This window comes from Adiantum capillus-veneris, chromosome 7 (assembly GCF_014529385.1).
Source record: "Adiantum capillus-veneris isolate H3 chromosome 7, ASM1452938v2, whole genome shotgun sequence".
NCBI lineage: Eukaryota > Viridiplantae > Streptophyta > Polypodiopsida > Polypodiales > Pteridaceae > Adiantum > Adiantum capillus-veneris.
In genome coordinates this window covers 60,372,976-60,517,154 of record NC_140937.1, presented here as the reverse complement: position 1 = coordinate 60,517,154, position 144,179 = coordinate 60,372,976, and positions in this window count along the sequence as shown.

Here is a 144,179-nt window from a genome sequence, read left to right as displayed (position 1 = left end):
CTCCCACAAAGCACATTGAGGTGCATTACCACTATGTCAGGAGAGGCTCTTAGTAGGAGAGATTAGCTTGGCTTAAGTGCCAACATAGGACAACCTTGCAGATCTTTTCACAAAGGCATTGTGTCGTGAGAAGCTGGAAGCTCTTCGCAAAGCTTTGGGCTTACTCTCCTTTGTGGACTGATTATGTCCTTAGGGCATGTCACATCCCTTTACTCATGTGCCAGCTCTCATTCACCGCATCACTCCATGGGGGATTTGTTACCATATACATGTGGTAGTGATGTGTGTGAACACACTTAGGACCGCGGGGAATTTTTTCCATCACTATAGGAGGTTTTTTCTCCTGCACATTGTATATACTCCCATCATTCTAGGGCTATATATCTTTCCATTGCACACTAAGTAATACACTCTCTGTTGTGTGCCTTGAGCTTCCTTCGTCTTATCCAAGCTGTGTGCGTTTCCTTGGAACCCTAATTCCAACAGGACCAAAGTGTCTGCAGAGAGTAAACCTAGAAGATGATCAATGGAATCTAGTTCCATAGATCATGGGTACAAAAAGCCTTCATGAATTGATGTCATCTCCTATAAGATGTACCAATACTCTTTGAGAACTCTTGTAGCTTAGGCCACATCTATGTGGTCGAATTTTCAAAAACATGGAAAGGATGGGGTCAAAAATCCCTCCTCAGGATGCTCTTGTAAATGAAAACATTGATAAAACTCAACTAGAGAAGCCAAAAGAAAAAAATATCCCAGTAAACAATGTGGGTGATTTTTGAGAAGGGGAAGAAGGGAACACCACCTTACCACTACATCACAAGGGAGTGGGAAAAATAGCCATACTTGATAGCGAGACTGGACTAGCCATAGCTACAAAAGAAATCTAGGAGAAGTGGGAAATACCAGCTCTCAGGAAGACACGAATGAGATTGCAACTAGCAAACGAATTTGTAGAAAGACCTTTGAGGATGCTGGAACAGATAATTGTATCCTCTTGAGGGATTGGATATGAGCCTACTTTTGCTACAATAGACTTTGGTCAAAGCAACAACTTTGAAATTATTTTGGGGCAACCAGTCATGGGTCAACTCAATATGGTGAAATATTGGGTCTATGACCACCTCTACTTAAGGCATAAGGGCGTAACAATGAGGGTCAACATCAAAAGGACCATACTTATAGAGACACTAATCAAAACTCGGTGGAAGACTTTGATGTAACTATAGTTTCTAACAAACAACTATCTACATGGCTAAACCAGACACATATTTGGATGTGTGCAGCGTCTAAATGTGGAAGCTTGAGAAAGGAATATTGCATCCTAGAGTGGTCCATAGAGGATAAGAGCTACATTCAAGAGCCATTTCCTAAAGAATTGTTTGAACCATTTAGATGGGACCAAATATTGGTAGCCCTAGATGTGTGTGTGAATGAGCTAACACCCACAAAGTTTTTTGATGAGAAAGGTTTTGATATAATGTCCTTCCAGTTGGTGAATGCTATCTTGGAACCGCAAGTGAAAATTGAGACAACAGAAACTCAAGAGACGATTGGTTGCAAATGAATAGTGGACAAGTTTTCCATCTGAGATATCAGTGAAGTGATGATGAGTTCCAAGAGTCACAAGATAATGAGTTAGAAATTGATGCTGATGATGAAATATCAAGTACCTCTAAGAATGAGGATAAACTAAAATAGCATGAGACGCTCTTTTATGATTTTTAAAATTTAAAAATTAAGAAGACAACAATGATATCAAACAAAATGAGTGAGAAAACAAAGAAATAGACAAGAGAAACCAATGCCTTGATTATTGAGAAAAACACAGTATCTTGCTTGTGGGAGTAGATGATTGTGTCAGATATAAAATCAAAAGGAAACGAGTGAAAGCAACTTTTTTAAACACAAATCCAAAAAAAAGAAGCAAAGGGAAAACCAAGAACACAACAAAAACATCATTAAAAATGTCCAAAATTGAGCAAAAATGTGAATATCAAAAGCTAAAACAGACCCTAAAAGAAGTTTGGAAAATGGAGATGAGAAGTGAAGAAGGACCTGGCACGGGGAGATTCAATGCACCCTCTCTATAGAAAATACACCATACATGACATAAGAATTTTAGTTCAATAGCCAATGAGGAACTCAAGGAACCCGACACATCTTATGATGGGCCTAAGAATACTAAGTGGATTGACCTAGTTGAACCAGGGGAAGAACCAAAACCGGCTTATATAGCCATGAAACTTGTCATAATAAGTAATATCTAATTCTCCTAAATGATTTTCTCATGTTAAACTTGTTGGGGTATAAAGCCCAATGTGGTCGCCCAGGAAAGTGGGCGGGCCGCCAGGTATGTACACATATTCTTTTGTAAAAACCTAATAAGAACTCACTATGCTCTACACATTACAGTAGAGCGAGTTCACCATATCGTCGTGCTCTTCCTCTCGCACTCTCTCTCGCGTCGCACTTCCGCTCGTACTCCTTCAACTCGTATCAGAGCTCAGATCGAGACTTGGGGCAGCATTTGCAGGTATCCAGAGTCACCTGCTCAGATTGGAGTGAGATTCGACAGGCGAAGACACGGCCCCAAATCCTGTGGGATAGCTCAAAGGGCTCGGTGTTCTCAGGATTTCATTCTGATGTCATCTCGGCCACCGTTCGGCTTCGACAAAGATCTACGCAGGCCATTTTCGACTACGTGGTCTCGGCGGGTGCATATCCGACTCTGCAAATTTGGGGTTTCGGCCTACGACTGCAAGTGCTGAGGATATCTACACTCCCAGAGTGCTGATTTGTGGCTGTGTACACAACAAAGGACGGCTCACAGTTCTTGGAGGCGTGTCACATACGACACAGGCGCACCTACACACAGACTGTAGGCGACATCCACTAGTTCATCAGGTAGCTTGTGTTTGCTTCTTGATATTCCAGATTTCATCTTGACATTGCAGGTACTTCCACATGGGATGTATTGTCAGAGATGATGTATGTCTGTGGAGGGTTTGTTGGCTGTGAGTCACGCAGCAAACAACCACCGCATCGGTTACATCATACAGTGGGAAATTTGTGGATGTATGACTTTGTGGGAAGTCTATGTACTGTCAGATTTACTGCAGCCTTTGTTGAGGGTCGAGTGAGGTTTTATTGAGCTGGGGGATTCTCGAATGTAGAGATCCTTTCGGTGATACAGGTCTTGGAGCGATCCCTCGAGCACCCTTAGATAGGCAGCTAGGATGTATTGACTGTGAGTTAGACAGTTGGGATTGCATCTTTGCTTTACTGCCGTTGAGGCATTGTCCCAGTCTATGCTTACAGGACAATGAGAGACTGTACAGGTGCAGGATAGGTTTACCCACAGCTTACAGTGTTAGAGAGACACTGGTTTTTTGAGCTATTTTTTGGTCTGTTTTTTAGTACACCAGAGCCATTTTACAAAGGAGACTCTGCCAAAATTTTTGCAGAATCTGAAGCTTTCTTGGTTCATTTGACAGGTTGATATTGGTTCAGAGGTCAGTTTACAGGGGAAACTCTGCCGAATTTTTCCCAGGAAAGTAAACTACTGTGAAGCGTAGCTATGGCTGGATCATAGGACACTGCTCTTTACAATATCAAGAAGCTGGATGGAACCAATTTCCCATTGTGGAAGAAGCAGATTTGGCATGTGTTGGTACAAAAGAAGCAGATAAAACCTATAAAGCTCAAGGGGATAAAACCAGAAGATATGGACGAAGATGAATGGAGCGAAATGGATGAATTGGCACTTTCTACCATTATGCTGACTTTGGCATAAAGCGTTTACTTCAATGTAGCAGATGAGATGTCAGCTTATCAAGCATGGTTAAAGCTGAGTGATCTTTATGAGAAGCAGAGTGCAGCTTCACAGGTATACTGGCTTAAGAAGCTTGTTGACTTGAAGATGAAAGAAGGGACACCTATGTCCAATCATCTGAATGAATTCAACACAATCTATAGTCAGTTGTCAGCTCAAGGTGTCAAGTTTGATGAACCTGTTAGAGCTATGTTCTTGTTGATCACATTGCTGGAAAGTTGGGACACTTTTCGCACAGCTTTGATTAATTCTGCACCTCCAGATGGTTTGAACATAGCAGGTGTAGAAGGAAGTCTGCTTACTGAAGAAACCAACAGAAAGACAATGGACAAAGGCAAAGGAACAGCCTTAGTTGTCAGGGGAAGGACCAAAGAAAAGTACAAAGGTGGAAAGAGGAATCAGTCTCGTAGCAAGTCTCGCAGTGCTAAGGGCAAGAGTGACATAGAATGCTACCATTGTGGCAAGAAGGGTCACATGAAAAGAGACTGCAAAGAATGGAAAGCAAAAAAAGGCAAAGAGAAAGCTGAAGACCATGGTGAGAAGAACAAGTCCTCAGTGAAGATTCAAGAAATAAATGTGACGAACACTGTTACAGAGGATGACAGTCTAGTGTCACGAGACATCTACTTTTTGAAGAATACAATGGACTCAGCTCTTCTTACATCATCTGATGGAAATGCACTGAGTGACTGGATTATAGACTCAGGGGCATCACTTCATGTGTCTCCAAACAAGGAGTGGTTTACCTCTTATGTGACCACTAAAGATCATGTTCGGCTAGGCAATGGGCAGACATGTGAGATCTTAGGTGTTGGAGATGTTCAATTGAAGTTTCAGAATGGCTCTTCTTTCACGCTGAAGAATGTGAGACATGTTCCCGCAATTACAAAGAGCTTGATCAACACAACTTGATGATGCTGGCTACGTCAACACTTTTGGACACAACATGTGGAAGATATCCAAGGGTTCTATGACAGTAGCACATGGAGTAAAGTCTAGAGGACTTTACATGATTTATGTATCAAATGTCTCTAAAAATGTAATCAATGTAACCGAGCAGCCGAACGTTTCTTTGTGGCATAGCCGGTTAGGACATATGTCTAAGAAGGGAATGGAAATCTTGTCTCGTTCTGGTTATTTGCCTGGCTTGTCATTTAATGATTTTGAATTCTGTGAACATTGTCTGTATGGTAAGCAAACACAGCAGCCACATAAGCATAGAAGCAGTAGAAGAGATACACAATTGGCACTTGTTCATAGTGATTTGTGTGGAACTATGCCTAACCTATCTCTAGGGGGAGCTTCTTACTTTATGACATTTATAGATGATTACTCGAGGAAAGTATGGGTTTACTTTCTCAAGCACAAGGATGAAGCGTTTAGTGTTTTCAAAACGTTTGTGACACTTGTGGAGAATCAAAGTGGCAAGAAGCTTAAATGCTTACGCACTGACAATGGTGGAGAGTATGTTTCAAAGGCCTTTCAGGACTTTTGTGAGTCAAAAGGTATAAAACGTGAACTTACTGCTCCTTACAATCCTCCTCAAAATGGTGTTGCTGAGAGGATGAATAGGACCATACAAGAGAAGGTCAGAAGTATGTTGTCTAATGCACAGCTGCCAATTGGGTTTTGGGCTGAAGCTGTATCAACAGATGTTCATCTTATAAATAGATCTCCTAGCAAGGTTTTGCAGAAGGATTTAGTGGCAGAGATGGTATGGTCAGGCAAGGTGCCCTCATACAAGCATCTCAGAGTCTTTGGCTGTGAGGCATATACTCACGTTGCAAAGGAATTTAGGAACAAACTTGAGCCAAAGAGTAGAAAGTGCATCTTTCTAGGCTATGGTAATTCTGGTGAAATGGGGTACAGACTTTGGGATCCCGAATCCAGAAAGGTTATCCTCAGCAATGATGTTCACTTTAATGAAGCCAAATATCATTCTAAACCAGAGAGGGTTGAGGAGATTAGAAGAGTTGTCTTCCAAGAAGATGGACCTGCACGTGCAAGACAAAATGTCAGGGCTCAAGAGGAGCAAGGACAGGATAGAGTGGAACCACAGGTTGTGGCTGAGCCTGAGCCACCTATTGTGCGTAGATCTAGACGTGTCACGCGACCTCCTGATAGGTTTGTTCCATCTATGAACTATGTCATGTTGACTGATTGCAATGAGCCTTTATGTTACAAGGAAGCAGTGCAAATGAAGGACTCCGGGAATTGGCAATTGGCCATGCAATCAGAGATGATAGCTCTGCATAAAAACCAGACATGGAAGCTAGTTAAATTACCACAGGGCAAAAAGGCTCTACCTCGTAAATGGGTTTACAGGTATAAGATCACCACTCACGATAGTCAGCCAAAGTACAAAGCAAGGCTTGTTGCCAAGGGATTTAAGCAAGAACAAGGCATTGACTTTGATGAAGTCTTCTCTCCGGTGGTCAAGATGACTACATTGAGATGCTTTCTTGCATGGTTGCCATATTAGATTTGGGTTGCACCAAATGGATGTCAAGATAGTGTTCTTGCATGGTGATTTAGATGTGGAAATTTACATGCAGCAGCCAGAAGGGTTTGTTGAGAAAGGCAAGGAAGATTGGGTATGCCAGTTGTTAAAGAGTCTTTGTGGCTTAATACAATCACCGAGGGCATGGTACCATAAATTCCACAAGTTTATCCTTTCTCAAGGCTACAAACGTAGTGAGTTTGATCACTGTCTATATACAAAGAAGGCTAAGGATGGTAGTTGGCTGGTCCTTATTTTGTATGTGGATGACATGTTGATTGCTGGCAAGCACTTGGAAGAAATTTCAGCTTTGAAGTCAAAGATGGCAAAATCTTTTGACATGAAAGACATGGGTGAGGCAAGTCATATACTTGGTATGCGCATTGAGAGAGAGAGATCAAAGAAGTTGATTTGGTTATCTCAAACAAAGTATATTGACAAGGTTTTGCAACGTTTCAATATGGAGAAGGGAAAGGCATTGAGTGTTCCATTGCCACCATATGTGAAACTTAGCAAACAAGATTGTCATGTGTCTGAGGAAGAACATGCTGAAATGGATAAGATTCCATATGCGTCTGCAATGGGTAGTTTGATGTATGCAATGATTGCTACTCGCCCAGACATTGCATTTGCAGTGGGAGTAGTAAGTCGATACATGTCAAACCCAAGCAAGAAACATTGGGAGGCATTGAAAGGAATATTGAGATACCTGAAAGCTACAAAGAGTATGCGCATATGCTATGGGAGTCAGGAGCTAAGTGTAAAGGGTTTTATAGACTCAGATTATGCAGGTGACTTAGACAACCGAAGGTCTACGTCAGGGTATGTCTTTACATTGGCTGGTGGAGCAGTATCATGGCGTTCTAGATTACAAGATTGTGTTACTCAGTCTACTACAGAGGCTGAATATGTTGCAGCATCAGTGGCATGCAAAGAATCAATTTGGATTAATCGACTAGTAACAGATTTGGGAATCAAAGAAGAGATGCCTGTGTTATATTGTGATAGTCAGAGTGCTATACAATTGGCTCGCAATCCAGTTTATCACTCAAAGACAAAGCATGTGGATGTGAAGTATCATTTCATCAGGGAAATGATCGAGGATAAGCAACTTCAGCTTGTCAAAGTTCACACCACAGAAAATCCTGCTGATCTACTTACAAAAGGACTTCCCTCAGAGAGCTTTGCACATTTTCGCAAGCAATTAGGTGTAGGGTAGTACATCACTTCTCTACATCTCTTGTATATTAGCTTGTATAGTAGCTTCTCTCACACTTAAAGTACCACATTGGACTTTAAGTGGGAGGTTGTTGGGGTATAAAGCCCAATGTGGTCGCTCAGGTAAGTGGGCGGGCCGCCAGGTATGTACACATATTCTTTTGTAAAAACCTAATAAGAACTCACTATGCTCTACACATTACAGTAGAGCGAGTTCACCATATCGTCGTGCTCTCCTCCTCGCACTCTCTCTCGCGTCGCACTTCCGCTCGTACTCCTTCAAAACTGATCATTTAATATGGGGAAGTACCAGGGGAGAAAAAGCTAGAATATTAGTTAAGCTGGCAGACCGACCACTGTAGGAATCCAAAGGAGGGAAAATAGGGATCCAAAGGGTGGGCCATCTGCACAAGAGAAATGTGCAACAATGGGCTTCAAAGACCCTAAGGTTCAACCCATTAAGACTTCCAAAATGCTAAGGTTCCAAAATTCAAAGGTTAGGTCCAAATGGTCAAGCTTAGTGAAATTGGATGCTTTGTGAGTATACACAAAAGTCTTCAAGACTCCTACATAGGAGGGGGCGAGCCCTGTAAGTAGGGGATGAGAGAGAAACACACACATACACACTCACAAGATCCCTTTACACAAAGGGAATAGGGGACACATGTCAGCTCTCTAGCCCAGTTGCCCTCAAGGTGCACTCAAATCCTATTGGATGGCCATAGAGGTGGACCAATGAGAATTAGGCTAGAGTAAATCTAGTTTAATTCATTTAAAAACACTTGATAAAAGAACCAATAAGAACTAAGCTCTCTAGAAAACTATTGGATAGTCTCCCAAGGGGTCCAATGAGCATTCAACAGCCCAATGGCTTGCCTGATTCCTATTGGCCAGAAGACAAAGGGGTCTAATGTGAGTTTAGTTGCATTATTTAATTACCTAAAGCTCTCACAAAAGGGAAAAGGGGGACACATGTCACAAGGCTATCACTTATGCTTCTCAATTTTCATTGGCTAAGCTTTGCAGGGTCCAATGGGGTGCCAACATGAGTAATTTGCAAGAGGGGTCGACCAAGAGAGAGAGGGGGTTGATTTTGGCAAGGCATTATCAAACACACACTCACACAATCTCATGTGTGAAGCAAGAAGACTCTCTCTCTCTCTCTCTCTCTCTCTCTCTCTCTCTCTCTCCTTCTCAAGCTTTAATGGAAAGCTCATCACCTACTCCAAGCTTGTGAGAAGGGAGGCCTACACCAACAACTCTTGGCTTTGTGATGCAAATCCAACAAAGAGCCAAGCTTCAATGCATGCTTATCTACTCTCCCATGCTAATACTAAGCTATGCTAAGCTATTATGAGTGATTATGTGAGGAGATATACTTCTTTCTATAAGATTACTCCTTCTTCCTCTCAATCTACTCTCATACCCCGCTAGCTCTCACCATCTTCGAAGGTGTGTGAGGTCTTGTGTCTGAGACCGTGAGGGAATTGATGTTGTGTTTTTAAAGTGTTTGCTTAGTGCTTGAAGCTTCCATCTTCATTGCACTAACTAATTACTGAAGGAACACTAAGAATTGTATTGTAAAATGTCTCCCTTGATGGGGGAAACCTATAATACAAAGCCTTTTGGAGGGGGGACCGGCTCCATATAAATCCGGTCCTCAATTGTTGTCAGTAGCTTAATTTTTCTCTCTTTTGAAGTATTGTTCATGCCTATCTAACTAGGTGTTATGCTTTTTGTTGCTCTCTCCATCCAAACACTCTTGCTATGCTCATTAGGAATCTATTCTAATGAAATGCTCACTATGTTTATGCTATTTTCCGCCACAAGTTACTAGGTGTAAGGACATGGGTCCTACGGGCAAGGACATTGGCACGATCGGACAGTGTGTACGCTAGGGGGAGGCTATAAGATAGCACGGTTGGGTGGAGACTAGCACACGCATTACCACCGCGCTTTCACTAGTATCCGAGCTATTTTTGGGGTAGGGAAAAAGCGGATTGCATGTGCATGCGACGTGCTACTTCTCTCCCATGTTTCGCAGACACCGACGTCTCACTTGTACCACAAAAAGAAGGCAGGCACAATTTCTCGTGCGCAGCGCATGGAGAGACAACGATAGCTGATTGCAACCGGTCCACCTATGTCCTCCACAGCGGGCAACTAAGGCAAACTTGACCGACAACTCTACGGCATCGAGGCTTCGAAGGCTTCCATTTGGCGCCGTTGGTTGTGCGCATAAGAAGGCCCGTTTAAGCCTTGCATGAAGGAGGGTTGAATACACTCCATGAGGGTAAGAGGTCAACACTTTACCATCAAGCTATTGACCCTTGTTGTGTATAACAAGAAAAAGATAACTTACTTGTGTTGGAAAAGAAAGCTAGAAGGAAAGGGAAAGCTTCAAACTTCAAGGAAGTAGTTTCACCCTTCCTTTTCACTTCTCGGAGGAAGACAAGTTTTTCTCCAAAAATATTTTTTTTCTCAAGGAGGTAGCTTCAAAGTGAACAAAAACCTTTAAAAAAACGATGAGTTTTTGTGAAGAATCAACAAAGGTGTTCTTACGACGACGACACGTGAAGCGCTACAATTCCCGCAAGGCAAGGTTCGCATGCAATGCAAATCGCGGAGCATACTAAACACAAAGATTTCAATTTCACAAGGTACAAGTTGACATTTTTTTTCTCTCTTTACAAATTAGTGGATGATGGTGCAACTCATAACTTCCTGAACTATAAGCTAGTCAAGAAGTTGAAGCTTACACAGACTCCCTGCTCTCACAAGTATGTGGTCAAACAGATGTCTGTCAATGATAAAAAAGTATGAGACACGGTAGTTCAAGGGGTTGAGCTTATTGTTCAAGATCATACGATGACCCCTGACTTTCAAGTTATGAACATGGACCGTGTTGATGTAGTTTTAGGACGGAGTGGCTGCATGGTTTAGGAAACACATTGCACACTAGTGATGAACACAACTCCTTATCCTTTATGGCCAGTGGTAAACATGTGCTTTTGCTTGGTGAGAAAAATATACCATTTGTACCTCTTATGTGTACAACAGAGCTTTCTATTTTGCAGAAAGCAGATTTAATAGATGAAGTCTTTTTGTGTTACTGCTTGTCTTCAAGTTTTGTGGATTCTCAAGAGCAAAGTGGTGTGAATTTTAGTAATGGTATGCAAAGTGCAATGAATTCTAATGATAAGCAAAGTGTTAAAAAATTTAACGAGCAAAGTGCTCTCAATTTTAATTCTATAGAGCAACATGCAACTGTTGTAAAACAAACATTAAAGGAATTACAAGATTCTCCTTCCCAGCATAACTCTATTTTACTTTCTCCTTTTGCACGGAAAAAGCTGACTCATTTAGTCACGGAGTATAGTGATGTATTCTCAAGTGATTTACCCCCGGGTTTACCCCCTACACGTGATGTGCATCATGGCATAGATGTCTTGCCAGGCACTAAACCGGTGAGTAAACCACCTTATTGTATGAGTGCTATAGAAGCCAAGGAGGTTGAGAGTTAGTTGGCTGACTACCTTGCCTCTGGTTTCATTAGACCTAGCACTTTGCCTTGGGCATCACCAATTCTATTGGTAAAAAAGAAAGATGGTACTATGCGCATGTGCGTAGATTATCGCGGATTAAATTCCATAACCATCAACAATAAGTATCCTGTACCTCTCGAGTGGATGAGTTGTTTGATCAACTCTATGGGGCAAGATACTATACAAAGATAGATCTTCGTTCAAGAAACCACCAAGTGCGTATCCTTTTGCAAGATATCTCCAAAATTGCCTTTAGAACACGGTTCGGGTATTTTGAATTTTTGGTTATGCCTTTTGGTCTAACCAATGCTCCAACTACATTTATGACACTCATGGATAGTGTCTTACGTCCCTATCTTGGAAAATTTGTTGTGGTTTTCCTTGATGACATTCTCATTTACAGTAAGACTGAAGATGAACACATAGAACACTTACGATTAGTGTTCGAACAGCTACGAGCTCATGCGTTGTATGCTAAGCAAAGCAAGTGTGATTTCTTTAAAAAGAGATACATTAACTCGATCATGTGATCTCTTATTCTGGCATCAAAATGGACACTGACAAGGTCGCTTCCATTCTTTGATGGCTACTTCCCAACTGGTTGAGGAGCTTCAAATATTTTAAGGCATGGCTGGATTTTATCGACAGTATATCCGTGATTATGCCAAAATCATTGTTCTTATGACGGATCAACTTAAAGCAAAAGGCAAGACCTTTTCTTGGGAAGAAGCCCAAAAACGCAGTTTCGAACAACTCAAGGTAGCTATAGCCACTGCTCCCATCCTAGCAATCGTTGACCCACTTAAGCCCTTTGTGGTAGATAGAGACTGATGCTAGTGATAAAGCAATTGGTGTGGTACTTCTCCAGGAGGGAAGACCTATAGCCTTTGAAAGTAAAAAGTTAGATAGAGCTCAATAGAATTATTATGTCTATGTGAGAGAGCTCTATGCCATAATTCACACTTTACGAAAGTGGCAACACTATTTATATGGTGCCAAGTTTGAAGCAGTTTTGGACCATGAGAGTATCAAATGGTTTACTATTCAAACGGACTTGAAGGGCCGTAAAGCTAGATGGGCCGAAATCCTTCCAGATTATGATTGTAAGCTACGATATCACAAGGGGTGATATAATGTAGTAGCGGATGCACTAAGTTGGATGCCTCATATTAATTCACTTACGTTCACGGAAATAAAGAGTGGATTTTTGGAGTCATTACGTGGCAAATGTGCACAAGATCAATCATATGCTATCCCTCACACTCACATGTCTCTATACAGCCGGATCAACATGTCTCTGCACGTGTAGATAAAAACTCCAACACATAGAGCTCCATCCCTACTCAGGAAGAGATTAAGCGATGGAAGAATTTTTCATTGATGATGGCTACTTACTCCATAAGGGTAGAGTATGTATGCCAAAGGACTCAGACACTAGGCACCAAATCTTATTTGAGTGTAGTCCAAGTGCTAGTCATCCAGGTATTCGTAAGATGTATGCCTTAGTCCGACGGCAATTTTATTGGTCGGACTTACAACATGATGTTCAAGAGTACGTACTAAACTGCCAACAATGTCAAGTTAATAAGGTAGAGCGCCTCAAGGTAGGTGGCCTTTTACATCCTTTAGAGATTCCACAAGGTAAGTGGGAAAGTATCTCTATGGATTTTGTAGCAGGACTACCTACTACAAAATGTGGCCATGATGCCATATTTGTAATTGTAGACCGTCTCACAAAGATGGATCGATTCATTCCCATTAAGACTACGGTTAAGACACCGGAATTAGCACGGCTATTTGGCACATGCAACCCGCTTTTCCCCTACCCCAAAAATAACTCTGATACCAGTGAAAGGGTGGTGGTAATGCATGTGCTAGTCTCCACCCAACCGTGCTATCCTATAGCCTCCCCCTAGCGTACACAATGTCTGGTCGTGCCAGTGGCCTTGCTTGTAGGACCCATGTCCTTACACTAGGCCATTAAATGTTACATTGGTATCAGAGCACAAGGTTTATCTTTTCTTGCTCAAGAAGGGAGGTCATCAAGCTAACTATAAATGGTTCGTATTATTAATTGCAACTGAGTAAGTAGAATAGGGATTTTTCAGCCTTGCAGTGCCCCATTATCTGCCTTCGTGTAGATAATGGGGCATCACCGTGTTCTTAATAGTGAAGTCCTACGGGGCTTGCTGTAGCCTACAGCTTAACCACTACTGAGCTATTAGAAGCTTGATAGGAGCCAATATTATTCTGGTGTTGAAAGACCCTCTCTTCTATTCCTTGCAATTAATGATATTCGAGCCATGGGTATAATAGCTTGAGTGCTTTTCTAAAGGGGTAACGAGGAGTAGCAACTATGGCTTGAAGTGCCAAAGTACACCTAAAAATTTTACACCTAACAGTTGTTAGAATGGCTGACAATAGTAAAGAGAGTGAAATTAATGTTGATAGCTTTGATTTTGCTAATGACTAGGCTACTAATGATGCCTCTATGCTTGTTAACTACCTTGTTTGTAGGCTCCAACAAGCCACGGGCAATCCATCCCTCCAAAGTGAAGTGCAACAGCAGCTTCGTGCTCATGGGATTCTCCAAGCCCCCCACCATGAAGAGAGAGTACCTAGGAAGCCTCCTTGTGAGAATTCCAAAAGAGGCCTCTCTCCGATTTGGGAAGAAGAAGAGGATCCGTACGAAGAGCTCAAAAATATACTACTTGACGATGCATCTCCTTTCCAAAGGAGAACTCAAGAGCCCCCACCAAAAGAACGAGAAACAAGTGAGTCTCCTGCCACCTTGGCGGAGATGGCTCCACGAAGACGGTGGGCAAAACGCTCTCCATCACCTCCTAAACAAAGAAGACCATCATACACTTCTCCACACCATAATTCCTACACTCAGAGACATGAAAAATGTTGCAATGCCGACAACAGAGGGATTGGGAGAATACCTAGAGGAGAGGCATCCTTTGGTCAACAAACCGAACTTGAGATTCATAAAATCCAATGAATCCATGAGAGGGCTTACAGATTGCAGTCATGAGGGCTTGTATAGGTTCACAAATGGATATCCATATATTTTCTACAAGTGTGTAGAATCTAATGCTAGAGAATTGACCACCCATAAGAACCTCTATGCCTTCACATATACAGATGCCCACGGAGTGTAAGTTTTGATGGTATATAAGTATGGATGTGAGTACAAACTTGTTGATCCAATGGACCTAGACATATATATGTATGAGGGTACTCCAATCTCTACTTACTTTCAGTCAAAAACAATTCCAGAGCACATATTAGAGAGGATTCCACTGGGATTTCCTCCACGAGAGAAGAGCATGAGAGACTTCTTTCCAAGAGACCATGAATTGGTTACATTGGTGCTAGACCACAACGATTAAGACCATATCAGGTGGCTCAATGTGTCAAGACAAAGTACAGTGGGTCAAGGGATCCATATGTTCATGTCTCACTCTTTAAACAAGTTTTGAGGGGGGATGAACGAATTGCAGATTTCCATACTCAATATGAGGGATTTGGATTGACATTAGAAGGGACGACTTTGAAGTGGTTCCAACCACTAAACAGAGATGATTTTCCAAATATAGCACAACTCTTACAAGAATTCACAGAAGAGTTTTCAAAAAGGGGAATCAAGCACAACACGGTGTCATAGATCTACACTTTCAAACAGAAAGCAAACAAAAGAGTGAAGGAAGATTTGCTTCGCTTCAAACAATACATCGAGAGATGTCCTATGAGAGAGCTACCACAAGATGAGAGATTATCAGTTCTCTTCATAGAGGGCTTGATGAATGAAACTCTAAAAAAGGACCTACATTTGAAAGGATGCACGACGTTTGAGCAAGTAACTAGAGAAGCTCTTTATCTAGTTGACAATTGCAAGGCCTACGAAGAGGTGACTGAAAATACAGACAATGCAACTAGTAGTGCCTCATCTCCTAAGAGCGACTCAACAACAAAGAGAGATGTTCAAACTCCTTGTGAATCAATCTTTGACCAAGTGGTCGAGGGGGTGATTAGAAGAATAAACCAAGGCTACAAGTAGAACCTAAATGTGCGACAGCCTCAATTGAGGAGATGTAATACTTGTGGAGGGGATCACCCCACTCCATGGGGTAACACCTAGCCAAAGCCACAATGTGTGCTAGGGAAACAACCACCTCTTCTGAATGATGGTAGAGTAGTAGTCAACTACACTCAGCCAATGCACGTGCCACAACCCATAAAAAACCAGTACTCTATGGATACAAATACGCTCATGTTCAAACCCAATCAAGAGTATGGTTCAAAGAACATCCTCACAAGGCAAGGACAACCATCGGCTCGATCACGAGCTATGAAACAAGAAGGTCCATGCTATGCATGTGGAAGTGATCATTGGGCACGAAGTTTTCCAAACAATGGTCCACAAATTATTTGTATTCTGTGAACGTTGTGGAAGAGACCATCTACACCAAAATGGTGCTAAAAATCCAGACTACAAGGGGAAAGCAACAATGAATGTTGTAGGCGTAATGCCTTCTTCAAGCGGATCCGAGGTAGAACCCGCCATTCCTTTAAATGTGATGATTCAAGATCAAGCTCAAGAGGCTGCTAAAAAAGCAATCATTGAGGAGGAAGCTACATTACCTGTTCAAATAGGAATCAAAAACTTATTGATGAGAAAGGAAGAAAATCATGGAAAGCCAAGCGAGACAAAATGAAAGCAAAGAGGCTACACGAGAAAGCTGCTTTGGAAAGTGAACTGAATCAAACAAGAGAACAACTTAGACGAGAGCAAGAAAGCAAGAAAAATGCAAAGGGACCTAAAGAGTCAAAGAATAGCTCGAGAGGTTCAGTCTTGGTCGACAAAGTCTTTGATCCTTTAAATGAAATTTTGAAGGCCTATGAAGCTAAGCTAAAACCCAATCAAACCCAAGAGGATAGATGGTTGACATATCCTCATCCAGAGTATGAAAAAGAGAGGTTGCAAATGTGCAAGGAGCTCATCAAGGCGACCCAAGCTCTTATGGAACCACATGTTCCAGATGCTCCAACAACGGAGGTGCTAATTCGCAAAAAAATCTAGGAATTGGAAAGCCATGGTATTGTAAACAGAGACCAGAAAGAGACAGCATTCGAGACACCTTTAGATACAAGGGAAGTAGCCAATACCACAGATGGGGTGGGCTCACAATCAGTGTTTCCTATTTCGGAGGTACGTAGAAGAACCGTGGCCACAATCCTTATGGGAATCGATCAGAAACCAAAAAGATGGTAGTGCTACTTTACAATCAACACCTATCCTTGAAATAAACATGGATCATGAATTTTTCCCCGTGGATGAAGATGTCGTGTCTGCTGCATCTGAAGAGAGTAAACCACTCTCTCTAAAGAGTTTGCTATCTTTCGTAGGATAACTTGAAACAAAATCAGAGGTTAAAATGGTACCTTCTGAGTGGAAAGCCACACCAAAATTGATGGATACCAAGAGCTTGCATGAATTGATGTCTTCTCCTATACGATGCACACTTTATCTCTCAGAGCTACTAAAAATTAGACCACATCTATGGGACCAAATGGGCAAAAACTTGGAAAACATGGGGTTGAAGATCCCTTCACATTTTCAACTTGTGAACAAAAACATGGATGACACCTCACCTAAGAAACCATAGACAAAGTCAGTACTAATAAATAAGGTGGGTGACTATTGTGTAGGAGGAGAAGGAAACACCACCGTACCACTTGAGTACAAAAGAGTAAAGACGATTGCTATATTAGATAGTGGGGTAGGAATTGCCATTGCAACCAAAGAAATATGGAAAAAAAAGAGGAAATCCTGCTCTTACAAAAACTTGACTGAAATTGCAATTAGCAGATGCATACGTGGAGAGACCGATAGGAATACTAGAACAAATCATTGTATCCTTGTGTGGCATAGAGTATGATCATACCTTTGCCATAATGAATTTTGACAAGAGTAGAAACTTTGACATCATATTGGGTAGACCATTCATGCGGCAACTCAAAATGGTACAAGATCTGGGGATATGACTATATCTACTTGAGACACAAAGAGGTCGCAACAAAAATTAGTGTCAAATCATAGTTATAAAGATGTAGAGCGAACCGCGAGGGAAGAATTGCACTTGTTGGAATTAGGGTTGCAGAGAAACACACACAACTTGGAGAAGACGAAGGAAGCTCAAGGCACACAATAGAGAGTGTGTTACTTAGTGTGCAATGGAAAGATAGTTAGCCCTAGAGTGATGGGCGTATATACAATGCACGGGGGGAAAAACCTCCTAAAGAGGGAAAAAATGCCCCGGCGGTCCTAGTGTGTTCACACACATCACTACCACATGTATATGGTAACAAATCCCCCCTGGAGTGATGCGGTGAACGAGAGCTGGCACATGAGTAAAGGGAAGTGCCATGCCCTGAGGACAGGATCAGTCCACAAAGGGGAGTAAGCCCAAAGCTTTGCGGAAAGCTTCAAGCTTCTCACGAGACAATGCCTTTGTGAAAAGATCTGCAAGGTTGTCCTGTGTTGGCACATAAGCCAAGCTGATCTCTCCTGCTGAGAGCCTCTCCCTGACATAGTGGTAATGCACCTCAATGTGCTTTGTGCGAGCATGAAAAACTGGGTTCCTCGCAACTGCCAATGCGCTCTGACTGTCAGTGTAGATAGTGTTGGTAGTGTCCTGTCCAACAGCCAAGTCAGCCATAAGGTGTCTGAGCCATACACACTCAACCGTAGCTGTGAAGACTGCCCTGTACTCAGCCTCCCAACTCGAAGTGGCCACAGTAGGTTGCTTCTTGCTCAACCATGATATACATGAACTGCCAAGCATGAAACAAAAACCACTTGTGGACACTCGTGTGTCAAAACAACCAGCCCAATCTGAGTGCGAAAAAGCATGTAAGTTTGCGGCAATGATCCCCCCTTGGGATAAAACAAGCCAAGATGTAAAGTGCCACTAAGGTAGCGGAAAATCCTCTTGACAGCCTGCCAATGCTTAGACCCTGGGCTATGCATAAATCTGCTGACCTGCGAGACTGCAAACTGAATATCTGGCCTCGTGTTGCATACATAAATGAGGCAGCCAACAGCAGTTTGGTAAAGAGTGACATCAGCAGGATCGCCAGCATCATGTAGACTCAACTTCAAACCTGTTTCCATGGGAGTGGCAATAGGTTTGCAATCCTCAAGTCCAAACTTACATAGCAATGTCTCTATGTAACTTTTCTGACACAAGGCAATACCACCATCACACTGCTTAAACTGTATACCCAAGTAATGATGCAATAGCCCCAAATCTTTCATCTTGAAAGTAGCATTCAAATCAGCCTTAAATTCAGCAATATGTCTCTCATTTGGTCCACTGATCAGCAAATCATCAACATAAAGAACCACAATGAGAAATACATCATCCTCACGCTTTACATACAATGTGCTTTCTGTTGGACTGTTACGAAAGCCTCGTTTAACCAAATGATTGTCAGCTTTCTCATACCAAGCACGAGGAGATTGCTTCAACCCATACAAAGCCTTCTTACATTTGCACACTTTGTCCTCTTGTCCTTTTATGACAAAACCGCGAGGCTGCGTTACATAAACTTCCTCAAATATGTCACCATTCAAGAAAGCAGTAACAATGTCTGATTGATGTACATCCCAACCAAAATGAGCTGCCAATGCACATAGAAAACGCACAGTAGTCATACGACAAGTGGGAGCAAAAGTCTCTTCATAATCTATGCCTTTTTGTTGTGCATAACCCTTTGCAACAAGTCGAGCCTTATGGCGATCGATCTCACCATCCAGCTTGCGTTTAAACTTGTAAACCCACTTCGTACCAATGGCCTTTTTGCCAGGAGGCAAATCACATAAAGTCCATGTGTCATTCTCTATAAGTGCATCATATTCTGATTTCATGGCAGCAATCCAATTTTCTGAATTCTGTGCTTCATCAAAAGACAGAGGCTCCTCAACATCATGTAAACTAGACACAGCCAAAGCATAACAATCTGATGCATAAGATGCATGGCGAGAGCCTGAACGAGTACGACTAGATAAAGGTGCATCCAATTTACTGTCACGCAAAGTGTGCACCAGCCATTTTGGCATACCTCTAGCCTGCTCATTTTTAGTCCTTTCCTCATCAAGTACATCATGTACATCTGCATCAGTAATAGGCTGTTCTAAAACATTTTCAGAAACCCCCATAGGCTGTACATTTGCCTCATTGGAACTTACATTCGTATTTCCACTACTGAAAAGAGGCAACAAAGTGTCATAAATGTCCTGTGAGCTTACATTACTGTCTCTAGTACATGACAGCAAGGGCTGAACAGAGTCTTCCACAAACACTACATCCCGTGAAACCAGAATACGTTTTGTTTGCGGATGATACAACCTGTAACCTTTGCTTTCAGCACTATAACCAACAAAAATACATTTGACAGCCTTATCATCCAATTTTCTGCGCTGCACTTGTGGCACCAAAGCATATGCCAAACACCCAAAAACACGCATGTTCTCAATAGAAGGTTTTCTATCATGCCATGCTTCATATGGAGTAATAGACTGCAAAGCTTTCGTAGGACACCTGTTAAGTACATAAGTGGCACACATGATGGCCTCAAGCCAAAAAGAATGCGGCAAAGCTTGAATTTTCACCATACATCGTGCCATTTCCGTTAGTGACCTGTTTTTCCTCTCAGCAACACCATTTTGCTGAGGTGTATAAGGCACTGTACATTGGTGTTTTATCCCACGACTAGCCAGAAATGCATTAAATTCATGAGACATATACTCCCCCCCTCGATCGGAACGGAGGGTGCCCATAGTACATTTTGAGACATTTTCAGCCATAGCCAAAAATTGTTTGAAGCACATAAAAACTTCGGACTTCGCTTTAAGCGGAAATACCCATGCATGCCTAGAGTAATCATCAATGAAAGTCACAAAGTACAGGTAATTGCCCAAGGACAGAGTTTGCATGGGCCCACAAACATCACTATGCACAAGCTGCAACCTGCATGTGGCCCTAACTGAACCATCCTTTGGAAACTTAGAACGCTGCATTTTACCCAAAATACAGCCTTCACAAACATGTTTGACAGGTGCTTCAAGAGGCGGCAAAGAAGCAACCATATCAGATTTCTGCAAATGCAGCAAACTGGCAAAATTCAGATGACCAAAACGTGCATGTCAAAGTGGTGCATCTGAAATAGCCCTTGAATCTGCAACAGCATTTGCAAAATTTTGTCCACACTTGTCATACAAAGTGAGCTTATACAGCCCACGGCACAAAAGCCCAGATGCAACAATTTCATCACCAAAACTGAGATCATGAACTGTACATCTGTCATCCACAAATTTGACTACAAGTCCAAGTCTAGCAAGTGCGGATACAGACAAGAGATTCTTCTTGATCCCAGGTACATAAAGTGCATCAACAAGTGTGAAGGAACTGCCATTAGCAGCAGTGAGCACAATCTTTCCAACTCCCTGAACTGGATAAGAGGCGTTGTTGGCACAAGTGACTGAATTCCCATGAGGGACAGACTCGAGAGAGGTAAACAATTCACGATGTGAGGTAATGTGCTTTGTATCACCACTGTCGAAATACCACACATGTGAATCTGCAGCAACTGACAAGCATGCATCATGGACAGCAGGATTGTAAGTGCACTCTGCGCTAAAAGCCCATTCTGCATCAACATCAGCATCACAATCTCCTTTCACAGAAGACTCAACAATGGCTGCATTTGTAGTGGAACCAGCATTTGCAGTGGAACCACCCTCTTTCTTCTTAGCCTCTTTGGCCTTCAACTTAGGACACGACTTGATCAAGTGATCATTGGCTTTACAATAATGGCAACGCATCTTCTTTTTGCCCTTATCACCAGAATTGCCAGACGAAGTGCTGCCACCAGAAGCATTAGGAACAGAATTTTTGCCACTCACAGCAGAACCATAAGAAGTGGCTGCATTACTGTTACCACCCTTTCTTTGAGAAGCAATAAAAGCCTGTTCAACTGCACGCTGCCTAGTCCTGTTTTTTCTAGAAAGTGACTCTTGCAACAGCAATGTGCATAATGCATCAAACTTGACAACTTCAGGATTTCCTTGGGTCATCAGTCTCCAAGTACTAGCAAAAGTCTGGTAGGAATCTGGTAAGGCATTAAGAACAGTCTGCACAAGGGAACTGTCCGAAATGACTTCACCTGCAGAAATGAGTTGCTCATTGATATCCTTGACACTAGCAAGGAAAGTGTCCATATCATCTTCCTCATGCATAATCTTCGACTCTAGCTCTTTACGCAGCAAAGCAATTTTAGCCTCATTGCGACTTGCATAAAGACCTGCTAGAATATCCCAAGCCTGTTTTGCAGATTTTGCTGAACGGATGTGAGGAATAATGGTGCGCTTCACAGACAACGCAATCAATGCATGAGCCTGCGCATCCTTAACATCCCAACGAGCTTGTTCTGCCGTAGGCAAAACAACTCTAACAGCTGCAATCCTTGCAGCAAGACCTGCAACATCCTCAACATCGCCTACATCTTCAGAACCAGGACGTACATCAATGCCCTGCACAATGTTCCAGACACCTTTTGACGCAAGAACATGTTGCATCATATAAGCCCACATAGGGTAGTTGTCCCCATCCAACCTGTCCTCAGCAGCAAACATCTTGAACACATCTGTTGTTGTTGTCAGCCATGGTAAATGCTGCACTTGATGTGAAAACTGCCCGAAAATAGGAGAAATGGAGCGGGAACAACTTGTGCTATATAGCACAAACCGTAGAAGACTATAAGGCACCTGTTATGCAGAAAACGGCACTGAAAGAAAATCTGCACAAAATGACGAAATAGCCTGTGCAGTACTGTCTGTAGTGGAAACGGAGGCCGAAATGAGCCCAAATCAAAATTCTGAGCAGACCAAGCTCTTCGAGCTTGCCCAAAATATTTGTCGACCTGCGAACGCTCGCCAAAGCTCACTGAAATCGAAGAAAGTGAGCAGGCGTGTGCTGGAGCAGCTGGCGACTAAGCCCGGGAGGACGTGACCTGCTCTGATACCAATTGTTGGAATTAGGGTTGCAGAGAAACACACACAGCTTGGAGAAGATGAAGGAAGCTCAAGGCACACAATAGAGAGTGTGTTACTTAGTGTGCAATGGAAAGATAGTTAGCCCTAGAGTGATGGGCGTATATACAATGCACGGGGGAAAAAACCTCCTAAAGAGGGAAAAAATGCCCCGGCGGTCCTAGTGTGTTCACACACATCACTACCACATGTATATGGTAACAGCACTCCACAATTGAAGAGGAAAACGAGGTACATGCTTGGTTGCAAAGCAAAGTGCATATTTGGATGTGCAAAGCATCAGGATGTGGGAGTCTTAGAAGGGAAGATTGCATCCTAGAGCGTTCAGTAAAAGATGAAGCTTACATTAAGGAACCATTTCTAGAGGAGTTATTTGAACCCTTTAGATGGGATCAAATTCTTGCCACTCTTGATGTTTGCGTAAATGAGGTGACCAACACCAAATTTTGCGATAAAGATGACTATGATATAACTCCCTTGTTTACGGTAAAGGTGGTGAAGGAAGCTTATGAAGTTTGTGAGTGTGAAAGCAAAAAAATTCAGACAGATGGCTACGTCTCGGAACATAAAGCCAAAGTGCAAATGAAGGAAGCAGAGAAAAACGAGAATATGTTATCATCGACATACCTGAAGAATCAACAAAATCTGTTTCAAAGAAGTAGACTCCAGAAAAAGTGCAAATGAAAGCAAATGAAGGAAAAATGTTTCCAAGTTCAACGTCAAATGTTTAGAAAATGCAAGATCAAAAGAAGAACAGGGACAAGGAAGAAGATCAATTGTCTCCTACGATGATCAAATTCAACATATGCGGAGAATTAGGACTCAAAATCACACGCTCAACATTAATACATCCAAAAGCACCAAAGAATCTAATGTCTTATGGAACATGGATAATGATGGGAAAGCCCAATCATCGAGCTAGAGGAGATCGTATACAAAAGTTCAGAAATGTCAACTCCTAGCTTTGGCATGGCAGAAGCTGTACTCAAATTGAGTATTGGGGAATATAAAGATACTTTTCACATATTGACTCCCATCATATCAAAGAGAGTCTGATCTTGATAGAAAGCTGGAGCAACATCTTCTTTCAACCACAAGGAAAATCTTCAACAATGACACCATCAAAAGCCCCAAAAGCACCTCAAGTCAATGCAAAAAAGGAGCAACCAAGTATAGCAGAAAAAGGTAAAGCAAAGGTAAATACTAAAGTATATCAAACTCGCAAGACGACTTTACCCTCAACGAGCTTTCATCAAACATCCCGCAAAACCTCTACATAAAGAGCCAAACCATTGGCAATGCAATGGAAACCAAAACAAAAATTTTATCAACCAAAGTTTCCATCACAAAAAAGTATCAAGAAGAAGCCGGAGGGAATCAACCAAGTATTAGTATCCCAAGAGCACATCCAAGTCAAAGACCCAGTTTGGATACATGAAACACAAGTTCAATTTCAACAACCAAAGGTCATCGGGTGGTAGCATCAAATGAGTCAATCACTGCTCAAGGTTATCTTCAAGGAAACATCAATGTTTGGGCCAAAAAGCCTAAAGTAATAGCATGGACATACTCACTTCAAAAAAAGAGTTCTACAAAGAGCAAGATGTGCTATAAACGCAAGACAAACAACTCAACCAGGAGAAAGAACTACCAGAAAAGGCAAAAGCAAAAATCAAAGCAACAAGAGATGCGACAAGTTTGGGTACCAAAGTCAAACCTTGGCCAAGCTACCCAACACAAATAGAGAAGTGAAGCAATGGATGATTCCAGTCAAGCTACTCAAAGCACAAGGATTTTATGAAGGTAATACACACATATGGTTACCAAAAATTATAGCTCAACCTGGAAAAATGAAGCTCAATCAGGAAACAAAAGGCTCCAAAGGCACACAATCATTAGGAAGAGCCAACAATCAGTCACCACTAAGGGTGCTAGGAACTCTAGATGGATACCTCGTCTTCAACTATAAAATCAAGGCTTCTACAAAGAAAATAACCAGTTATGGCTATCGAGGCCTAGTGTCCATCAAATTATAGAAGAAGATAAAATGCCAAAGACGGTTACACAAGGACCAAAAACTAGATGGGTTCCAAAATTGCTAGTGGAAACTCAATCGCAAAGAACCCACACACAGATTCATCGGCTTCTCATGCAAGATAAAGAAAAGGCTATATCAATCACTCGACAAACAAGTCAAGAGGAGCCAAAATATGCCAACCTACTCGACAAAATGGTGGCATCCAATCTCTAACACAATGAAAGAGGCCTAAATTTTCAGAACTTATGGAATTGGATTTCTGGCATTGAATAGGTAAGTCCAAGTCGCCAGTAAAAATACATGGCATAAAAGTCAGATTGGGATAGCTAAGCCACTAAATGAGCAAAGTGTTAGTCCCAAACCTTCATGTAATATTCTATGTGGTCTAGGCGTCTTAGCTATTCTAGGTACTGCTCAAGTTGGGCATATTTATGTTGTGTTGCTCATGCTAGTATAGGTGAGCATAAGAGTCAAAGTCGTTGTGGTATAGTGGTAAGTGAAGGAGGAAGTCCAAAAGACACCCACACACTCAACACAGTGAGGTATGAGTGGACAAGCTTCTATATCAAAAACCCTTCTTGGAAACATGGAAGCTATTGAGACGTCCGTTGATGTCACAGGTGCATTTATTCCTCGAAGCACCCATCATCTCCATCTCTTACACTGCATGCTTTTGTTCGACAAATTTTCATATGCATATAGAGTGTCCCATAATTGACACTTGCATTAGGCACTCTTCTCCCAAGCACTCACCTTGCATGACAGGTACTTCAATTCCGAATGCTCAACTCCAATAAGAGCATATACCAAAGGTACTTTTTTCCCACCGTGTTTTTTTCCTTTCGTCATCCAGGTTTTAAGACCCTAATCTAGAAACCCTCATCATCAACTTCTTGTATATATTCCTTCTACATCAACAATAAGAAAATAGCTACCCAAATCAATCGACAACGACTTGGAGCAAAAACTGCAGGTTTCTATATACTTATCAAGAGAATCTTTTATCTTCAAGGTTGACAACAAAGCTCCATCAAACAATGGCAAGTCAAAGAATGCCCTACAAGGACAAGCAATGAAAAATTCAGCAAGCAAGCTATCCACAATAATCATGCATAGCTCACACCGTGCTTCAACATTAGCTATCTATTGCAGACAACTCCAATTGCAGTGGACATGGAAAGCAAACCCATCATAAAGTCTGCACCATAGAGAGGCTCAGTTCTATAAACTCAAAAACATAAAACTCCCTCTACACGGTGGCCAAGACTGGCAACAAAGAGAAGACTGCACAATGAGAAGAAAATTTGCCTTGATAATCAAAGATTAAGTTCACGTATCAACAACATGGAAGATATGAATCACTCAAGGAAGGGGGGAGCATCATCAACGACAAAGTACTTCCCACGCTGAAGACCAACCTTGAAGACAAAGCTGAAGACTGTTATAGAATTGATATTTTATTATTTATTGCAGCTGTCAGGTGAAAAAGACTAGACCCAGCTTGGCCTATGCAAATGGAGATGTATATCATATACATTTTATTATTCAAGTGCTCTTTTATGAGCTTTGGCCATTTATGACCAGCTGGCCAGTTTGTACTCATTTTTTACCATTCAAGAAATCTATAAATTAAATACGTGCAAGAGGGAAATGGTCACTCTTGCACGGGGGGAGATTGTACCCAGTGTCTGTGTTATTCTCCTCTCCTTCCTCTCTTCTCTCTCGCCGCGCCAGCGTAGCACTCCGCTCTAGGAGGTGCGCTTGCACGTGCTCTTTTCTTCTGTTCTCGCTCTCTGTCCCTCTCTGTTTGCATACGTCATGGTTTAGTACTTTGGGAATCGCTAGGTATGCAGATTTGTCCGTTTATGCTAGCTATTGTGTCATCTTGAGTATTTTGCAGGGCAACCACACATCCGTTTGTAGCAGTGGTATCAGAGCATGGCTACGTTCTTATCTACACAATATCTATGGATACAATGAATCTCGTGAACGAGCAATCAAAGCTAAGTATTGCTGATTTAATTTATTTATTTACTCTCTTGAAATCTTGAGGTTAGGTCTCCTCCCTTTTCATGGACTCTTTATGCCTAATTCATTTTCCTTGATTGATTCGAGAGCGATTTATCGTTAGATGTAACTCTTTGAAGTATATAATAGAGAAATTGTGCTTATAGTGGGTACATGCTAGAAATAACGATAATGAAGTACATGTAAAAAATTAACAAGTGAAAGTTTCATTGCAATTTGGGTAATAGATACGTGGATAGCCATACTAGCTAGAGAATCACTAAAGGGAGAAGCTTATTAAGAGTGCAAAGATACGACTAAGAAGTACAGGAGTTGTAAAGGGTGTAGAGGAAGAAGAAGAATCATAGAATTTTATTTTTCCAGTGTCATCGGAACAATCCAAACTAGTTCTGCACAATATGAACCGATTGGAGGTGACATCGTCATGGGAACCGCCTCAAAGGAGGGCTAATCTTTTTTATTTAATCGGCTATATCATTACCCTATCTCTCGTCTGCTTTCTTCATTGCCACTGCAATGGTCACCATCATCACCACCGTCCAAGAAACCAGCTCGTTGCCATGGTCACTAGCCGGAGATAACACCCTCCCAAAAAATAGACCACCAACTCTGCTGTCCAACAGGGGCCAAAGCGGCACCCGTTTGATGTCAACACTCTAGTGCCGGTGGGCACTCATATTTTCCCACCACCCATCCTCTCTCAGATGCATCCATGCAAACTCACGACGGATGTCGTCTTATCGTAGCCTCTCTCTCTCTCTCTCTCTCTCTCTCTCTCTCTCTCTCTCTCTCTCTCTCTCTCTCTCTCTCTCTCTCGCACGATCACAGATGGCCCTCTGCATCTGTGCCTACCCCCACTCGCAATTTTCAGCCCGTTTCTCGCCTTCTAAGCCTTTGGTTTATTCCTTCCCAGACGCTACCCGACTCTCTCCTTTGGTTTATTCCTTCCCAGACGCTACACGACTCTCTCCCTCTCATGTAGTAGCTGCCATGCAACACTAGCTTCTCCAACCTTTTTCCTCGCCTGCCACTTTCAACCATGCAAAGCGACGCCAACCACATATGTCTCCCCTCAAAAAAAAAAGGAAAAAAAAGTTATTATTATTTTTTATGCCCACCACAACTGTCGCACGTTGTGCCGCCATCTGCTTGGTACCCTCATGCAGACGTCGTCTTATCTCCTCTCTCCAGTTGTGCACACGGTCTGTATCTCTCTATACCATTGCTTTCTGTCTACAGTCTGCATGTATTTTCTCTCTCTCTCCCACTCACCCACACACACACCCTCGTCAACAGATTTCTCTCTCTTGTTCTTGCATGGCACAAGGCAGATGCACCTTCCCAGTCTACGTGTGGCGCTCACACTCCAACTACCTCTCTCTCTAGTCTCGCTCTCATCAAAACTGACGCCCCTACAATGGTTTTCACTCCCTCTCCCCCCTCCCCATCTAGTGATCACTATCTCTCCCCTTCGTCTGCAAAACTGGCGCCCACACCAGCCACAATACTCACATAAAGACCTTCGTTCTGAGCTGTAGCGCACACCTGCAACTACACATAGACCTCAGCCTTTTGGCGATCGCCCTGCAACATCGAACTACCTTCATTCAAAGATGTAGCCATGTTGTCCCCAGGCATGCATGGCGATGAGTTGAAGGGCCATCAGTGCATGGTTCCAGGCTTCCAGAGATAGCCGACACTCGAGTGTAGTGTTTTCCTTGAGGTTGCTGATGAGGATCTCACTGATAATGAAGGTCAAACAACTCTCACAACTCTCTGTCTCTCTACAAAAGAGCCCCCCGTCCCCGCGCTCTCCCGGCTATTTCTCTCTCCCCCTGGAGGACGACTGCCTACAGACACGGACATTGACAAAGCTCTTCTGCGCGACAGACTCAATACTTTCTCAGTCACGACGACGGCGATGATTTCAACCTAAAAATTTTAAATGTTTTTACTTTACTTCGTTTTATTTTGTATTCAGACATTGTATTAACTCCATAAAGTTTATTTGAGTTTGGTCCCATAGGACTTTGAAGACGCGTAATATAACATTTTATTTCATTTCGCTCTCTCTTAATAGCTTAGCTTGTGAGTAGTCCTGGCTACCTTATGTCATCGGGGCCGCTAACTTTGTCATGCTACTAGCAATCATATCATCTGCCCTCGAGACCGTCTCAAAACACGACACAACAATAGACTGCATTGGTGTTCGCTTGTCAAGGAAGACTTTGTGGGTAATGCACACCTCACAATTCGCTTGTATAATTGCTTATATCAAGCGGCTCCATGTGGGGGAATACTCTCAACATATGTAAGTCCATGATGATGATGCTTAGCCACAATTGTCTTCACAGACTTTGTCCGGCATCCTCTTCCGAGATGGAATCTCCGGAGGGGCCTTCTCTTATCAAGATAAAAAAAAACACTCAACGGAATCCCTATATATCAAATTTTCATCCCATTATGTCGGGGTTTGTTTAGTTTTTATCACCAATTTGATTTATCGTGGATTGAGAAATTGTTGATTGATTGTTGTCTATCTTCATTATTTTAAGATAAGTCAATTTATTTCTCAAAAGAAAGCTGGTTCAAGAAGGGTAATTTTGTCGGATTCTTTGTTACTTGAAAATATGCACATCGTAATCCACTTCTTCATGTTTATGTAAGACTACAAGGACAACATTAAGAAATGTTTAGGGTTTTACGATACGTGAGATATGAAGTTTTAAAATTATCACAAGACAATCTATTTTGTCATGCATTATCATTTCCTGATTCTTCGAACTATAATAGGATTGAATTTCATTAGATTTTTTATTTATTTTTTCTTTGTTCTCGAACACACCTTAGAAGAAAATTCCTAGCATGAAACATGTGCAGTAAGAACAACAGTCCCAAACTACAATTAGTATGATTACTCTTGTATGTGTAGAGGATAGATAACACTTTGAAACAAGTCCCATATCTACTCATGACTATTCCAAGTTCCCACCCATTCCCCATATTTATTATCCAATGTATTTTCCTTTTTTAGTGACATTAAGGTCAACTTCCACAAGCAATGTTCTATATTACATGATCTTCTTTGTGATTCCGTTCATCAATTCTGGTTGTCCAATATCAGGCATTCATATGTGGGCCTTAAAATTATTGCACTTGTAAAATTCCGAAGATTTTTTGGGTTTTCTCCTCTTCGTATGACTCAATGTTATATTTTACTAGTTGCTGTACAATAGCAGTGCTCCACACCGTTACCTTTATTTCGTGTACCACAATTTGAAGGAAATAAAAGTCGCCATCTTGATTGACCTTACTCAAATGGTTTTTATCATGATCTTCACTTGTTTTTGTTACATTTCTCTAACTCATTTAAGGATTCACAAAAACCTATGCAGACCATAATGCGAGGACGTTAGATAAGTAATCTCTTTATTTTATTTTGCAAACTCATTTCTACAGCTTTCATACTAATCTCCTAACCATATTTTATCCGATTTTATGATACCCTCTTACATTGCTAAGGTCATGCCCTCTAATTGTACTGAAAGAAATTTTTGTTGAGATGATTTGTCAGTAAGCTATGCAACTACTCATGCGAGCTAAGGTGCTCTGGGATAGTGCACAACCATTTGTAAGTCCTTTGGTGATATACTGCACTGTGATGTTGAAAACGTAGTAAATATACTTTTTCTCCTTTATGCCTTGTCTAGTCCATTGGCCACAAGAACACCAATTAGCCGGTTTAGGCAGTGTGTAAATGCTCATCCTAGTGCAGATTCGTCGATTTAGGCAGTACATTGATAAATTGCAGATTCATTATTTTTTAAACTTACACCAAATGCAGATTCGCTGATCTAGACAGCACGTCTTATTGGTGTAGATTTGCCGATTTAGGCGACACCGATCACAAAATCATGCTGCAGTGTGGCTGGCCACCACTGTAACTGGTATGATTTTGTTACCCGGGTAAATAATGAAAGTGATTTGGATTTGGACTTATATTGTGGAATTTGGAATTGGATTGGGATTTGGTATCTGGTGATTATTACGGTAGTGTTTATGTGATGAGACTTGCCATTATGAGAATTGATTCTGATGAGTGTGACCAATGATATCTTGATTCATCAGGATATGACATATACTGCTTATTCTAGTGGTATGGGACACTAGAATAGGTAGTATGTGGACGACGGCAGGCATAAGCAATGTTGTCTAATTTTATGAATTCTTACTATTTGATACAGATTTCTAATCATTGTTTTTGACAAGTATTGTTTGCAGATTTTTATCTTCGCAAGTGAGGACAGTTGCTTTCCAATGGAGAGGTATGTTATAGAATTGATATTTTATTATTTATTGCAGCTGACATGTGGAAAAGACTAGACCCAGCTTGGCCTATGTGAATGGATATGTATATCATGTACATTTTATTATTCAAGTGCTCTTTAATGAGATTTGGCCATTTATGACCGGACGGCCAATTTGTACTCATTTTTGACCATTCAAGAAATCTATAAATTAAATACGTGCAAGAGGGAAATGGTCACTCTTGCACGGGGGGAGATTGTACCCAGTGTCTATGGTATTCTCCTCCCTCTCTTCTCTCTCACCACGCCGGCGTAGCATTCCGCTCTAGGAGGTGCACTTGCATGTGCTCTTTTCTTCTGTTCTCGCTCTCAGTCCCTCTCTGTTTGCATACGTCGTAGTTTAGTGCTATGGAAATCGCCAGGTATGTAGATTTGTCCGTTTATGCTAGATATTGTGTCATCTTGAGTATTTTGTAGGGTAGCCACGCATCCGTTTGTAGCAAAGACAACCCTATGACAAGACTGCACAAGGTTGTGTCAAAGGACGACAGATTTAGGAAGGCGAGAATGTTATGAGACAGATCAAACGGGTGTCCACCGGGTGTCCACCTAGTCAGACACGTAGCCGGACACCACATTTATACTCTCTTAGTTTTCTGAGCTGGTGTAGTGATACTCTGTGTAAATATTGATTCCAGAGTAGCATGTCAATTCCCTAAGTTGTAATGCTATCATGACATTTGTAAAAGCCCATGTGAACTGACCACTAGCCATTTAGAAAGCCCTAGGTATAAAGGTTAGTTTTTTTAATGTGAAAAGAGGCTGATCTTTAGAGGAGAAAGAGTTCTGTTGTACGTGTGCTCAAGCTACGAAGCTGCTCCAACTTGTAATCATCGCAACTAAGGATTGGGTAATCCATTTTCAGTTTTGACACTTGCATTTTGTTCCTCTTTCTTTGCTCTTTCAATTAAGTGTAGGCAATGTCAGTTTTGCTGTGGTTCGCGACTACGTGTCTGTGAGTCTTAATTGCAGATTTGAGTGCTTAAATAACTGTTTTTAGTCGTTTTGACCATAGGAGAGTGCTCCTAGACCATAGGGCGACCTTTCTAGAATGTTTCTTACATTTTTTAGGACCATTTTCATGATTTTGGTAGCTTGTTGGATTGCGATCAGACTTGGTAGGATAGTGTCCCTAGGTGTCCTGGACCTCCTCCTACGTTGGAGTGCCGAAATGGCGTGATGACCTAGAGCTAGAAAGGACATAGGCATATTTCTTGGATCATTGAGTGTTGGTTTGATTGTTGAGTTAGTGTGATTTCTTGTTAAGGTTCACTTCTTGAGATTGACTATCTCAAAGAGTCTCCGTGCTCCATCTGAGTCACTTCCCTGAGTATTGAAATTATGTTAGTGCCCGAAAGCTATGCTGCAGACGTCCATCATGGCGGTGATCCACTAACACACAACAAGCTAAAATCTGCAAAAATCTAGAATTTGGCTGAACTTTTTAAGTCTCTACATGAGTTTTAGTTATATACAAGTCTCAATTCAAAGAACTCACTTACGGCCACTTATAGTAACCCAACATATGGCGCTATGCTAGTAACTTTTCCTGCATGTACACATGCTTGCAAAACCCACAAAAAGAAAGCCCATACACCCTTTTGATATCGAAAGTCCTCTCCATATGTATAAATTTACTAAAAATGGGTGTCAAAAATGCGCCTAACAACGTATGAAGATTTTTAGGCCAGATCTGGGTCAAATTAGACATCTGAGTATACCCTAGTGTCCTAAAGAATAAACAAGTCCCTAGTCAAAATTTCAATGCATTTGGATCACATTCGGGCTAAAAAGTACCAAAAAGAAATTTTTTTGGCAATGGTCATGCTTGTATTGACCATAACTTACATAAAAAGTGTTGAAATTGAATATTGAAAGTTGCTGAAAGCTGTTGAGTGATAAAGAGTCTTTGGGATAAATGTCACTTCATTTTTCCACAATAGATATCATACGCGTATCATCAATGTCTCAAGTCCCAAATTAGAGGCCAAAACTTACATTTGAGCTTACAGAAGTGTTTGCCATCACCAAGTTTATTTCAATTTGAATCAGTTTTGGCATAGCTAATGAGAGACTGCCTTCCCAACAAATTGAAATACAATGATCCGGGCCTCAAAGCATGCAAAGTATATACATTGGAGTGCTCCATAGCCACAAAATTGCAAGTATTCTCCCTCTCAAACCCTCAAGAAACACATACACACAATCACACACCTTCTCTCTCTTCTCTCAAGAACGGCCATAGCCATGCATACACAAATAAAATAAACCATGGTACTAAGGAGTGCTATTACAATAAGGGGTTTGTGTAAGAATTTCCATATGATCCACAAGCCCAAATAGCACCAGCAAAAGTCCCACCATTGCCGAGATACATGCCAGGAAACCTTTTAGGACCAGTAGGAGTTTCAAGACCACAACCTGTCTGAGCACAACAACCTCCACTACCAGGTGCTAGAATTCCTGTAGTTGTAAGATACACACGAATGATGGAAGCATCTAATAAAAAAGCTCTAGTACCAACTACAATGTATATTAACAACTAAAGTTGATATTGCCCTTCGAAGCGATAGAAGATGAGAGAAACACATGGAGTGGTGAGGTTGGTATAACCTCCACCTCCTGCATTTCCACCTAAATAAAGAAGGTGTGAGATGGAAAAAAGGACATTGCGATTCATGGTGAATAGTGGCTTAGCTAGGTCAAAGTCTATTTACAAAGGGAGGAAATGCAAGAAGAAGCTCCTCAATCAGAGACAGATTGTCACAGAAGTTGTGACAACCACTTGGTCAAACAATTTCCTCAAACGGAGATCACTCAAGTAAATGCCTATTTTCTTGACTGTGACGTCATTCACTTGATCCATGACTTTTTAAAAAACCCAAACCAAATAAAAAAGATCACAAGAAATATCTCAGGGATCATTCAGCTACCCAGTCGCTTGAAAAATGAAAATGTAGTACCAGTTCAAGTAGTTATGAGAGCGTAAGCTCAAAAGGAAGATGATGAGAACCCAGAGATAGAGAAAACAAAAAATGATGTCAGACCAGACATGGATGATGAACCAAATATTAACACACCTAATCAAAAAACCAAGAGCAAACAAAATAGTTGGGAAGCTAGAAAGGCTAGGATGAAAGCACGTAGGGAACAAGGGAAAAAATCCCGAGTTGAGGAGCTTACCCAAGCTAAAGAGAAGATAAGAAAACATGAGGAAAGGGTTGTTCCTCCTCTTACACGGATGTCTCAACATCTAGAAGAACCATCCATGGAAGAGAAATCGAGAAGTTCTAGGTCACGACGATCAGTGTTGGTCAAGAAGGTTAATGAGCCGTTAGATGCCCTCTTGAAAGCCTATGAAGCACGGCTCAAAGACAATCAAACCCAAGAGCAAAGATGGATGGCATATCCATATGCTGAATTAGAGAAACAGAGATTAGAAATGTGCTAAAAGTTAGTTCGAGAAGCACAAGTACTACAAGAACTTCCTGCGAAAAACCTAAGTCCACACCTAGTCATTCCATCTGTGCAAGAGTCTATGCATCAAGAAAGGGTAACTCAAGCAATGGAAAAAGTGTGTGAGAGCAATCTGGCAGGAGAAAAGACAAATGATGAAAGCCCAGAATTAGAGTTAGAGGATTCGAGGATTGTTCCAAACATAGATCAATCTTTTAGGGACTTTTTGCCATATGTACCGATAGTGGAGGACCATTGGCCAAAGGAGTTATGGAGCCTAGTGAGAGAGGCGAAAGATGAAAGCGTTACATTACCTTCTACTCCCATAGAGGAATTTGAGACAGGATCACAATTGAATTGAGATTTGCGATCATATATGGAGATGTAGGTTAAGAGATTTCCATAGAGAGACAATCACAATCATTAAGGGTTCTACCATCTTACATGGGAGAGTATGAAGCAAAGTTCGACATTAAGGTTGTGCCGTCCCATAGACATTTAGCACCAAAGGTCATAGATTCCAAGTTCGCCATCAAGTTGTGTTGTCCCATAGACATTCAGCACCCAAAGGTCATAGATTCCAAGGGATTAGTGGATATTTTGTCAGCATCGGTGACCTATACAATCACATTAGTAGAATTGTTGAAAATTCGACTAAAAATATGGTAAAAAATAGGAGAATGTCGAGAAAAATTTGGGGTAAGAGACCCAATAGTGAGGATCAGAGAGCAGATCTAGGATCTTGAAAGACCTAATTCGAATGCAAGACCGATACCTCTGAACAAAGTAGGATAGTACTATGAGGGAGAAGATGGAAAAACCACTCTTCTTGTGGAATTCCAAGGTGTAAAAACCATGGCAATCCTTGATAGTGGAGCTAGTGTTTCCATCGCAACAAAAGAGATCTAGAAACAATGGGGAAAACCAACACTAAGGGCTACCAAGATGAAACTGCAGCTTGTAGACGGATGCATGGAAAAGCCCCTAGGACTGCTAGAAAAAGTAGTTGTTACTTCTTGTGGCATTGAATATGAACACACTTTTGCTATTGTTGACTTTAGCAAGAAGAACAACTATGACATCATTCTAGGAAGACCATTCATGTGACAATTGAAAATGGTCCAAGATTGGGGTTATGACTATATCTACCTGAGACACATGGAAACCACGACAAGGATAAACTTGAAAGACCATAGCTATACGGATGTGACGAGAACATTGGTTAACGAGTTTGATTTTGCTACGATAGCAGGATCAAAACTTCTAGCATGGTTGGGTAAGCGTAAAGAACTGTGGATGTGTGGATCTTTGCAATGCGAAAGCTTAAAGCGAGAGGAATATATCCTAGAAAGGGCTATCAAAGATAAGGACTATGTCCCATAACCATTCCTTGAAGAAGCCTTAGAGCCACTAGAATGGGAACACATCTTGGCTAATCTGGATGTATGCACTATTCAAAATGGTTCAACAACAAAGTTTTGCAATAAAGACAGCTTTGATGTTGTTCCTTACTTTGTAATGAGTGTGATCCATGAAAACGAAGAGAGCCCATCATTAACAAGTTCTTGAGATGAAGAGAAAACAAAGGAATGTCACGAGCCAGAAGATGAAGAAGAAGATGTGTTCTATGACTCCGTAGAACACTTGGAGCTTCAAGAAGATGCCGAAAACGGAAATCTAGACAACCTAGCAGTAGGTGACATGAATGAAACTTTTACTAATGCACGATTTTATGATTATCCAGATCAAAGATCCAGGAACCAATGTCAACGCTACAAGAATAAAGTGCATCAAAAGTGGATTCCAAAATCCCCGGCGGTGAGACAACCGCAACAAGCATCCTCATACGTGGCTCCTATACAGGAAGGAAAGACTCAGCCAAGAAGAATACGGCCATGGAAATGAGCTAACAACACGCTAATCAATTGGCTAAAAGTACATTCAAAAATTGCAATCCAAGAGCAAACAAACATTAACTTTCAATAACTAGCCAAACGACCAAGGGGAAGAGCTGGATATCAACCTTGCTGTAGATAGTAGCGACAGCGATGATTCTTATGACATCCCATACTAGGAACTCAGGTCATCACTAACACTAGCATCTTCCATAAAATAAACAACCATGGAAGGCCAAAAGCCAAGAACAAGAAGTAAGAGCCAAAAAGTTTGACACATTTGAATACTAAAGAGCCAATTTGGCCAAAAGCAGGTATGGATCAAGAAGATGCAAATCTTTGATGAAAAATCACAAGATCCAGCCCCAAAAGGAATATAGTCAAAGTATGGAAGACCAACAACAAAAAATCACAAAGTTGCAAGCTTTTGTAACTCAGATTTGGGTTTCAAAGAAGTTGATTCAAGCACGAAGAGGTCAAGAGTTTATTTGGATTCCAAAATGGATAAAGTATCAACTCCCAAAGTTTGAATCCCGTCCCCAAACAAGCATACAAGGGCTGAAGGAAAGACCATTGCTGACTCACACAAAGACAAGGTGGATCCCAAAGAAGTCTCTTCAAACACAAACGAAGGAGGGACAAGTATGGGTTCCCAAACGAGCATCATTAAAAAAACATCCAATAATCACAAAGAAGTGGGTCCCAAAGGAAACCGATAAAACTAATGTCACTGCACCGCCGCTTGAATTCCTTCAATTCCTCCTACGCTTACAATATAATTAGAAGAGAGAAAGTCGCTCACTTCACAGTGCGTGCTGCACAAGGCTTACAGATCAAGAGATAAAGTGAGTGCACATGAAAATCTTGAAAGCGAAATAGCCAGAGACAATTAATGAGGAAGTCCAAATCTCAAACAAGTAAGCTAAAACCTTTGAGACAAGGTGGATTTTACAAATGTGTATGGGTTCCAAAGAACGTGATCCAAGCATAGAAAAGTCAAGAATACATTTGGATCCCCAAACAAGACAACCCTACAACACAGTCATGTAGACCCACTCCAAAGAAGACGCAGCTATCAAGGTTACCACAGTGGACTCCGAGAATTAGAGCAAAGCACATTTGGCTACCAAAGAAGTTGGTCAGAGCACATGCTAATCAAGAATACATATGGATACCAAAGGTCGAGCTAGAACCCACTGCTGAGGAACAATGCCAAATACAACAACCAACAACAAAGATAAAATGGATCCCAAAGAAGCATCAAACAAATAAGTAAATTCAAAAAATCTCTACAACCTTCAATCAAGCAAATGGCATAGGAGCTTCAAAGACCATCACATTGCTAAGAATAGGAAGCCTCGCCAGTAAATGCCGATAAGAAAATTGCTTATACCCAAATCTTGCACAACATAATTTTTTTCCATGCATTGACTATGTATGCATAATAGGGCTACATTACAAGGCCTGCATTAGCACAATTTTTAATTTCCCAAGCAAAACACATACCCTTGACTATACTCTGTCGTTCAGGAGGACTCCAAATAGGAGGGGTGGAGGCATTCTCAATGCGGACCTAATATTATGAATATTAGAGGGCAATGTTTTGTGAGCTGCATTGAATTTTTGCATTTATTTGTGATAAGTTTTTGACAAAATTCGAAATATATGCCCTCATAAAAGCGTTACAGGAGGAGTACGGGGACAAAAGCCATATATGGGCCCCTAGGGACATGTGTACAATATGCATAGCATTTAGAATTCTATTAGAATAATTTTGGTTTCTGTTGAGTTGATTCTTAATTATTTTTTTGAGATTTACTTGAGAAAAACATGGAAAAAATCCATAATCCACATGAAGAAAAGACTGAAGAGATGCCTGAGAAGTACAAAGAGAAGAAGGTACAAGAAAACGATGAAACTTTATGAGTTATGTCTGAGAAGCCATATGCACAGGCTATAATGTCAGAGGTAAGAAAAGAATGCCGATCAGTCTTGAACAACATATGACTGAGAATGGTAATAAAAATCCGGGATGGCCTACAAGGACAAAGAAAGTTGGTGATGTGACTAAACAAAAGCACCCATCAAGTGTAAAGTTGCCTACTATCAGACACTTCACACGACTACAAGGCCGTATACAGGAAGTAGGTATTTATATTATAAATATTCTATCTTGTATGTGACTTAATGCCTAACAAACAAAAGGGATGAACGGTACTGACAAAAAAAAAGGGGGACATAAATGAAAAATCAGTCATCTATCGTGATAGATGTTTGTAGGAGCAACTAGGGGTCAAGTCAAATTTTGGTCATCAGTATTGGTTCTACATGTTTAGAGGATGCTTAGGGTATAATTCATTTCAAGTTTGGCAGCCAGAAGGTGCTAGAGATACCCATCAATCGTTTTCGAGATTGAAGTCAAAATGTTAGATTAGAAATCCAAATACAAGTCCAAATCAAGACAAACTTTGTCAGTAGGCTATGGAAAGAGAATACAAGCTAAGGGTGAAGAAAAATTGAAAAAGGATAGAAGTCTAACCCCTAGCCATATATACATTTTTTCAAATCTAAAGCCATGATAGCCATCTACATACCGTGTACATCATGTATATGAGTTTTGAGGACAAATGAACAATGATAGCTCGTAGATGGTCATCTATCGTGAATGATGTCGAATAAGACCTTTTTGAAGCAAGTTACTAACTTGGGAATTAAGTGGGGTTTGTCAGGCTTTAATTAAGTCTTGTATCAAGTAGAAACAATATAATGATTTACACAGCACTCAAAAGCTAACAATGGAAAATGTGACTTTGATCCCCTTGATGCAGGAACAAAGAAGTCCCCAATGAAGAAGACAAAACACAAAAGGTAGACAATTGAAGACTCAAAGCCTTAAGTCATTTTTAAAGTTATAGTTAGGCCAACAAGCACTGGACATCAAAAGCGATTCTAGTAAGGAATTTACAAAGGCATCCAAAAGACAATGTACAAGCAGTGGAGAAAAAAGAAGAAGAAGCAAAAACGAAAATAAAGATCGCATCGACATTGACAATTAGGTCATGTCAGGGACGACATGAATTCGAAGGGGGGGAGTATTGACCCATGGGTCAACAGTAAAACATAGCTCAATTTTTGTACCAAAGTCTTATTTTTTGAGAGTTATGAAATGATGTAGATTATGGTTAAAGCCATCATTTGTAATGAGTAGCTATTCTAGTTGCAAAAGCTGGGGTGCAATGACACTTCTAGATTGGAAATACAAATCCAGTTTGACCCATTGAACTGTATTTCTGGTTTAACCTATGGTAGTCTTAGTATATAAGGTACCTAGGTCATTTTATAAAGAGAACTTTTATCTTAATCAAGGTTGCTGTCATCAATTGTGTGTGAGAGAGAAAGAGAGAGAGCATGAGCTTCATCCTGACGGTACTCCCTGCTCACTCATCACATTGGAGATTTGACTGCACCATTGCGATAGGCTCACAGAGAGTTACACAACAATGCCAAGCATTCCATGCAAAATGGAGCACACGTGTTAATGCATCTTTGAGCTATTTGTGGTTGTAAGTGTAGCAAAAAACGATGTCCGTTTTTTGCGTGCAAGTAGTCGTTAGAATCATGTAGACATAAGCAACACACAGGTACTCATAGAAATCAATTCAGGTACTTTTAAAATTCTTCGTTGTCTTCATACACGTTGAGTATTTTGAGTGTAGAGGCTTTGGGGCAGTTGTATCCTAGTGAGGGGATGTTGTTCCTTAAGTTTCATACAATTCTGGTATGATTTGGTGAGTTTTCTTTTGTTTGTGTGTATGTGGGTTGGGTGATGTAGTTGAGAGTAGTGAGATTCTTGATTTTGGCTTAGTTGGCCTTCAAGAATGTTGTATATGTGAGATGGTCTTAGCCTCACAAGCTAAAGAGATTGCCTCCGTGTGCCTATTGTGTCATCTGTGTGCTTGATGGACATTATGTTGATCTAAGTAGTGCTGCATGCACTTTATAGGTGGTGTGATTTGCTCCCGCAACACCCTTGCCACATTCCAAGGCCTAATGTGTCACGCGTTCAAAGAATATCTAAGATAATTCTTAGAAATTTACATGGGTGACTTATGCATGCATTCTCTCTTAAGAAAAAAACATGTAGAGAATCTGAAAAAGATCATTGAGAAGTGCAAGACTTATAATATTTATTTGAATCCAGAGTAATGTGTCTTCATCATAAGACTAGGGAAGATTTTAGGGCACATCGTGTCCAAAAATGCGATTTCCACAGATCTTGAAAAGATAGAAGTCATTGTTTCTCTTCCAAGACCCACAAAAGTCAGAGAAATACAATACTTTTTGGGCCATTGTGGTTACTACATGAGGTTTATCTATATGTCATCCCAAAACCTCTCTATGCTCTCATCACAAAGTTAGAGTGGACTTAGGAGTGCAAGAAAGCATTTCAACAATTGAAGTAGAGATTTATTTTTGCTCCCATTCTAAAAGCTCTTGATTGGAATAAGGTATTTCATGTCACATTGATGTATTGGCGCATACAATCGGATGCATCCTAGCATAGACTAGAGAGAAAAATATGGATTTTCCATCTATTACTCCAACAAACAACTTAATAGTGTGGGAAAAAATTACACGACCATGGAAAGAGAAGGATTGGGGATGGTCTATGCCATAAAAAAGTTTGTAAACTACCTTCTCATGACTAAATTTGTATTCTTTCTGGACCATCAAACATTATTATACCTGGTGAACAAACCATGCAATATAGGAGGAATTGTTTGATGATTTATTATATTGCTTCAGTTCTCCATAGTGGTCGAAAAGGGAACTATGCAACAAGGGCAAACCATTTGTCTCGATTGACTCATGGAAAATCACGTCAAGGAGTTGCCAATGACTTGCATGACTCATATCTATTCAATATTGAGATGGTACCGAAGTAGAGCCAGCATGTAATAACTTTTCTTACCATTTGTTCCTTGCAAATTGAAAGGAAACCCAACAGTCATTGAGCAAACACGATCACTTGTGCTAATAGTGGGAAGGCTATATAAGCATGGGAATGATGGAATACGTAGGCTATGTACATAGCCAACAAAAAAAAGTGTGCACTTGAGAAAATCTTATGTACAAATGATGGGGATTCACAATGGAAAAATGCAAACATTACAACAATTGATGAGACTTGGAGTGTACTAGCCACACAAGCAGCGAGATGTTTATGACTATGTTAGATCATGCAATGCTTGTGCAATCCACACACCTTTCAAACATGCAAAACTATTCAAAGTAGCAGCTGCACCCAAGTGGAGTAAATATGTTGTGGAATATCTAGAAAAGGGAGTCTTTTCAGGAAATATGAGTGGATCTAGAAGAAAATCAATTTAGACGGAAGCTAAAAACTACATGATAATTGAAAACCACCTTTACAAAGGGGGAAGTGATAACAATTTGTGAATTTGTGCCATGGAAGTGAGTACATACCAATTCTTGAGCAAGCTCATGCCAGACAAGCAAGAGTATATTTTCTGTAGACAAAACTGCAAAAGCAATACTTCTTGCAAGAATTGGTGGCCTACCCTATTCATGGGTGCCAAGCAATATGTGAAATGTTGTGACAAATTCCAGTGCACCAAAGTACCTATGAAATGAGACAAAATACCATTATGACCTATTATGGGAGCCAGGGCTTTCGCCAAGTGGGGGATGGACTTTGTTGGACCTATCTCATCACCTACCTATAGGACACATGATCAATATATCATAGTGGCCACATATTATCTAACCAAGTGGGTAGATGCCAAAGCAATGTAAAAAAATGATGCATGAATGACAACACAATTCTTGTATGAGAACATCTTTATTGCAGATAATACGAGCTATCAATTGAGATAGTAAGTGATTGAGGAACTCACTTTATAAACAAAATGATTGATTTCTTGCTAAGAGAGTTCATGGTTCTTCTTTCAAAAGCAATGCCATATCACCCTCAAGCGAATAGATCAGCACAGAGCACAAACAAAGTTTTACGTACAGTGCTCACAAAAATAGTAGATGAATCTCTCTCTCTCTCTCTCTCTCTCTCTCTCACACACACACACACACACACACACACACACACACACACACACACACACACACACACACACACACACACAAGTTTCTTATACACATGTTCATAAATCCTTATCTCTTCATGACATCAATCCGTAACAAGTCCATGAATTCAAGATGTGTAAGTTCCTTCTTGAGCAAGAAGGATTTTTATCTATGCAGACAAAATTTAGTGTAGAAACCTTCAAAGTCAATCATGATTGAAAAAAGCCCTTTAGTGTAATGACACTTTCAAATTCTGAGATTTACCTCTAGAGTTTAAATTTGAAACTGAAAAGATTTACCTCTAATGTCCTCATACCTAGGTTCAAGAGCAGTCTGACACCAAAAGTTTCTTTCAACTCTATGGGCTTATCGGGTAGCATACAAAACCAAACTTGGGATAACACCTTTCAATGTGGTGTTTGAGTTAATGCTATATTGCCTATAGAATTTGTGGTTCCCACACACAAAGTGGCAAAAAACTTGGGGTGGATGGGGCATGAACTATCTGATAGAATTGTCCAACTAGCAAAGCTTAATGAATTATGAATTAGAGCTATTGTAGCCATCTACGCACAAAAATGACAAATGGAAGAGTTTCATGATCATCACATGATCAACAAGGAGTTTCAAAAAGGGGACTATGTATTAGTCTACACTTTGAAACAACACTCCAAAAAGCTAAAAAATCGAGGTAATGGCCCATTTGTGATCATGAATAGATCACCTAGTGGAGCCGTAGAGGGAGAGGAAATGCCTTCATTTCTTGCTAATGGCTGACATGCTAAACAAGACTGATCAAGCAACAAAATGGATCAAACCATCCAAGACCACGCGAAGGAGGAAGTAAAATTATGGATTTTAAAGTGCAAAGAACAACAAAACACAGCTCCAATTTGACAACTAGAACCCCATCTCCTTCTATTAAAGAAATTAAGACAGAGCCAAATTGGCTTGGAGGTATGTATGTACAAATCAATTTCCAATTGGAAGATGGATCAACAAAAAGAGCACTTGTGGATACTGATGTACACATTAATGCCATGAAGTATTTGACATACCTAAAGTTGTCAGATGAGATATTATGCAAATGAAGATCTAGATTTGAGAAGCCAACAAAGGCACAATCGTGAGCTTAGGTCAAGCTAATATGTCAATCAACATTGACAGTCATCACTTCTCACATGAATTCAATATCATGGGAGATACTGATATTAGTGAAGAAATTATCTTGGGAGGCTTGTGGATGAGAACGTACAAAGATGTTCTAGATTGGCAAAATCACTAAACACTCAGTTGAATACGAACATCTTACACATCATCTTGTTATCAACAAATGCATCTCTTCCATTGACATAATAGGGTCACATTCCATTGTTCGAATTAGGGTTGCAGGAAAACACACACAACTTGGAGAAGATGAAGGATGCTCAAGGCACACAGTATAGAGTGTATTACTTAGTGTGAAATGGAAAGATAGATAGCCCTAGAATGATGGGTGTATATACAATGCACGGGGGAAAAAACCTCCTAGTGAGGGAAAAAATACCCCAGTGGTCCTAAGTGTGTTCATACACATCACTACCACATGTATATGGTAACAAATCTCCCTGGGAGTGACGATGAATAAGAGATGGCACATGAGTAAAGGAAAGTGCCATGCCCTGAGGACATGATCAGTCTATAAAGGGGAGTAAGCCCAAAGCTTTGCGAAAAGCTTTGAACTTCCTATGAGACAATGCCTTTGTGAAAAGATATGCAAGGTTGTCCTGTGTTGGCACATAAGCCAAGCTGATCTCTCATGCTGAGAGCCTGTCCCTGATATAGTGGTATTGTACCTCAATGTGCTTTGTGCAAGCATGAAAAACTGGGTTCCTCGCAACTGCCAATGCGCTCTGAAATTCAGTGTAGATAAAGTTGGCAGTGTCTTGTCCAACACCTAAATCAACCATAAGGCATCTGAGCCATACACACTCAATTGTAGCTGTGAAGAATGTCCTGTACTCAACCTCACAACTAGAAGTGGCCACAGTAGGTTGCTTCTTGCTCAACCATGATATACATGAATTGCCAAGCATGAAACAAAAACCACTTGTGGACACTGGTGTGTCAAAACAACCAGCCCAATCTGAGTCTGAGAAAGCATGTAAGTCTGGCGGCAATGATCCCCCCTTGGGATAAAACAAGCCAAAATGTAAAGTGCCACTCAAGTAGCGAAAAATACTCTTGACAGCCTACCAATGCCTAGACCTTGGGCTATGCATAAATCTGCTGACCTGTGAGACTACAAACTGAATATTCGGCCTCATGTTGCATACATAAATGAGGCATCCAACAACAGTTTGGTAAAGATTGATGTCTTCTGGATCACTAGCATCATGAAGACTCAATTTCAAACCTATTTCCATGGGAGTGGCAATATGTTTGCAATCCTCAAGTCCAAATTTACATAGCAATGTCTCTATGTAACTTTTTTGACACAAGGCAATACCACCATTACACTGCTTCAATTGTATACATAAGTAATGATGCAACAACCCCAAATCTTTCATCTTGAAAGTAGCATTCAAATCAACCTTAAATTCAGCAATATGTCTCTCATTTGGTCCTGTGATCAACAAATCATCTACATAAAGAACCATGATGAGAAGTACATCACCCTCATGCTTTACATACAATGTGCTTTCTATTGGACCATTAATGAAAGCCTCGTTTGATCAAATGAGTGTCAGCCTTCTCATACCCAGCACGAGGGATTGCTTCAACACATACAAAGCTTTGTTACATTTTCACACCTTATCCTCTTGTCCTTTCTTGACAAAACCGCGAGGCTACGTTATATAAACTTCCTCAAATATATCACCATTCAAGAAAGCAGTAACAATGTGTGACTGATGTACATTCCAACCATAATGAGCCGCCAATGTACATAGAAAATGCATAGTAGTAATACGAAAAGTGTTAGGAAATAAGACGTAGCTAAATAGATAATTGAGTAGATTACTTAACGGAGAGAGATAGATTTACATAGACGAGATTATAGAGTAGAGAGAGAGAGAGAGAGAGAGAGAGAGAGAGAGAGAGAGAGAGAGAGAGAGTACACACGATATATGTGGTTCACCCAATGTGGGCTACGTCCACGGGAAAGCAGCCACTCAATGGCTTTAGTACTTCAAAACAAGAAGTAGTTTACAAAGAGATTATACCCTTAATGGAGCTCCCGCCTTGCTTCACTCTCATCACCTCACACTCACCTTGTTGCATCAACTTCACACACTATGAAATGTGTGTAGAAATGGCCTCCTTTTATAGTCCAAAAGGGCTTCCCTCTCTCATGAGAGGCAGCCATGTGTAGCCGCCCTTGTGTAGATAAGTCCAAATCTGACCCTTCAATCCGCCCATGTGTGGCTGCCCTTGAGAAGACAAGTCCGCTTTTGAATTCGGCTACCGGCCATTGAATTCGGCCACCGGCCATTGACTTCTGACCCCGGCCACCGGCCACCACTGGCCAACCGACCAGTTGTTTTCCGACCACTTTCCGGTCGCCGTCCGGCCATAATATTCCGGCGAGGCCGTGAAAATTTTGGTTTTTTCTTCACGCACGATGGCTTCTCCTCATAATGGGGGCCTTACAAATGTGCGCTTTTACCACAGAAAATTACAAGGGTAAATCAGGCTCCATACTTAACAATCTCCCACTTGGAGACTGATCTCCAAACCAAACTTGTGAGACTTCTTTCCATTCTGGCTTCTTATCCTTGAATGCCGATTGAAGATGAGCAAAAGATCAACTTCTCCTTGTTGACCACCTTTGTAAACATGTCTGCAGGATTTTCACTTGTATGCACCTTTCCTAGCTTTAGCTATCCCTCTTCCAAAAGAGTGCGTATGAAGTGATATCTCACCTCAATGTGCTTTGTCCTTGAATGAAAGGCTGAGTTCTTTGCAAGATGGATAGCGCTTTGGCTATCACTGTACAAGACACAATTGTCTTGTTTGAATCCAAGCTCTTTTAAGAATCTGTGAAGCCACAGAATTTCTTTGCGTGCCTCCGTCATTGCTACATACTTTGCTTCCGTGGTAGAAAGTGAAAACACTTTCTGCAGCTTTGAAGCTCAGCTTACTGCTGTGCCTCTAACCGTGAACACATAGCCAGTAGTGCTCCTTCGAGTATCTTTGTCACCTGCCATATCTGCATCAACATACCTTTCTAGAAAAATATCAGTTCCTCCAAAATACAAAGCATTTGTTGTTGTCCCTTTTAGATACCTAAGTATCCACTTCACAGCTTGTCAATGCTCTTTGCCTGGGTTGTCCATGAACCTACTCACAACTCCCAGTGCATGTGCAATGTCTGGCCTTGTCCATAACATAGTATACATTAGAGAACCTACCGCTACAGCACATGGAACTTTAGACATATAGGCTATCTCCTCTTGTGTCTTTGGACACATATCCTTCGTTAGTTTAAAATGACCAGCCAAAGGTGTAGAAACTGGTTTTGCATTTTGCATTGCAAACCTTTCTAGTACCTTCTTGATGTAATCTTCTTGAGATAGCTTTATTGTCTTCTTCGTCCTGTCCCTTGATATTTTCATACCAAGTATCCTCTTTGCAGCACCTAAATCTTTCATTGAAAAAGATTTAGACAGCTCCTTTTTTAGGTCTTTGATGTCCTGCATGTTAGCACTTGCAATCAACATGTCATCAACATACAACATTAGGATGATGAATTTCCCATCTCCCAAATTCTTCGTGTAGACGTAGTGATCCGAGTTGCATCTTGTGAATCCATGATCCAACATCCATCGATCAAACTTCAAGTACCATTGTCTTGATGCTTGCTTTAAACCATACAAGCTCTTCTTTAATCTGCAAACCATTTTCTCCTTACCTTTTACTTCATACCCCTTTGGTTGAAGTATGTAGATTTCCTCCTCTAAGTCACTATGAGGGAATGCCGTATTTACATCCATTTGCTTGAGATTTAGATCATGAGCAGCCACAAGGCTTAAGACAAGCCTAATTGAGTTCATTTTTACAACAGGAGAAAATATTTCATTGAAGTCAATACCTTTCTTTTGAGAAAACCCTTTTACCACAAGCCTAGACTTGTACCTTTTCTTCCCACCTTCTTCTTCCTTCACCTTGTACACCCATTTGTTTTGAAGTGCCCGCTTACCTTTAGGCAACTCAACCAACTCCCATGTTTGGTTGCGATGTAGTGAGTCCATCTCCACTTGCATGCTCTTCGTCCATTCTTCTTTGGATTCATGTTGCATAGCTTCTTCGTATGATTCCGGCTCTCCAGAATCTGAGATCAAGAGATGGTTGAAGGAAGGAACAAACCTTTCTGGAGGTCTACTTGCTCTTGTAGATCTTCGGGGAATAGGTTGAGGCTCCTCATTTGGTTGACGTTGTTGCACATTGTCACCGTTTGCAGTCGTTGAGTCTTCACCGTCCTCAAGCTCTATGTACTCATCACCTATTTCTTTTGTTTGTTTTCTTTCCAAGTAATCTTTGTACATATTTTGTTCGTTAAAAATTACATCCCTACTCCTTAAGATTTTACCATCTTCAGGATTCCATAGGCGATACCCAAAGTCACCTTCTCCATAGCCAATGAAGAAAAACTTTTTGGATTTTGCATCTAGCTTTGATCTTAGGCTTCTATCTATGTGCATGAAAGCTTCACACCCAAACACTTTGAGAAATGCATAATTCACCATTAGGAAAAATATGAACCCTCTAGGGGCCCTTTGGGATTAAGGTTAATTAGAGGCCAGCCAATGAGAAGAGGGTGGTGGACACACTCTATGCCCTCAAAAATGTAGGGGGACAAAGTAGTCTTACACTTTTTAAATGGGCTCTTACCTAGTGAGAAGGTGGGGTGGGGGGGGGGGGGGGGGGGGGGGGGGGGGTGGGCGGGCCATATGGAACCTCCAACTTCCTTCCTTTTTGATCCGGTTTTGAAAAAATCCCAAAAATTTGAAATTTTTCAAAAATTTCAAAACTCAAATTTCATCTTCTGAAACCCCCCTAAAACTATTTTATGGTCAAAAAAGCATTTTTTGATCTCAAAAAGACAAAACGTGCATCCAAAAACCCTAAAATTCAAAATTTTTTAAAAAATTTTAAAAAATCTTTTTTTGCTATCCAGAGCTCCCCCAAAATTAGTTATTAGGCAAAAAGAGATTTTCTCTCTCTAGAACCCCTTTTCCAACCCCTCCTTGGTTGCAACCATCACACTCATCCTCTACTCCAACACTCTCTCTGTGTACACCATCTCCATTGCTGCAGCAAGGAAGCTCCTCTCTCCTCCCCTACCACCTTCCATTGCCACACCAAGCAAGGCTTATCCACCTTCTCCTCCCAGTGCCACACCAAGCAAGGGTTGTCCACCTTCTCCTCCCATTGCCACAAGGGTTGACCATTTTCTCATATCACTTTATCACACCTACATTGTAGCAACAAGCAAGGTTCTCCTCCTCCTCCTAGTTTGCTTTGCTCAACCATGGCCAACTCTACTTCGCAAAGGCGACCAAAGGATGAGGTCACTGCACTTGCATGCCACAACACTAGAGGTGTAGATGATGAGTGGGTGCCACAAGAGTTCACCAAAGGTGCTTGAGTATACATGCAACCATCTGCTGTTGGCCCTCATCGTGTGCCGAATCGTGCAAACTTGGATCTTCATTGGAAAGGAAAGCTCCTTGGCTTCAAGAACCGCAAAGACAAGGGGACCATAGCCATTGTGCAACATGTTTTCTCAATGTCAACCATGCACTTGCAACAACCACCTCGATTTCCAACACATTGTAAGTACATGTTTTGAGAATACAAAGCTAGGTGTGAAATCACAGTGTAATGTTATTATGGATTCATACTTAACATTTGTCATGCATTTATAGTCATATTTCCATCCACGTTGGTGGAGGAGCAGCCACTACATAGTCTCTCCGGCACATTCAATGCTATACATGCGGATATTGGAGCAATAATGTTCCCGCATCTTTGCCCAACCAAACTGGTTCAAAGAAGGATTTTCTTCTATTCTCACTCCTATATTGTCCCTACTTCTACACAAGCATTTGGAACGCTTGAACCCATCAAAGTAACTTTCTTATTAAGTATGGAGTGGCCGGTCTCAGATTTGTGGTCGGTAGCATCTTTCAAGCAAAAGATGATAATGGATGTCCAAAACTCTTTGAAATACTCTAAAGCTTCTAGGTCTGTGAGCTTGAGCTGGTGTTTGCCTATTCATTGTTTTGTGCACATTTTTAAAGAGTTTGGATTTGTGGAGACTACCACAATGCTTGTATGTAAAGATGCGCATTACGAGGAATTAGGAAGGCTTTTAGAAGAGGACTGGGGTTTTGTGGAGGGCATGCACAACGGGGACCGGTACCGTTGTAAGGTTGGAGCTTCAGGTATTGGAATACGCTATTTGAAATCCCGCACATCCTTGTACATACGATTTCACTATGATCGTTGGATGTGCAAGCTTGGAGTGTGGACTCCCTTACAGAGTGTAGACGGCGCTATTGCAAGATTTGACATTGCAATGAAGATGCCCAACGATGCTTTGGAGGTAGTCCAAGTGAACAAGCATTGGACTCTCAGTAATGTTCGAGAACATTTGGTTATTATGGGTTTTGAGACCCTTCAACAAGCACAATTTCGTTTACAAGGTCATAAGGTGAGAATCCTTCCACCACATTTTCAATACATCATGGTTTGTCGATCATTAGATGCTTATTGTAATGAATGTCCGCAGATTGGGAAGAGAATGGAAGACAAATTGAAGGTCGAGGAGGACTGGGGGATAGATGGAACTATGCTATCGATCTTATAACTTTGTAACTCTTGCAATTTTCATATTGATCCCCGCTGTAATCAACATGATTTGCTTCGGCAAATCATGCCTTTGAATATAATTTTTTGCATTGGGATGAGAAATCATTTTTTGGTGAAAGTGCCTTTTTTTTTTAATGTCTTAAAAAAAGAGTACATTATAAAAGGGGGGCCACCTAACTCGTTCACTATTTTCACTTTTGCAACTCCTGAGCTCCTTCACTCTCTATCCACACCCCAGGCTAAACATGGATGCTGCCACAGCCTTTGCATCTGTACCCACATCCACCCCTTTGTCACGCTTCATCCTCTTCCTCGAGGACACCAAATACAAAGGTAAGTTGGACCTCCACACCTTTTTTACTCGTCTCCCTGACCTTGACGCCACAGTTGCCCTTCACATGGATGCATTTGAGGAGATTTCTGCGTTCATGGAGGAGCACATCATAAAATATTCTGTATCTATCCCCCCACATGCAAGGATCTGGGTGCCTTGCGATCTTTTGCGCTATATACACAAAGGTGATCGCCCATTCGCCAAGCGGTTGCAATGATTCCAAGAAATTGCAACCAATGCAGGCCATTACTTGGACGAGCAAGCCCCTGGGGTGTCAGTGCTCAAGAAGCGCAAGTTGGGGGTGGAGTACCTTTCTCGGCTCGCAACATTTATCTTCTTGGTGAGCGAGGAACCTGATTTGGAGGAGCTCCGCTTACCACACCTTCAAGTTGGGTCCTTTATCAAGGACACCAAAGAGCAGCAGGTTATCCCCATGAACCCTGCAGCGGAAGGAAAAGCACACCAGCTCGAGTACCCTAGGGGTCTTGAGGAAGTGGTTGAGAAATCCATAGTTGCGGCTGGCCCTAGTGACACTCCAGTGCCACTACCACTGACGGATGTGGCTATCCCAGAGGTAGAAATTAGCCGCTTCTCCTCAGTGTTAGTGGATGGGGAGGAGTTTGTGTTCCTGCATGATTTGGAAAAAGCATTTGGCCTGTGCATGGATGAATTCTTGAGCGTGCTATGCAACAACAGCAAATGTCCCTTAGACAATACGCCAGATGCCCTAGAAAGCAAGCTCTTGCCAGATGGGGACTCTGTTGCTGACACTATTGCAGTTGTATGTGCGGAGGTCCTGGCACCAGAGCAGTTGCACGTGGCTGATGAAGATTTCCAAGCCACGCAAGCCAAGGTTGAGGCTGCTAGGATGCCTATGCCATTATGCAACCTCCCGTCTGATGATCCAAAGCTTGCATCTGTGGTGCATGGGACCATTGACTTGGATGCAAAGGGCAACAGGGAGGAGGATGACAAGGAGCAGGAGGTAAACTGTATCCTAACTTTCATGTTACTATTTTATCCTTTGTGTCTTTTTTCTCAACCTTCATCGGTTTATGACAGGATGTTGTGGAGGTTGATGATTTTGCTGCAAGGACGGGTGGCAAGCGGACGGGATTTGGACCTCAAGCTTCCCTTGCGCATTACCTCGGACAACTCCCCCCTGGCGATGTGGCCATTATCCATAATGAATTTACTCCCCAAGCCCATTTTATGACTTGGTCGTTAAAAGCTTTGAGCAAGTTTTTGTGTTTGAGTACCATTGCTCAAACTGCACATCAAGTGTTCCTAGTGCGTAGATCCCTTGTATGCACAGCGTTTGGCACTGGCTTTCGTGGTAAAGTGCTTGCCCAGATAGGGATACATGCTTCCATTGGCTCAACTGACCCAAATGCCATAGCGCAGTCCCTCTTGACTAGGGAGTTGCCTTACGCGCAAAATAGGCGCCAGAAAATGGTCAAAAAAATTTCTGAACTCCTCAGATACATGATGTAAAATCACCGTGCTAGAAGGAATAAAAAATATTTGAAATTGTCTCTCTATATTGCAAATTCTTTTCAATCTAATTTGTCAATCTTGAAAATTGTTTCAATTGGTGATATGAATTGTTTTTTGACTTTGTTATTTCAAGGTATGTAATTGCAGTCAATTTGAGTATAATTGTGATTTTTAAGTACCCTAGGGGGTTAGATTAGCCTATAAGGGGCTAAAAATGCCTAGCCACAAGGGCGCGCAAATGGCCCATCTATCAGTTTTGGATGGGCCATTTGCGCGCCCTTGTGGCCAGGCATTTTTTTGCCCCTTATAGGCCAATCTACCCCCTAGGGTACTTAAAAAGCACAAATTTATTGCAATGGATTGGTTTTGCATCATTCATTTAAATGCAACCTTTTTATGGCAATTCTAGTATATGTTCACACTCAAGGACACTAGAAAAGCTCAAATCAATTATGAAATGAAGTTTCCAGCAAACTATCACAGCAAACTATCACTTGCTTTAGCTCTACCTACTACACCCTTGCACCAAAAAGTCAAATTACATTGGACACTTGGTTTCACAATATGTTATTTGTTTTGATATCCTATAAGGAATTCAAAGCTTGAAATGACCAAAAAAAGGTGTCCATAAGGATCCATATAAAATATTGATGCAAAACCAATAGGTTTTAGTAAATTTGGTTATTTTAAGTACCCTTGGGGGTAGATAAGCCTACAAGGGGAAGAAAAAGGCCTGGCCACAAGGGCGCGCAAATGGCCCATCCATCAGTTTTGGATGGGCCATTTGCGCGCCCTTGTGGCCAGGCATTTTTTTGCCCCTTATAGGCCAATCTACCCCCTAGGGTACTTAAAAAGCACAAATTTATTGCAATGGATTGGTTTTGCATCATTCATTTAAATGCAACCTTTTTATGGCAATTCCAGTATATGTTCACACTCAAGGACACTAGAAAAGCTCAAATCAATTATGAAATGAAGTTTCCAGCAAACTATCACTTGCTTTAGCTCTACCTACTACACCCTTGCACCAAAAAGTCAAATTACATTGGACACTTGGTTTCACAATATGTTATTTGTTTTGATATCCTTTAAGGAATTCAAAGCTTGAAATGACCAAAAAAGGTGTCCATAAGGATCCATATAAAATATTGATGCAAAACCAATAGGTTTTAGTAAATTTGGTTATTTTAAGTACCCTTGGGGGTAGATAAGCCTACAAGGGGTAGAAAAAGGCCTGGCCACAAGGGCGCGCAAATGGCCCATCCATCAGTTTTGGATGGGCCATTTGCGCGCCCTTGTGGCCAGGTCTTTTTCTGCCCCTTGTAGGCTTATCTACCCCTAAGGGTACTTAAAATGCACAAATTTACTGAAATTGACTACAATTACATACAGAACTTGAAATTACAAAGATAATAGACAGAGTAGATATAACTGTTGATCATATTGTCATTGGAAAGTCAAATCATTACAAAGATAAGGGTGTGCAATACAAAAAGAGGGGTAACTTCGGCTAATGCTCGAAGTCTCGTCGCAATCGTCGTGCAAGCTGCATATCTTTTGGCTGTATTGTCACTCGCTTTGCATGAATGGCACATAGGTTGGTATCTTCCAACACTGAAATGATGTGGGCCTCTGCAGCTTCTTGAATAGACTCTAGCGCTATTGCTTGCATTCTATACTGATTTCCATAGCTTTGAAGCACTTCCTTCACAGTGCGAGCAAAGGGGGTGCGTCAAATCAAGAGCTCCGTCGTCTTCTGGTAGTGGCGGATTTCTGCAAATGCCCTTGCTATTTTTCGGCGCCGTTGCGGTTGTTTTGGGGGCACTTGCACATTTGCTGGCGGGCGGCGTGAAGGCTTCTTGAAAAACTTAGACTTGCGTCTGTTTATATGCTTAGGGGCCGGTTCTGCAGCCTATTCTCATTCTTCCTCTTCCCTTGGTTGCCGATTTTGTCGTGTGGGGAGAGCTCCCTTGCCTTGAGGCAATGTCTTCCCCCCAACGGCCACCCGGTGTGTGCGCGGTATTTTTTCTCGCAGCCATGGTGGCTCACTCTCTGATTCAGTGTCTGTATTGACCACCCGAGTCCTGGATGGTCCTGCTTGTGATTGGGGGCGCGACGGCTGCTCCCTATCAGACTCTGATGTTTGCTGGACCTCTGCTTCTCTCCAGTGCTGGGCACGTTGCTTCATTCTCTTTCTAGGTGTTATATCTTGAGGAGGTGGAGATTCAACAGTCCTTGATGACTCTCGTGCCCTACCACCATGCCCACTACCAGAAGAGTTCCTGGAACGGCCAGGTGTTCGTGGCCGTTTTCTTGTGCCTTTAAGCCATGACGGCTTCTCACATCCTTGGAGGGTGTTTTTGTTGGCAGGCGGATGCTCTTTCGCGGTTTGTTTGGTGCGCGCCATTTCGTTGGTAAGAGCTCACCTGTTCTTAAGAAATGAGTGATTTATGAGAGCATGCAATATTTATAAGGGCCCATTTAAAAAGGGCCCTGTTCACACTAATTTTTTTAAAAGAAGTATTATTTTTTAAATAAACATGTCGCTAAGAGTTGGACCCTGCTTTCACGTTTAGTGACTCGCGCAGTATCCACTTTGATCCTTGTCGCACTCTTCATCGCTGCCATGCAGCATGCTTGGTGGGACCTTGCGACATTTGCCACTTGTTGCTATGCTCTTGACGACTCCATTTGCGCACTTCAATAGCAATCTTGGATTGTCGCGCACGCTCCATTGTGAGCTTACGAGCAAATGTTGTGCGAAAAAACCAGTTGAACATCTCCTCCAAATAATTGGATTGCACCATTCCACCACCATGTCGAGTATTTTTGAAGTACACTCCCCTTGCTCGATAATGGGACTTCTCCATGCCTTGAGTGCTAAAAATTTCAAGCGATCCATACTTGTGCATAAAAAATGCACCATGCGCAAACAAGATATGCTATTTACATGAGCAAACGATCCACATTAGTAAATAAAAACAATCCCTTGTAATGAATACACCATGAATGACTTACCATGTAATGTGTGATGTTATTTTCACCCCAAGAAAGGGTGAAGACCTTGGTAAAATCCGCCAAAGCTTTTTGAAATGATTGCCGTTGTTCTTCTGTTGTGCTGTTAAGGCTCATAAGCTTGACCATTTTATCAAAATGGGCCCAAACTTGCTTGCGCTTGTTTGCAAGCTCGCCATTTGAATCATTGTCAGTAGTAGCTTTGCATAACTACTTCCAAAGCTCCCAAAGGTTACCTGCCTGCTGGTTGGAGCTGCTTTGAGCATCATATCGACTTGGCTTTCCTTGGGAAACTTTCTTCAAAAAGTGTCTAGCTTTTTGTCCACTCATTGACACTTGTTGAGCAATTTCGTGGGCCTCCCCTGTGTTCTTTGCAGCAACTATAGACACATTTCCACCGTGACAGCCAATGGAATTCAAGAGTACCTCCACTCTTTCGATCGCTTCCTGGGACTTTTCCAACGGTTTCATTGTGAAAGCATAGTCAATGTGGAGCTTCAATAGCAACACTCTCTTGTAATGCCGTCGTCTTGAGGTGAAGAGCTTGACATTCGTGCATCCACATATGCAAAGAAGCACCTGCACCCATACACAGCCGCTTGCAATAGCCTAACAAGCTTGCTTCTCCCCTCCCAAGAAATTGAAGAAATGTGGAAAGGCTATTAAACGGTGGATGGAAGCGGCTTATAGGATCGTAAGGGTACAAATGGCCATCCACCCAAATGTCAACATTGGTCTCACAAGCGGTGCGACGTTCCTGTGATGACCTTTGATCACCTTCACTAGTGGTCTTCGGTGCAAATGCCGTGGGTAAGCAAATATGTATGCTTTTGGTGTGCGGAGTACGTGGTGGTGGAAGCAAACCATTTGTGATGTCCGTGAGCACCATGGAAGCTGTTGCGTGAGGAAGCAAATGATGAAAAGATAGAGGGGGAAGGGTAGAGAGGCCGAGCAGGATGGGAGGAGAGAAGGAGGGAGGGAGGGGAGGGAGAGATTGGGGAGGAGAAGGGAAGGTAGGGGCAGAGAGGGAGAGGAGAGGGAGAGGGAGAGAGGAGGGAGGAGGGAGGAGGGAGGAGGATGAGAGAACAAAATGTTTATTACTTTTTGGGGGAAAAGATTTTTGAAAAAATGGACTTTCTAAGCTTGTGGGTTAAAAAATGGGTCAAAAAATGATTTTTGGATATGTATATATGTTGGGAGGGAGTTTTAAGTTTAAAAAAAAAAAAAATGAAAAAAAAAAGTCAAATTTTGACTCTTTTTGACCCACGGAATTGCTGATGTGGACACACCCCTATGCTTCCTTCACTTTAAAAAAAGCTAGAGAGAGAAAGCAACCCTTTAGGTCCACATCCTACATTTGTCTAAAAAAAAGGCTAGAAAAGCCTACTCAAAACTACCTTCTTCAATGCCCTTGCCCCCTAAACCCCACACAACATTAGCCTTAATCCCTAAAAATTAGGATTCCTTACAAGGCCCATGCAAGGTTCATATTTCTCCTAATGCCTGTCCATGCTTCTTTTGGAACTCCCCCATCCAATGCCGTTGAGGGTGACCGATTGATTAAGTACACAGACGTACTCACAGCTTCCGCCCAAAGCTCAAGCGGTAGGCCTGTATGTAGCCGCATGCTTCGTGCTCGCTCAATGATTCTCCTGTTCATCCTTTCCAAACTTCCATTTTGTTGAGGTGTCCTTGGGGTTGTCCTTTGCCTCCGAATGCCATTGCTAGCACAAAAGCTTTCAAAAGCTTGGCTGCAATATTCGCCTCCATTGTCGGATCTGAGGCATTTAACCTTGGTACCTGTTTCATTCTCCACAAAGGCTTTCCACCTTTGAAATATGGAAAATACATCGGATTTATTATTCATGACATAAACCCATGTTTTTCTAGTCGCATCGTCTATGAATGTTACATAGTACAATGAGCCACCAAGTGATGGTGTACTTGCAGGACCCCAAACATCAGAATGAACCAACTCAAGTTTTTTATTTTTTCTTTCATTTCCTGATTTTTGAAATTTTACCCTCTTTTGTTTATTCTTCATGACATAAACCCATGTTTTTCTAGTCGCATCGTCTATGAATGTTACATAGTACAATGAGCCACCAAGTGATGGTGTACTTGCAGGACCCCAAACATCAAAATGAACCAACTCAAGTTTTTTATTTTTTCTTTCATTTCCTGATTTTTGAAATTTTACCCTCTTTTGTTTACCATAAACAAAATCTTCACAGAACTCTAAGTCCACTTCTTTCAAACCTGGTAGAAGCTTCTTTGTTTGAAGGATTTGCATTCCTTTGGCACTCATATGCCCAAGTCGGTAGTGCCACACCGCATTGTCAACTTCTGTAGTTGCTGCACAAGCTGAAGGTTGCATGCTAACAGTACACAAGTAAAGTGTACCGACCTTTTCTCCCTTGGCAACCACCAAAGATCCCTTTGAGATCTTCCACCATTTGTTTCCGAATGCAATTTTGCGACCTTCATCGTCCAATTGTCCTGTAGAGATCAAATTTTTGCGAAGAGAAGGAACATGCCTAACATCTTTAAGCTTCCATTCATTTCCGTTAGTAGTTTTGACAGAAACTGTACCTTTGCCGACAATCTCACAAGCTTCATCATCTCCCAAGTATACATACCCAAAATTACCTTTGGTGTAGTCTTGGAAATGTTGCTTGTGTGGTGTCGCATGGAATGAAGCCTCGGAATCTACTATCGAGGAATTATACACATTGTCTAATGAGAGAATTAGAGCATCTTGCTCTACTTTACTTGCCACATTGGCCTCCGATGTTGGCTTGTTGTCTTGAGACTCTGTCTCCTTCTTCTTCTTGGACCAGTAATCCTTCTTGACGTGGCCCTTCTGGCCGCAGTTCCAACATTCAAGAACTAACTTTGTGCGTGACTTGCTCCACCTTGAGTGATCACGACCCTTTTGGTTTTTGAACCTTTCCTTAGGCCTTCCTCTTGTTTCCACTGATAGTGCAACACTTGATGATTCTCCTGTACTTCTCCTTCGCATTTCTTTGCTTAGGAGAGCACCCACAACATCATCAAACTTAAGAGTATTTGTACAGGAGATAGAATTACTTACAGCCATCACAAGGCTGTCCCAACTATCAGGTAGAGATGATAGTATAAGGAGAGCTTGCACTTTATCATCAAAATTGATTTTCACCGATCGAAGTTGACTTATGTTTGTATTAAAGTCATTTAGGTGTTCTGCAACTGAACCATTCTCTGCCATCTTTAGATTGAACGAGCGCTTCATAAGAAATACCTTATTGGATGCCGATGGTTTCTCATAGAAGTCGTCAAGTGACTTCATCAAGTTCTCCATGGTCTTCATCTCCGAAACATTGAAGGCCACCGTTGATGCCAAGCTTAACCGGATTGTTCCGAGGGCCTTTTGATCAAGGACAATCCATGCTTCATCTGCCATCGTTGCGGGCTTCTTTGCAAGACCGCCTAGTGGCAAATAGAGGTCCTTCTGGTAGAGATAGTCTTCAATCTGCATCTTCCAATGTTGGTAGTTTTTGCCGTTGAACTTCTCAATCTTGACCTTCCCTTCCTCCACCATAACTCCCACTCAATTTAAGGAATCCTTTTCTTGAGATATTTTAGCTACGAGCAAACCTTGCTCTGATACCAGTTGTTAGGAAATAAGACGTAGCTAAATAGATAATTGAGTAGATTACTTAATGGAGAGAGACAGATTTACATACACGAGATTATAGAGTAGAGAGAGAGAGAGAGAGAGAGAGAGAGAGAGAGAGAGAGTACACACGATATACGTGGTTCACCCAATGTGGGCTACGTCCACGGGAAAGCAGCCACTCAATGGCTTTAGTACTTCAAAACAAGAAGTAGTTTACAAAGGGATTATACCCTTAATGGAGCTCCCGCCTTTCTTCACTCTCACCACCTCACACTCACCTTGTTGCATCAACTTCACACACTATGAAATGTGTGTAGAAATGGCCTCCTTTTATAGGCCAAAAGGGCTGCCCTCTCTCATGAGAGGCAGCCATGTGTAGCCGCCCTTGTATAGATAAGTCCAAATCGGACCCTTCAATCCACCCATGTGTGTCCGCCCTTGAGAAGACAAGTCCGCTTTTGAATTCGGCTACCGGCCATTGAATTCGGCCACCGGCCACCGGCCATTGACTTCTGACCACCGACCACCGGCCATTGACTACCGGCCATCGGCCAACCGACCGGTTGTTTTCTAACCACTTTTCGATCGCCGTCCGGCCATAACATTCCAGCGAGGGAAAAAAAAGTCTCGGGGGCTTCAGCCCCCGAGGCCCCTAAAGTTGCCCCTGATTTTTGGCTGTGAAAATTTTGGTTTCCGGCGAGTGATTTTTCTTCATGCACGATGGCTTCTCCTCATAATGGGGGCCTTACAAATGTGCGCTTTTACCACAAAAAATTACAAGGGTAAATCGGGCTCCATACTTAACAAAAAGTGGGAGCAAAAGTCTCTTCATAATCTATGCCTTTTTGATGTGCATAACCCTTTGCAACAATTCAAGCCAATCTCACCATCCAGCTTGCGTTTCAACTTCTAAACCCACTTCATACCAATGGTCCTTTTTCCAGAAGGCAAATCACATAAAGTCGACGTGTCATTTTCTATACGTGCATCATATTCTGATTGCATGGTAGCCATCCAATTTTTTGAATTCTGTGCTTCATCAAAAGATAGAGGTTCCTCAACATCATGTAAGCTAGACACATACAAAGCAGAACAATCTGATGCATAAGATGCATGGCGAGAACTTGAACGAGTACGACTAGACAAAGGTGCATCCAATTTACTGTCACACAAAGTATGCACTGGCCATTTAAGCATACCTCTAGCCTGCTCATTCTCAGCCCTTTCCTCATCAAGTACATCATGTACATTTGCATCAATAATAGGCTGATTTGTAACATTTTGAGAAACCCACATAGGCTGTACATTTGTCTCATTAGAATTTACATTCATACTTCCACCACTTAAAAGAGGCAACAAAGTGTCATAAATGTCTTGTGAGCTTACATTACTATCTCTAGTACATGACATCAAGGGCTGAACACAAACACAACATCCAATGAAACCAGAATACGCTTTGTTTGTGGATGATAGAACCTGCAACCTTTGCTTTCGGCACTATAACCAACAGAAATACATTTGACAGCCTTATCATCCAATTTTTTGCGGTGTGTTTGTGGCACCAAAGCATATGCCAAACAACCAAAAACACGCATGTGCTCAATAGAAGACTTTCTATCATGCTATGCTTTATATGGAGTAGTAGACTGCAAAGCTTTCGTAGGACAGCTGTTTAGTACATAAGTGACATACATGATGGCCTCAAGACAAAAAGAATGCGGCGAAGCTTGACTTTTGATCATACATCGTGCCATTTCTGTAAGTGACATGTTTTTCCTCTCAGTAACACCATTTTGCTAAGGCATATTAGGCAATGTACATTGATGTTTTATCCCATGACTAGCCAGAAATGCATTAAATTCATGAGACATATACTCCCCCCTTGATCGGAACGGAGGGTGCCCATAGTACATTTCGAGACATTTTCCTCTCAGTAACACCATTTTGCTAAGGCATATTAGGCAATGTACATTGATGTTTTATCCCATGACTAGCCAGAAATGCATTAAATTCATGAGACATATACTCCCCCCTTGATCGGAACGGAGGGTGCCCATAATACATTTCGAGACATTTTCAGCCATAGCCAGAAATTGTTTGAAGAACATAAAAACTTTGGACTTTGCTTTAAGCGGAAATACCCATGCATGTGTGGAGTAATCATCAATGAAAGTCACGAAGTACAGATAACTGCCCAAGGAGAGAGTTTGCATGGGCCGACATGTAAGGGTAAGTCCAACTTGTGGCACCATGTGAGAAAGCCCTCTAGCCACGTAGGAAGTATAAGTGCTGACATGGTCCAGTAGGAAAGAGGTGCAATAGCATTGGCCAATGAATGTAAAGCACAATGCGTACTTTAGAGGTTGCTTTCTAATGAATCTATGAACTTTTGAATTCTATCATTTGTGTCTATACTTTATCTTTATGCTCTTGCCCTAAGGTATAACCTAATCCTAATCTTAATCACTCTAACCCTAACCCTAATGTCATGGCTAAGCTAATGCTACATACACCGTACCTTGACAGTACACCATTGGTGATTAGGGAACACACTTCCCAACAAGTGTTATTAGAGCCGATGGTGCATATCTAAGCCTATCTATTAATTAATCTCTATTAATTACATTAAGTGTTCTTAATAATCCCACTCTCTAAGTGCTACTTGGGTATGAGCATGCTCCACTACCCTTTGGCCATTAGAGGAGGAGGAAATTGTATTTAGTTCTTTGATTTCTTGTACAATTTTTTTTTGATTAGTTTTTTCACTTAGTATGGTTTTCACATAATTTCCATTAACAATTAACCCTTTCGATTTCATAATCCCTTTGCATTAGAAGCGTGTGTGAGAATCCATGTTGAGAGCATTCCATCGAACCCTTAACCTCTTCATTTGCACACCGATAGCACGCTTAATTGTGCATGGCTTCGATGACAAAAACACCTAGTGTGTGTGCGTCCAGTGGTGGGAACCACTTTTGAGCCCTTAACAAGGAAAAACATATTTTCATTTCACTTTTTTGGAAGCTTCTGTCGATTTAGTGCTGGACCCGCAATTCCTCGGCTCTCTGCGCTCCCATCTGCCAAACCAGGTCAACCAACAATTCTGCCAAATTGGAACGACCACGTAGCCCAACCATCGTCCCCATCCTTCCTAAATCCGACACACAACTGCTCGCCATCCACTGTGGGTCACTCACTTGCTCTGGTAATCTTGGCACCTGCAGTCTGCAGCTGCTCTTGACAACCCTCAGCCCGCCTGCACTTGCCTCACCTACCTGCTGCGTAGCCATTGCAACTTGCAAGCTTTTCCCTCAGAACTACAAATTCACAGTTTAGCTGCTCCACCCACACATCCTGTATCGTGAGCATCATCTCCATGCATCAGGAATTACCCTTGTCCGTGCTGTACAGATTTTCCCGCCTGCTTCGACACCTACTGTTGCGCGTCTTGCTCAGCTACAACTACACACATCAGGATTCAGAGCCTCGCCTCCTACAAGCTTCAGATTAAAGCTTTGCCCACATCCTCTGCAAGGCTCGCCTTTCTTTGCTTCACCTGCCTGTGAGTTCACCACTACCGGCCTCATTTGTAACTGCCGCTTTTACAGCTCGGTCCTTGCTGCTCATCAATTTCTTAAATTGTCACCTACTCTTCCTACGCTGATCAGCTACTCAAGCCTTGGTATCTCTCAACACCACTCAGCATACACCTGCTCGCTCGTCGTCAACAGCCTGTAAATTTCTTGGCCGTATCATATATTTTAGGGAAAATTACCAAAATACCCTCTAATTTGTGGAAATTCCCAATATACCCCTCGTATTTTGTCAAAAATTCCCAAAATGCCCTTCCAAAATACCCATGGTTGTGAGAGTAAATTTATCCAAAAATTAAAAAAATTGTAGCTTTTCATAAGAAGACTGATTGTCTATGAATACAAGATACTAAAACTAGAATTTCAGCTGGTCATGTAGGCTTTGGAGATGAATTGCTTCATTATTTTTAGACATGATTGTCTTTTTTTGGGAAGTAATTTGTGACAAATTATATGCTAAACACTAAAAAACAGATATACATTGTCAAAAAGAATAAAGATTAGGAAATTGCAAACAATCCAGCTAAAATAGATACAAGGGAATTTTGGGAACTTTTGAAATTTGAGGAGGGTATTTTGGTAATTTTCCCTATATTTTAATTTGGAGCTCACATTCAAGAAGCCTTGAAATATTTGGTTTTGTAAGACCTTGTTCTCACGGTCAAGAACATCAAGCCACTTTTTGTGTTGTTTTCAAGCTCTACAACCCTATTTTCACATAGCAAAGTGGCACTAAGGCCTTGTCTCTACACACCAAGGCCCAAACGTCATAGAGCAACAACAAGGAGCACCTCAAAGCATTCAAGCATGACCTTTCAAGACCATACGCGCTCCAATCGTAATGCATATATCACATGACAAAATGTACGTACTACTTGTGCACAATGGCACTATGCACATAAGAACAGGTTCTAAACACTGCCCGAAGGAGTTCTTTGTGGTAAGACCACCCATCATAAGCATTTTAATGTATGCGTGCTTAGCACCATTTGCCATGAAGGCCGCATTCTCTACAAATCGGACCAATGAAGATATGATAACACATGAAGATAAAGAAGAAGACGACAACTTATGGAGCCAACAAAATAAAGATGAAGCTGACAACCAACAATATCAACAAAGACATGAAGATGATTTTGAAGAGAACATGCATAATGATCTCTTCAAACAAAATGAATGAATGAATGAATGAAATTTCTTGTACTACCTAGGTTTACTAGTGAACCTACTAAGTCTCACTTTTGAACCATAGTGATGAATCCAATTGAGAACAACTATGATGTATCATGGGACATTGAACCATGGTGATGAATCAAAACTCAACCACAATGATGTATCAAGTAGATGAATCATGCTAGCCTAGGAGTCATTAGGAAAAATATGAACCTTGAAAGGACCCTTTACGTTAAGGGGTGATTAAGCATGGACCAATAGAAAGAGGGTGGTGGCCACAACTATAGACTCAAAAAAATAGGGTAGGAGGGGGCATGGGGGCCTATTTGTTCCCCTCATTATAGCTTTGTCCCCTAGAAAGAGAGAGAAAAGTGGTGGGGAGGGGGAGGTGGTTTTCCCTCCATTTTCATGTGCGTCCATTAAGTAATCCAAAAATTTCAAATTTTTAAAAAAATCTCTAAATCTCACTTTCACTCCCCAAAAGCTCGCCTAACCAAGTATATGGTCAAAAATCTATTTTCTTTGATCAAAATTTGTATTTCTCAGCCATTACTCTTCATTCCACCACCTCCTCCTCCTCCTCTCCTCTCTCTTTCTCTCTCTCTCTCTCTCTCTCTCTCTCTCTCTCTCCCCCTCCCATATACACATAAGCTATACATGACACCTTCCAAAAAAGCCAAAAGAAGGGGAGAGGGCAACGTGAGTGCCTTTGCTACCCAACATACACATTGACTTTAATAATTCCCATAACTGACCACTACCCTCCCACATGGGAAAAGAAATACCCCACTCTCCCTATCCGTCTCTTTCTCTTGGAAGGAAACAAAAGGAGAAAGCACATATATATAAGGTGTCCTTTTCCCAAGACATTTGCATTTAGGGAGAAGAACATTACCGCTTGCTACAAAAACATCACACCTTACACTCAGCCCCCAAATGGCCTCTTCTAATCAGGTTTTATGACTCTATTGTTTTCTTGCTTTGTGCATTAGATGGACATCTATAACATGTAGGAGCATCTCATGGCACCTGCCTTCCACCTAAGGGACTAACAATCTCTTGTTTTTTTGTGGGTGATGGTGGCAAGTAGCAGGATACTCCTTTATCTAATACACATGCATGGCAACCATGGATCCTCCATATAGCAAGATTGTGTATTGAAAACCCTTCTTTTTACCTTACTATCACAACATCTATTGTATTCAAAATCCTTGGATTAATTTGAAATGGGTGGTTGCAAATATTGGCTGTCTTTTTCCATGGTTTAATATGTCTTTTAAAAGATAAAATTGTCTAAATACCTACTCTCTCTAGTGGTATAGTAGAGTCCCTAGTTGCTAGGCACCTCTACTTATTACCTGTAAGCTCTACACAATTTTATTTTAAGAGTTGTCCTTTCGATGGCCTTTATGCAATGTGGTATATATGAATGTATTCTTAACCTTTTTTCGATCAGGTCCTTTACTCTACATGATAGGGTTGGCCCCCCCTTTTTTTTTCCAAAAACCTTTTTTTGGATGACCTCTCTCTCTCTCTCTCTCTCTCTCTCTCTCTCTCTCTCTCTCTCTCTCTCTCTCTCTCTCTCTCTCTCGTTTTTTCACTAAGAGCTTATCCCCGGCTTTCAATCCCGAGGCATATTTCCCCACACAAAAATGGGGATGGGAACACTTATGTTAACAAACACTTGGAATAGGTATTGAGTAAGTCGATTGGATTAGCTGTCAAGGACAGAATATATATATATATATATATATATATATATATATATATATATATATATATATATATATATATATATATATATATATATATATATAGATAAAAGGCGGTGTGGCTCGCTATACACGCCTTAAAGAAGGATCACCTGCCTTGACTTCATGGCATGCAGTGAACTGAAGGCTCACCTGCCTCATTCATGAACCCTAGCCCCTCGTGTACCCTAAGTTCTTGGCTCTTGGTACCCCATTCTCGAGTCCTTTGAGGCTGATGGGCTGCATGCCTAACTCAGCGTTGTAGCTTTGCACAATTTCCCCGCATGTCCGTGCAAAAGGAGCCCTTCGGATGAGAAGTCCACACACTTTTATTAATGTCAAATATCAACAAAGGCTCTGCTAAAACGGTGCACTCTGCGAGGTTGCCTATGTAGTGCTGCTTGCCCGTCTTACTGTAAAACTTTGTTTTGAGGCAGCTCTTGGGGGGTGGGGCTGCATCCCCTATGACAAAACTGTCGTTGCTAGACTCGTTTTCTTGAGGTCTTAACAATAAAAATATGACACTCATCCTCTCTAGCCCTCATTGCTTCACAATTTTGCACTCGTCAAGCTTGAAAAAAAACACCAACTTAGTTCCAAACACTGTAAGAGAAGAAAGGCAATAAGTGAAGGTCATAGAATGACAATGAAAGGGAAACGTCACATGATTCTTTCCTCACCATTGAAAGGTAGTGCATAAAAGACAACCATTGCTTGTTGAAGCCTCTTCAAATCGACAAAAATATTATTTGACATAGAGCAAGGAAACCCCTTGTCAATATTATCAGCACGATTCCTTGCATTGGTAGCTTTCTTAGCACTTTGTGGAGATTGTACAAAGATAGATGAGGGCATTGTCTCCTCAATGTGCAAATAGTGACCTAGATGTGAGAAAACATCTTCATTGGAGGCCCCTCTAGCAAGTTTCACCTTGTGTGGCACTAGGATACATTCTTAGTAACTCCTCGTTCCCTGAAAGCATCCTTGAAGAGGCCATGTAGTCGTGCAGTGTAACCCTTTGTACTAATTTCACCTTTATCACATGCCTTCTACACATCAACATCACTCACGAGATTAAAAAACTTACATATCACCTCCTTGGTTACAACATCATTAATATGTTTTCCTTTTGGTGTGTGCAGGAGTGCTATGACATCTGGCTTCTTAAGGAAACTAGTAAGAAAATGAATGGGATCCTCTTGGCTTTGGCTACCACATGTCTCTTGGATGAAATTCGTGAAATAAGAATAAAAAACAAAACAATCACCACAGAAGCGACTTCATACATGTAGGAAATATGATAGGGTATTCCAAAATGCACCTTGTAGCTGTAACTCTTCTCTTTTGAGTACCACCTTTGGGAGCAAGGGTCTCTATGGATGAGAAGCTCCTCATATGCTCCCTTGCACCTAAAGGTGTCTCTTTCAAACTCAATATGGTACCCTCAAGCTTTACAATCTTACCATCCTTCTCTTCCACATGTTGCTGAAGAGTTTGTGCTTCTTTCTCCACAGGAACGATCCTCTGTTGTTGCAGACTAGCAGTGTTATGAATGATGACTTGGTGTTGATGCATCCACCATTGCACACTATGAGCTCTGATAGTGGACAACCGCTTGTAGTAGCCAAGCAGATCTGGCTCCCCTCTACCTACATATTGCAACAAGGTAGGGAGACTATTAAATGTTGGATACACAATAACCAAAGGGTCATTGGGGTAGAGGCAACCATCCACCCAAAGGTCCACATCTGTGTGACCTGCACTGCGGCATTGTTGTGTTCTATGCAAGTCATAATGCTTGGAGGGTGCAACCTCTTTTGACAACTAGATATGTACGCGTTTTGCTTTTGACTGTGATGATCGTGCTGTGGATGGGAGATTTGTATTGTCATTTGTATCCATATCATAGAGAGATAGGTTTGTATAGCATAAAATGAAGGAGGTAGAGAGGGGCCACTAAATGATTATGGGCTGTATATTATGGATTGCAAAGCCCACTGTGTTCTATCAGCTCCAATATACGACAATCGCTTGCAGTATCCAAGAAGACTGTGCTCCCCTCTATCTACATATTGTAAGAATGAAGTAAGACTACGAATGTTGGATACACATTGATGGATGGATCATTAGGGTAGAGGTAACCATGCACCCAAAGGTCCATATTGGTGTGACCTTTGATGAGCTTTGAGGGTGCGAAGTCCTTTGTCAGCCAAGCATGTAGAGAAACTGTTTCCAAACTTGACGATCATGTTGTGGATGGGAGGTTTGTAATGTCACCTAGCTCCATGGAAAGGGGAATAAAGCTGGCCTCAAGCAAGAGTGGAAAGTGGAAAGTTTGATATTTTGCAGGTCTAGCAGTGAAATTTTGAGAGAGAAAATTGATTTTTGGGTATACATATAGGTTGGGGAGAAGTTTTGAGTAGAAGTGAGTTTTTTTTTTTTGGAAAAAGTGCTTTTCTGGGGTGAGGCTATGGATGCCCATGATGATGTGGAAAAAAAGGGGGGAGGGTAGTTATTGTCATAAGGACCACCACTCTTTTGGGTAGAGAGAGAATGTACCTATCCTCCCTACCTAGCCTCTATTTCAACCCACAAAAAGCCGATGACAGCCTAAAAAAAAGCCTATGAGATACCCTCATTCAATGGCCTTATCCCCTAAATCACACACATTTTTAGTCTTAATCCCTTAGGCCCTTTTGGGGTTCATATTTTTCTTAATGTACACCAAAACACGAATCCATGAACCAAAATACATGAAGTCTTTGTAAAACCCCAAGTTTGGCTTAAGGGGGTGATTGTAAGGGTAAGTTCAACTTGTGGCACCATGTGGGAAAGCCCTCTAGCCACCTAGGAAGGATAAATGCTAACATGGTCTAGTACCACAAACATCACTATGCACAAGCTGCAATCTGCATGTGGCCCTAACTGAACAATCCTTTGGAAACTTTAAACGCTGCATCTTACCCAAAATACAGCCTTCACAAACATGTTTGATAGGTGCTTGTGCTTCAAGAGGAGGCAAAGAAGCAACCATATCAGATTTTTGTAAATGCAACAAACTGGAAAAATTCAGATATCCAAAACATGCATGCCAAAGTTTTGCATCTGAAATAGCCTTTGAGTCCACACATTCATTTGCAAAATTCTATCCACAATTGTCATACAAAGTAAGCTTATACAGCCCACGGCATAATACTGCTTGATTAAGTGATCATTAGCTTTACAATAATGGCAATGCATCTTCTTTTTTCCCTTATCACCAAAATTTTTAGACGAATTGCTACCAGCGAAAGCATTAGGAACATGTGATTTTCCACTCGCAAAAGAACCATAAGAAGTGGCTGCATTGTTGTGGGTGCAATTTTTGGGCGAGCAATTTTTGGCGAGCGCTTTTTAAAAATCGGGCGAGCAAATTCCCAAAAGATCCTTTATCTACCTCTCTCTCTCTCTCTCTCTCTGTCTCTCTCTCTCTCTCTCTCCCCCTTTTCAACTAAAATTTGATTGCAGGTTCAGGGCCAACTTACATTCAAACAAAAACCACCATGGATGCATTCAATACACTATTGATAAGACAAACAAAAATTCCTTACACACAATTATGGTCTATTTCATATAGCAAACCCCAAATCTATGTGATCCATTGCATCAAAAGTAAATACATATGGGGGGAGATACATCATGGGTGAGGTGGATGAAAGAAGGGCGGTGGGGGGCCATATGCTCCGGGAGGAAACAAAGGTCGTGCCAATGAGGGCAGTGCACGAAATGGTGGGGGAACTCCTCCAAATGGCAGAGGGTATGAACCATATGTGGGGGGGCCTGTAGGTAGTGAAAGAGGAAATGGATCAACTCCGAGTGGGGCCTCAGATGTGGAGGCACTGAATGCACTGGGAGATGGTCCAGTTGCACGCCATGCCAACACAAGGGCTGTGAAAATAGTATATGGAGCTGCTACTACCCCGCCCTGACTGTTGAGTGGTGTCGGCAAAGGTGGCTCCAGCGGATGAATTTGTTCTGTCATCTGCTTTGGATGCTCGGTTACATGAAATCTGTCACTCCTACAAAACATAATGTTGAGCCTAAATCGGAAGGTAGGCGTTGAGCCGGCTCTAGACAAGCACTAAAAACTGACCAATCCTTCTCACAACTGATGCAATGCCTCCGTAGTAGTAAACATTGTGTTGCCAATGTCCCCACTCCTGCAAAATAGTCCAACACAACATCTCCCATGTTTGTGAAGGTAGCTAGTAGCCATCTACAAAACAACAGAAATCTTTAGATTTGTTATACCTCCAATTTTTCAGGAACATGAAGAACAAACATCCAATAAGTTTCTAGCACCTAGCAAACGCTAGACTCCTCTCAACACCTGTACGATAAGGCCTGTCCATACGATCAAGCACCCACTGTGTGGGATCTATACCTAGTAGCTTCTCCCACAACATGTTGTCATCTGCAGAGAAGCCACATAGTACATTTGCTGCAATCTCTCCATCCGCTCAATCATATCTCGGAAGCCGACACCCACCAGTTCTATGGGGTGAAAAAACGAGTAGCAACAAAGCTTTGAAAGATATTTTGAAATGTGAAAATCAAAGATACTATTCAATATCCTGAACAGTCGTGCAGCTAGACTCCGACAGCCGTATGTACAATACCCTCAACAACTGGAAATGAACTTCCTATGCCTTTGAAGTGACAATGGACAGATGTTCTGCACGATATGTCGCCACAACCATGCCATCAACCAAAAGAATCTCGGTTGCGAGAAGGAATGCAACATCCACAAGCTCGTTATCCCATTGGTTCTATAAAAGAACCCCACCCGTGCTAGCTGCATGTGGCATAGCAAAGGCCATGTACATCAAACGTACACCACCCAATCTCAAGTTGGGGTTCATTTACCTTGTTTTTTTGCTAGAGAACCTAAGAATATACGTAGTGATTGCATAGAATTGCGTGCAATCTTTGTCAGCACTAAAATTGTGAACATAACTATGAAGCCAAATTAGCATGGCTTACCTGTCATTGCATAACACATTTGGAATAGCTTTTGCCAAGCACTTGACGTTACCATACACTAGAAGCTGGCGTGGCTCTACATGCATATCTGTATGCTCAATATAAGATCAAATATATCTTGCATGCAATACTAAAGAGAACACACAACAATAACCATTTTCACGTACCTAGAGGGTTTTCACCAACCACTCTGGCCATGTCCGATAGGCCCTCTGCAACCCTGCATGTGATGGTGAACATGGAGGGGACTCTTGGGTGCCTCCTACTGGTCTCGGAGTGAAGGAAAGTGTCGGTCCACTGTGGTTCATAGCACCAAGGCTCGGAGCACTATCGTTGACTTCTACATAATACTCCTCCACCACATGCTCTCTCTCACTATCACTGGAAGCAAAAACTCTCTTATTTCTCTTCCCACATTGCCGGTCAGCCAATGGTGCTTGCGGGGCCAATGTGGAGCCAATCTTTGGGTCTTTCTTTGAGGCCTGTTTCTTTGAGTCCGATTTCTTTGTTGTGTTTAGAGATAGTGCATCCTCTATCACAATGGATTTCTTCCGTGAAGCAGTATGCTCCGCTATTAATTAAAAAAGGACACTTATTGTGCCCAAGTCGTATTGCATGGCAAAGGCAAAATCTACATAGTACAATACCTATGTAAAGCTCTTCCTCTTCGGGTGGGTACTTCTTGTCCGAGTAATCCAGTCACCAAGGACACTTGAGCCACACTCCCTTTGGCCACAAGTCATCATCCATGCGTCCGGATATAAGCCCGTCTCCTCTCTCTCCGACTTGCACCATGTATCATTGGGGTGCTCAAGAATGGGGAAGACTAGAGTATCTCTCCACCATCTACAAGACAACAAACATTGTTTTGAGCCACCATGACAAGATTAGTGTAATCTACAACATTCTTAATGAGTCAATCAAAGAACTCCAACCTGTACAACATGGGTCGTGCCATGCAAGTAAAGTGGGGTTGCTCTTCGGGATCTTGTGTGGACTTGATCCGTGCACTGCACTTCTTGAAGGCTTTGTCAAAGTGGTTCCGTTTGTATGTTTGCAATGTGTGTGCGACTGTGCAACGATGCCTCTCTTTAGCCTTCTCGTGTTGGATGGCATTACTGCAGCAAATAATAGGACACAAGTTAAATTACCAAAAAATTGATTCGAGGATATAATCACTTGATCCACCTTTCCAATTTCCACCAATACACGTGATACGAAGCCACTGGATCCGTGCCTTCTCCGTCAACCCTCTGCCATTCTCTTTCAAGGATGCATCACCACCTTGGAGCAAGTCAATCAAGCGACATTTCCTAGCAAAGGAAAAGGGAGACTTCTTTTTCATAGCAACATAATCAAAAGAAAAAGATATCAAAAGACTTAAATGACATTTACTTACTCTTTTTGGTTCTCATTTAGCATTGGTTTCAAGCATACCTTCCAAATGAGTTGCACAAGGACAACCATTGGCAATTTTATCTACTTTGATTTGTTTGGACCCTACTTCGCCCCTAAAATTCAAAGCCCTCTCTGCTGCCAGACGCGCTCTTTTCAGAATCTTTTGTAGGGGCGAAGTAGGGTCCGCCAACTCTAGCTTTCTCATCATGAATATATCATGCACAATTGTGTGAGGGACTGAAACCCTTGTGGACCTGTTTAACACTTGGATGTAATACACATTGTCAAAAAAATAAGATGCATTTACATTCGCAAAAAACAGTTGTTCCTACCTGTTTATCATTTCCAAAACCAATAGAAACTCTGCTGTTTCATGGGGTTGAAAATCGACAAGCACGCACTCCACCCTTGGTGCCTTCTCAATTGGGATGTCGTTCTTGTTCATCCACCACATCCATGCCTTCAATCTGTGATTTCCATCCCAAACCACAAAGTACCTCTCGACCATGTGACTAAGCTCGGGGATTAGACGAAGCTCCTCGTCCCAGTCATATGACATTGCAAGATCTCTCAAAGTGTGACCATGAAGAGAGAATTGCTTACGATCATCCCTAAGAATCCTCTCACTTACAATAAATATTTCCATGGTTGGTTGGTAGCTTTTATTTGCAATGGAGAGTTGCAAATCCACCACATGATCATCATGCATGCGGATGGTGGGGTTTGAAAGAAGTCGACATAGAGGCAAGCGTGGAAGTTTGCCATTGTAGGGAGCTCTATGAGAATCCACCCAGCCCAAAGAAATATTCTTGTTGACCTCATTTCCAAACACTTCATCTCTTACGTCTTCAATTGTGGTAGCAGTTTCCACACGATGGCTCAATTCTCCACTTGATTGTGTTGTTCCACCCACACCGGTTACGACGGACACAATCCGATCTAGAGAACTTAAGGCTTAAGATTGTTCACTCTGAGTGCATCGTGGAGGGACTTCTTGCGACGTAGTAACATAAGCTTCATCCACGGCACCATTATAATTGGATTGATTTCTTGTTCCATAGTTGGGCTAAAGAATTAGAGAAAATAGATACGAGTATGGCTTACGAGAAATTGTAGCTAAGAGCATGAAAAAGAAAAGTGAGCAAAAGAAAACTTGACACAGAAATCTGCGTGAGATAAGGAAGTAGAGATGAGGAGAAATATGAAGAGCTAATAGTTGAGAAAGAAATGAAAAAGAGCTTCTAAAAGCTCTTTATAAAGGTTTTAAATCACAAAATTATATATATTGTTTTAAAGATATTTGAGATGTGTGTGTGTGTGTGTGTGAGATGTGGGTGAGCGTGAGCGTGTGTGTGTGTGTGTGTGTGTGTGTGTGTGTGTGTGTGTGTGGTGGATACGTGGTGTGTGTGGTGGATGCGTGCGCATGCGTGTGTGTGTGTGTATCGTGGATACACATCTACACACACACACACACACACACACCCGTGTGTACGTGTGCGTGTTGAAATGACACACACCCATTGCCATGGGGTGAGTGTGACACAATACGCACACACACGCCCTGCCTTGGCGTGTGTGTGTGTACACACACACACACACACACACACACACGTGCACATGTGTGTGTGTACACACACGTGCTAGACGCGCTAGTGCATGTGTGATTGTGTAGGGATGGCGCGGGCCACACGCTGCCACACGCGTGGAAGTGGGTCTCCCCACGTGGCTTGAGCGGCACGTAGCCCAAGGGCTACGCGCAACGAAGCGACCATTTGCCAGGGAGAACGGACACACGCCTCTGCGTGGGGGCGTGTGGCCGCCGCATGCTAGCCCCTGGATCCTTGGCCAGGGGCGGACACACATCGTTGCGTGGCAGCACGTGGCCGCCGCTCGTACACACTCGCCCCCCTGGCTGCCCGCACACACCAAGCCCCCCCCGTCGGTCGCCTGCACAACCACCCAGCCCCCATTAGCCACTTGCACACACCCGGTAGCCTGCCCTCCTCACCCGCAATCGCCCGTCAATCCCCCCTCGATCGCCTTCTCGTACACTAGGCCCCCCCGGCCACCGATGGCCCGTCCACACACTGGCCACCCACATGCCCCCACCCCCCCCGCTCGACCGCCCGCACACTCGGATGAGCGCGCCCCCCCTACCACAGAAACATACGCTGCCACTAGGCCTTTAAGTTTCCAAGAGAAAATTTTAAAAGAATTATTTAAATGTAAAAGAATTGGGACGGAATTTCTCCTTTTACCCATTACGTTCAACCGGCATTCACATGTGCACACAGTCACACAGAAACAGTTTTTAAAACTATATATTTTTTATATTTTTAAAATAAATTTATTAAAATGTTAAAATATTATTAATTTTAAATTTATAACGGCTATATTATTAGACGTAAGTATATAAACAATTTGTTAGTTTATATAATGTGATCTTGTGCTTAATTATTTGTTTAGCTTATTATTATGGCTTGGTCTTTATTTTTCTTGGATAAAGAGCTTTCTTATCCTTTTTACAATGGTAAATTTATAATATTTGAATCATTCCTTTTAGAAATAATTTGTCCAATGCAATTTAAAACTTTAGATGCAGTCATTGAAGTTGGTGATATTGAAATGAATTTGCCTGTTGAAAGGACGCTCAACAATTTGGGGGAATTCATCTATGTACTGGATGAATAGCTTTGTCAGAGGTGCACTTTGCTCAAAAGGAGTTAGTAGATCTATGCACCCCGCCTCGAGTTTTGCTTCCATTCAAAAGGAGTACAAGACAGAAACTTTTGCATGCCGAAAGGAAGGGCACACTGACAAAGCTTTTACTGCAAATACAACAAGTGGAACAAGTTACATAGATTCCAAGGGCTTACAATGGTGATCTTGTTTTAGAATTTCCACCTACCATGGGGAGGTTGCACCATATAGATGCAATGGAGCATAAGTATGATCCTCATTTGTGGTCGAAGCCATAAACATCCAATATAGTTTTTCCGGGTGTAGTGCGTCTTAGTCATTGCATAGGATCTCTAAAGTGCATGAATGAACAATGTGCTTGCTTCGCTAATTATCATATTCCCAATACAAGTCATTTCAACGGATACATACAAAAGGCAACTGCACCCGGACAATATTGTAAGATTGGCGATAAGAGCCTTACATGCCACTTTTGCAAGGCAATTGCTTTCTGTATTGCAACGTGTGATTGTGTAGTATACTATGTCATGCCATCCGATGAGACCGCCACCAAAGTCATGATTCATCGTGGCACACATAGACACGATGTGCGCAATGGCACATCCAAATCACTAACAGACAACACCAAGGTGATGGTGCAAAGGATTTTGACTATTGACCCACATGCAAGAGCCAGGAAGGTTCAAATGTGTTTGGCAAAAGAAATTATAAGTTTAACACTACTTTGAAACAACATCAACGAAGGAATTTTAGGCGAGCAACAACTATTTGCAATCGTTGAGGAGTTGGGGCCATTGGTGCAAGATAATTGGTATGAGCATTTCCTAGATTCTTATTTCGATGCAAAACTCTATGCTAAATTATTTTTGGTATGAACACTATGAACATTGTTAGGTTTTCAGTATCTACTTTACGAAGAGGGGTTGACAAAGAATCTTTTGGCATTCATGTACTCCTAAAGCTGAAGCGAGACTGCACATATGACTTTTTCCATGGAAACACGTTTCCTGGTCAAGGTATGGAGGGGGAGAAATGTTATGTATTCAAAATGTCCACAATTGGTTCAGCATCTGATGTGGACCTGGTGAACAGAATGAGACAAGACAAGGATGGCGATCTTCGACGTGCGTGCATCCAGTTTGATCACACAAGACGTGTTAATGAATGGGTGACTATGGCCTGTCATGTCTATGATCCAAGGTACATGGCGCACCTTGGCAACATTGTGGGTTGCCTTTGACTCTCTCTCTAACAATTTGTTTGCATCAGGTAGGACCTTTTGACAATTGCAACTTGTGAAATGAAACAGGAAGACATGGAAATGCAATGTCTGTTTTGGGAGTGTCTCAATGATGTAATACTATCATGTGGGGGTGACGACAGAGCTAATTTCTTTGGCTTCGTGGCAGATGAAGCTCAAGCAAATTGCAATGCAATTCGAATTGTTTCAATGGTGGCGACACGATGAATACAATGAGTGGTCGAGAGCGTTCTTGTTTTTTCCATTGGAAGCAAAGCTTGAATCAACACACAATGAAGTATGTGGCGCAAGCTTCTCAACACACACACAAAGATATGTGTGAGAAGTGAAGGCAAGCATCAACAAAAGAGGTTGCAGCAGTAGAGGCTTGTCTGATATGCCAATGGTGGCATAACGGTCATTGCATAGACCGTAACATTCCATACATGGGTTCATGGCTTAGTTGGTGGGAAATTCGTATTGCACATTGGGGTGGCATTATGACGTGCGTAGAAAGAAGCCCTGATGGACCAAACACTCCACGCACAAACCTTGTGGAGAGCAAGCATGGCAACTGGCTAGCAGGGGAGGGTTTTTGTAAACGCATTTTATTATATAATGCATGTACAACCGACCTTGCAAATTCCATCTTACAGAGCACAAAGGCCATTTTACAGCCATGGAAAACACATTGGGAAGGGTCCATCAATACAGAAGCTTGCGGAACGCCATATGAAAAACGTCCCAGTCAAGTAATAAGAGAATGAATGAGGCTACCAAGGGCACTCCAATGTATAAACAACCAACTCCATTGATAGGAGATAAGGAGACATCAAGGCAAAAACGCAAGACAAATGAGGTTATCAATGTGGAAGATGATGCATCACATAGGTCTGAGTACAACTCGGTCACCAAAGATCGCAAGAAGTGTGGAAGATTCCGTAAGATCAACTTTGTAGAAGAAGGGATATCACAAACACCAAAATGAAGTATAGGTTTGGGTGGGCAGTATGTAGTGGAGCGCAAGGTCAATGAGGCAATGTGAGCCATACGCCGAACTCCACAAGGTAGTAGAGTCACATGTAGCGGCACGCCAAGAGGAGGACGAAGGTGTGGAAGCAGTATTGTAGGTTCTAGCCTTGGTATACCGGCCCCATCTTTTGAAGGATATCAAAAGCATCCAAATGGTGTGGTGTGTCAGTGTTTTAGTTTTGTCCGAATCATGTCTTGCATTGCCATATAGTAGACCAGAACATTGAGCCGCAGCCTCATCATCCACCACACACTTGGCTCGTGCATGTGGGCACCAACCTATCTAAGGATGAGGTGCAAATATTGCATGAAGGGGGTTATCGAGTGGAGCTCAGGAAATAAGGAATCTCTAATGTAACGTCGGCTATTCCTGCACAAAATATGACCAACTCTGCTTTCAAGTCAAAAGATACATCCACTCCTGAAGGCAGTGCACAAGCCACAGTGCAAGATGGTGTGCGTGTACGGTATCGGACTTCCATTTCCGAGGATGCTGCTCGCAAGATCAGTTTAGCACTAGTGCTGAGAGCCAAGGTCGTAGAAGAGATATGTGCGGCAGATGGTGTTAATGAGGTCTTCAAAGTAGAGATCAAAAGTGAAGATGGTCATGTCGGGCTGTACAATGTTTGTATTTGCAACTAGCTATCATGCACATGTCCAGACTTCATGGAACGGGTGTCAAAGCAAAAATCATATCTTGCATGTAAACATTTGTATTTTATTTATTTGCGTGTGCTAGGGTTAAGCCAAAATGAGAACATATTTCAATCAATTCTGGCAAATGCTGATATCTTCAGGGCACTGAGCCGAGGCCGGATTTATCTAGGCATGGATGCATAGCATTTGTCGTTTCTCACTTTTTGTATGTCAATTCACAAAATGAACAACTCTACCAGGTTCTAATTTTATCTTATGATGACCACATTTTGATACATTGATTTGCAATTTTTTTCAAATTTGGGTAGTGGTTGTTTATGTGTCAAATCGTGAATAAAGTAATATAATATTTCCACAATGGCTATAATCTACCATTGCTTGAATTATTTTTGTGAAAGCATCCACTAGCTACCGTAGTGCACTTCTCTTACTTTTCACGATGTCTGACGATCTTGAGAATAAAATCAAGTCTGCATGGGATTCCATGGAAGCCATTCCCAACAGAGAGGCATTGTATGGAGCCGCCTAGTTTAGGGAGGCTCTGAAGGCAACAATCAATGTGTATCGCCTCTATCATTGCCGCACGGAACTCAATATGCGGACCTTGCTTAACTTGAACGAGAAGGGACAATTCACTTTCTCTTGCTGGAAGAAGATTGGGCTCATCACAGAGGAGGATGAGGAGCAAATGATGCAGCAGCTAGCGAACGTGGTGAATCTTCTTTTGCCACTCGAAGGCAGCACATATACTCCTAAAACCAAGCCTTCCAGAAGATGGATTCTTCTTGCCTATGTAATGCAAGTCCAATAAAATGTAACTTTCTATGATTAATGGATGTTCTTGTTTTAAGTACCCTTGTCTCTGTTGTTTTTGAAACAATTTGTTTATCTCACATATCTTTGTCTATGTCTCAACCTCCCTAATACCTCGGTGCCTCTGTGTGTGTGTGTGTGTGTGTGTGTGTGTGTGTGTGTTTGTGTGTGTGTGTGAGATATAGAGAGAAGAAAAAGACAAAGGAGTGGAGACCAGCAAAATTGCGTGAGAGAGATAGAGAAGGAGGAAGAGAGAATCTTTTGAGGAATCTGATCGCCTGATTCCTAAAAAGCGCTCACCAAAAATTGCTCGCCTGGATATATCCCCCCATTTCTGTTATTACCACCCTTTCTTTGAGCAACAATAAAAGCCTGTTCAGCTGCATGCTGTCTAGTCCTGTTTTTTCTAGAAAGTGACTCTTGCAACAACAGCAATGTGCATAATGCATCAAACTTGACAACTTCAAGATTTCCTTGGGTCATAAGTCTCCAAGAACTAGCAAAAGTCTGGTAAGAATCTGGCAAGGCATCAAGAATAGTCTACACAAGGAACTGTTTGAAATGACTTCAACTGCAGAAATAAGTCGCTCATTAATATGCTTGACACCAGCAAGGAAAGTTTCCATGTCATCTTCCTCATGCATAATCTTCAATTCCAACTCTTTATGCTGCCGTGACACCGCAAGTGCATAATGTGAAAATAAAAGTATCTACCTCACTCTTAATGTTTTTGATGTGTGGGACCAAATGCTACAATGTACATAGTGTGATATATGCGAAAACGGACGCCATAGTTGTAGGCGTGTATGTACCTTGCCAAGCAGGCGAGGCCAACTATGTGGCATTGTAGCATGTTTTAACACATGAAAGCATGCCTAATTTTCTTTAGAAATGTACAAATGTCAGGTGTTTTGAAATGGCATGCTCTTTTTGCCTAGAAAGTTCAATGCGGGCGATGTTGACAAAAAATAGTAGGTTTTGTATGTGGGCATAAAAGACGTGTCCAAAGTGCTTACCAAGTGGAAAAATGAGTTTCAACATGAAATTTGATCCCAATGTATTTTCTCACAAATCTAGGGATTTTTCCCAACTCGTTTGGGCATTTTACGAACAAAAAGGGGTATTTTTGGGCAAAAATGGCCATAAAATGGTCCAAAATATCCCAAAAATAGCAAACAATGGCTCAAAATGCCACATCATCGACATTGCCATTGTTTCTCAAGGTAAGGAGAAAGTTTTAGAGCCAAAAATGAGCTCATTTGGGCAGATAAGCAAGGAGATAGAGAGCCATTCCAATACAGGGTGCTAGTGCATTCCCGTGCTGCTTCCACTACATGGTTGAGGCCGTGAGGCCTCCAATTAGGGTTTCCCCTCCTCAAACAACTACTTGGGCTTCTCCAATGAAGTTTTGAAGATTCTATGAAATGGTCACAATGAAGAATCAAATTGTCAATGTAGGATTTTTAACAGGTTGAATGAGCACTGCATCTTTGCAATTGGGAGCGAGGCTACACCTAATCTTCACACACACAAGAGTTTTGAGTTAGTATTGGTTCTTTTCAAAGTGGAGCTTTCATGGATGGAGTTTTGTTCTTTTTGAGTGTGTTTTTGGCTTCAAATCATCTATGCCTTGCTTGATTTTTCTATGAATCCTCACAGTCAGAGGCCCGACGCTTTCCTAGTCGCACTACACAATTCTTGACACATTTTTGGTGAACCCAATGTGAAGTAGGCTAGGGTGAGGGTTCAAAAGCTTCATTGAGAGTCTCAATGCAAAAGTTTAAAGCTATGCAAGAGCTTACATTAAAGCTTACAAGGCTAGAAGAGAAGGGGCAAGCATCAGGTCAACCTACAGGGCAACGACCTCAAACTAGAGAAGGCTTTGTAAATAGATGCATATGGTGTGATAGTGCTGACCATGCAAAGAGGGGTTGTGAATGTTTTGAAGATGCTTTGAAAAAGGAGCTTGTTTTGTTTAAAGATGGAAAAATTCACTTAAGTGAAACAGGTAAGCTCTTTGGCAAATTGGCAAAGGTGGGATGCAGAAGCTACTTGAGGACATGGCTACTAGCCATGCCATCTCAATGGTTGATGCAACCACCTATGGGTTGAAGCTGGAGCCTATAACTCAAAAAGGATTCAAGGTTGGAGAAGAAGAATCTAATGGGATTGGAGAACTGTGGCCATGGGCAATAGAGTCTACTGTGAAGGGTAAATTAGCTAAAGAGGTTTTACATGAAGCGGGAGATTGCATTCGGCTAGAAACAAGCTGGAACAACCCGGTAGATTCTTTGTCAGTGCGTGCATACATTGCCAAATGTCAAGCCAATGAGTCCATTGTTGAAGAGAAACATAGGCGTGAGAATGGGGATGAAGGGCCTTCAAAACGGGCGATGAGGAGTGGAGGCAAAAATGACACAGTGCCTCCTAGATCACCTTCCCCGCAACAAATGACTGTCCCCAAAGTGCCTGTGCAAGAAGCCTCTAAAGAAAAGAAGAAGGATGCAATGGAATCTAAAGCAAAGGGTCCGGCCTACAAACTCCAATTTGACATAGAGGCAGCAACTGATCTAAAAAAGATTTTGGAAGAGAAAGTAAGGTGGAATTTACCTTGGGTGAGGTCCTTGGAATAGCAAAGCGGGAGTTTCATGAAGAAATAATTGATATCATAAAGAGGAAGCAACAATCAATCTATCCATGTACAAGGTGAAGAAGAGACTTTAAATGCACATGCTGGACAGGTCTATGGTGAGCAAGGTGAAGAAATTGTTGTTGGGTGCTATAAGTTTAGGGGAGGAGTAAAACACGTTCACTTCTTGGATGATGAAGATGAAGTCGAGACCACTCACAAGAGTTACTACTTGAAGAGTCACTGGGCAATAGCAACTACTGAGACCCTGGTAAAAGTGGGAAACTTAGAAGAGCCATACATTGCGTTGATAGATCATGGGTCAAAAATTAACCTCATGTCAAAGAGTCTTTATCAAAAAGGAAAATGGCCAATTGATATAAATCATGGATGGACGATTCATGCAGCAAACAACTTATCAGAGGAGCTGTAAAGAGCTTGTCTAAATGTAAAGGTGAGTATAGGAGGTCTTGGGATTGAAGTCGGGAACAAGTTCTTGTTATTGCAAGTAAGATAATTTTTGTCTTGAGCATAATATTGGTGCATGTACCAAGTATCTTTTTATCGGAGAACATATAATACAAAAGACTTTTAGAGGGGGAACTGGCTCCAAGTAAATTTGGTTCTCAATTGTTGTCAATTTCTCTATTTCTCTCTCTTTTACAAGTATTGCTCATGCCAAGCTAACTAGGTGTAATGTTTGTGTTGCTATCTTCAATCAAGCACTCTGTCTATCTTCACTAGGAATTCTCTTAATAAAATTCTCATTATTGTGACTTTAATTCCACTACAATTAATTTTATTAGCTTAATTCTATTGCAATGCCAACATGCGAGTAGCAGTGATATATAGATGCCCAAGGATCAAGCTACTTTGCAACCTAGTCTTCATGAGCCAAGCAAGATTGGACATAAGTTTACACATGATACTTTGAAGGAGTTAAAGATTGGTTGCAAGGACAATTTGACAGATGTTGAAAGAGTATGATTTGAAGGAATGCTTGCTGAACATGGAAAGGCTTTTGCATTTGAGCCACATGAGATAGGGTGTGTTGATCAATCCATTCTTGCTCCGATGGTGATATTCACTATCCCTCATGTACCTTGGAACTTGAGGCCTATTTCGGTTCCAAAGGCCCATTTGCCAAAACTCATTGAGTTTCTTAATGAAAAGATCAAGATGGGTATTTTGGAGCCTTCTTGTGCTCCATATTCAAACAGGTGGTTCATAGTTCCAAATAAAAATGGTTCTTTACTCTTTATATATAGGATATTCAACCCGTCAACAAGGTTACAATTAGAAATGTGGTTACAAGGATCAAGCTACTTTGCAACCTAGTCTTCATGAGCCAAGCAAGATTGGACATAAGTTTACACATGATACTTTGAAGGAGTTAAAGATTGGTTGCGAGGACAATTTGACAGATGTTGAAAGAGTATGATTTGAAGGAATGCTTGCTGAACATGGAAAGGCTTTTGCATTTGAGCCACATGAGATAGGGTGTGTTGATCAATCCATTCTTGCTCCGATGGTGATATTCACTATCCCTCATGTACCTTGGAACTTGAGGCCTATTTCGGTTCCAAAGGCCCATTTGCCAAAACTCATTGAGTTTCTTAATGAAAAGATCAAGATGGGTATTTTGGAGCCTTCTTGTGCTCCATATTCAAACAGGTGGTTCATAGTTCCAAATAAAAATCGTTCTTTACTCTTTATATATAGGATATTCAACCCGTCAACAAGGTTACAATTAGAAATGTGGTTACAGTGCCAATTGTAGATGAATTTGTATAGGCATTTGTAGGAAGGGCAATATATTCTATGGGAGATTTGTACTTAGGGTATGATCAATTCCAACTAGCAATGGAAAGCAGGGACCTGACTACCATGAGAACACCCTTGGGTTTGGTAAGGATGTGCACCTTACCTCTGGGAGAAACTATTTCAATTGCGCATATGATGAATGGTATGAACAAAGTCCTACATGACTTCATACCTCAAACTACAATGCCTTTCCTTGATGATGTGCCAATGAAAGGATGTGATGTAAGTGATATAGATGTGGCTCTAGACTCAAGGGGCTGTCAAAAGTATGTGGCAAACCATATCCATGATTGTGATAATATCTTGTCAAGGTTGGAAGAGGTGAACCTTTCCTTGTCTGGCCAAAAGTCAGTGTTTGGTGCGAGCGAAGTTCATATTGTGGGACATATGTACGGACCATATGGTAGAGGGCCTTGTCCAGCAAAGATTAATGTGATTCAAATAATGAAAGAGACATGTATTAATGTAACTGAGGTTTGAAGGTTCTTGGGTGCATGTGTGTTCTATGTTATCTGGATTCCACATTATGTGCATGTGGCAGAACCTTTGTATCAGCTTTTGAGAAAGAACCAAAAGTTTCAATGGGAAGAAATGCATACCCATGCCATGAGAAAATTAAAGAAGATGTTGCTGATTATGTCTCCAACTTTGAGGAAAGTAAACTATGATTGTGGAAGATATGTAATTGTGACAGTGTTGGATACTAGCCCCACAAGAATTGGATGGGTAATTTGATAAGATGATGATGATGGCAAGCGATATGTGGTGAGATTTGAAGCAAAGGTCCTAAGTGCTCGTCCTCAACGCAACTATCCATACGTAAAAAGAGAGTTATTGGGAGTAGTCATAGCTTTGAAATGTGACAGAGTATTTGATAGGAGCAAATCCAATAGTGGAGACTGATTGTCTACCCCTTCTTGGAATGATCACAAGCTACTCAACTCTCGACATTGCTATGCTGAGAAAGATTGCCTACATAAAGTCCTTAAGCTAATCCAGTTGCGGATATGCTTTCAAGGGAAAGGTATGAAAATGAAGAAGACATGGTTGGCGAGGGTGATGATGTAGGCACAAGGTTCTATAGTATCTCTCATGCCAAGGGTGATCATGTTTGTCTGTCAAATGTACTTGAGTCATTTACAGAGGAGCTATATCAAGGTCACTTGTTGCTCATTGGAAATTATCTGAGCAATTTGACAAGGTAAGAAGGGTGGATTGATTAAGAGTTCAAAAGAATACGGAGAAAGGCCTATGGATAATTTTTGAAAGATGGGTACCTATGGAACAAAGAAATGGAATGCTGTTGAGAGTTGTGAATGATAAGGACGCTCAAAATGAGCTTATGAAAAAGTTTCATGAGAGTTTTTATGTTGGACATAGAACCTTTACTAAAATGAAAGAGAGGTATTGGTGGAAAGGTATGTGTCATGTATCTCACTTTGTGGAGTCTTGTGAAACGTGTCAAATGTATTCAAATGTACTTCATCGTGATGGGTTGCACCCAACTTACCCATTGGTCATGCACTATAAGTGGGTAGTAGATCTGGTTACAATGCATTGGGCTTATGGCAAATGAGATACATAGTGCTTGCACGGGAAGATTTACCAAGTTGAAGGTAGTGCTCTAAGAGTAAAAAGCACAGAAGGGGTATGTAAGTTCCTCTTGGATGATGTAATTAGCCGTTATGGCTGTGTTGGGAAAATAACAACGGACATGGGTGAGCTGGATGCTGACAAAGCAAGGGAGTTTTTCTATAGATTGGGCATTAAACTTGCTCTCACTAACTGCATATAATCCTGAGGGAAATGGTAATTCAGAGCATGGGCATCCTCCTCTCATTAAAGCTTTGGCTAAGGCCTGTAAAGGCAAAATGGGAGAGTGTCCCAGGTTATTGCCTTATGCTTTATGGACTGATCGTACAACTCATAGCTCAGTTTTATTGGTTATATGCCTTTTGAGTTGATATATGGTGAGAAACCTATAATGCCAATTGAAGATGTAATTCCCACATGGAATGTATTACCTTGGGAATATGGAATGAGAAGGGAAGGCTTTCTTGCTTTGTGCGTACAACAGTTAGAAAGAAGGATCCAAGATATTGAGATTGCAGCAGCACGATTGAAAGATGCAAGGTTAAAGAATAAAGACAGATTTGATAAGAGGCATAGGCTCAGACCTAAAGCTATTGAGGAAGGTGATTGGGTGTTGGTGTATGACAATAGTCTTGACAACCAACATTCAACAATAAGAAAGATTTCAAAGAGATGGTTTGGTCCTTATGTGGTTCAACATGTACATGGGAATGCAACTTGTACCTTGCATGAGTTGGATAGGACAAAAGTAAAGATTCCCATCACAGGGAAAAGAATCAAGTTATTCAAAAGAAGAGGTGATGCAGATCTCTTTGATTCACAAGAAAGTCAGAATGAAGGCTCTGATGAAAATGATATGGATGTGGATGAAGAAAGAGAGGATGATATGTTAGATTCTGTTGCAAGCGATGATGAAATCGACATGTATGTGGACTTAAATGAAGACTGAACCTACTCTGCAGAAAGATATGTGTGGCACATGCCAGAGGATGTGCAGTTTTATAGGGGGTGGATGGCATGCCACCACATGTGAATAATGTGAACATAAAAGTAACTACCTCACTCTAAATGTGTTTGATGTGTGGGACCAAATGATACAATGTACATAGTGTGATATATGCGAAAACGGATGCCATGGTTGCAGGCGTGTACATACCTTGGTAGGCAGGCAAGGCCAGGGACGTGGCACCGGGGTATGTTTTAACACAGCATGCCTAATTTGCTTAAATAATGTACAAATGTCAAGTGTTTCAAAGTGGCACGCTCGTTTTGCCTAGATAGTTCAATGCGGGCGATGTTGACAAAAAATAATAGGTTTTGTATGCGGGCATAAAACACGTGTCCAAAGTGCTTACCAAGTAAAAAAATGAGGTTCAACATGAATTTGAGCCAAGTGGGAATTTTCCACAAATTTAGTGATTTTTCCCAGCTCATTTGGGCATTTTGCAGACAAAAAGGAGCATTTTTGGGCAAAAAATGACCATAAAATGGCAAAAAATAGCCCAAAAATAGCAACAAATGGCTCAAATTGCCACATCAACGCTGGTGCCATCATTTCTCAAGCTGAGGGGGAAGTTTTAGAGCCAATAATGAGCCCATTTGTGTAGATAATCAAGGAGATACATGCATTCCTGTAAGGTCCCCGTCCTAAAAGATCGGGGCGACTTGGAAGATAGCCTTCTTTATCCTCTAAATCCGTTGACGACACCCTACTCTGATAATGCAAAGCAAGGATATGAGAAACGAAAGAGAAGAAGACTTCCACCTATTGTGTTCGTAGTTGCAAGACCCTACGCCACAAGCCAGGTCGATGAGGTTAAAAGTTCTATGGACTCTAGATCCTACATTATAAGAGAAGAAATCCCTTTCACACATTAAGGGTCCAAAAACAACGCCTTTTTCCCCGCGTTTAAGAGGCACGGCCGCCATCCTTAAATCCAAAATATGACATGGGATAAATCTCTAACTAATTGAGACAAAGTGAAAAGTACTCGACTGATCGAGTCCACCCATCCTTGACTGGCAACCTGAGCCAGTCCCCACTTTCCACCCCACACGCACACTTTTTTCCACACTGTTTTACATATACAAACAATGTTCCTTAATTAATTCCAAACACAGGTTCTTTTATACAGCCCTTCAAACAATACCAAAACAATTCAAACAATGCTAATGAAGGCAACCCTATGATTCAACAAAAACAACTTTTCCAATTTCTCATGATTTTGCCGCTACCCGCGGACTTTCTCTGTCTAACCAATAGAGCCTTTGAAAAGGATTTATTCGCTAATTGCGAATTGCGCAACCTTCCCATCTCGCTAACTGCGAGGCATCCCGCTACCCGCGAGGCATCTTGCTAACTGCCAGGCATCCCACTACCCGCGAGGCATCTCGCTAACCGTGAGGAACAAAGGAGAGCTGATAACCTCAGCTTAATCTCCGCTAACCGCGGAATCATCTCGCTACCCGCGAGAACAAAACAATTCTTCTGATTAAATGATTCATCAAACATGATCAACCAATCCTTCATATCAATCCGTAACCACTTATCAAGCAATAACAGTTTATTAAGTCATAACAATTCAACAAATAGTGACAATTTATCAAACAGTTCTTTCACTAATCTATGAAAACATATGCTTGTTTCTTGTGATAAGATCAAGTTTCTTGGACAATTTAAGGGGTTCCATACGCTTAGCTTCCCAAGTCAAACATGAATAGCAATGCAGAATTATAAATTTGTTTTACCGGATTTGGAGCGCGTGCAACTAACTCATGTGCTGGAGGTTGGACGGCTTCGACTTCTTTTTCGGTTGATGCTTTCGCATGACATACGTTCGGAGTAGACACCTTTTTTCCCACCTTCCTTGGTGGTGCAACGGCATGGGCGTCCTTAGAACTTCGCGTTACACGCTTCGGAGCCATAGCTTCGGAATGGAGAAAAGAAAAGTGCCTAGTTGGAGAGAGAGAGTGTGTGTTCACAAATCGGGTGAAGGTACGTCGAAGATTGGAGATGGAGATGGTTTGAAGGTGAGAGGTTAAGGGAGAGAGGTTTCATCCGGCGCGTCGTTGCGAGAGAGCTTCCGCTTCTGTAGATATGTGTGTCCAAAGTGAGAGGAGAAAGGTCCTTTTTTATAGGCCCTAGGGGGTGCTAAGAATACTGAGAGGTTTCAAGAATAGGAGAAGAAAAAAGCTTGCGCGTCATCTCGGCTCTAAAAAAAAAAAGAAGGTTTTTTATTATTTTGGGTTGGGTACGCAAATCCTATGAACGATTCTAAAAAGCTCTATACTTACAAGTTCCCATTCTATTTTGAAAGAGAGAAAGAAAGAAGTATCATAATTTTGACTCACCTCTCTTTCTTTCCTAGAAATACTATCTTAAATCTTTTTCTTCACACATAGATTAGGTTCCCACATAAACCTATTGTTCCACATAAAGAAAGATCATAAATAAATGGATTCTGAACCCGATTTTCAATCCCATTGCCTTGATAAACTTATGATGACTCACAAAATTGAGAATTTCAATTACTTTGCAAAATAACTGAAATTACTTATATGGATAAATGTTGGGTACATTACAATCTCCCCAACTTGGGGATTGGAGATGTCCTCATCTCGAGAAAAAGTGAGGATACTTCTACTCTAATTACTAGTGACCATCATTATCTCTAAAAGGGTAATATTCTTAGTCTACTTGACTTACTACGGCTGCTCCGTTATTCAGTTGTGGGCAAGAGTTTCGATAATGTTCCAACTGTCCACATTCAAAGCATCGAACATTTAAGCGTCAAGAATCTGTCGCATTAGCAGCATAAACCCTTTGCGGTTGTCTATCGTTGAAACTTTGATTCCGTTCAATTCTTTTTGCAATCCCTTGTTCCTTCATTAGAGGTTTGGCTCGTGGTAAATCATCTTGTACAGTGCTAGGTTTCAAGGCTTCTAATCGCGAGCAAATGGGTTCTCTTAATCCTTGACAAAAGTGAACTACCTGCTGCTCTATGGTCATTTACGGTGCATAACGTTTAAGCCTTACAAACTTTGAGTAGTACTCTTCCAAAGATAAACCGTATTGTTTCAAGCTAAAGAACTCATTCATCTTTATCGCTTCATGGGCAGGAGGTAAGTATCTTTCCTTCACCGCTTGTTTGATCTCCCACCAACTCTGAGAGTTCTCCAACACTCCCATGTCACGACAATGTTGTTTCCACCATAACTTCGCTTTCCCTGAGAGGAGAAACATCCCTAACATCAATTGATTTGCAGGTGTGGTCCTTGCAGCAGAGAAGTAATCATCCATAGCTTCAATCTATACTTCTGCTTCTTTCTCAATATCATCACCCTCTCCTTTAAAAGAAGGTGGTTGCATTTGTTTGAGCAACAAATTATTCTCCTGAATCTCCGTATAGAGAGCATCGTTATGAGGGTTTTCCAACGTAGAAGTGATTTGAGGATTCCCCTGAGTGTACATCAATGTTTGTAATAACTCAAATCAATAGGGTACTTTCGAAACTTAGTCTTATCCAGTCCACTAAAAGCTCAATCGTATGACTTAATCAATCCTTACTTATCCGATTCATTAAAACCCAATCACATGACCTAACCAATATTGACTTAACCAGTCATGACTTATCCAATCCGTCAAACTCAATCATAAGACATAACCAGTCATGATTATCTCAATCACATGACTTAACCAGTCATGGGTCATCCAATCTACACAAAAACTCACTTACATGACTTAACCAGTCAAACAATGTCTTTGTAGAAAAACTCAATCTTTTAATCATAAAGTCATCAAAATGTCATATAGGAGTCTACAAAAGATCTCTCCAAGAGCAAACATAATAGAAGTTTCAACCATAACTATGATACACATCAATCGGCATATTGTAATATTCTTGCGAGTCTCGTAATGGGTATAGAAAACCATACACATGAGGAAGCTTGAAGTACCCAACTAAATATTTTTAACCTAGGCTCTGATACCAACTATAAGGTCCCCGTCCTAAAAGATCGGGGCGACTTGGAAGATAGCCTTCTTTATCCTCTAAATCCGTTGACGACACCCTACTCCGATAATGCGAAGCAAGGATACGAGCAACGAAAGAGAACCTATTGTGTTCGTAGTTGCAAGACCCTACGCCACAAGCCAGGTCGATGAGGTTAAAAGTTCTATGGACTCTAGATCCTACATTATAAGAGAAGAAATCCCTTTCACACATTAAGGATCCAAAAACAACGCCTTTTTCCCCGCGTTTAAGAGGCACGGCCGCCATCCTTAAATCCAAAATATGACATGGGATAAATCTCTAACTAATTGAGACAAAGTGAAAAGTACTCGACTGATCGAGTCCACCCATCCTTGACTGGCAACCTGAGCCAGTCCCCACTTTCCACCCCACACGAAGACTTTTTTTCACACAGTTTTACATATACAAACAATGTTCCTTAATTAATTTCCTTCAAACAATACAAAAAAAATTCAAACAATGCTAATGAAGGCAACCCTATTATTCAACAAAAACAACTTTTCCAATTTCTCATGATTTTGCCGCTACCCGCGGACTTTCTCTATCTAACCAACAGAGCCTTTGCAAAGGATTTATTCGCTAACTGCCGCGAATTGCGCAACCTTCCCATCTCGCTAACCGCGAGGCATCCCACTACCCGCGAGGCATCTTGCTAACTGCCAGGCATCCTGCTACCCGCGAGGTATCTCGCTAACCGCCAGGCATCCCGCTACCCGCGAGGCATCCCGCTAACTGTGAGGAACAAAGGAGAGCCGATAACCTCAACTTAATCTCTGCTAACCGCGGAATCATCTCGCTACCCTCCGCGAGAACAAAACAATTCTTCTGATTAAATGATTCATCAAACATGATCAACCAATCCTTCATATCAATCATAACCACTTATCAAACAATAACAGTTTATTAAGTCATAACAATTCAACAAACAGTGACAATTTATCAAACAGTTCTTTCACTAATCTATGAAAACATATGCTTGTTTCTTGTGATAAGATCACGTTTCTCAGACAGTTTAAGGGGTTCCCTACGCTTAGCTTCCCAAGTCAAACATGAATAGAAATGCAGAATTATAAATTTGGTTTACCGGATTTGGAGCGCGTGCAGCTAACTCCTGTGCTGGAGGTTGGACGGCTTCGACTTCTTTTTCGGTTGATGCTTCTGCATGAGATACGTTCAGAGTAGACATCTTTCTTCCCACATTCCTTGGTGGTGCAGCGGCATGGGTGTCCTTAGAACTTCGCATTACACGCTTCGGAGCCATAGCTTCGGAATGGAGAAAAGAAAAGTGCCTAGTTGGAGAGAGAGAGTGTGTGTTCACAAATCGGGTGAAGGCACGTCGAAGATTGGAGATGGAGATGGTTTGAAGGTGAGAGGTTAAGGGAGAGAGGCTTCCTCCGGCGCGTCATTGCGAGAGAGATTCCGCTTCTGTAGATATGTGTGTCCAAAGTGAGAGGAGAAGGGTCCTTTATATAGGCCGTAGGGGGTGCTAAGAATACTGAGAGGTTTCAAGAATAGGAGAAGAAAAAGGTCGCGCGTAGTCGCGGTTTTTTTTTTGGGTTGGGTACGCGAATCCTATGCGCGATTCTAAAAAGCTTTATAATGACAAGTTCCCGTTCTATTTTGAAAGAGAGAAAGAAAGAAGTATCCTAATTTTGACTCACCTCTCTTTCTTTCCTAAAAATGCTATCTCTAAGCTTTTTCTTCACACATAGATTAGGTTCCCACATAAACCTATTGTTCCACATAAAGAAAGATCATAAATAAATGGATTCTGAACCCGATTTTCAATCCGATTTCTCTGATAAACTCATGATGACTCACAAAATTGAGAATCTCAATTACTTTGCAAAATAACTGAAATGACTTATTTGGATAAATGTTGGGTACATTGCAATTTCGATAGAGGGTGCTAGTGCAGTCTCGTGTTGCTTCCACTACATGTTTGAGGATGTGAGGCCTCCAATTAGGGTTTTCCCTCCTCAAACAAGTACTTGGGCTTCTCCAATGAAGTTATCACGCTTTCATGAAATGGTCACAACAAAGAATCAAGGCGTCAATTTAGGGTTTTTAACAGGTCAAATTAGCACTGCATCTGTGCAATTGGGAGCGAGCCTACACCTAATCTTCGTGTGTTTGTGGCTTCAAATCACCTACACCTTGCTTGATTTTGCTACGAATCCTCACAGTCAGAGGCCCGACGCTTTCCTAGTCGCACTGCACACTTCTTGACAATGCATCAATGCAGTTTTAGCCTCATTTGTGGCTTGCAGAGAGACCAACTTGTTTTAAAGATTTTGTTGAACGATTGTGGGGAGTAATAGTGCGCTTCATAGACAATGCAATCAATGCATGAGCTTGCGCATCCTTTACATCCCAATGAGCTTGCTCAGCTGTAGGCAAAACAACTCCAACAAAAGGAATTCTTACAGCAAGACCTGCAACATCCTCAACATCGCCTACATCTTCAGAACCAGGACGTACATCAATGTCTTGTACTATTTTCCAGAACATGCTGCATCATGTAAGCCAACATAGGGTAATTGTCCCCATCCAATCTGTCCTTAGTGGAAAACATCTTGAACACATCTGTGTTGTTGTCGGCCATGAAGAATGCCTGCACCTGATGTGATAACTACTTGAAAAGAGGAGAAACAAAGCGGGAACAACACGTGTTATATAGCACAAACCGTAGAAGACTATAAGCAATTTGTTATGTAGAAAACAACAATGACAAAAATTCTTCACAAAATGAGAAAATAGCCTATGCAGAGTAGCATGTAGTAGAAATGGAGACCAGAATGAGCTCGAAACAGTAATCTGAGTAGACTAAGATCTTGAAGATCTCCCAGAATATTAGTCGACCTGCGAACACTCACCAAAGCTAACCAAAATTGGAGAAAGCAAACAGGAGTGTGCTGGAGCTACTGGCGACTAAGCCCGAGATGATGCAACCTGGTTTGATACTAGTTGTTGAAATTAGGGTTGGAAAACACAAACAACTTGGAGAAGACAAAGGAAGCTCAAGGCACACAACAGAGAGTGTTTTACTTAGTGTGCAATGGAAAGATAGATAGCCCTAGAATGATGGGCGTATATACAATGCACGGGGAAAAAACCTCCTATTGAGGGAAAAAATGGCCCGGTGGTCCTAAGCGTGTTCACACACATCACTACCACATGTATATGGTAACATCCATGGCCTTGCATATACATGTTATTCGCACCCATGCACATTGCACAAACCTTGGTTGGGGACGACTAAGAATCAGAACAGGAGAGTAAAAAAAGATTAAGTAACTTATTGCAAGGTCTAAAGCTGTAAGATGATAAGAAATCATGTATATAATGTACAAAGTGTGTTTTTTGCTTAGACTTTTGTTTTTGTGTTTATTTTAGTAGGATTAAAACCTTATCAGGCATAATAATGAGCCATAACGAGAAATTTCAACAGACATGATGCCTAGAGAGAAATATGTTTATATGAGTGTATGCATATGGAATAATTTTGGCTAAATTTTGTTGGAATTAGGGTTGTAGAGAAACGCACACAGCTTGGAGAAGACGAAGGAAGCTCAAGGCACACAATAGAGAGTGTATTACTTAGTGTGCAATGGAAAGAAGGATAGCCCTAGAGTGATGGGTATATATACAATGCTCGGGGAATAAAACCTCCTAAAGAGGGAAAAAATGCCCTGGCGGCCCTAGTGTGTTCACACACATCACTACCACATGTATATGGTAACAAATCCCCCTTGGAGTGATGCGGTGAATGAGAGATGGCACATGAGTAAAGGGAAGTGCCATGCCCTCAGGACATGATCAGTTCACAAAGGGGAGTAAGCCCAAGGCTTTGCGGAAAGCTTCAAGCTTCTCATGAGACAATTCCTTTGTGAAAAGATCTGCAAGGTTGTCCTATGTTGGCACATAAGCCAAGCTGATCTCTCTTGCTGAGAGCCTCTCCCTGACATAGTGGTAATGCACCTCAATGTGCTTTGTGTGAGCATGAAAAACTAGGTTCCTCGCAACTGCCAATGCGCTCTAACTGTCAGTGTAGATAGTGTTGGCAGTGTCCTGTCCAACACCCAAATCAGCCGCATAAGGCATCTAAGCCATACACACTCAACCGTAGCTGTGAAGACTGCGCTGTACTCAGCCTCACAAGTCGAAGTGGCCACAATAGGTTGCTTCTTGCTCAACCATGATATACATGAACTGCCAAGCATGAAACGAAAACCACTTGTGGATACTCGCGTGTCAAATCCAATCCAATTTGAGTCCGAAAAAGCATGTAAGTCTGGCAGCAATGATCCCCCCTTGGGATAAAACAAGACAAGGTGTAAAGTGCCACTAAGGTAGCGGAAAATCCTCTTGACAGCTTGACAATGCTTAGACCCTAGGCTATGCATGAATTTGCTGACCTTATTTCTCTTCCCACATTGCCGGTCAGCCAATGGTGCTTGCGGGGCCAATGTGGAGCCAATCTTTGGGTCTTTCTTTGAGGCCTGTTTCTTTGAGTCCGATTTCTTTGTTGTGTTTAGAGATAGTGCATCCTCTATCACAATGGATTTCTTCCGTGAAGCAGTATGCTCCGCTATTAATTAAAAAAGGACACTTATTGTGCCCAAGTCGTATTGCATGGCAAAGGCAAAATCTACATAGTACAATACCTATGTAAAGCTCTTCCTCTTCGGGTGGGTACTTCTTGTCCGAGTAATCCAGTCACCAAGGACACTTGAGCCACACTCCCTTTGGCCACAAGTCATCATCCATGCGTCCGGATATAAGCCCGTCTCCTCTCTCTCCGACTTGCACCATGTATCATTGGGGTGCTCAAGAATGGGGAAGACTAGAGTATCTCTCCACCATCTACAAGACAACAAACATTGTTTTGAGCCACCATGACAAGATTAGTGTAATCTACAACATTCTTAATGAGTCAATCAAAGAACTCCAACCTGTACAACATGGGTCGTGCCATGCAAGTAAAGTGGGGTTGCTCTTCGGGATCTTGTGTGGACTTGATCCGTGCACTGCACTTCTTGAAGGCTTTGTCAAAGTGGTTCCGTTTGTATGTTTGCAATGTGTGTGCGACTGTGCAACGATGCCTCTCTTTAGCCTTCTCGTGTTGGATGGCATTACTGCAGCAAATAATAGGACACAAGTTAAATTACCAAAAAATTGATTCGAGGATATAATCACTTGATCCACCTTTCCAATTTCCACCAATACACGTGATACGAAGCCACTGGATCCGTGCCTTCTCCGTCAACCCTCTGCCATTCTCTTTCAAGGATGCATCACCACCTTGGAGCAAGTCAATCAAGCGACATTTCCTAGGAAAGGAAAAGGGAGACTTATTTTTCATAGCAACATAATCAAAAGAAAAAGATATCAAAAGACTTAAATGACATTTACTTACTCTTTTTGGGCTAATGCGTGCGTGTGCAACCTTTGCCACTCTAGAGGGTGTCATTTTGGTGGTCTTCTCGTCCCAACCTATAAATGATATACATTTTGGACGAAATTGTTTCCATTTTCTGGATTTGCAATGGTTGCTATCTCAAGCCCTTTGCACGTGACATATTGCTCTGTTTGAGATAGTGCAAAAATGATGCTATGCTCGTATGCGCCAGGTGCCAACTCGTAGTCAAAACTCCCTTTTGATGGCAGCCCTTCAATTTTACTACTGTACATAGCATCGAACTCTTCCTATCATTGCCAAGGACACACATAATAAGATTTCGCACTCAAAAAACATATTCTCATTTAGCATTGGTTTCAAGCATACCTTCCAAATGAGTTGCACAAGGACAACCATTGGCAATTTTATCTACTTTGATTTGTTTGGACCCCTAAAATTCAAAGCCCTCTCTGCTGCCAGACGCGCTCTTTTCGGAATTTTTTGTAGGGGTGAAGTAGGGTCCGCCAACTCTAGCTTTCTCATCATGAATATATCATGCACAATTGTGTGAGGGACTGAAACCCTTGTGGACCTGTTTAACACTTGGATGTAATACACTTTGTCAAAAAAATAAGATGCATTTACATTCGCAAAAAACAGTTGGTCCTACTGGTTTATCATTTCCAAAACCAATAGAAACTCTGCTGTTTCATGGGGTTGAAAATCGACAAGCACGCACTCCACCCTTGGTGCCTTCTCAATTGGGATGTCGTTCTTGTTCATCCACCACATCCATGCCTTCAATATGTGATTTCCATCCCAAACCACAAAGTACCTCTCGACCATGTGACTAATTTCGGGGATTAGACGAAGCTCCTCGTCCCAGTCATATGACATTGCAAGATCTCTCAAAGTGTGACCATGAAGAGAGAATTGCTTATGATCATCCCTAGGAATCCTCTCACTTACAATAAATATTTCCATGGTTGGTTGGTAGCTTTTATTTGCAATGGAGAGTTGCAAATCCACCACATGATCATCATGCATGCGGATGGTGGGGTTTGAAAGAAGTCGACATAGAGGCAAGCGTGGAAGTTTGCCATTGTAGGGAGCTCTATGAGAATCCACCTTGCCCAAAGAAATATTCTTGTTGATCTCATTTCCAAACACTTCATCTCTTACGTCTTCAATTGTGGTAGCAGTTTCCACACGATGGCTCAATTCTCCACTTGATTGTGTTGTTCCACCCACACCGGTTACGACGGACACAATCCGATCTAGAGAACTTAAGGCTTAATATTGTTCACTCTGAGTGCATCGCGGAGGGACTTCTTGCGATGTAGTAACATAAGCTTCATCCACGGCACAAGGCAATACCACCATCACACTACGTAAACTGTATACCCAAGTAATGATGCAACAGACCGAAATCTTTCATCTTGAAAGTAGCATTCAAATCAGCCTTAAATTCAGCAATATGTCTCTCATTTGGTCCAGTGATCAGCAAATCATCAACATAAAGAACCACAATGAGAAGTACATCACCCTCACGCTTTACATACAATGTGCTTTCTGTTGGACTGTTACGAAAGCCTCGTTTGACCAAATGAGTGTCAGCTTTCTCATACCAAGCACGAGGAGATTGCTTCAACCCATACAAAGCCTTCTTACATCTGCATAATTTGTCCTCTTGTCCTTTTATGACAAAACCGCGAGGCTGCGTTACATAAACTTCCTCAAATATGTCACCATTCAAGAAAGTAGTAACAATGTGTGATTGATGTACATCCCGGTTCCCTTCGTAAAGTCTCCACTTTACATGGTTGGGAGGGAGGGTCAAAAGTTTTTATCGAATCAAATGGTGTGGTGGTAGAGCTAGGTGTGCTAAGGAGGCAAGTTAATGATGGAAGGGATGCTAAGGTGCTATGGGCCTACTATGTGCATGGATGGCTAGGTGCTTGGATAAAGCACTATTGGGGGTGGTTGCAAGTGGATGGAAGAAGCCAGAGCCAGGTTTTTGATCCTAGTGGAAGACATAATGTGATGCAGGGGTGGGGAAATCCACTTGCGGTTTTGGTAGTGGGTAGATTAGGAATAAGATTTTGTATATATAGTTTGGTTTTCTCACAGTGATTGCCAGGTTTTTGCACTTGGTAGATGAATAAAGCTCTTTTGTGGTTGAACATAAATGTTCAACAAGGGAATTGTAAATGTTCAACAAGGGAATTGGGCAATGATGGTGCAGCCAAAATCTGTCGACCATAGAAGATGGCATAAGCAGGTGAAGATGGGCTGATAGGTGCAAATTGAAGGGGTAAGTCAGATGTGAAGATCTTGGGTAGACAGGTAGCAGTTGAAGTGTATGTCTAATGCAGTTTTCTAGGCCAAAATATTCCATAAAGGGCTAATTCGGATGGCAAGAAAAGATAATTGGGGTGCAATTCTTTTGTTTGAGATTGTAGAGATTGAAGTGATGAGCAAGCTAGTCTAGACGACTTGTCAAATAGAGGTACGGTAAACAAGATATTGAGGTTTAAGGCCCTTACGGGCACCATATGTTTGAAGTGAGGGGGGGGGGGGGGGGAGGCTAATGACCAGCAAGAGCCCCCTCCCGCACGATGTTGACACACACACACACACACACACACACACACACACACACACACACACACACACACACACACACACACACACACACACACACACACACACACACACACACACACACACACACACACACACACACACACAGAGAGAGAGAGAGAGAGAGAGAGAGAGAGAGAGAGAGAGAGAGAGAGAGAGAGAGAGAGAGAGAGAGAGAGAGAGATAGAGAGAGAGGAAGGAAAGTCAACAAGCATCTAAGTGGCAGTTTACATGCAAGCACTTCCTAGTTAACGTGGACACTTGTCTGGCTATCATACACTTTCTAAGAATAGTCGTTGGAACTCTATAAAACACCCTTTTTGGCCTTTTTTTGGGGTCTTTTAGCGGTCGTTTTCTTGAATCAGAGAAGGTCTTTGGACATACCAAGAGATCTTTTGGGGCCGGTTGGGTTTAATGCCGGAGAGGGCTGTTGATTCATGTATCGGAGCTCGTCGAAGTTGTGCCAATGGAGCATATTGTGTATATGGTTGTTTTGTTTATAGTAAATTCTTCATTTCTGTATCTTTTGTGTCGATTCCCCCTTCCCCCTTCTCTTCTCTGCTTGTGTGTCTGTCTTTCCAAGCTTGTGTAGTAGGTGTGCCCCCGTGAGGTCTGTTGTGCAAAGGGAGATAGAGAGAGGTTGTGTGCCTGTGGAAGGTTGAGAACTGAGAAAAGCCGGATGATTGGACTTGTTTGGTGTGTTGCGACACATATGTGCATATGGTCACACTGGGCTATATGGCCCACCCCAAAAATAAAAAGGCCTGGCGGGTTTACCGACACAATTGGTTTTTGCAACTTACCAAGAAGGTTACATTAATATTTAACGTGATCATGTCATTTTCATGTGTGATCACTCAACGATATTAACATGTTAACATGTTCATGAGTTTGTGATCACATTCATGAAATCCTTGGTCACATACATTTGAGGACATTGCCTCAAAATCTACAAAAACTCAGAAGACTAGTGATGTACCTACCAGTTAGCAGTGCTCCAATTGATAGGGTCGAAAGTAGTAGTCAGGCATTGAAATAATCTACTAGATTCTCACATCCACTTGAGCGGTTTCAGCAAGGGTTGGACTATGTCATGCTGATTGACTACGGTGAGCCATCTTGTTACAAAGAAGCCATGCAAAAGAATGACAAGGTCAAGTGGGAGCAAGCAATGCAATCTGAGTACAGCTCAATTGTCAATAATGATACATTGGACTTGGTTGAATTTCCAGAAGGCAAGCAGGCCTTACATTGCAAATGGGTCTACAAGAATAAGTTTACATTTGATGATCCCAACAAGGCTCAATTAGTTGTTAAGAAATTTAAGGGAGTTGATTTTGATAAAAATTTCATGAAATTAATGTGCTCATAGAAACCTATAGAAATAATTGGTACAATGCTCAATGGGTCGTGCCCCCAAAAGAACAGGTATACCATATCCTATCGGCCCAATAGAAATTGTTAACAATGAAATTCGGATAGCATAAAGAGATTCACCATATGGATGTAGTACACAATCCTTTAGAGAACCGAATAAGAAAAGCAATATTTGTAATTTCTTAGCTACATATGTTATAACTATCAGTCTATTACATCCGATACGAATAACCGAGAAAGTAGATACCTACAGGATGGCATGTAAAAGATGGTTGGCAACTCATTAACAACATCCGCTTAATTTAACACTAGATTGGTAACAAGACACTTTTATATCCTGTTAACCAAGCAATTTCCTAGAATTATTATAGGAGATGCTAACTTTGTTTTTGAATGTTTGATATTCGCAAAGATAGCTTATGAGCTGAAAAAAACTTGGATTTTTTTGGGGCTATGGATTTCGGCTCTAACGTTGTGTTTGACAAGGATTTTCCAACCTAAATTGTCCCAAAAATGGTGTGCTATTTTTTTACCATTTTCCATTAAATTGGCCATACACCACCCTAGAATGCTTGTAAGTGGCTTCTAGGGTGCTGCAAAATTAGTCTTTGTCATTCTAAAAGTTTACTAATGCTTATAAGGCATGACAAGCATATATATTCAAAGTTATTGCCTAATTATAAAAAAATTTCCATGCAGATTTAGGGAGAAATTTTACACTTTCATGAATTTTTTGGATATGTTTATGTTGTACAACGGTAGTTTTGATTATGCATATAGACTCATAACTATGTAAGGCTTCTTTCATGAGTTTTGGGGAACCTAATATCCCAATGCGCTAAAAATACAAAGTCAAAAACAAAATTCCATTTTTACCAAAATCACACTCATTTTGAACTAGAAATGTATTATATTCAATATTGCTCTTTACATTCAATGAATATTTTCAACTTCTAGCTTAGGTCCATATCTAAGTATACAAACCCAATTTGGGTATAAGTAGCTATTTTTTAAGGAGGCTAGGATGGCCACGATGTGCAGCCTAGTTTTTTCATTCTCGCAGTTTTTTTATTTTGTGGTTGTGTCTAGAAAGATGAAAACAAGACATTTTTGCATGCCTTTGATAGTTTTTGGGTGTCAATATGAGGTTGAAGTACCATGCTATATCAATAGACATGTTATGTAGTGCAGAATATGGGTGTGAGCAAGCAAACACTGAGAATAAGTTAGCAAAATGCAAAAAATGCCACATTTTTGTATCTAAATATACACATAGTTTAAGAACTTTTATGGCTATAGCTGCCATATACTAAGACTAGGAATCCATTCAAGTTCATGGGAAAAATAGGTTTGTAGCATGAACAATTTTATATATGATGTTCCTTGGGGGTAACCGTGAAAGTACGATGTTTTCGATAAAATGCAGCTGAAAGGCCCTGGGAACTGCTGGGTTTGAATACTCCACCCAACCTCCCTTTTATAGCCTCGTGGCCCAAGGATCCCTTCTCCACTGGGCAGCCGGCCCTTGGCTAGAGCCCCTTGGCTAGGTCCTTGACCTCCAGGGTGGCCCTTGGCCTGACATTACTCCCCCCTTGGAGAAGCGTTTTCATTCTCGAAAACACAAGTGGTAGTATCTTCGTAAGAACACTGATGTTTTCCTTATTGGCATCCCCTATGCGAGCCAATTTTCCATATGATACTTGATGCAGTGAGGAGGTTCAATGAAACCAAGAGCAACATCTTGATTTTCAACATTGTTGTCCTTTTGCAACCACACGTATTTAAATGGTAACTCATGGGAGTATCTTGAAAAGCTCATAGCTACTGAGGGATAGAATAGGGAGTGTTCTCATGTCAGACTTCAGAACATTTTTGAACACACAGAACTACATGTTCACCCCTAATGAAGGTTACATGCCGACATACTTTGTCAGCACACCTACTAAGTCCTTGATTTATGAAACTATTGAATCGGCATCCAACCCCACCACAACAGGTGTTCAAAGTTAAAAACCTAACCTAAGAAAATTCAAGAATAGGGAGAGAATCTCCCATTCAAAATGCTTTGTGCTAACGTATGTCTTAGCAGATCCTTTAGCAAAAAATATTTGTAAGATGCCCATCCAACGTAGGATGAATAGCAGCAGTAAGAGTGATGTACTTTCTCCCAACCACTTATATACAATCTTCCACGACTGATGATAAACCATGACTGAAACATTGAGTATCCAGCCATATACTCAATATGGAATGGAGACAATCAACTAGGTTGAAAGCGGGTTGGAGTGGAGTAAACTCTTAGAGTTAAGACCAAACAACCACAGATACCCATACTGAGCCATTACCTTGTATGGCAGGGTGTAAACTCATAATAAATCTGCAGTAGAGATTGCACTTGCAGTGCAAAAAGGTGCAAAAAGAATAAAGTCCATGAATTTGCATGCCGCTCCAAATAAATCACTGTTAAACACTAGGGCCCATAACACCTAGTGTGCATGCATTTAACACAAACTTATCCAAACCGCAATTCCATGACGAGACTTTCCACGGTACATACGGGAAAGCCTGGCAACAAAAGTTGGACCATAACAGAATGTGACAACCCGGTCACACCTAGGTACCAATCATGAGACATTCTCATGAATGTAGCATACTTGGCTATTTGTAGAAATGACCCTCCATTAAGGTGGTTTCATAGCACTGGTAATCGGAATAAGTCTGTATTGAGTACTCGGCAATTGTTGGCCACTAAAATTGTTCCTGATACGGTGTGCTCCAAATGGTCTATAAACGGATACGACCAGTACATAAGGACGTTGTCGTGACACGTCATTAGGAATTAGGCACCAGTGTCAGTCCAAGAGACTCATATTCTCCACATGTGGAATATGTCTCAAATAAGGATGGCCGAAAAAACGAGATCCAACAAGTAGAAGATGTACTTATGTGTGGAGAAAATTGCAAAACACTCCGCGACAAGAGTGAGAGGGACCCTCATTATCAGTGCTCCACACTGGCTAAACCGAACCTCTTGAGTTCCTAGACCGTGTTGTATCCCGTGTGACAACATGTGCCAAAGCGAACCCTACAAGTGGGTTCATAATAGCATAATGCAAAAATGTATATTGGACACTATGGCCCATAATACTTTGTTCCGACATGCCTCGAAAAAATGCAATCGTATTTATACAAGTTGAAAAAATCAAACAAAGCATACTAAAAAATGGAATAACACCAAATCAATAGATGCGTACCTGGGGATTGAACTATATGTTCACTTACCCGTATTCAATTGCAAAGGAGCACGTCGCCCACCTGAGAAAAAACCAAGCAACATTGTATTGGAAACCTTGGGTGTTGCCTTCACAATCCAAACCCGTTGGTTAGAATCTACGTAGTCAAACCCCTTGGTAAGGCCCTTTGTAGAAACTGCTCAACTAGCAGAACCAATATAGTCAACCGTGTACAGAATGATTGGAATCAAGTAAAAAAGTTGAAGTTATCCACTACCACGTGGTAATTTGTGGAATTCTTTCCTTGAAAGTATAAAAAAAAGGGATCAAACTGTGATCCTCAATGCCGATGGGATGATTTAGTAAACAACCGCTAGGTCTTACCCCAAAACTATACTTCCATAGACACTAATAGTGCTATAAAGAGAGCAGGATATCAACACAAGTGAAATGCCTATCTCTTATGGATAGCCATGCTATCGCAATGGTTTGCTGCAGCTAGACTCCATGATAGAGAGCAACTGATGTGAGTTTAAGGCTATCAAAAACTCAACTCGAGCGTCGCACTAAAAACACATAGTGCAAAAATGACACTCGAAACATTCGTAATGACAAGACTCTTGCTTGTCTATTAACGTCGATGTGTATTCCACTCGGTAGATTTGTTCAATCGTGAAAACAATCACCCAAGGAATGCCAACAATTGGGTCTTACCCGATATCTGACAATGACTCTTAGCTAGCGTGTGTGGCTCATAGCCCTTGTGGTAAGTAGTGTTCAATCGTCGAACCGATGAAGACTAATTTGGATGGCATCTTGCCCAATTTCTAGCGAAGAGTTAGAGCACCTTGGCTCAGGCTGACTTGCGAACAAAACATGTATCAAAAGATTCTTAGAAAGTTGTCATTATTCGTCGAGAGAAATAAGAGGAAGAGCATGCTAGGTTGAGGAGCTTTCCTTAAATTTCTAGAGTGTGTGCACTTTGCCTGTGAAATAAGTCCTAGATTTAGTTTCCTTTTAGTGTTGTTGTGTGTGGATAGCAACCTAAAAAACATCATGGAAAACAATCCACCACTTATCTTGTGTCCTGGACAGAGTTGGTAGTGTGGTAGCGGAAGCGTAATCCATGAAGCAGTGGAGTTCATGCCACCTTGTTAGCATGCCTTGCATGCAAAATTGTAAGCCCTTGACAAGAATGATGGCCTCAAACGTGAGAACCAAAACCAGAAGTGCCTTGCACAGTAGCATGTACTATTAGGGATACATCCTAACTTGATGTTGCCACACCTAAAATGGGAACAAATGTTTGACCGTATCAATTTCCCAAACTTGTGTGCCAATGCCCTTGATTTGGAGTCAATGGTCTGGATTGTGGCACACGGTAGAAGGCTTGCTTCTCTTGCCCAATTCAAAAAACATACAATACGCTAAAAATCCATATGCAAGTATGAAAAAATGGCTAAGCATAACATGTTCAAAAGACATATAACTATTGTGTCGTGCACCAAGCCTGGAGTTTATGTCAAATTACAAACTCATGCATCATGCTTAAGTTTTCGTACATGTGGACACTGCTTTTTTTGATGCATTCTTAAGCAATAAAAGCATAATTTTTGACGCTTTGCCCGTTGAAAGTCGGATTGTGATAGTCGCTTCCTGATCACGTTGGTCATGACAGATCTGTATCGACAACCGTTTTCTCTTGTACATGCTGGACCTCTTTGGTCATAACTGTTGGGTAGACAACCCCTTGGGTTGCCGGCAAGTGAGAAGCTGATTCTGGTAATATATTGTAAAGTAATTGTGTGAGGTTTCCACTTGCGCAGCCAATATTTGGACCCGTAGGGCTAGCTTGAAAAATCAGGCATCAAAAGTTTGCCAGTCCTGTCGAGTGACACACTCCCTAGCATCCGGCAAGTTACTATCATCCTCCAGAATATCAAACACACTCTGAGGAGGAGGTGTAAGTAGTCGCGGAGAGAGAGAGATAGATTGCCTGGGTTTGCATCATCCATCCCTGTTGCCATGTGGGTACCCTCCGTGAGAATATCCAACCATGTGGCATCCACAAGTGAAGCAGACTCCAAGTATTCAAAGTCAAACACATGTTGATCATCAATTTTTGCATTCATGGCAAAGACGTGTTGTGCGAACAAAAGAGAAAACAATACCTTGGGTCGCACAAAGGCTTGTTGCCATAGTATGCACCTCAAACGGTGACAATTAGCCATGCTAATTAGATCCGTAGTCTTAATAAAAGATATAAAACTGCCATTAAAATCAAGTCGTGTCTGAGTTGAAAAACAATTGAACCCGAATCCCAAGACGTTCTTGGGTCCGTGGTTGTCCAATTAGCCGATCGTTACAACCGGCATGGACTCTGACAAGTTGTCTGTTGTACCCTTTTCCAAGTAGGAATTCTTGAAGATTATAAAAGAGGGCACTAAACTTTGGCCACTGCAGAAAACCAGCTTGTTGATGATGTGCTAAAGAATCTCCAAGAGGCGGCTTGCAGTACCTTGCCAAAATCTCCCGAGGCAAAGCCTTCGAGGATGTAGTCGAAAAGCCTGTAGGCACGTGCCCTTATGCTAAAAAAACCCTTGCCCTAAGGCCAAAGGCCTTTGGGAGCTTGAATGTGAACCAAAAAGCTCAACTGCATAGCGATGGTGCCGTAGAGTGCCGAGAGAGAGAGAGAGAGAGAGAGAGAGAGAGAGAGAGAGAGAGAGAGAGAGAGAGAGAGAGAGAGAGAGAGAGAGAGAGAGAGAGAGAGAGAGAGAGAGAGAGAGAGAGAGAGAGAGAGAGAGAGAGAGAGAGAGAGAGAGAGAGAATTTCCACGCACTGTGGTGCAGCTACTTGATCTCCACTGTGACGTGATTGCCCCCCCACAACTACATGCTCATGTTGAGCCCATCCTCACTGTGCTACGTGCTGGTCGATGTTCTCTCCCCCCTCGCCGTAAGCGGCCCTGCACATGACCTCAACCTCCTTCTCTGCTAAGCAGCCATGCCTGCCTTCCAAATCTCGCCCTTAGGTTTCATGAACATGCATCAAGTGGTGGTCCACAACCCACTTTGCCTAAAATAGTCCGGAGCTTTGATACCAGTGAAAGGCCCTGGGAAATGCCGTATTTGAATCCTTCACCCAACCTCCCTTTTATAGCCTCCTCGCCCTAGGATCCCTTCTCCACTGGGCAGCCGCGGCCCTTGGCCAGCAGGTCCTTGACCTCCAGGGTGGCCCTTGGCCTGACAACAACACTACCTTGGCTTTGGAAGCTTGTCATGACAAAAAAATCAAGAGATATGCATGCTACTTATTTTTTGAAATTGGAATGGGTTCTTAGCTTGAAGCTCATGTAAGGATTTTTGAAAAGTCACACCTATAATTTTCTAAAACCCTAAAAGGACACTTTTATGTCCTGGTAGGCTAGCAAACTAGTATTAAAGTCTTGTGAATCTAGTGCATGGGAGTAATGTTTATTCTGATGTTATGCCATGCAATTAAAACATAAATTTTGTGATTTTCTCTTTTAAAATTTGTAGCTGAAATTTTCCTCTTGGGCATGTTGACCAAGACCGTTTCCCCTTGGGTAGTTTGTGCATCCATCAAGATGAAAGAGGTGATCAACATCGTAAGTTGTTCCACCTGAGTGGTGAGCAATTAGACTTGATTAGCCAATTTTCAAAATTGGTCATCAAAATTTTGGAGATTACATCACGTGACGTGCTCCCTTACTTTGGAAAAATTAATGGTGTTAGCAAGTGGGTGCAATCAGACATACGCAGCATAGCTGTTTGGCGCTAATATAAATAATATCAATACTCAGGGAAGAAACTTGGACGGGGCACGAAGACTCTTTGAGGGTATCAATCCTAAGAAGTGAACCTAAGAAACTAAGCTATCATTAGCACTAGAAAATCTATCACTCTCTACTTTGGAAAAGTTGTCTATATCTTGTCTCACCGCTATAGGTCTTATGCCATTTCATCGACCAAACAAACTCAAAAAGCAACGTAACTTTAGGGGAAGGTATAATAGGTCTAGGGACACTATCCTACAAAGTCTATAGGTCATCCAACATGGTACCAAAATCACGATCCATCATGGTCCTGGTCCTAAAAATTGTAACAGAACTATCTAGAAAGGCCATCCTATGGTCTAGAAACACTTGCTTAAGGTCAAAACATCAACAAACAACCATTTTTCACTAAAAACTACAAATTTAGCTCACAAATAGGTATTTTCAAACCACGATAAAATAGAGAAGATTACACTTAAATGAAAGAACAAGAGATAATAACACAATGCACTCTTTTGAAATTGAATTTGATTACTACATATGGAGAAAAATGGATTACAAGGTGCTGTTGAGTTGCTGCTCTCAATTATACATACAGAGTTCTTCCAGAACTTTAGATAATGATACAATGGTGTGTTCAGACTAGAAAATTTGAACCTTATACCTTGGGCTTCTCATTTGTCCAATGGCTAGCTTATAAGGCTTTTAGTTTAGGACAACGAATTACTTATTGAAGTGTACAAAAATGCGGCTCAATAATTATGACTCCTCTTTTATACAAAGCTTTCTTTAATATTATATATGAGTACATAAAAATCATGGCTTTGTTGTAGTGTATCTGACTAAGAGGACACCGGTTAGGTAATTCCGCTAACATTCCCCACTTCCTAATCGTTGCACGTCCTTGTGCAAGCTTTATCTTTGGTTTCAATAGGTTAATTTCCTTTTCTTGAGTGTCTTTGTGATTTGTCTTAACTATTTTTTTTGAGCTACCATGTCTGCTTGAATAGATAGGTCCTTGAATGGTTGTTGAGGACCATGGTTTGATAGGCAATATGGCACGCTTGTAGGTCTTTGGTAAGAGGGTTGAAAATGGTGGAATCCATTTCAAAGGAGCCAATCATGAATGCCTCTTCAAAAGTTTACATATAACTCAAAGGCAAAAACATGATCCTGGCATACATTCTCATAAGGATATTCTGGTTGGGAACTTTTTTTTCAAGATTCTATGTTATTCCTTATGTGCCTTCTAAGAACACTTTCCATGGGTGCTCTAAAGCTTTGATCTCCTCACATGCTTGTATGTACATGATGATCATCGTGGAAATTTTTGTAAGCATTTGACATGTCAAAATTGGGACATCTCGCATTTGAGTGATCACCACTTTTATTGTATACACCATGTAGGACTCTGTTGGCTTGTATTTGTTCATGGGCTTTGAAAGCACTCAATAGTTTAGAAAAGAGGGTCAACAACTTCTCCAAGTGTAGTAGCATCCCAGGATTGTCATTGCGAGATTGGAGAGAAGATCGGGTTGATCCTGAGATGCTGTGGTGCGTTTTTGTAAATTGTTTCATCTTGCGGGTAATTTTCAAACCACTTTTTTCTCCAAAGTGGTTGGCTCTAGGAGCACTTGAGCACTTGATCTATTGTGATGGTTACATCTTCATAATTTTCCTTATCATTTGGATGTAGAGATGGTAGGAGATTTTTCTTCTAGTGAGGGCCTCTTGCTTCACTAGAAGTAAGGGTATCATTTCATGGCTGAAATTCTTCACCACCTCATCTTGTTTAATCATTAAGAGAGATGATGACTCTAGCACCTTGAGCTCGTAATGCATGAACTCCTTGTGAGAGTGATCAAGAGTGTCTTCTATCCATTTCTTCATCTCCTCTTGGGAATCTAGCTACTCAGTATCTTCTTCAAAATCATGTAGCCCACCCCCTTGAAATGTGCTTGGTATGTCCAAGGGGGGTAGGTCGGTGCTTGCAAATTCAATTGTCATTGGTGGTGCAGTTTGCTAGGTAGGGACTATGGATTTAGCTTGCATGAAACTGATTGCTAGTTATTTGCTTTGAATTTCATCTGTTTTTAATATTTCTCCTGTGCAAGCTCCATCTTTAAAGCTTTTATTTCCTCTATAATGGCAATTGGAGTCTGAGAGGTCAAGCTTCAGCTGACACATCTTGCATGGAAAGGAGAGTTGAGCGCATATGTTTAACAACATCATAAGAATCGCTCAACTTTGCACATTTTTGTTGCTCTCCTACTAGCTTTTCTTCTAATTCTTGTTGCTCCACTTGAAGCTCACACTTAACTGCAATCTGATCTTGGAGGTCTTGAAAAAGACTTGCAACATCTCTATTTTCCCGTTCTTGTGCAGCTTGCAGGATCTCTTTGTCATCATGGAGACATTCAATCTGTTGTCGTACCTTGCCTTCTCTCTAATTGTTGCATTTGCCTCCTCTTTAGCATCTCTGGCATTCAGTTCCCTCAATGGTGATATAGCTCTCTGGCATTGAAATTGGAGCCTTATCATCTCTAAGTGCTCTTCAAGCTCAAATTCTTTGATAATCTTGTCAGCTTCTTCCACAATTTCTTTTGAAAATGGTGGGGCTTGTCCGTCCACCTGAGTAGTTGGTTTTTGGGAACTCCTTGGCACTGAATCTCTTTTTTCTTCTTTTTTCTCTTGCTGGTTTGTTGTTTGCTCTTGTTCTACTACCTTGTTGTCTTGAACAGTTGTCTCCTTTAGATCTACCTTAGTTTTTTCTTTGTCCTCTTGCTCTTTTGTTCCTTCTTTTTTCTCATTAGTACTAGAAGGAGGCGTGGTAAGAACCCCAAGATGATGTCTAAATATGGGGCCAATTTTGCACCCTTCTGACATAATAGGCTACATGGATCACGATCCATGTTTGACAAAATTTCAAATATGTGATCACAGTAGTGGATAAGAGCTTTTGTGAGGATCCCTATGCCAAAATAAATTTGAGTTTGATGGGGGGGTGATGGGGGAACATAGATCATGATCCATGTTCCACCCTCTTTTTGGCATGTGACTGCATGGTTAGATTCTATCCATTGTGCGGAGCTCTTGGATGAAATCTTTTTGAATTAGAATTATGTTGGTGTCCCAATGCAACCTTCATAGTTTGCAATATCCCCATCTTGGATTTGATCCATGCAAATTTTTTGGTGTTTTTGTGCAATGTGGACTATACACAATTGATCTTGCTTTGTTAAAGTTCATACCTGTGAAATCTGGTGTAGTAAAAGGTCTTTCGGTGTCCATAGTAGATAAAAACTTGATAGCTAGCTCTAGGTCACCAAAGCTCTCTCTCTCTCTCTCTCTAACTCTGATAAAATGCAAATAAGATCTATTCTAGTCAATTTTGCTTATATGTCCCTGAACTTACCCCGAGTGCTGAGTGTATACTTATCTTGTTTGCTCACACTTTCCATGGCATACCACCTACAGCTTAGATGGCTCATCATTTGAATACCCATCGTTAATTGCCCTCATTTTTGCAATTTTGGTCCGTCATAAGTTGGCCCAAATTTTGATGTGCCAAATCCTTCCAACCTTGACATGCTCAAAGCTTTGCTTTGTAGATTTGGCATTTGCTTTCATAACTTGCTTTCGCCTTTTTTGGCTTTGTTTATTAATTTTTTATCCTTATTAGATTAAAAATGAAAGAAAATTACTAAAAATTGTTATTATTTTGCCAAATAATTGTTCCCATATACATGTGGTAGTGATGTGTGTGAACACACTAGGACCGCCGGGGCATTTTTTCCCTCTTTAGGAGGTTTTTTCCCCCCGAGCATTGTATATATGCCCATCACTCTAGGTCTATCAATCTTTCCATTGCACACTAAGTAATACACTCTCTATTGTGTGCCTTGAGCTTCCTTCATCTTCTCCAAGCTGTGTGCGCTTCTCTGCAACCCTAATTCCAACAATTGGTATCAGAGCAGGTTGCGTCCTCCCGAGCTTAGTCGCCAGCTGCTCCAGTACACGCCTGATCACTTTCTCCAATTTCAATAAGCTTTGGCGAGCGTTTGCAGGTCAAAAAATATTTCGAGATAACTCGTAGAGTTTGGTCTGCTCAGATTTTTGATTTGGGCTCATTTCGGCCTCCGTTTCCACTACAGGTACTACTGCACAGGCTATTTCATCATTTTGTGCAGAATTTCTGTTAGTGCCGTTTTTTTCATAATAGGTGCCTTATATTCTTCTACGATTTGTGCTATAACATGTGTTGTTCCTGCTTCATTTCTCCTATTTTTGGGCAGTTTTCACATCAGGTGCAGCATTTACCATGGCTGACAACAACAACACAGATGTGTTCAAGATGTTTGCTGTCTGCTGAGGACAGGTTAGATGGGGACAACTACCCTATGTGGGCTTATATGATGCAACATGTTCTTGTGTCAAAGGGTGTTTGGAACATTGTGCAGGGCATTGATGTACGTCCTAGTTCTGAGGATGTAGGCGATGTTGAGGATGTTGCAGGTCTTGCTGCAAGGATTGTTGCTGTTAGAGTTGTTTTGCCTACGGTAGAACAAGCTTGTTGGGATGTAAGGGATGCACAGGCTCATGCATTGATTACGTTGTCTGTGAAGCGCACCATTGTTCCTCACATCCATTTTAAAAAATCTGCAAAATAGGCTTGGGATATTCTAGCAGGTCTTTATGCAAGCCGCAATGAGGCTAAAATTGCTTTGCTGCATAAAGAGCTGGAGTCGAAGATTATGCATGAGGAAGATGATATGGAAACTTTCGTTGCTAGTGTCAAGGATATCAATGAGCAAATTATTTCTGCAGGTGAAGTCATTTCAGAAAGTTCCCTTGTGCAGATTGTTCTTGATGCCCTACTAGATTCCTACCAGACTTTTGCTAGTACTTGGAGACTGATGACCCAAGGAAATCCTGAAGTTGTCAAGTTTGATGCATTATGCACATTGCTGTTGCAAGAGTCACTTCATAGAAAAACCAGGACTAGGCAGCGTGCAATTGAATAGGCTTTTATTGCTTCTCAAAGAAAGGGTGGTAATAGTAATGCAGCCACTTCTTATGGTTCTGCTGCGAGTGGCAAAAATTCTGTTCCTAATGCTTTTGCTAGCAGCAATTCGTCTGGAAATTCTGGTGATAAGGGAAAAAATAAGATGCGTTGCCATTATTGTAAAGCTAATGATCACTTGATCAAGTCATGTCCTAAGTTGAAGGCCAAAGAGGCTAAGAAGAAAGAGGGTGGTTCCATTGCAAATGCTGGTTCCACTACAAATGCAACCGTTGTTGAGTCTTCTGTGAAAGGAGACTGTAATTCTGATGTTGATGCAGAATGGGCTTTTAGCGCAGTGTGCACTTACAATCCTACTATCCATGATGCATGCTTGTCAGTTGTTGCTGCAGATTCACATGTGTGGTATTTCGATAGTGGTGCTACAAAGCACATTACCTCACATCGTGAATTGTTTACCTCTCTCGAGTCTGTCCCTCATGGGAATTTAGTCACTTGTGCCAACAAAGCCTCTTATCCGGTTCAGGGAGTTGGAAAGATTGTGCTCACTACTGCAAATGGCAGTTCCTTCACACTTGTTGATGCACTTTATGTACTTGGAATCAAGAAGAATCTCTTGTCTATATCCGCACTTGCTAGACTTGGACTTGTAGTCAAATTTGTGGATGACAGATGTACAGTTTATGATCTCAGTTTTGGTGATGAAATTGTTGCATATGGCCTTTTGTGCCGTGGGCTGTATAAGCTCACTTTGTATGACAAGTGTGGACAAAATTTTGCAAATGCTGTTGCAGATTCAAGGGCTATTTAGATGCAAAACTTTGGCATGCACATTTTGGTCATGTGAGTTTTGCGAGTTTGTTGGGTTTGCAGAAATCTGATATGGTTGCTTCTTTGCCACCTCTTGAAGCACCTATCAAACATGTTTGTGAAGGCTGTATTTTGGGTAAGATGCAGCGTTCTATGTTTCCAAAGGATGGTTCAGTTAGGGCCATATGGAGGTTGCATCTTGTGCATAGTGATGTTTGTGGGCCCATGCAAACTCCGTCCTTGGGCAATTACCTGTACTTCGTGACTTTCATTGATGATTACTCCAGGCATGCATGGGTATTTCCGCTTAAAGCGAAGTCCGAAGTTTTTATGTGCTTCAAACAATTTCTGGCTATGTCTCAAAATGTCTCAAAATGTACTATGGGCACCCTTCGTTCCGATCGAGGGGGGGAGTATATGTTTCATGAATTTAATGCATTTCTGGCTAGTCGTGGGTTAAAACACCAATGTACAGTGTCTTATACACCTTAGCAAAAGGGTGTTGCTGAGAGGTAAAATAGGTCACTTACGGAAATGGCACGATGTATAGTCAAAAGTCAAGCTTTGCCGGATTCCTTTTGGCTTGAGGCCATCATGCGTGCCACTTATGTACTTAGCAAGTGTCCTACAAAAGCTTTGTAGTCTATTACTCCATATGAAGCATGGCATGATAGAAAGCCTTCTATTGAGCACATTCGTGTTTTTGGCTATTTGGCATATGCTTTGGTGCCACAAACACAGCGTAGAAAATTGGATGATAAGGCTGTCAAATGTATTTTTGTTGGTTATAGTGCTGAAAGCAAAGGTTACAGGTTGTATCATCCGCAAACAAAACGTATTCTGGTTTCATGGGATGTAGTGTTTGTGGAAGATTCTGTTCAGCCCTTGCTGTGATGTACTTGAGACAGTAATGTAAGCTCACATGACATTTATGAAACTTTGTTGCCTCTTTTCAGTGGTGGAAATACGAATGTAATTTCCAATGAGGGAAATGTACAACATATGGGGGTTTCTAAAAATGTTACAGATCAGCCTATTACTGATGTAGATATACATGATGTACTTTATGAGGAAAGGGCTGAAAATGAGTAGGCTAGAGGTATGCCAAAATGGCTGGTGGACACTTTGCGTGACAGTAAATTGGATGCACCTTTGTATAGTTGTACTCGTTCAGGCTCTTGCGATGCATCTTATGCATCAAATTGTTATGCTTTGGCTGTGTCTAGCTTACATGATGTTGAGGAGCCTCTGTCTTTCGATGAAGCAGAGAATTCAAAAAATTGGATGGCTACCATGCAATCAAAATATGATGCACTTATAGAAAATGACACATGGAATTTATGTGATTTGCCTCCTGGCAAAAAGGCCATTGGTACGAAGTGGGTTTACAAGCTGAAACACAAGCCGGATGGTGAGATTGATCACCATAAGGCTCCGCTTGTTGCAAAGGGTTATGCACAACAAAAAGGCATTGATTATGAAGAGACTTTTGCTCCCACTTGTTGTATGACTACTGTGCGTTTTCTATGTGCATTGGCAGCTCATTTTGTCTTGCGGATAACACACTGCACTGCCATGAGGGATTAATAAGGCTTTATTGACACATTTACATGATTACACTGAACATAATCACACAAAACCCGGTTAAGGGAGACCTGCAAACCCACAAAATTCGTGGTGGGCTTTTTTGTATTCCCGATGGGCCCGTCGGGGTTTATCATTTTCCCTGTGGGACCACCAGGAATAATGAAAAGCCCGACAGGCTTGCAGAATTATATATACGCGGGCCCGATCGGGCCTTCTGGGTGTTATTGTCTTGCTTTCATCTTCTGAGAGAGAGAGAGAGAGAGAGAGAGAGAGAGAGAGAGAGAGAGAGAGAGAGAGAGAGAGAGAGAGAGAGAGAGAGAGAGAGAGAGAGAGAGAGAGAGAGAGAGAGAGAGAGAGAGAGAGAGAGAGAGAGAGAGATCACTCGTCGACCACCTTTGCAGGTACGCCGAGAGGAGAGAGGGGGTCGTGTGGAAGTGTGCTCTACGTCGCAGTGCGCGGGTACCTGACCACACGATCCGGGTATATGTTGTGTGTGTGTGTGTGTATGTTGTGTGGTAGCGTGCCTTTTGTCATATTGAGCAGTAGTAATAAGGTAGCTTACCACACAATGGGAGTGTGTGTGTAAGCTATTCTACGGAATAGTGCTTGTCACGGGGGCATCATCTCGGTGAAGCGGGGAAGATGGTGTCCTTGTGGTAAGTATTGGCTTACTGTTTGGGTACTACGTCGATAACGTGGCGGATCTAGTATCCTTATGGTAAGTCAACTTCCCTTCCCCTTTCCCAAAAAACATTTGGACATTGATCGGTAACGTGGCTATATGATGTTCGTATGCAGGCCATTGTTATTCCTTAGATTCAGGCGGTACACGATCGGTAACGCGGCTAATAGAGTGTCGTTTGCTAGAAGCATCTATTTTTGCATAAATGTGGCATTCAGGTTGTTAACCTAGCCATACAAACGTCATATAATTTGTATGTGCATGTGCAGTTAAGTTTTTAAGTATTAAGTATATGAAATACTTGGTCGGTAACGCGGCTGTGAAGAGTATTTCATATACAAAATGTATGAATTGTTTGATTTTATTGTTTTTAACTGTAATTATATACTAGCTAATCATATTCAAAAGAATACTTTATTCATCAATCATCGCTATTTTAAATGTTCCATTGATATAAATTATATGTAAAACAGTATATGCACACAAATTGCATATTTAATATTCTTTTTTAATCTTTTTAAAGGAATCTCAAGCATTATCGCTATTTTTAATGCTTCATCTACATAAATTCTCTGTAAAAAATCTAAATGCACACAATTTGCATGTTAAATATTCCTTTGTATCTTTTTAAAGAGCATCAATTATCATCGCTTTTTGATTGCTACATTTACATAAATTCTATATAAAAAAGCACAATTTGCTAGTCCAATTTGTATACTTCCGATGTTTTAAACGTTTTTGAAGTTTTTAAGTTGATGTGTGCTTTGTTTGAATTAGTATGTGCGCACAAAGAAAAATATAAGTTAAAAATTCAATATATGTTGAAATGTGCCAGACTGTTAACATGTATTGTTTGATCTGAATTAAGTTCTTATAAACCACTTGTTTGAACTGCATTTTACACGTGTAACACTTTGCAATTTTAAGTGAAGATTATTTTCAATTTTTATCAATATTTCCTTGCACATTTGTTAAAGTCTTCAAGTCGTAGTTAAGAGTTTACATGAGATAGTGTGAGAGTGTTAGTCTCATTCGCAACCATGAATTTGTATTTGATATGCTGTTTTTTTATTATCTAGTGCAAATATGATGCCATATCAAAAGAAATGTATTATGCGTGCCATTCGTAAAGAATGTATTTTGGCAATCTCATCATGTGCAGCTGATTGGATATAGCAGATTAGTGAAAGCGATGTCTACATTAAAGACGTCAGTAGTGCTATATGGGAGAACACAGAGCGCAAGTTGCGACCTGAAGGCCAATATGAGTTGTTGCTTCCAGCAGGGATACGAGAATTTGACCCCCACCACAAGGTCAGGACAGTGTTGGGCAATATGAAAGTATGTTGCAGAGACTTAAAGGAAGATATCCCACCTGCTTGTGACATGTCAAAATTAGAGCTCTGGGATAAATTGTGGAAAGAACAGAAGGTAAAGATGAAGCGTGTGAAAGCGCAGGACCAAGCAACCTTACCCAAGAGATTGAAGATGCCCCAAGATGCGCAAACAGCTGTCGGAGGTCGATCCGATGCCAGCGGCACTGGCACAATCATGCACACTTCTTTGAATGCAAAGTGCACTCATCTTGTCAGCGTCCCTCACGAAGCCTTGATAGAAGGTATGAGGATTGGAGCAGGCTCCTTCGGTGTGTGCACATTGTACACCATTAAAGGCATCTCATGTTTTCCAGAACACATTACATATGTGGGAAAATGTTACAAGGGAGGGAGTGAGAAAAAAATTGATAGCTTTCAGACAGAGCAAGGAATGCAAACGCTTCACCCCTCCATTGTAAGGTGCATTGGGTTTACTACAGAAGCTCCTTGGATCATGATATTCCCATACTACAATGGTGGTACCGTGGGCGACATGATATGTCGCTTATCATTCGCTCACGGATTGTTCAGATGACACATGCATAGGCTACAACATGACTGGAGGTCATTGCCTGTAGCAAATCTTCCTGTAAGCGAGATAGATACGGTCCGGATCAAAGCAGTGATCGAGCAGATGCCAGCCATTTATCATGCCTTAATCGACGGTGTTGCGGCTACCCACTCGGCCGGTATAGTGCACAATGACCTGCACCCGTTCAACATAATGTTGGACTTTACTCGCGCCAATAAACCCCGCGTCAGCATCATTGATTGGGATATGATGCTGAGAACACCAGCTAAGCGTGCAATGAATAATTATCTGCATCCAAGCGCACAGTCAGCTGAAGCAATTTTGAATGCACAGAGAGCAGAGAATGTTGAGATGGCTAAGCGACCGTGGATTACTCCCGAACTATACGATCCATGGTGCACAAATGCATACACAAAAGTGAGCGACATTTATGCATTGGGCTACCTATTTGACATGCTGTCAGATTTTTGGAGTGCAACCAAAAAGGTTTAGTTTGTCATTATTATCATTTAGTTTGTCTTATTCGTTTAATGCAAAATAGTTGTCGATGTGCAATCTGTTCACAAGATATTCCACAAGGAATATATATTATGTTTGGCATGGCTAACGAATATAAATTCAAGCAAGCACGCCTAGATATCCCTAGCACAATTAGAAATCTGTTTGATGAGCAAGATGCTGCTTTAGGGCAACACAATTGAGATCGACAAACTATGTACGCGATCGCGAATATGAAGCATTGTAGTTACTCAAAACACATTTGAATACAAGGTCTTTTACAATGGTTTTTGACATTTACTTGTTCTACTCTCAAGCTATATTGAATCAGTTGAGTTGTTATCTGGTTCTAAGTCTGAGTGTTGTGGTTCTCCTTGTAGTTCAGCCTCCACATCTATTTTCAAAATTCTCTTCTATTTCGTCAACAGTGCATTGAGATACACCAACATTGAACTCTTCTTCATCTTCATTTTGACAGTCATACAACCAGGTTGGCATTTCCTCCTCATAGCCAGCACTTTCGATGTAATTCAATATCTTTTCGTTGCAAAACATATACACTAATTTTTCTGCTCTGTCTGCTAATAGTCTGTTGCGAATAGTGCTATGAACATACTTGTACATACTCCGATTTCTCTCTGAACTTGAGTTTGCTGCATATTGTGTGAGTACTTTCATTGCAAGGGGATGTAAGATAGAGTAATGCTCTCCACCATTCATCATCCACCACTTCCATGCAAGTTGCTCTTTTGCCATTACTTGTACAAAATCATTCGCAAAAGGACCTTCTTTTAATCTAAATGCACTCATTTATTTAATGCAATCAATTCGGTCCTGAACGTTGGAGTAGAACGTGTTGATCACGTGATAGAAATCGCTTACCACCTCTGTATTGGACATCAGATCTAAATTCCAATACTCTGGATCGAGCATGTAAGCAACGCTATGGAGTGGACTACGAGCGCTCTTCCACCTTGTATGAAAATACTTAGCCAAAATTTTTCGCTGTTTGCCAGAGAATGGTAATCACCACTCCTTCACTACTACAAACTCTTTCAGCTCTTTAGGATTTTCAAGACTCTGTTGGAGTGACCACCATGTCATCCACACTTTGCCCAAGTTTGGCGCCCTTTGATCAAGATTGAGGATCACGAACATAACGGGCATCATTACATGGTATGCATCCATTCCACTCCTCCACCAAGCAACCTTGTTTACATTGCCACGTAGATATGTAATTTTATTTTTCACTTTTTCTTTCTGCTCAAGCTGCCATTCACCAAAGGCCGTGCAATTGAATGTGTCAATCACATCGCATTTATTACGGAGAAGTGATTCCAAGGTATAAAAGTGTGTGCAGAACCGAGTTTCAACAGGAAGTTTCAACATCACTGACATGTGCATCCTATACAAATTGAGCACTCTTTGTCGTTTCAAGATAAATTTTATAACCTGACGTGCTGTATCAATTATTTTGGCAAACCATGTGGTTTCTTCTCTAGTATATCAATCTTTCAGCACCAAGTTTAAGCTGTGCGTATACAACCATTGGCAACAATGTGTGGAAAGCACTTCTTTATTAATTTACTGGCGTTTTTACAATTCTTTGCGTTGTCCATGACTACGTGAATGACATGTTCAACACCAATTTATTTAATTACATTAATCAAGACCTCAGAAATGTATTGCCACTTTCAATTGCACCAAAACTAATCGCCTTTATAAACGTTTCTCCCCTTGGACAAACCAACATTACATTGATTAGCGGTCTTCTCTGAACATTTGACTAGCCATCACTCACAATTGTACATCCTGAAAGTGAAATATTCCCAAATATTATTTTGCCAACACGCTCTTTGACTTCGATGTAACATTTTTCTAAGAAAACATTTCTTATCATGTGATAAGAAGGAGCTGAAAATCCTGGACCAAACTCACCGATTTTCTTCCAAGCAGCCTTCCAATGATTGCTGTCTACCATGACCAAAGCACTTCCAGTAAAGAATATTGCTTTGGCGAGTGCAGTTTGTGCTTCTTCTAGAGACTGCACTCGAAAGCTTTGATGTAATGATTTTTGATGCATTTGACAAAGTCCACCTTCATTGTGACGTTTAAAAGGAACATTGCCTGGAATTTCCTCTCCTTGCGCAGTTTGTTCTCCAAGGTTAGTTGGTGTCACTACAGGATCTGTGGAGTTAATATTTGGCTCTAGAAACTTTTGACTCGAAGCAACAGAGCTATATATCTGTTGTCTCTTGCCACCCTTTTTGGCGAGATCTTCTCTCAAACGCTTTGCAACTGCAGGTGCTTGACGATGTTCACATTTCTTACGAGACTGTTTTTAGCGCTACCCAAAAAACGATCCCTAATACGTGGTGCACCACCTGGTTTTATTGTGTGACAAAATTTACATTTCCACTCCATATATTGGTTGCATATGTTGTGAGCATAATCCCACTCTTTACCAGGAGCTTTTTTATTCTTTGGCTTCTTCCTACCACTTGTGCCCACATTTTGCTCCATTGCTTTTAAATAAAGACTGAAGACAAAAGAACAAGATGTTCAGCTTTTGAAACATTTTTCTTATTTTCAATATATATTATAATTTAAAAACCATTCAATATGAAAGTAATCATGATGCACAATATGATATTTTCAATGCACGCTAGTCAATCCACATATCGATCACCTATATTGTGAGCAACCATACACATTGCAATGTAGTCTATGCATGGCAACATAACTATAACAATGCTATGAATCTCTCTATGCAATTATTATTATAATGATTATTTATATGTCCACTTTGATTTGCAAACGATAAGACACATCTAATTTCATTTGCTAGAAAAAAACAAACGAAAGCAATAAAATATGTGGTCGGTCATTTCATGCACTAATAATCTATTGTAATACATAATGCACTCTCTGTATAAACCAATGCATGAACTAACGCAAATAAATATTCAATATAATCACTCAATTGAGGACTACTTGTACCTAGTGAAGGATTGTAGCCCACCCATGCAACCAATTCAATATATAAAAGCTATTTTAACCCACTCAAGGATTATAGCCCTTATATTATGGAGTGGCAAGTGTAAATCAACAAGACTTCAAGGATCTTTATATGTTCGGTACACTAGTATTGGACATCGACCCTTCACTATCGACTCGTCATTTACATATGCTCATCTTCTAAAACCAATTACAACCCTCATTTGGACCAATGGCTTCTTCGCAATGAGCACGATTCTCCAAGTTTTCAGTTGTTTTGGTTTCGTACCTTTATGTCGATGAACGAATTAAAATTTTTGAGAAGTGGTTACCGAATTAAGAATCATGTTTGGCCAGAAAAAAGGACTTGTGACTCTGTAACCTTAGGTCAATTCACAAGGAGATGACTATACTCGGTACTCGGATACACTCCCCAAGGATTTGCCTAGCTAAAAGACCGAGGTTAGCACACTATTTACTCTATATAATTACTCCCGCCGGGCGATTGCATATACCCGACGGGCCCGCCAGGAAAATGAAAAATCTCGGCGGGCCCTGCAGGGAAAAATGGAAACCTCGAAGGGCTAACCGGCTCTATAGGTTTTTGCAGGTCAAAATCAAAGTCACGTTAACAATTAACGTGATCACATGATTTTTTTGTGTAAATATTAGAGTTATTGACGTATTCACCTGATCGCAACGACATCCTTACGTGCTGGTCGCATCCGTTTATAGACCATTTGGATCACATTGTATCAGGAACAATTTCAGTGGGCCAGAAATTGTCGGGTACTCAGTACAGACTTGTTCTGATTACAAGTGCTGTGAAACCACCTTAACGGAGGGTCATTTCTACATATAGCCAAGTATGCTACATTCATGAGAATGTCTCATGGTTGGTACCTAGGTGTGACTGGATTGTGACATTCTGTTATAGTCCAACTTTTGTTGCCAGGCTTTCCCGTATGTACCGTGGAAAGTATTGTTATGAAATTGCGGTTTGGATAAGTTTGTGTTAAATGCATGCACACTAGGTGTTATGGGCCCTAGTGTTTAACATTGATTTATTTGGAGCGGCATGCAAATTCATGGAATTTATTCTTTCTGCACCTTTTTGCACTGCAAGTGCAATCTCTACTGAAGATTTATTATGAGTTTACACCCTGCCATACAAGGTAATGGCTCAGTATGGGTATCTGTGGTTGTTTCGTCTAAACTCTAAGAGTTTACTCCACTCCAACCCGCTTTCAACTTAGTTGATTGTCTCCATTCCATATCAAGTATATAGCTGGATACTCAATGTTTCAATCATGGTTTACCGTCAGTCGTGGAAGACTGTCTGTAAGTGGTTGGGGGAAAGTACCTCACTCTTATTGCTGCTATTCATCCTGCGTTGGATGGGCAACTTTAAAATATTTTTTGCTAAAGGATCTGCTAAGACATCCGTTAGCACAAAGCATTCTGAATGGGCGATTCTCTCCCTATTCTTGAATATTCTTAGGTTAGGTTTTCAACTTTGAACACCTGTTGTGGTGGGGTTGGATGCCGATTCAATAGTTTCATAAGTCAAGGACTTAGTAGGTGTGCTGACAAATTATGTTGGCATGTAACCTTCATTAGGGGTGAACATGTAGTTATGTGTGTTCCAAAAGTTCCGAAGTCTTACATGAGAACACTCCCTATTCTATTCCTTAGTAGCTATGAGCTTTTCAAGATAGTCACGTGAGTTACCATTTAATACGCGTGGTTGCAAAAGGACAACAATGTTGAAAATGAAGATGTTGCTCTTGGTTTCATTGAACCTCCTCACTGCATCAAGTATCATATGGAAAATTGGCTCGCGTAGGGGATGACAATAACAAAAACATCAGTGTTCTTACGAAGATACTACCACTTGTGTCTTCGAGGATGAAAACGCTTCTCCAAGGGGGGGGTAATGTTAGGCCAAGGGCCACCCTGGAGGTCAAGGACCTGGCCAAGGGCCGGCTATCCAGTGGGGAAGGGATCCTTGGGCCACTAGGCTATAAAAGGGAGGTTGGGTGGAGGATTCAAACACATCAGTTCCTAGGGCCTTTCAGTTGCATTTTATCGAAAACATCATACTTTCACGGTTACCCCCAAGGAACATCATATCTAAAATTGTTTAGGCTACAAACCTATTTTTCCTATGAACTTGAATGGATTCCTAGTCTTAGTATATGGCAGCTATAGCCATAAAAACTCTTAAACTATGTGTATATTTAGATACAAAAATGTGGCATTTTTTGCATTTTGCTAACCCATTCTCAGTGTTTGCTTGCTCACACCCATATTCTGCACTATATAACATGTCTATTGATTATAGCATGGTACTTCAACCTCATATTGACAACCCAAAACTATCAAAGGCATGCAAAAATGTCTTGTTTTGATCTTTCTAGACAGAACCACAAGATACAAAAACTGCAAGAATGAAAAAACTGGGCTCCACATCGTGGCCATCCTAGCCTCCTTAAAAAATAGCTACTTATACCCAAATTGGGTTTGTATACTTAGGACCTAATCTAGAAGTTGACAATGTTCATTGAATGTAAAAACCAATATTGAACATAATACATTTCTAATTCAAAATGAGTGTGATTTGGTAAAAGTGGAATTTTGTTTTCGACTTTGTATTTTTAGCGCTTTGGGATATTAGGTTCCCCAAAACTCATGAAAGAAGCCTTACATAGCTATATGTCTATATGCACAATCAAAAGTACCGTTGTACAACATAAACATATCCAACAAATTCATGAAAGTGTAAAATTTCTCCCTAAATCTGCATGGAAAGTTTTTGATAATTAGGTAATAACTTTGAATATATATGCTTGTCATGCCTTATAAGCATTAGTAAACCTTTAGAATGACAAAGACTAATTTTGCAGCACCCTAGAAGCCACTTACAACCGTTCTAGGGTGGTGTGTGGCCAATTTAATGGAAAATGGGAAAAAAATAGCACACTATTTTTGGACAATTTAGGTTATAAAATCCTTGTCAAACACAATGTTAGAGCCGAAATCCATAGCCCCAAAAAAATCCAAGTTTTTTTCAGCTCATAAGCTATCTTTGTGAATATCAAACATTCAAAAACAAAGTTAGCATCTCCTATAATAATTCTAGGAAATTGCTTGGTTAACAGGATATAAAAGTGTCTTGTTAGCAATCTAGTGTTAAATTAAGCGGATGTTGTTTATGAGTTGCCAACCATCTTTTACATGCCATCCTGTAGGTATCTACTTTCTCAGTTATTCGTATCGGATGCAATAGAATGATAGTTATAACATATGTAGCTAAGAAATTACAAATGTTGTTTTTCTTATTGGGTTCTCTAAAGGATTGTGTACTACATCCATATGGTGAATCTCTATATGCTATCTGGATTTCATTGTTAACAATTTCTATTGGACTGATAGGATATGGTATACCTGTTCTTTTGGGGGTACGACCCATTGAGCCTTGTACGATTTATTCTATAGGTTTCTATGAGAACTTTAATTTCATAAATTTTTTATCAAAATCAACTCCCTTAAATTTCTTAGCAACTAACTGAGCCTTGTTGGGATCATCAAATGTAAACTTATTCTTGTAGACCCATTTGCAATGTAAGGCATGCTTGCCTTCTGGAAATTCACCAAGTCCCATGTCTCATTATTGACAGTTGAGTTGTATTCAGATTGCATGGCTTGCTCCCACTTGACCTTGTCATTCTTTTGCATGGCTTCTTTGTAACAAGATGGCTCACCGTAGTCAATCAGCATGACATAGTCCAACCCTTGCTGAAACCGCTCAAGTGGATGTGAGAATCTAGTAGATTATTTCAATGCCTGACTACTTCTTTCTACCCTGTCAATTGGAGCACTGCTAGTGGCAGGTACATCACTAGTCTTCTGAGTTTTTGTAGATTTTGAGGCAATGTCCTCAAATGTATGTGATCAGGGATTTCATGAATGTGATCACAAACTCATAAACATGTTAACATGTTAATATCGTTGAGTGATCACACATGAAAATGACATGATCATGTTAAATATTAATGTAACCTTCTAGTTGCAAAAACCACTTGTGTCGGTAAACCCGCCGGGCTTTTTTATTTTTGGGGTGGGCCCTATAGCCCAGGGTGACCATATGCACACATGTGTTGCAACACACCAAACAAGACCAATCATCCGGCTTTGCTCAATTCTCAACCTTCCACAGGCACACAACCTCTCTCTATCTCCCTTTGCACAAGCAGAGAAGAGAAGGGGGAATCGACACAAAAGATACAACAATGATGAATTTACAATAAACAAAACAACCATATACACAATATGCTCCATTGGCACAACTTTGACAAGCTCCAATACATGAATCGACAGCCCTCTCTGGCCTTAAACCCAACCGGCCCCAAAAGATCTCTTGGTATGTCCAAAGACCTTCTCTGATCAAGAAAAAGAGTGCTAAAAGACCCCAAAGAAATGGCGAAAAAGGGTGTTTTATAGAGTTATAACGACTATTCTTAGAAAGTGTATGAGAGCAGGACAAGTGTCCACATTAACTAGGAAGTGCTTGCATGTTGACTTTCCTTCCTCTCTCTCTCTCTCTCTCTCTCTCTCTCTCTCTCTCTCTCTCTCTCTCTCTCTCTCTCTTTGTGTGTGTGTCTCAACATCGTGCGGGAGGGGGCTCTTGCTAGTCATTAGCCCCCCCCCCCCCCCCCCCCCCCCCCCCCCCCCTCACTTCAAACATATGGTGCCCGTAAGGACCACGAGACAATGCCCCAATGAATTTCCATGTAATCATCTCGGTTGAGCACCCCACATGGTTGATTGAAAGCACCACACAACAATGCCACCATTGTGCGTCACCCAACAACTCATAACCGCCACCCACTGATGTCAGAGTAGCACCAATGCATGAACGACATATCCACGCTCAAGAGAGAGCTCTTGCCTTCTCTCTCTTGTTGTGTTCTATGAGGAGCAAGCAACCCAGCTTATATACACTATGTTCCAACCCCTTGGAAGCACATGTGGGTTCAACGTGGTTGCCACATGGTAGCCTAAGGGCAACTCCACCTTTTGAACCTCCCAAAACTCACAAAAAATAATCAAAAGACTCATTGAGTGCCCCTTTCCAATCTTCCCTAGTCTTTAGCTCACTGACTTAACTCCCATGCTACAAAACCCAACCAAAAGCCCTTATCCCCGTCTTTGATCCACACCATCACCACCACATCTCAACTTTGTGGAGACCTCAAATGACGTGCCCAAAAATGGGAAAAAATCATATTGCACTGCTTGGCCAACCGTTGCCAACTTCATCTTGCCATATCTCCATGATCTGGGATCCGTTTAACGTGATGTCTCTTCTTGCTAGCTTCTACAATACACACTTCCCTTGCAAGTCCCATCAAGCTCCAAAACAAACTGATGGCACAACTTCCAAAGCAAGCAATCCAGCTTAGAACCCATCCCCCCAACAAAACTTCAAACTTGGTATCCAGGACTTTGATTGTCAATCTGAAAAGATCAACATGCTCCATAATTCAAGCTATACACATCTATCTATTGAAACCAGCTTCAATGAATTATCGTCACCTACCTTGTCCGTCTTGGATCTTCAAACACTTCTAGCCTTAAACCTCGATATCTTGCACACTGTACCTCTATTTGACAAGCCGTCTAGACTAGCTTGCTTAGCACTTCAATCTCTACAATCTCAAACAAAAAAATTGCACCCCAATTATCTTTTCTTGCCATCTGAATTAGCCCTTTTTGGAATATTTTGGCCTAGAAAACTGCATCAGACATACACTTCAACTGCTACCTGTCTACCCAAGATCTTCACATTTGATTTACCCCTTCAATTTGCACCTGTCAGCCCATCTTCACCTTCTTGTGCCATCTTCTATGGTCGATAGACTTTGGATGCACCATCATTGCGCAACCCCCTTGTTGAACATTTATGTTCAAGCACAAAAGAACTTTATTCATCTACCAAGTGCAAAAACCTGGCAATCACTGTGAGAAAACCAAACCATGTATACAAAGTCTTATTCCTAATCTATCCACTACCAAAACCACAAGTGGATTGCCGCATCGCCTGCATCACATCATGTCTTCCACTTGGATCAAAAACCTGGCTCTGGTTTCTTCCATCCACTTGCAACCACCCCCAATAGTGCTTTATCCAAGCACCTAGCCATCCATGCACATAGGAGGCCCATAGCACCTTAGCAGCCCTTAGAACATTAACTTGATCCTTTGATCTGATAAAAACTTTTGACCCTCCCTCCCAACCATGTAAATTGGAGACTTTACAAAGGTAACCCCGTATCTTGCGGATAACACACTGCACTGCTACACTCACAAGTGTACTTTTCAACCATAAACTGCATACCTCTTTTGAAAGCTTGGACTCGCCGACCTGGGAATCTCCATCATCTACCATAGAGCATGCATGTTGCATAGGAAGATCTTCTACCATTTTTGGCTCCACACTCTTCTCTTTATCAGCATTTCACTCAATTCCAACATCATCAAGACCTTCGTCATCAACTAGCCCTTCAAGTTCCATTATCACCTCTTACTTTGTCAGCTCCATATGCCTACTCTTCCACCACCTCTTCTATTGCTGCATCATGATCTGCCAAAGAAGACAACAACTCATTATCTATTGCTTCATCGTGGTCCTCTACCATGAGCAAGGTTGCTTCATCCCTATTGGAAACACTTATTACCTGCATACCATCACTTATAGGCACTGACTCTACCATTTGGACTATATCAAGCATATCGGCTTGCACTGTTCCCTACTCTTCACACATATCTGATGCATCTCCATACACATGCAAAAAGATAAAACTGTTCATACCCTTGATTGAGACAACTTGGGTTCCCAACTTGTATCTGCATCCATAGAGCTGCTATCACTCGACTCAACCTCATTTGCTGTCTCAAGCTTAGGAATTTCCTCCAGCTTTGTCACTTCCAATTCATCTGCAAACCATACCATCTTCTTTCTAGCATTCTTTATAGGAGCCTAAACAACCATACCTTGAATTGGCAACACATCTCTTGCTTGGTCTGGAATTACGAGTACTTCATCTACAATTGGAGCCGCTTTGATTGGAATTCTTGGCATGGGAATCACCCCATCTCTCTACGGCCACAAGACCCTTGGTTCTTCTTGCACTGACACATTTTTTTGCATCACCTTTGGCTCGACTCTCACCTCTTCAATTGGCCTAGGCACCACAACACTTGACAACTCCTGTCTGGCTTGCCGCTTCTTCATAAACTTCTTGGTTTGACCTCTTGCCAACTCTGCTACCTCAACATATTTCACAAGCCCATCTGCCTCAACTTTGTCTCTAACCTCCTCATGTAGGCAATAAAAGAACTTGCTCAAGTTCAGAAAATCAACACTTTGTGTAACAGTTACCTCCATCAATTATCTCCAAAGGGATTTAAATTCCCATGTGAATGCTTGAAAATCATTGTCCTAACTCTGCTTTAGATCATCCATCTTCTGTTTTACCTCATGCATCAGCAGCTTTGGCACGTATTGGCATAAAAAATCCACTTCTAAAGCTTTGCAATCCATCTTTTCTTCTTCATGTAGTCCATTGAACCACTGTTTTGATTTTCCACAAACTAGAAGTGGAAAAATTTATACCGCGCCTTCCTTTCTTGTCACCCTCCGCCCCAACACAAAAAAACCATAGTTGTAGATGGCTGAGACAGTCTCACTGTGTGGGAATCGGCTTCTGAGAGACGCACAGTGGAGCATTCAGTAATTACCACGACAGTTACCACACTAATTCCCAAAGCATATAAATAGGACCCATTGCATTGTAATTGGGTTGGCATAAGTTGCGGGCCTGAATTGAGTCATTTGTCGGCTGTACCTCTGTTAAGATTTTGATTCATAATCCTTAGCCTTAAGTTGTTCTTGAGCTACATCATCTTCATTGTAATCTTTCATCTGTAATCCCAAATACAACAGTACACTATATTCCAATCATACATACTTGGTACTCATTCTCTCTGAGTCTGAATCTGAATCTGAATATCATTCTCAGTACTCCAATCTGGTTCTCATTCCAGTAGATGTATTCCGGTTCAGTTTCTCTCCAGTCTACTGTTTAAACCAACACATTACCAGTAGCTGTAAACTTCTAACACTGGAATCAGCTATCTTAAAAAGATTAGCTCCAATTCCATTTTGACGATCACAGTGGCTAGAGCTGTTGCTTGTTGACTACAAAACTCATCTCCCAGTTGGAAGTTCTCAGCTGCTGCAGTAATGGCACCCAAAACCAGTCGTGGCCGGAAACCAACCTACCTTGTTGACCCTATTCCTGAGGAGTCCAAAAGAGACTCTGACCCCAAGCATGAGCTGGTGACTGACACTGAGGCTCAGGAGGAGGACAGCCAGGCTGATGAGGCGCATGACTCACAGCATTCCAGTCATTCCAGACGCAGACGGGCATAAAGGGAAGCACGCAAGGCTAAAAATTCTCGGTCTAGGCAAGGGGACGAGGGCGTCAAAGGTAGTAACAGCAGTCGCCATACTTCCAGTAGACAGGCCAGGGAGGACACAAAAATGGAGACAGAAGTAGATATTAATTGGGATGTAGATACTGACAACTGTAAGAAAACTCCAAAGTGGCGTTTAGACTCTAAGATGAGAAGTAGAAGGACCAATGGTGGGCATGATTACACATCCTCGTTGAAAATCTCTTTTCCAGTATTCAAAGGAGGCAAGAAGGATGATCTGGATGTTCCCATCCAAGCTTTTGAGAAGTATGCAGAGCTCAAAAATATTGATGACGATGACTGGGGTGAATACTTTCCACAAACGCTGAAGGAGGCAGCGAGAAAGTGGTACTACCATTACCCGGCTTGCCAGCTTAGATCCTATAATAAACTACTTAAAGCCTGCAGACTAGAATATTCCGACAAGAGAGATGATGAGGATATTCTTTGTGAATTGGATAAGATTAAGCAGAGGAAATTATCAGTCCGAAGCTATGTTGAGAAAATCAAGGAGCTGACAAGGCAGTTGCAGGAACCACCATCAGAGATTTGACTATGAGCATGGTTCTTGAATGGCTTTCATAGCAAGAAGCTTAGGGAGCAGGAGGTGCCAGGACTGATGAAGAAATTCAATGATTTGGTGCAGCGAGCCCTGAAGCTGGAACAACAGGCTAAGAAGGAAAAAGGTCATAAGAAGAGGAAGTCCAGTAGTAGCAGTTCTTCTACTAATAACTCTGACTCAAGCGAAGTTTCCAGCAGTTCTGAGAGTAGCTCCAATGAGAAGACCAAGGATAAGCCTAAAAAGGGGTCTTGGGCTAAGAAGATTGAAGAGATGGCTCGGTAAATTTCTGAGATTAGCCAGACCAGACAACCAGTGAGAAGAATGGAGACTTGGTGTTCAAAATGTAAATCTAAGGACCATGTTTCAAACGAGTGTCCACAGTGTACTTATTGTAAAGCCTATGGCCATTTATGGAATAATTGTGGCATTAGGATTCATCATTTCAAAAAGGGCAAAGAATTGTCAGTAGTGGCATATACCAATGCCGAACTAGCAAGAGTGGAAACTGCCAACGTTTCTTAGGAGGAGAAACTAGGTACCAGTGGTACTGGTCTAGGGCATGGCAGATACCAAGCGGGTACTGGCCGGGGTCGGGGGCGTGTTAACTTCCAGAGTAGAAGTCTGAATTTCTAAACTTGTGGAAAGTATGGGCATTTCGCGGCTCAATGTCGAGACACACCTGGGACTGTGGCTACTGAGGAGAAGCTACCAGAGCCAGTTCCAGTGCGAGCAGTTACACAAAGCAAAGGAGTAGTGATTGAAGAAATCCCAGAGATTCCAAAAAAACCAGTCACTACTAAAAGCAGCAAATGGGCTCACCAGAGAGAGGTATGGAAAGCCAAGGGTAAAGAAAAGATGGTTGATGAATGACAGGAGCAGAGAGAACTAGTGGCAAACATCATAGAGGATTTAGCCAAGAAGCTGCCAAAGCAGCCATAAAGTTTTGAAGCACGAGTCATTCAAAAGATACCAGCCTAATCTACTGAGATAGATCAGTCAAAGGCCAGCATACTTGAGACCATGCTGGCTGCAGTAGAAGGGATGATTGAAGAGTTGGGAGTTGAGAGAGGAACTAGAAGCACTACAATGAAGGAATGGCATTGTGAAGATATGATCAGTTCTTCGAGCTCCGACAACCAGTCTGCTGACCAGGAGAAGAGGAAATTCATGTCAAAATCTGTGATAGAATCCAGAAACTCACTGTGGAGTTGGAAGACATTAGAAGAACTTTGCCTGAAGCAACGAAATTCATCAGTCAGTGAAGGAAGGCTGAGGCGGAGGCCAGGACAATTGATTTGACGGCTGTCCGAGATGATGAAGTGCCGCTAATTTAGATAGATTACAAAGTTCGAAAACAATGGGAACCACTTTCGAGTGTCATCTTGGATGGAGGAGCAAGAGTAAATATCATGGGAGTACATCTTTAGCAGAGGATGGGCATTACCAATTTGAAGCTAGCACCTTTCAAAGTGCGGATGGCAGATCATCGAGTCGTGAAAGCTACTGATATGATCGAAAACATGCCGATAAGAGTGGGCAAGGAGAAGTTCAAGACGAATTTTCTAGTTCTCGATGTGCAAGAAGCATATGGAATGCTACTAGGGAGCCCATGGTTGCAAATGGCACAAGCTGTTCACGACTATGCTAATCAAACTCTGACTCTACAAGGGGCCAGTGGGGCAGAATCCATATTCACACAAACAATACTAGAAGCTGGAGAAAGGAGCTGAGACCTAAAGAACTATGCTAGAAGTATAAGATCAAGAAGATTGAAAGGATGTTAGCAGCTCTAAATACTTTTCCCTTAGCAGAAATTGATCTCAATGCAGTTCTATTGAACAAGGATCAAGCTGACAAACAGAAAAAGCAGTTTCTAAACCACTTTATTGAACTCAATTCAGGAAAACGATCAGTTCAGTTAATTGGACGGCCGAAAGGATCAATTGAATCCAGTACGCCAGATGAGACAACACATTCTAGGGAGGACACAGAAAATCAGAACAATAATTTGAAATTCAAAGGGCCGTCTTGAGATTACGCTGAAGAGTCAACCAAGAGAAAAGGCGACGGGCCTAACTTGTTACTCCCAGATGACCAAGAGATCAAGGAATGGAATCTAGGCTCTGAAGAAAACCCTAGAATGATCAAAGTTAGCAAACGTCTCAACCCAACAATGAAGGAGAAAGCACGCAAAATGTTCCAGCATTACAAAGATGTTTTTGCCTGGGAACACACTGATGTGAAAGGGGTGGATCCAGAAGTTTGCCAGCATAGGATACCACTGAAGCCAGATGCCAGGCCAGTAAGACTGTAGCGGTACCGAATGAATCCCAATTATACTAAGAAGGTCAAGGAAGAGATTGACAACCTTCTCAAATCTGGGTTCATCACTGAAGTAGCCAGTAGTGATTGGTTGTTTCCTATTGTAGTTGTTCCCAAAAAGAATGGGAAGTTGAGAGTATGTGTGGATTATAGGAAACTTAATGCTCAAACCATCAAGGATCCATTTCCATTGCCTTTCATAGATATGTTGCTTGATGAGATTGCAGGGTATGAGATGTACAACTTTATGGATGGATATAGTGGCTACAACCAATTACAAATTGCTCGTGAGGACTGGGGGAAGACCACTTTCATTACAGAGTGGGAAGCATTTATGTATTTGGTAATGCCATTTGACCTATGCAATGCACTAGCCACTTTTCAGCGGTGTATGATGGAGATATTCAATGAGTTTCTTCATCGGTTCCTCTCCATATTCATGGACGATTTCACTATATATTCAGATGATGAACAACATTTACTATTCCTGGAAATGGTTTTCAAGCGCTTTCAGGAGAAGCGGATTTGTCTGAATCCATTTAAATCTGTTTTCCTAGTCTGGAAAGGATAGCTACTGGGACATGTAGTATCCCGCAATGGAATAGAAATGGCCAACGACAAAATCTAATGTGTTCATCAGGCACCTAGGAATTCATCTGAGCTAAGTTCTTTCTTGGGATATATTAACTTTTACCAAAGGTTTGTGCATAAATTTGCCTCCCAAGCTTTACCACTGTATGAGCTCACAAAGAAAACCAGCAAGTTCAATTGGACCGATGAGTGTGAGGAAATTTTCCAGAACTTAAAAAGTGTCATTATCAGTAAATCAGTCCTTCGACAACCAAATTGGGATGTTATCTTCCATGTACATGTGGATGCTTCGGAACTGGCGATGGGGGCGACACTAGCCCAGCCAGATGGAAGGACTTGTTATCCTGTCTATTTCGCCAGTGGTAGATTCAGTCAGGCTGAACAAGGTTATACAACCACTGAGAAGCTCTAGGGATGGTTTTTGGTGCTACAAAATTCAGGCATTATTTTCTAGGCAAATTGTTTCATTTCTATGTGGATCATCAGGCTCTCCTATTCTTGATTAATAAAGTCATTATTCAAGGCAGGCTAATACGATGGATGATGTTCCTTATGGAATTTGAATTTTGGATTTTTCATAAACCTGGCAAGAACCACTATGGCACTGATTTTCTCTCTAGGCGTACAGAGGGCTATTCTGAAGCGTCTTTAAGAGACGAACCAGTGGATGCTGAATTATTTCAGTTGGAAGCGGCAAAATCAGTTGATCGTGAATTATATAAAGTATATTAGTTTCTTTCTCAGGGTGTTTTCCCAGATGACTGGAAGCAAAACCAGAAGAAGGCTTTGGTCATCAAAAGCTTAAAGTTCACCATCATTGGGGGTTCACTCTACCGATTGGGTGTTGATGGTATTCTTCACCGATGTGTGCCTATGGAAGGGAGAACGCAAGTCATCTCAGAGACACATAATGGAGAATCTGGTGGACACTTTTCTACTGATGTTACTTACAAGAAGATTCTGCAGGCTGTTTTATGGTGGCAAATATTGATATCTGATGTCAGAAGATTTTGTAAAACTTGTGACATATGCCAAAGAATGGGTAGACCTACAGCTGCATACATGACTCCCTTAACACCTGTACAACCACTGGGTGTTTTCATGAAATGGGGTTTGGATTTTATTGTACCTTTCAAGAAGGTTACTCCCAGGAAGAATAGGTATATAGTGATGGCCACCTGCTATGTAACTAAGTGGGTAGAAGCTAAGGCTCTTCCTGACAACACAGCCAAATCCACTGCAAGATTTTTATTTGAGAATATTGTTTGTCGCTATGGATGTCTTGTGGAGATTGTGTCAGACCAAGGGACACACTTCATCAATGACTATATGGAGATCCTTTTGGATATGCTTTCAGTCAAGCATCGGAAATCCACACCTTATTATCCTAGATGCAATGGACATGCCAAAAGTGGTAACAAGACCATTAAGACTATTCTCACTAAGATTGTGCAGAAAAATCCAGACCAGTGGGATTTGAAGCTTCAGACCGCTTTATGGGCATACAAGACAACTTATAAGGTCACTACATGATTAACACCATTTAGAATGGTATATGGCACTGAAGCTATTGTCCCTATGGAGTTTGTTATTCCAAGTCTCAGAATGGCTGTAGAATATGGGTTAGATTTTATCACAATCTTAAGAAGCGACTGGAGGAGATTACCCAGTTAGATGAACTCAGGCAATGGGCTATGCTGGAACAGGAGATTGTTCAACAAAGAAGGAACCACTGGCATATATAACCAAAGAATTAAGGTCCGAGAGTTTCAGAAAGGGGATTTGGTACTCCTATATCAGTCCAGATTGGGTCCTAAGAAGCCGAAGCTAAAGATAGCTTGGATAGGACCATTTGAAGTGGATTGGGTTTTTTCCAATGGCACGGTAAAACTAAAAGACCTATCTGGATTAATGCTGCCAGGGGTGTATAATGGAGCTAAAATAAAGCTCTACTATTCAGAAGCTAGAGACCCTTGCCAGGAACAGTGTTACCATATACATGTGGTAGTGATGTGTGTGAACACAATAGGACCGCCGAGGCATTTTTTCCCTCTTTAGGAGGGTTTTTTCCCCCGTGCATTGTATATACGCCCATCACTCTAGGGCTATCTATCTTTCCATTGAACACCAAGTAATACACTCTCTATTGTGTGCCTTGAGCCTCCTTCGTCTTCTCCAAGCTGTGTGCGTTTCTCTGCAACCCTAATTCCAACAATTGGTATCAGAGTAGGTCACGTCCTCCCGGGCTTAGTCGCCAGCTGCTCCAGCACACGCCTGCTCACTTTCTCCGATTTCAGTGAGCTTTGGCGAGCGTTCGCAGGTCGACAAAAATTTTGGGAGAGCTCAACACGTTCGCAGCTCAGAATTTTGATTTGGGCTCATTTCGGCCTCCGTTTCCACTACAGGCAGTACTGCACATGCTATTTCGTCATTTTTGTGCAGAATTTTTGTCAGTGCCGTTTTCTGCATAATAGGTACCTTATAGTGTTCTACGGTTTGTGCTATATAGCACAGGTTGTTCCCGCTCCGTTTCTCCTATTTTCGGGCAGTTTTCACATCAGGTGCAGCATTTACCATGGCTGAAAACAACAACACAGATGTGTTCAAGATGTTTGCTGCTGAGGACAGGTTGGATGAGGACAACTACCCTATGTGGGATTATATGATGCAACATGTTCTTGTGTCAAAAGGTGTCTGGAATATTGTGCAGGGCATTGATGTACGTCCTAGTTCTGAGGATGTAGGCGATGTTGAGGATGTTGCAGGTCTTGCTGCAAGGATTGCAGCTGTTAGAGTTGTTTTGCCTACGGCAGAACATGCTCGTTGGGATGTTAAGAATGCGTAGGATCATGCATTGATTGCGTTGTCTGTGAAGCGCACCATTCTTCCTCACATCCGTTCAGCAAAATATGCAAAACAGGCTTGGGATATTCTAGCAGGTCTTTATGCAAGCCGCAATGAGGCTAAAATTGCTTTGCTGCGTAAAGAGCTGGAGTCGAAGATTATGCATGAGGAAGATGATATGGACACTTTCCTTGCTAGTGTCAAGGATATCAATGAGCAGCTTATTTCTGCACGTGAAGTCATTTCAGACAGTTCCCTTGTGCAGACTTTTCTTGATGCCTTACTAGATTCCTACCAGACTTTTGCTAGTACTTGGAGACTGATGACCCAAGGAAATCCTGAAGTTGTCAAGTTTGATGCATTATGCACATTGCTGTTGCAAGAGTCACTTTCTAGAAAAAACAGGACTAGGCAGCGTGCAGTTGAACAGGCTTTTATTGCTTCTGAAAGAAAGGGTGGTAACAGTAATGCAGCCACTTCTTATGGTTATGCTGCGAGTGGCAAAAATTATGTTCCTAATGCTTTTGCTGGTAGTACTTCGTCTGGTAATTCTGGTGATAAGGGAAAAAAGAAGATACGTTGCCATTATTGTAAAGCCAATGATCACTTGATCAAGTCATGTCCTAAGTTGAAGGCCAAAGAGGCTAAGAAGAAAGAGGGTGGTTCCACTGCAAATGCTGGTTCCACTACAAATGCAGCCATTGTTAAGTCTTCTGTGAAAGGAGACTGTAATTCTGATGTTGATGCAGAATGGGCTTTTAGCGCAGTGTGCACTTACAATCCTGCTGTCCATGATGCATGCTTGTCAGTTGCTGCAGATTCACATGTGTGGTACTTCGACAGTGGTGCTACAAAGCACATTACCTCACATCGTGAATTGTTTACCTCTCTCGAGTCTGTCCCTCATGGGAATTTAGTCACTTGTGCCAACAACGCCTCTTATCCAGTTCAGGGAGTTGGAAAGATTGTGCTCACTGCTGCTAATGGCAGTTCCTTCACACTTGTTGATGCACTTTATGTACCTGGGATCAAGAAGAATCTCTTGTCTGTATCTGCACTTGCTAGACTTGGACTTGTAGTCAAATTTGTGGATGACAGATGTACAGTTTATGATCTCAGTTTTGGTGATGAAATTGTTGCATATGGCCTTTTGTGCCGTGGGATGTATAAGCTCACTTTGTATGACAAGTGTGGACAAAATTTTGCAAATGCTGTTGCAGATTCAAGTGCTATTTAACATGCAAAACTTTGGCATGCACGTTTTGGTCATCTGAATTTTGCCAGTTTGCTGCGTTTGCAGAAATCTGATATGGTTGCTTCTTTGCCACCTCTTGAAGCACCTATCAAACATGTTTGTGAAGGCTGTATTTTGCGTAAGATGCAGCGTTCTAAGTTTCCAAAGGATGGTTGAGTTCGGGCCACATGCAGGTTGCAGCTTGTGCATAGTGATGTTTGTGGGCCCATGCAAACTCCGTCTTTGGGCAATTACCTGTACTTCGTGACTTTCATTGATGATTACTCCAGGCATGCATGGGTATTTCCGCTTAAAGTGAAGTCTGAAGTTTTTATGTGCTTCAAACAATTTCTGGCTATGGCTGAAAATGTCTCGAAATGTACTATGGGCACCCTCCATTCCGATCGAGGGGGGGAGTATATGTCTTATGAATTTAATGCATTTCTGGCTAGTCATGGGATAAAACACCAATGTACAGTGCCTTATACGCCTCAGCAAAATGGTGTTGCTGAGAGGAAAAACAGGTCACTGACGGAAATGGCACGATGTATGGTCAAAAGTCAAGCCTTACCGCATTCTTTTTGGCTTGAGGCCATCATGTGTGCCACTTATGTACTTAACAGGTGTCCTACAAAAGCTTTGCAGTCTATTACTCCATATGAAGCATGGCATGATAGAAAACCTTCTATTGAGCACATGCGTGTTTTTGGCTGTTTGGCATATGCTTTGGTGCCACAAGTGCAACGCAGAAAATTGGATGATAAGGCTGTCAAATGTATTTTTGTTGGTTATAGTGCTGAAAGCAAAGGTTATAGGTTGTATCATCTGCAAACAAAACGTATTCTGGTTTCTCGGGATGTAGTGTTTGTGGAAGATTCTGTTCAGCCCTTGCTGTCATGTACTAGAGACAGTAATGTAAGCTCATAGGACATTTATGACACTTTGTTGCCTCTTTTTAGTGGTGGAAATACGAATGTAAGTTCCAATGAGGCAAATGCACAACCTATGGGGGTTTCTGAAAATGTTTTAGATCAGCCTATTACTAATGCAGATGTACATGATGTACTTGATGAAGAAGGGTTGAAAATGAGCAGGCTAGAGGTATGACAAAATGGCTGGTGCACACTTTGCGTGACAGTAAATTGGATGCAGCTTTGTCTATTTGTACTTGTTCAGGCTCTTGCCATGCATCTTATGCATCAGATTGTTATGTTTTGGCTGTGTCTAGCTTGCATGATGTTGAGGAGCCTCTGTCTTTTGATGAAGCACATAATTCAGAAAATTGGATGGCTGCCATGCAATCAGAATATGATGCACTTATAGAAAATGACACATGGACTTTATGTGATTTTCCTCTTGGCAAAAAGGCCATTGGTACAAAGTGGGTTTACAAGTTGAAACGCAAGCCGGATGGTGAGATCGATCGCCATAAGGCTCGACTTGTTGCAAAGGGTTATGAATAGAAAAAAGGCATAGATTATGAAGAGACTTTTGCTCCCACTTGTCGTATGACTACTGTGCGTTTTCTATGTGCATTGGAAACTCATTTTGGTTTGGATGTACATCAATCAGACATTGTTACTGCTTTCTTGAATGGTGACATATTTGAGGAAGTTTATGTAACGCAGCCTCGCGGTTTTGTCATAAAAGGACAAGAGGACAAAGTGTGCAAATGTAACAAGGCTTTGTATGGGTTGAAGCAATCTCCTCGTGCTTGGTATGAGAAAGCTGACACTCATTTGGTCAAACAAGGCTTTCGTAACAGTCCAACAGAAAGCACATTGTATGTAAAGCGTGAGGGTGATGTACTTCTCATTGTGGTTCTTTATGTTGATGATTTGCTGATCACTGGACCAAATGAGAGACATATTACTGAATTTAAGGCTGATTTGAATGCTACTTTCAAGATGAAAGATTTGGGGCTGTTGCATCATTACTTGGGTATACAGTTTAAGCAGTGGGATGGTGGTATTGCCTTGTGTCAGAAAAGTTACATAGAGACATTGCTATGTAAGTTTGGACTTGAGGATTGCAAACCTATTGCCACTCCCATGGAAACAGGTTTGAAATTGAGTCTACATGATTCTGGCGATCCTGCTGATGTCACTCTTTACCAAATTGTTGTTGGATGCCTCATTTATGTATGCAACACGAGGCCTGATATTCAGTTTGCAGTCTCACAGGTCAGCAGATTGATGCATAGCCCAGGGTCTAAGCATTGGCAGGCTGTTAAGAGGATTTTTCGCTACCTTAGTGGCACTTTACATCTTGGCTTGTTTTATCCCAAGGGGGGATCATTGCCGCCAGACTTACATGCTTTTTCGGACTCAGATTGGGTTGGTTGTTTTGACACGCGAGTGTCCACAAGTGGTTTTTGTTTCATGCTTGGTAGTTCATGTATATCATGTTTGAGCAAGAAGCAACCTACTGTGGAGACTTCGAGTTGTGAGGATGAGTACATGGCAGTCTTCACAGCTACGGTTGAGTGTGTATGGCTTAGACGCCTTATGGCTGATTTGGGTGTTGGACAGGACACTGCCAACACTATCTACACTGACAGTCAGAGCGCATTGGCAGTTGCGAGGAACCCAGTTTTTCATGCTTGCACAAAGCACATTGAGGTGCATTACCACTATGTCAGGGAGAGGCTCTCAGCAGGAGAGATCAGCTTGGCTTATGTGCCAACACAGGACAACCTTGCAGATCTTTTCACAAAGGCATTGTCTCGTGAGAAGCTTGAAGCTTTCCGCAAAGCTTTGGGCTTACTCCCCTTTGTGGACTGATCCTGTCCTCAGGGCATGGAACTTCCCTTTACTCATGTGCTAGCTCTCGTTCACCGCATCACTCTAGGGGGGATTTGTTACCATATACATGTGGTAGTCATGTGTGTGAACACACTAGGACCGCCGGGGCATTTTTCCCCTCTTTAGGAGGTTTTTTCCCCCGTGCATTGTATATACGCCCATCACTCTAGGGCTATCTATCTTTCCATTGCACACCAAGTAATACACTCTCTAGCTATTGTGTGCCTTGAGATTCCTTCGTCTTCTCCAGGCTGTGTGCGTTTCTCTGCAACCCTAATTCCAACAAATAGGGTACTAAGGATATGGGCGCTGAAGACCAAGAAATTCTAGAATCAGCTATCTTGGGGCTTTTTCATGTACAACCAGTTTCAGACCAGTACCAGTGCGACCAAGCCAGGCTGATACCAGGACCAGAACAGTGGGGACACAGTTATCAGTTTTTAGGCGACCAACGATTAGATGGAATATCATTGGTAATAATTTCAATGACGGGTGAAAGTATTCTCCAATGCATGTCTGCCACGTCAGTTGCGGTGCACAAAAGTCTAGGAACGGTAAGTGGTGGAGCTTTTATGGCGCGAACGCGTATAATAGTAAGGCGAGTAGGCATTTTTCCTCACAAATCCCCTGTGCGATGATTACCTCCTGTTGTCCACTCGCCATCGCCGAGCTCTGAAGTATCTTCATTGTAGACGCAAACCTCATCTTCTGAGGAGACCGTGGATTTGCCATCTAACTTTGCCAACCACACCTGGGTACGGTTTCAAAGAATCAAGTAAGTCTTCTTCTTCTTCACTTGCTTCATCATCTTCACGGTGTATGGGTAGGAGGAAACTGTCAAAAAAGATGCAGGACACTATTGACAAAACCCAAGCTCTTATTACTGCTACAAAAGCAACTCTTCAACTCATCCCGTACAACAAAATTCAGCATTATGTGTTTACTGAGCAAGCTATGGCTCTACTCCAACGTGGGACTTGCCTGTGGTTCTACAAGCCACAAGAATTGAGTTTGACACAACCATCATCAGGCAAGTCTTGGACTCTTTCAATGCTGAAGATGGAAGTGCTATGATTTATGGCCAGAAAGTGTCTGTCACACCAGAAAGCATTGCTTTTGCATTCTGTATGAGAAACGGGCCCAAGCCATCTGTGGTGACTGCGGAGCAGATCAGTGCAGCTTTGAAGGAGGATGATGCTACTAAGAGGAAAAGGAAAGCCAATGCATAAGGGATTCTAGTCTCGCAGGACTGGAAGCTCCCGCTGCCTGTAGATTGGTGGCTGAAGCTGTGAGTCTCAAGAATAACCCGACATATGTGTTAGAGAAGATTTTTGCCATGCTTTTAGCAAAAAGAATGGATTCCAAAGTCTCTATCAACCTCTCCCAGATATTGTCGCACAATGTGATTCAACAAACTTCCAAGCTGAAATCTCAGAGTGTATTCAAGGCTTGGTATGTTTGGAAATTTCTATAGTGGGCAATTGCTCCAGACTCTCATGGGTGAGAATGGCTTGGAGTCAGAAGCCGTTTCCAATATCCAAAAATATCAACTTGTCATTGGATGAAGAAGAGCCAGACAGTCAGTCAACTCCTGTTGGACTGAAAAGGAAGGCTAAACAAGATGAACCTGGTAGTTCAAAGAAGCCAAGGATGACATTGACTAAGAGTAGTGCTCTCTTGAAGCAGCTGGAAAGTCAAGTCAAAACAGTGTCTACTGACAAGACTCCAGTTAGTCAGATTGAACAACAAACTGACCAGACCACTGGTGGGATCAACCAGCCAGTAGGCCAGATTTCAGTAACCACCAGTACTAGCCAAGACCAAACAAAAAAGGCTAGTCCTGAAAAATCAACAGAGCAGGTTGATGAGGGCAAAGGCCCAGCTTCTCCAAATCCACTGGGCCGAGTCTCCATCCCATACAATGAAGAAGCCTTGCACCTGACCAAGAAGGACAGGTTACAGTAGCTGCAAACTCATCCACTCAAGGGACGTCTTCTGTTGTAGAAATCTGATTATGCTGCATTACCTTATATGGCTCCTATCATAGTCTATGAGCCAACTGATTCTGACTCAACAACATTTAATGATGGATGTTCAATACTCATTCAGTCATCATGGAATACTATTGTTAACTGTATGGGACAAATGCTGGATGCTACAGGGTCAAAAGATGAAATAAATAAGGTAAAAGCTGAATTGAGGGAGACTGAGGAGCAGATTGAAAAGTTGGAGCAAGCGAGAGCATCCCAGAACTTGCACCACACTCTCCTTGAAGCTCACTCAGATAAGACGATTCAACAGTTACAAAGTAAGCTAGCCAAGGTAGAGTCTAAGATGTAGATCATGTGGGAAGGAAAGGCTGAAGCACAACGAGCTGCTGATAGGTTTGAAACCATGTTAAGAATGAAGCGATTTGAGTTTAGCTCTTTACTGCTCTGCCACAATGCTTTGAAGACCACCCTAACAGAAAGATATATCTACAATGACCTGGCCGAGATCTTGAATCCATCAGGCAATGCTGTTTTTGATATGGAAAAATTGAAGTCTCTTATGGAGACGATGCAGAGTAATTTGCAGGATAAAGTTACTGAATATAACAGTGCTCTGACAAATCAAGCTATCCTTGATTACATTGAACATCAGACTACCATTGAAGAAGATGAGGATAAGGAAGAAGAAGCAGAGAAGGAGGAGGATGAACCAGACGAAGGGCATAATGATGATGATGATGATGCCTCTCCTCCATCTCCACCTCCAGGACCTGGTACTGGTGGTACAAGGCCTGGAGGAAATCAGTCTCATAGGCAGAGCAACCAGATCAGTCCACCGGCACACCAGTCACAACACAACAGGGATATTAAAGGGAAAAGAAAAGTTGTGACTGAGGGATCAGCAGGTGATGAGCAACATTCATTACAGCTCATCACGCTGAACAAGATATTGAGACATGAGCAGGCTTCTATAACCAGGCGGTATCTGGAGGATGATGATCTTATATCTGATCTGGAACGCTTTCAGTGACTGTATGTCGGAGCCAGGGAAATGGTTGAGCATTGAAAATCAGTTGATTTCCATGATGAAGAGGCCTGCCAATTACCTACGCATCCCAACACAATACAGATGTTGGAAAGGGTGAGGCTAAATGGATACTAACTGCTGAAGAGAGAGTAACCAATCCACATTTGCAACGACAATCTACTGCAGATTGTCACTCTCTGGCTATGGAATTAGAGCTTCTGCTGGGAAACAAGCCAACATATAGATGTATGAAGGATGTTAGGAATCAATTGAAAGAGGTCTTAGTGCAAATGCAGGTTGCTAGGGAGTTTTGGATCAAAGGGTGTGGACCATTCTTGAAGACTGGACTGCCACCAGCAAGGGACCTCAAACTCGAATGTCAGTGGGAGAATAGGCAACTGCTCTCCAAAAACTGTTTCAGCTGGTTAGAGTAACCAGAAAAATGATGCATCAAGAGAACCAAGCTGTCCTTGACTTCTTAGAATTTGTACCTGATTCCCCAGTTCTTTTGTATGCTTTACCAGCAAGAGAGGCAAAGTTGCCAAGATTTTTTCCAGCACTTTAACCTCAACATCTAGAACCACTCGATCGGCTCACATATTTCAAGATTAATGATGAACTTCAGGATTGGTATGAGCGATCGACTGTGGAATGGAAAACTTGGTAAACACTGTTCAACGAAGCCCTCCAACTGAATGATATCTAGGAGCTGAAAGAGGAGGTGCAGAGGATCAAACTGTGTATGGGCCAGTGGAAAATTCAGATTAGAGGCCTCACTAAGATCACCAACCAACTGCTGCAACTCACTGTTGAGTCCTCTAAACTGCCTGAAAAGAACATTACGGCTAAACCAAGCGTGGGACCACAGTATAGAGAGATGGCTGATAGTATTTTTGAATCTTGGTTCAAAACCAATCAGCCTCTTCCAGAAGGATGGATCCATACAGCCTCGCATTGTCACAAACTGGCCAGAACTAGGATCACCAAAGGTAGACGCATGCTCTATGATCATGACACCAAAACCTATCATCCTCTCACACCTTATGAAATGGAGATGACCACAAAAAGGCGGGATCAGCTTGAGCAGGAGGCCATTTACAGACTAATTCAAAAGGAGAATGCTGGCACTGGGAGTTCTTAGACGCCATCCAGGCCAAAGGGTAAACGAAAGCGAGTTCAGTGGAATGATACTGGGTAGTTCCATCTCAGAATTAGGTCAAGGATTCTTCCTTCTTCTTAGCTAGAAGGTTGATATCAGTCTGTGTAGATGATGAGAGCTCTACCTTGGCCTTTTCAGCTGCTTCTTGCAATCTTTGTATGGCCACTCTATCATTGGTCAAGTCCAGTCCTTGGAATCACAATCAAACGATGGATTTTTTTTCTCAAAAATTTTGGAATCTTGCCAAAATTCAAGAAAGGAGGGAAGGATGTAGATGGATGAGACAGTCTCATTGTTTTGGGACCAGCTCTTGAGAGACGCACAGTGGAGCAGTCATTAATTACCATGGCAGTCTGGTTCTGAATCTGAATATCATTCTCAGTACTCCAGTCTGGTTCTCATTCCTGTTAAGTATGGAGCCTGATTTACCCTTGTAATTTTCTGTGGTAAAAGCACACATTTGTAAGGCCCCCATTATGAGGAGAAGCCATTGTGCGTGAAGGAAAATCACTCACCGGAAACCAAAATTTTCACGGACAAGAATCAGGGGCAACTTTAAAGGCCTTGGGGGCGGAGGCCCCCGATACCTTTTTTTCCGCCGGAATATTATGGCCGGACGATGGCCAAAAAGTGGTCGGAAAACAACCGGTCGGTTGGCCGGTGGCCGGTAGTCAATGGCCGATGGCCGGTGGTCGGAAGTCAATGGCCAGTGGCCGGTGGTCGAAAGTCAATGGCCGGTGGCCGGTGGCCGAATTCAAAAGCGGACTTGTCTTCTCAAGGGCGGCCACACATGGGCGGATTGGAGGGTCCAATTTGGACTTATTCGCACAAGGACGGCTACACATGGCTGTCTCTCATAAGAGAGGGCAGCCCTTTTGGCCTATAAAAGGAGGCCATTTCTACACACATTTCATAGTGTGAAGTTGATGCAACAAGGTGAGTGTGAGGTGGTGAGAGTGAAGCAAGGCGGGAGCTCCATTAAGGGTATAATCCCTTTGTAAACTACTTCTTGTTTTGAAGTGCTAAAGCCATTGAGTGGCTACTTTCCCGTGGACGTAGCCCACATTGGGTGAACCACGTATATCGTGTGTACTCTCTCTCTCTCTCTCTACTCTAGTATAATCTCTTGTGTGTGAAATCTATCTCTCTCCATTAAGTAATCTACTCAAAAATCTATTTAGCTACGTCTTATTTCCTAACAATTCCAGTAGATGTATTCCAGTTCAGTTTGTATTTCCTTGTCCAGTCTAATGTTTGAACTAACACATCACCAGTAGCTGTAAAATTCCGTGTTGACCCTATTCCTGAGGAGTCCGAAAGAGACTATGACCCCAAGCATGAGCTGGTGACTGACACTGAGGCTCAGGAGAAGGACAGTCAGGCTGATGAGGCGCAGGACTCACAGCATTCCAGTCAGTCCAGACGCAGATGAGCAGAAAGGGAAGCACGCAAGGCTAAAACTTCTCGGTTCGGGCAGGGGGACGAGGGCGCCAAAGGCAGTAAAAGCAGTCGCCATACTTCCAGTAGACAGGCTAAGGAGGACACATAAATGGAGACAGAAGCACATATTAATTGGGATGCTTATCGACATTCCTTCCTCTCTCCTCTCTCTCTCTCTCTCTCTCTCTCTCTCTCTCTCTCTCTCTCTCTCTCTCTCTCTCTCTCTCTCTCTCTCTGCCTCAGCACCGCATGGGAAGGTGCTCCTATTGGGCATTAGCACCCTCACTGCCACTTCAAAAATACGACGCCCATAAGGGCCACGTGACAACGCCCCAAGGGCCTACCACATTGTTATCTTGCTTGACCACCCCACATCATTGATTGGCAGCACCATCCAATGGTGCCACCATCGTGCACTACCTAGCAGCTCAAAACCACCACCCAACTCCGTCGGAGCAGCACCAACACATGCACGCCATATGCACGCCCAAGAGAGAGCTCTAGCGTTCTCTCTCTCATTGTGGTCTGTGAGGAGCAAGAGCCCTAGATTATGTGCAATATGTTTTGACCCCTTGGAAGCACATGTGGGTTCAATGTTGTCGCCACATGGCAGCCTAAGGGCATCTCCACCCCTTGAACCTCCCAAAACTCACAAAAAATTAATCAAAAGACTCATTGAGTGCCCCTTTTCAATCTCCCCCAATCTTCAGCTCACTTACCAGACTCCCAAGCTACAAAATCCAACCAAAAGCCCTTATCCCCATCTTTGATCCTCACCGTCGCCATCACA